The 144,179-nt window shown below is 40.3% G+C and overlaps 1 pseudogene; it reads right to left on the reverse strand.

The window, feature by feature from the left end:
* Window positions 1–27,219: 27,219 nt before the first annotated feature.
* On the reverse strand, window positions 27,220–102,301 carry LOC143639944 (CD44 antigen-like; annotated as a pseudogene).
* Window positions 102,302–144,179: the final 41,878 nt, after the last annotated feature.

A 144,179-nucleotide genomic window follows, 5' to 3' on the forward strand; every position in this document is an offset into this window, starting at 1 on the left:
AGGCCTCAGTGAAGCCCTGATGTACTCTGACTCAGAGGACATTCGAGTGTGGAAGACTGGGAACATGTGGGATGATCTGCAGACTGCCTGGGCCTGAGAACATCTAGGTTGGGTGTTTAATGTTAAGAGTGGTCTTATTATTAGTGTAACCATTCTTTGTTTGGTGCAATGTTTGCTGGGTTCTCTTGTCACGTATGTGGAGATGCATTATTCAATTACTTTTTCAGCAGCTAGTGCTGGTAAAAATAAGATCTATTAAGTTCATGTTCTCATATGTGAAATAACTCACAAACAGCTGTTCTTCGAGGATTTTCAGTGCCACAGCTGTCAAAGAAAATAGCAACTGGGGGCTCCTCCATGACACTAGAGTTTGAGTTTTGTTCCCCTTGGCTACTGATGTGGTGTGTCTATTTCTGAAGAGAAGCAGCAGGAGGTGAGGTATGTCCTATTAAATGGTGTAAGAAGAGGAAGTGCTAAGGTTTGAGCCCCCTTCCCCCAATTTTATGTGTTGGAAACTTAACCCCCACATGCACAGTCAGGTGGCAGTGGGACTTTGGAAGGTGATTGGCTCTGCCCTCATAAATGTATTGATCTATTTATGGATTAATAGATTGATGGGTTATGGAGAGAGCAGCTTTGTTTTAAAGGTGAGTTCTCTTTGGCACTCTTATTCTGTCCTGCCTCGTGATGCCCTCCACCACGTCATGCAGCAAGAAGGCCCAGATACTGAGCAGATGCCAAAATCTTGCTCTTGAACTTCCCAGCCTCTAGAACCAGGAGCTCAATAAGTATCCATTCTTTATAAATTACCTGGTCTCAGGTATTTTGTTATAGCAACAGTAAACAGACTAAGATAGGATGGATTAAAGAAAAGAAATTAGAACCCCAAAGAACAAATGGGAAGAACCCAGAATTTCACCATAGAAACACAAACAGCCTATCTAAAAATTCTCTGGATGTGTGGGCCACTGAGGACACATTATTGCTCATCCCATTTTTTTTTTAGCCATCTGCATCTTAGCCAAAGATGTGATTTAAAAGAAAAAAAAATCTGATGAGAATAATGGTCTCTCCTGAAAATAATGCCTGACAAATAGGAGTCTTTCTTCCAAAGACCTTTATGGTTATTGTCATCTTCAAATGCAGCAGCAGCAATTATCTCATCACTGTGTCTCCTTCCTCTTGAGGCTTTGGGGAAATACCGCATCAAGGTGTCTTGTCTATGGTTCTCTGGAAGCATCAGAGAGGGACGAATTCCAATGTGGGTCCAGAGTAGAGCCTAGAAGGTCAGAGTACCTTTCAAGCTGCCAAGAAGGCAGCAAGTTATTAAGTGGGAAGGGAGAACCAATGCAAAGCCCAGCTTCCCAGGGCCTGGAGGGCGGCTGGCTTAAGCTGCAGGACAGGACTGTGCTCCTCAAAGGAGGATGCTTGGTCAGAAGGCAGAGACTTAGGCTCCAGCTGCAGGGATTCTAAGGGAATAGGCTCATTAACAAGCATCTTAGGTGGTTTCCATGCAGATGGTGATCTAGAGGAGAACATGGGCTTCTGATGCACACAGTGTCAGCTCTACCCCTTACTGCGCAAATCGATCAAGATACTTGACCTTTCTGTGCCTCAGTTTCTTCAACTACAGAATGCACATTCCTAATGGCATTGTGAATTAAAACGACACCACCACCACCACCACCACCACCACCACCACGTTGGAACGTATGGGAAACACTTGGCTGGGTGCCAGCTCAGAGCAAGCTCCCAGGGTATTTATGGATGTTAGTTGCCAATTAGAATTACCAATGATATCCCTGAGAACAAGGCCAGGATGATGGTTAATGCTCTGATTGTGGAAACAGATGGCCTCAATTTGAATCCTGTCTCTACACTTTACTACCTGTGCAGTCTTGGGCATATTTCTTACCTCTCTGTACCTCAGTTTCCTCATCTATAAAATAGAGGCAGGTATTGTCCCTATACTATCGGATTATTGTAAGCTCTTGGGTTCCATGGAGAAGTGCAACTCTAGAGGAGTACCATCAGTGCCCACATTTCCCAGAGGAGGAAACCGAGACAAAGAAATTCAGTGGCTCATCCAAAGTCACATGGTCACTGCTGGAGCCAGGGTTCAAATTCAGGGAATCTGATGCTCAAATATTTTTATTTCATGGGTGCCACTTTCTTCTTACAAGTTGGAAGTGTGAACTCTGGTACATGATACAAGTTCCCTTCCTTGCATTGGTAAGAACAAGGCTTTTGCCCCAGTAAGAGCTGGGTTCTGATCTTTCTTCTTTTACCTGAAAGCTGTGTGACCTGGATTTATTTGTTTTACTCTGTTTCCTCATTAATTAAATGAAGAAAATAATAACCCACTTCCAACTGGTTGTGAGGATCCAATGAGCTGGACACCAATACGGTTAGGACTCAGAGACGACCCTTGGAGACGGAGGTGGGATCAGGGAGCAGAGGCGCGTGACGCAGAGTCACCCCACGCAGTGTGCTTGGTAAAGGAGGAAGGAGAACGGAAGTCACAAATCTATTTCTGTTCCCCTCGCCATTCTCTTTGTACAGGATGTTTAACACCAGATATTTAAGGAATCCAATGACAGTCCTGGTGTCTAAAGTGGGGTGACAAGGTCTTTGCTTTCTAGTTGTCATTATTTTGCTAAAATAATAATTGGCAAGACTGAGATCACCCAGGGGTGAGAACCAGCCAGGCTGGGGCTGAGGGTCTCTTGGTGACAGGATGGCTCTCAAAGTCTCAGTGGGGAGGATGGAGGATGGGCCCCCAGTAAGCATGCCATCACCTCTGACTCAAGTCTTTTTGAGTGTGTCCTGGGCTTTGTGTTCATCAGTCCTTCGAGCTGGTGGTGAGACCCTCCAGCAGTGAGGACCGCTGTGTGCTGTTGGACATCAATACAGTGAGTTCAGACGGCTCAGGAGGAGGGGTGGGGGGAGCAGGGATGAGTGAGGAGCTCCAGCTGCCTAATTATATATCCCTCTGATTCTTGCCTCTTTTTTCCTCTCCCTCTGGTCTCAGAAGACTTATAAAATGCAAGATAGTTTAAAAAAGAAAAAAATCCCTCAGTAGAAATTCTAATTAAATGAGGTTAAGTGGGAGGGCTGTGGGATTTTGGGTGGATTCAAAAGCAGAGTCTAACATCAAGGAAGAGGATCTGGTACATGATACAAGTGCCCTTCTTTGCCACCCTCAGGGGTGGTCTTGACTTGGGCCTTTGCTCTGGCAAGGGATGTTCCAATCATGTATGGAAGAGGCTGCCCCTTGTTCTCATAGAGAATCCCGAGTCTTCCAGCTGGACATTACTGGCCATTGTGGCAGTATATTTCTTAATATATAATATTGAAGATCTTGGGCTTGGAGACCATGCTAAGGGGCACAGAGGCACCTCCTGCCCCTGCCTCGGTGAGCCCCCTGTTGGAGGCACTGTCCCTGCATCCTCTGAACAGTTGAAACAGACCAGGGCCAGAGAGCCTTGAAATGAACTGCCTGCATGTCCCCCGGGCAGTTCAACTGTGTGCAAAATAATGACAGTGACAGCAAAGTACATTCATCAAGTACATGAAACCCGTGCCCATTCGTTGGCATGTCTCCTTGACATGTCTCCTTGACTTGGTATTCTCATTGATAAGACTGGGCTAAGAGGTTAAGTGATTTACATTTTTTTCAAAGTGAATTCTGGAAGAACCAGGACTGGACTGATGTAACTAGATTCCCCATTCTGGATAGAGAGATATCAGGATGGCTGCTCCTGAGCATGGAAGTCAGGGCTTCGGTGAAGAAGCTTATGGTGCCCCAAATGCTCTCGATTATTTGCTTACCCTGATTTTAAAAAAAAGTGGGAGAGGGGAGTTTAGGGAAGCCCTCACATGTACAGGGTAATTATGTAGCAATTTAGAATGACTGACTTTTGCCGGCACAATAGTGCACACCTGAAATCCCAGTGGCTCAGGAGGCTGAGACAGGAGGATCAGAAGTTCAAAGCCAGCCTCAGTAAAAGTGAGGTGCTAAGCAACTCTGTGAGACCCTGTTTCTAAATAAAATACAAAATAGGGCTGGGGATGTGGCTCAGTGGCTGAGTGCCCCTGAGTTCAATCCCTGGTACCCACCCCTCTCTGCAAAAAAAAAAAAAAAAAAGACTTTTGAAAACCTTTCCAATTCAAGAGAAAATAACCTATGATGAAAGTGAAGGGGAAAGAAAAGCACAATTTCTAAAACAAAACATGTTACCAATTTTGAGAGGCTGGGAGACTCTGGGTTGACACATCCATTGATACTCACAGATAAATATTATGTCCACTGGAAACAGAAGACTTGAGGTTAGATGCCAAAATGCTATTTTTGTGAATACTTTTTATTTCTTTATTTATGCTTTTTTTCCATTTTCCAAAGCTTTCACAAAAAACTCTTTTTTTATTCTTTCTTCACCTTCTCCTCCTCCTCCTCCTCAAAAGTGCATTGCTTTGGTTGGGTAAGAGGCACAGGCAGAACACAGAGGATTTCTAAGGCAGTGAATGTATTCTGTGTGATACTGTAACGGTGGACACATGCCACATACTGGTGTCCAATCCCACAGAATGTGCACCTCTGGGGTTGAAGCCTAATATCTGTGACCTTGGGGTGAAAACCCTGTGTGGCTCCAGGTTCATCAATGGTAACAACCACAGCACTGTGAAGGGGGCTGTTGGTAACAGAGGAGGTTGCCCATGGATGGGGACAGAGCGTATATTGGAAGTCTCTCTGCCTTCCACTTAATTTTGTTACAAACCTAAAATGGCTCTGCGAGTGAGGTCTTAGAGTGTTTGATAAAGAAGAAATACATATTTTATCCAATGGAGAGGTTGGCAAGGAGTCGACCGTGCGGCACCCAGCACTCCCTCCATAAGCTTGATTTTGCTACATGATCACAGCATGTGCTCCATGGCCCAGTGCCTCAGTTTATCCCAGGGTGAGGTTCATGGGCTTTTGTGTTTCATTTATGCTCGTATTACTGGAAGCCCTGACAGTAGAAGGCTCACCAGCAGATTTTGTGAGGCTGTTTTATTTTTAATTTTTAATTGATTTTATTTTTTAAATACATGACAGCAGAATGCATTACAATTCTTGTTGCACATATACAGCACAATTTTTCATATCTGCTTGTATATAGAGTATGTTCACACCAATTCATGTCTTCATACATGTCCTTTGGATAATGATGTCCATCACATTCCACCATCATTTCACCCCATACCCCTTCTTTTCCTCTCCCACCCCTCTGCCCTATCTAGAGTTTGTCTATTTCTCCCATGCTCCCCGTCCCTACCCCACTATGAATCAGCCTCCTTATATCAGAGAGAACATTCAGCAGTTGTTTTTTTTTGTGATTGGCTAACTTCACTTAGCATTATCTTCTCCAACTCCATCCATTTACCTGAAAATGCCATGATATTATTCTCTTTTATGGCTGAGTAATATTCCATTGTGTATATATGCCACATTTTCTTTATCTATTACTCGACTGAAGGGCATCTAGGTTGGTCCCACAGTTTAACTATTGTGAATAGTGCTGCTATAAGCATTGATGTGGCTGTGTCCCTGTAGTATGCTGTTTTTTAGTCTGTAAGGCTGTTTATAAATGTGGAAAGCAAGGCAAGTTTGCTCGGCTCCTGTGGCTGGCAGAACTGCAGGCTGGTCTAGCCTCTTCCCTGCTAGGAGCAAGCTTGTTCACCTCCCCATATCCCTGGTAATTCTGGGGACCACTTTTTTTCCCCCTTTTAATTAATTCCCTCAAAAAGATTGGCATTTCTCTTTGCCTCCATTAAAAAAAAAAAGTCCAGCTCTTTTCTACTTAGCTCTTTTCTTCACTGGTAAAGTGAAGGGGTCAGAGTGAATGCTTTTAATGGGGAAGAAAATGTATTACCAACCTCATTGGATCATTTTGAAGATGAAATTGCACAAAGAATACAAAGTGCTTTCTGTACTGAAACATTAAAGTGCTTTAGCATACATTTCAGAAAACATTCCATAACTTTTACAGCTGTTGTTGTTTCTCTTCGTCTTAGTTTCTGGAACTAGCCCTTAGCACCATATTGAAATTCCCTGAAATTTGTACAGCTGAAGCCAAATGGCCAACGTGCCCTTTCCACAAATGTACTTCTAATAAATGGAACACAGAAAATGATGGTCTGTTATGATAAGGCGACAAGACAGTGAATAGGATGTTATAACAGAGACCATGGGTCGGGGGTGTGTGGTGTGCATTCAGAAGAGAAGGCCAGGGAGGCTCTCTCTGAACAGGTATCATTTATGCTGAGGGCCCAACAGCTGGGACAGAGGCTGTGGCTAAGCAAATGATTTTGCCTCGGGCAGGCAAAAGCTTGGTGGGTTGAGAAGCTGATAGAAAGTGGGAAACAGTGGCCAAGAGAAGGATGGAGCAGAGGGGAGGGAGCCGGCTCTCCAAACACACACACACACACACACACACACAGTGCCACCTTATCCATTTTAAGTGTGTAATTCAGTAGCATTAATTATATTCACTCTGTTGTACAAACATCACACCTATTTTCAAAATGTTTCCATCACCCCAAATAGAAACTCTTTATTAAGCAATAATTCTCCCCTTCCTTCTAGCCCCCCAATCTAATACCCCTCTAATATATTTTGTCTCTTTGAATTTGCTTATTATAAATATTTCATATAAATAGAATCGGACAATATTTGGACTTTTGTGTGTGGCTTCTTTCACTTGGCTGAATGGTTTCAAGGTTCCTACATAGCATGGTCTAATTTGATAGTTTAAGTTTTTTTTTTCTCCCTGAGTCCTCTGTCATGGTTAGAATTACTGAGATGGCTTTTAGGTCCCTGACCCAAATTGCAAAGAGATTACAAGTAGTTGGTGGCAGACAGGCTCAAGTCCTTTATTGACTGGGTCATAGTGGAGTGTTCAGATGCTGAAGAGAAAGGCATTTTAGAAATACATTCTTAGGAGTGGGGGACAGCTAGGTCACTACATATATCAGAGACTCAATGCGATCTGTCTTCTGATCAGCTCCCAGGAGCCAAGGGGTCAGGGCAAAAGACAGTCAGTCACAAGGGCTTGGGTTTCAGTTTGACTCAGAGAGCGAGTGAAACAGAAAACTGCTGATAGAAAAGACCCTGGTGGAAGAGACCCCTGAATTTATTATTTGGAGCAAAAGAAAACAAAATATAACAGTTTCTTTCTCCCTTTTTCCTTGGGGAATGAAGTTGAGGTCAGCTGGGGGAAGAGCCCATTGAGTGGGCTTATTTCGGGGGTGAGTAGAGAACAAGGGACTTCAGTTCTAGAGGGGTTTCCATATTGTATGTCTCAGGCTGCACTGCGATTTCATTTCTCATTTTAGAAATATAGAAATTGGTCTCCTTAGGTAAAACAGATATTAGTAGAGCTATAAGAAAGCCATTTCATGTTTACCAAGACAGTCTCTTATGAGCAATCGAAAGCTTAATTATCAAGAAATAATATCTAAATCCAAATGAAACTTGCAAAGTGTAAACACCAGGTTATTAAAAACCAAAACACATGTCTGCACATTAATATCAATGGTTGCTTCTTTTCCTCTTTTATGCAACACAACTAGATGTCTTCCTTTTGGCTTTAGCTTTGAGAGATGTGTAAGACAAGGAGAAGTCCTCTAGAGATGACACTTTGGCTGCAAAAATAAGCAACATTTAACATCTAAGTGTGAGATTTCTGGGTCAGTATGCCATAAATCCTACAGTTCCAGAATTGCAAATCTCTTTCACAGTCTGAAGCTCAACACAGGTTGATTTCAATGAAAATTCCCTTCTGACATTTCCCTCATGGCTGTACCCATACAATGCCCACATGTCTGTTTTCCTCCTTTTACAGGAAAACTAAATTGTTCTCCATATCAAATTTTCTTCCCCAATGGACTGGCTTGCCTCTCAGAATGAACCAAATCTCCTCTTTATTTCAGTAACCTGCTATAATTATTTTAATATAATAAAGCACTAATAATTTAAAATCCACTAGCAATTGTAGACATCATTCTCAAGGTAAAATTTTAGTTTTGTTTTCATTTTAAGAACATGTCCTCACAGTCTGGAAAAATAATTAACAAAAGCCAGACATCATCTTCCTTGAAATTTTTGCTTTCATGCCCTTAACAGCTTGTTGGGGGAAGACAGGATGCTTCATAGAAAGCTTTTTAGAATCCAGATTATGGCAAATCTCTTTATTTACCAGGATTGTAAGCTTGCTCTCCCCTCCCTCTGTCCTCCACTCACCCTGCAATACTCCAAACGCCAAGTCCTTGGCATGAATTAATTAATTTAAAAATATTAATTAATTCTAATTTAAAAATATCTCATTGCTCCATCTCCATGTGCCCCATCATTGATTGGAGGCAGATGGCTGCATATTCACTAGTAGAATAGAAAAGAACTGGCATTGCATTATAAACCTGTCTGTTTGACTTTAAATAATGGCAGAAAAGACAATGGATCAACAGTATTAATGGAGAAGGAAGGGTAGACATTTAGTCTTTTAAAGAGAAGAACTCGTTTTCTTAATGCTCTGTGTGTGTGGGGGGGTGCATTTTTAAGGTGTTTTTCAACAATGTTGATATTTACTCATTTTTTCTTTCATTTATTTATTTAATGTCTCACTTAGATGGGCAGCTGTGACTGGTGCCTGCTGATCCACTGTCTGGTGTCTCAGTAACCTTGCCAGCTGCTGTGGATTATAGACTTGTTGAGCAAGAACTGTCCTTCGAAAATGGAAAGAAGGAAATGAATGCCATTTTGGCAGATAGACTTGATCTGTGTCAATATGGTTCCTGTCTAGGATGGATGATGGCAAATGTTAAAGACCTTGAATGAAGTCCATGGGGACAGAGATGGAGACATTGTCCCCATACTCCACTGTATATTACGGACTTCATTTAAATTGCGGAGAGTGCTCTCTTCTGTTACATTTGGCCAGGAGGGCCATCTGTCACTGGCTGTTTGCAATTTGGCATTCCCATCAGGTTCTACTGCTACTCCTAATTCTCAGTCACTGTGCTCTTGGGATCCCATTGCTGGAGACAGAGTTGGAAGCCAGGGGGGGGCGGGCACAGAAACATTCTTTTTTAAACATTTTAATTAATTAATTTATTTTTTTTGGCTTTCAGAGGATTTTGCAATGTTCAGATTTTTTACTAACTTAAAAATATTTCACCTAAAAAGAAATTCTGATTCTGAATTTTCTTAAAAATTGGGACAATTGATGACCAAGAACCTGCCTTTTTGTCTTAGTACCATTTATTGAGTAATTACACAGCCCAGGATCTTTAAAAGTACACTGCATGCATTAATTTATTTAGTCCCAGAAACAGTGTGAAACAGTAAGTGCTATTATTAGTCCCATTTACAGGAATAGAAACCAAGGCACAGACTGATTAAGTAGCTTACCCAAGATTTCACAGCCAGTGAGTGGCAAAGTCTGGCCTTTAATTCTGGATGCTGACTGTTGGGGTTATGCTTCTAACCACTGGCTGTGCCTTTTAGTTCCATGGGGCAGCCTGTAGCTGAGGCTAAGGAATGGCTGTGTCTGGGGGCAGGGCACATACTTTTCAGGTTGGGCACTGTCATTGGGACCATTCCAGTTGTGTTATTTATTTAACCCACTATTTCTCCAAGGCAGATGTTCTGAGAGCTTGGATTCCATGCTTAGGGTATGCCACTGCCTGGTGGTTTTAGATTGAAGACTTATTCAAAACCCCATTTCTATGTAATGAAAGGTAATTCATTGCAACTGTTTCTTTGTATCCTTGTAACCACTTCTTGTTGTTTCCTTTATCTTTGCTGTGGGTTGTTCTTAATAGAGAGTTCTTTCATAATTATTGATTGTCAGGAAGCTAATAGCATTGTCTCATCTTGATGTAGTGTTTTTAAACAGGCCAGGGCCTGACCACATGGGCCAGTCTTTGGAATATTGACTTGTGGGTATGTGTTCTTGGTGGCATATGTGGCTGGTAATACAGCCGCCCCTGGAACTTATGCTTTTGCAGTCTTCAAGTGCAGTTTTTAGGGTTGTGATTTAACTTACCCATCCTTCTGAAACAGCTACTGACCCTGTCCTTCTGGGAGTTGGGCTGATATTTTTTGTTTTGTAACAGATGCAAACAGTGATGACCTAAGGATACCTTTTGAATGGAGGAAGAAATCTTTCAGAGGCCATATTTGTCTATTGAAGAGTAGCACAGTTTGCTGACCACCAAACAGGGGGCAGTAAAGGTGGGCACTGGTGGTCTGACATTTTTAGGGAATCCCAGGTTCCACAGCATTTTTTTTTAATAATTTTTTTTGTTTTTTCACCAAATATGTAATTTGGAAATAGTAAGATAATTGCAGTACATCAACAGTGTTCATTAATATCACCATGCACAGATATAAATAGGACCATTTATTTGAACTTATGCCAAGGATATGTGACAATACATATGTGACATCACTCAATTCTTGGAAAACTCCTAGGGGATATTATGCTCATTTTATAGATGGAGAGACTGAAACTTAGAGTCTATGTTTGATTTTGTGCCATCATTGGGTTCTTTACTTTTTCTGTGCCATCTAATCCTGTGGTCCTTCATTTATATTGTGTAAGTTTTGCAATTTATCCTCATTTCCTGAAACTCTCACAGACCTTTCTTTTATTTTTGTTGTCTTTGCACCAGTGAGTGGCTCCAATCATTTTGATCAGAGAAGGCAAGGTAGCCTGTCCTTGGTGAGAAAAGGGTATGAGGAATTGAAGAGGTGACATATAAGATGGAAAGCAATGGCTACAGAAGGAAGTTAATCTTTGAATAGAGATGGGCCATTGAAAAGAAAATACCACCAAAAAAAAAAAAAGAAAAGAAAAAAAGGTGGAGTAAATTTAGGCAGCTGAGAGGGATTGTCATCGCTCAGTTTGTTGACTTCAAATCAGAGAACTTCAGATGGAAGGGTCAGCTGTGCATGAAGGAGAACAAGGAAAAAGAGGACAGATAAAACAAGAGATGCATTCTTCTCTATTAGTGTCAGGGAAAACCCACTGTTACAGACCAACCTGGTTTTTTGTTTTCACCTTGGTCTTGACTTAAAAGGACAGTTGGAATCTGATGGCCAGCTTCATTGAGAGAGTAGATGGAACTTAACATGAACTTGCACAGCTGGATATACCTGTGAAATGGATGGGCATTGACTGACAGCACTCACCTTCACACCCCAAAGGGACTGATGGTCCCCAGGGGATTGGTTTAGCTGTTATTTTTTTATACTTATATGCAACCCATATGGCCTAGAAAAAGTGTCAAAAATAAATATTGGTCTAATTTCTAAGAATGGATTAGAGAGTAATGCAATCATAGATGGAATCTATTTCCCCAGTGTCTTTCTGGAAATCAGAGTCATCAATCAGCACAGATTTGTAAAATCATTATGGAATTATAGCACTGAAAGAATCATTGAGTTTTAGATCATAATTAATTGCTAACATTTCAAATGAAGAGCTAATCGTTTGTAGGAGTTTATTCATCTGAGAACACTCAGATTTGGATCCTTTTTTGTAGACATTAATACATTGGGCTTGGGGCATTATGGCTGGTTGGTCCCAAGAAACTTGATTCTGAAATGGAGACTTGTGTGTATGAAGTATCTTGACAGTTTATGCACTCGGCATAAAGTGCTGCGAAGGAGGGAAGGAAGCAGTGGTGGACAGTCGCAGCAAAGGTCACAATCCACCCACAGTAGGACCTGGAGCAAGGATGGTTCTTCAGATGGTGCCTGGTAGAGGAAAAGTGTGGGGCCTTTCTACCCTTGTGTTTACCAGCCATTGGATGCAGCTCTGCTCAGTCAGGGACCATGGCCCAAGTGAGTATAAGGCAAGGATTTGGAGAGAGTGTTCTTAAGAGCTGTCACTTACTAACACTTCCAGCCATGAAGCCAGTGATTCTTTCTGTCGTAAGTGTGGAGGTTTGGGGTTCTAGGCAGCCTACCACACCATCCACAGACTCCAAATTCAATGTTTGCAAGACAACAAAATAAGGAATACAGTTGCCTTCCATCTGAATAGGAGGCCGCTACAAAGTTACCATCTGTAACAAGTACTATACCTTATGATTTAGAGGATACAAAATTTCAGTTAGATGGCCTATTGTACAACCAGGGATTATAGTTAATAATAACATGTTATATATTTGAACATGCTAGAGAGTACATTTTAAGTGTTGTTTACACACACACACACAGTATTCAAGGTAATAGATATATTAATTATCTTGATTTGGCTATTTCACTGTATACATATATTGAAACATTGCGTTGTATATCAAAAATACATAGTTCTATACATTAATAATAAATAAGGCTATACCTTAAAATAATGGTGTTGTATGAAAAAAATAAAAAGGGAAGTAAGAGTCTTGTAGGCAAGAGGGGAAGAATTAGGGATTCCCATCTTCCTCCAGTTTAGTTGTGACTCACAGAGCAAATAAGGACAGGTGACAGAAGCCCTTCTTTCTGCTTCAGTCCTTCTGAGGATGCCTGGTCTAAAAGAGAAGATGGTTTTAACCATAGTGAGTAAAGTCAACTCTTGATTTCTGTCTAGTGTGGTGAAATTAATGGGAGGGGTCAGAAAGTCCAGGAGATAAATACGAGGGAATCAGACCATAGCTATTATTGATATTTCTGGTGTCCAAAGCACCTGTTTTTGTATTCCAGCTGTATTTATATTCCAGTATTATTTTCCGTGGAGACCTTACCTGGGAGGAAAGTGGGCAATGACTGGATGGCCCTTTCTGGAATATCCATTGTATTGTTCTGTGATTCGAGAAGTCAGGCATTCTGTCAGCCTCTGGCCAACGGCGCTCTTGCATGTTGACATTTTTCTGCTCTATTTCATTGGTAAATATTAAGGTATGTTCAGAGATGAAAGAACACTTTTGTACCTAATCCAAGGCCTTGTAGATTATACTTCTATATGTTCTTTCACCTCATTTTCTCTTGTCACTTTAGTCTGCTTTCTGAGACCAGGTCACTAGTTACCGTTGTTTGTGTTTTTATTAGCACAATATAATTCAAGAGGCTCAGGTAGAGAAATAGAAGATAAAGCAAGCCAACCAAAGTTTCATTAAAATCTCTTTTCTTTCCTTTCTTTACCAGTTTTTAATAATTGAAATCTGTTATTGTTTTGGCAGATGAATATTGTGCTTATTTCCAGTATTTGTATAATGATATTACTGATTATTTTCAATTGTATTTAGAAAATACATTTTGCACATAGAATATAACTGTCAGCCAACTAAAAAACTATAAAGGATTTGTTATTCACTGGAAAAAAATTGTTAACAAAAGTTTTAACCTTATGTCTTTTAGACCAGTGACTCTTCCCATAACACAAAACATGGCATTTTTAAAAATAAAAATATAAACCTATTACATTATGGAATGGCAGAAAGAAGTAAAAGACTGTCTCCTGCCATACGTAGTAGTGCACACTTGTAATTCCAGTGACTGTGGAAGTGGAGGTGGGAGGATTGCCAGCTCAAGGTCAACTGTGGCAACTAAGCAAGACCCTGTCTCAAAATAAAAAATAAAAACATAGGCTGGAAGTGTAAATCAGTGGTAGAATGTGCCTGAGTTCCATCCCCAGTACCACAGGTACCATGCACACACACAGTCTCGTACCAGATCCTCTTCTGAAATCCTGTTCTTGTTTTGTCTGAACTGTGAAACATTTTTCTATGCACATGTAAACATTGTAATCTCAATATGCAAATTGCATCTTCCAATAGACTACCCTAACAATTTGCGTTTCACTTAATGCTTTTATGTATATAAGCATGTGGCATAAATATGTGCATAAATATTTAAACATATATATTTTATATGTAGAACTTGTAACACCTAAAACATATATGTATGGGTATATTATAATTGATTCAAAGAGTTTGTGATTGACTTAATTAGTCCTTGATTTAAGTTATCACCGAGTCTTCATTATTATAATGATGTTGGGTAGAATATGGATGGAGAGGGGGTGGGGTGCATATGTTCCAAAGATAGCAGCAATAATTTAACTGCAAGTTAGTGGTATGAACTAGAGACAGTGACCAACATGCATTACCAGATATCAGGGGTATTAGAAGGACTCAGGGCCCAAGAGCATGTGGGGTGAGCAAGAGGGAGGGAGTAGCACCATCTCACAGGTTGCTGGCTCAAGTAAATAGGGGGTGAGGTGAGTGCAGAAAACTAATTCAGGAGCAAAATGGCACCTTTGAAGAAGAAAGAGATAATGGATTTGGTGCAGTAGGCTGGATTGGGATTTTTGTGTATTGCCGCAGTCTCTGGCTGGGCACAAATCACAAGTCTCCACACAGCTTGTAGATTCAAACAGCAATTCTTTATTCCCGAAACTCACACCGGCCGTCTACAAACACTTTCTGGGGGAATCCACGTTCTCTTTCCAAATCCACACTCTGCCCTAATCCACTCTCTCCCAAATCCACTCCGCATGGGCTTCTGTCTCCCAAAATATACTGTCTGACCCTAAGCACTCAAGAGGAACTCAGCAGCAGGATACGCCCTATTCCAAAAGAGGAACACCCTAATCTCCTATTATACTAAACCGCCCTATTCTAAAGGGGAAACACCCTACTCTCCTATTATGCTAAACTGCCCTATTCTGTTGGCCCCCAAATTTGGCCTTGGTGCCAGTGGGGGAGTGAGGTTAATGTGGCTTAAGGACCGCGCCTGGTAGGTTGTCCAATTCAACATATGGTTCTTACCCGTCATCGGAAAACTGACCTTTAGGTAACTGACCTTTAGGCGTCAGCCTCCTGTCTTAGGTTGATACCACTGCAATTGGATCATACCCGTCACTGACTACCGGTCCAGCATATAGCCATTGGCCCCCAAATTTAGACCATCACTAGCAGAAGGGAGGAGGATACAGAAATGCCACGACACCAAGCCAATTGACAGTTCCTTTGGAAAAATTGCATCATTGGTGATACCATCAGCAAATATATGCCAGCATTACCACAATTTGCTGCACTAAACATAGTTACATAGTCTAGGCAAGTTCTGTAAGCAGTTCAAAGTGGAGGAATCTATCAATCTGTCCGTCTCCTCCCAAAGTCCGTTGCCTCCCAAAGTAAGTTGACTCCTTGATTGAGCATACTTGTTGAGTTATATTCATTGGGATGAAGATAGGAATTCTGGCAATGATGCTAAGAAGACATTATCCTGAAAAGAATTATTAAATATAATGAAAAGGAAAGGTGAAAGTAAACAAACAGATCTGTTAACCTACTTAAAAAACAATCCTTAACAGCTGTTTACCTGATTTAAATTAGTAAACAAGCAGATCTGTTAACCACCTTTAAAAAGAATCCTTAACAGCTGTTTACTTAATTTAAATTAAGCCATTTAAATCACGTGAATAAAAAATAAATAATTCGGATCCATTTTCTCATGAGCGCTCCTCATATATGAAATATGGACATACGCACACACAGACATATAACACAAAACACAAATGTGCAAACAAACGTACAACACATAAGATAATAATAAAGGCCTTGTAGCTTTACCTAGGTGAAATCTCCATTGCAATGTTTAAAAACTCTATAGTCAAAAAAATAAAACTGATCAGAAAAACATTAACCTAGGTTTGTATGAGCTCAAAAAATAAAAATAGAGCCTTATGATGTGGAAAAATGCAATAATATAGATATTGAAAAAAGCATCCTGGTTAATCACAGTCGCAGATGTAAGAATGGCCAAACTGGAGTTCTGGATATCAGCTGTTATGGATTTGAGTCAAATCATCTTCTTTTTGATCTGTAGAAATCGTTTTAGTTAGTCTTTCTGGAATCTAAATCGGTTGCTGTTCTCCTGTGGAAAAACAAACAGAACCCCGACTCCAGAAAATCACTGGGTCAGGATCTTTTCATTGTCCTGTTAGAATATCTTTCCAAAGTACTTTAGGCTTATGAACATTTTTTGGATACATATGTCTTTCCGTAGCACTAAATCCTGATGAATCCAAATTTAAAAAGTTTAGAGTAAAAAGGGTTATTTTAAGTTTATCTTTGGGGGATATATACCCCTTTCCAATTTCTAAGATTAACTAAGCTTTGAATGATGCAATCTTTCTTTCATCATGAAGGCATCTTAACCACCTTCAATTTAACCTTTTAAAGTCTTACAATTATCATCTATACTGTACTTTTAAATGTACTTTTTCACCACTTACAGCTTCACTCTTTTAAACGAGGCTTAGATTCTGTTTAAATCGCTTTCATATTAGTTTACATGGCTGCCCTTCAACCAAAGGCCTTTTTTACTCCATTAAGAAGCTTTGTCTCAATCTGCCATGTACAAATACCTTTTTTTTTCCTTTCTCAAGCTTTTAAAGTAAGTCTAGTTTCCTCAAAATCTTTTTAAATGGCATTTTACAACTTTTTACTTTACCACACAGAGATTATCTCATCTAGAAACATTTCTTTTTTTTAACCTTTATATTAAAATATATTTTCACATCTTGAATCTTTTTATATCTCTTTTTTAACCGTTAACCCTTTTTATAAATTCACATTCTGAAATAACCCTTATAAAATTTCTGATTTAGACAAATTACTCCACTTTAATAGATGAAATACTTTCATGTTTTGTTTTTATGGTACTATAATTCTATAATTAAAACCCAACTGAAACTTCTTATACTCTTTGTATATAAATTACACCTGATAGAATCTTAACACTTAGTAACCTTGTTTTAGCAAAGACACAAACCAAAGCAATATTAAACTTTTTTCCATTCACCAATTTATGAAAACACACATAATGTTTAAATATATTACCTTATGGAACTTAATAAGTAAAGAGCACTTGATTTTATATTTAGTGGTTAACACTTTAGCTTTGTAAATTAATCAGATGTCTGTAAAAACCAAGATCTTAGACAAATGTAGTAAACAGAATTAGCCATCTCTTTCTTGTTGAAGAAAAATCTTTCTACAGGATACCATGATGGTCCCATTGATATGTTTAACAACTTCTCATTAAAAAGCCATGGGCTGCATTTTTGTATTGTATCAACATATGCCCTAGCTGTTCTTGGTCTTATTGGGGTGCCTTTTTTCTCTAACAATTTCTCTTCCTTGGAGACGAACAACTTCAAACCTTGAGTCAACCATTTTCCCCAGTTTGCCTGAGAAAGTTCTAGGAACAGGCAACTTGAAATAAAAACAAAATAAATTAGAACAAGAACATATTGTTTTTTGAAATGCTCACCCATTCTTTTGCTGTCCTTCAGGGGCGAGTAATTTCACTTACCCCCAAGCTTCAGGCGTTCCGCGTACGAGCCACCAGATGCCGCAGTCTCTGGCTGGGCACAAATCACAAGTCTCCACACAGCTTGTAGATTCAAACAGCAATTCTTTATTCCCAAAACTCACACCGGCCGTCTACAAACACGTTCTGGGGGAATCCAGGTTCTCTGCCCAAATCCACCACTCCACTGGGCTTCTGTCTCCCAAAATATACTGTCTGACCCTAAGCACTCAAGAGGAACTCAGCAGCAGGATATGCCCTATTCCAAAAGAGGAACACCCTAATCTCCTATTATACTAAACCGCCATATTCTAAAGGGGAAACACCCTACTCTCCTATTATGCTAAACTGCCCTATTCTAAAGGGGGAACACCCTAAACACGGATCCTGCCCTGGTCCTTGAGCAAGGTCACCTTTCAGAAGTCCTTCCACTAGACAGCATGGGAGTAAGCTGGCAAGGAATTTGTCATACCTACTTGGCTGATGGCTCCCAGCATCGATGGCTCCCAGCAGTGTATGTGGGATAGGAGGTGGAGATGTTCATGTGAGAGGCTGGAATGTTGGTAGAATGGCAGTTATAATTGTAGAAGTAAATGAGCTCACTCAGACAAATCATGAAGGCTGGAAGAAAGAACTGGGCTGAGGAAAGGCTCCAGGGGAGCTCTGTGGCCATGAAGATGAGCAGAGGGATGTGAGTCAGGATGTGTAGCATGCGGAGACATAAGGAGGAGAGTCAGAACAGAGCAGGTGTCCTGGAGTGGCTGCCAGTACCACATGATATAGAGAGAGTAAAAAATGTCCCTGTTGCAAAATGATCATTGGATTCATCAATTTTAAGGCCATTATTGGCCTTTCTCAGAGCAGGGTCAGCAAAACCAATGGCTTCTGTCACCATGTTGGTATAGATTCAGAAGTGGGTGGAGAGAAAATAAAAATAATTTTTTAAAAAAAATTAATTTTATTGGTGCATTATAATTGTACATAAAAGTGGGATGCATTATGTCATATTTGTACATGTGCATGTAACCTACAGTTCAACTGCCCTCCCCCCAAATCTGAGCCTTAGTGACGGATCCTTGTCTCTTCTGACTGAGCAAGGGATACCCACCCTCTACTCCAGGGAAGCTCCTTGGTCATGATGAAGTTGTGTTATTGAATGCCTTCTCTTGCTCTGATGCTTGGCCACACGAAGCCCAGAATTCCTTCATGGAGAAGTCAGTCTCAGCCTGGCCAAAGTGCCCTCTCACTGAGACGGGAGCTTGAGCTGGCTCTACCAACAGGAAACAGGACATTCAGAAATGAAGCAAGTCTTTTCCTCACTGGAAAAGTCCCTTGGGGAGTCCTTAGTTCCCAGAGTTGCATGTACTCATAGAGACCAATGTCATGAGAAAGGCCATTTCTGTGGAATGTGCCCAACCTAGCAGAACCATCCAGAACTCCCTTGGCCGAGTCTATTCCCAGCAGCTGCCTTACCCATCATAATGTGTGTCAGCCACACATTATGTTTGCTTTCTCCCCAATAGTTCCAGGCAGAGATTGAGAGGAAACTTTTGAGACCTTTTTGATTGGGGGAGTTCATCCACAGCTATGCCAGGATCTTCTCAAAATGACGGCCCTCAATGGTTTTTAGCAACTTCATGTCGCCCTCACAGTCTTAAGGGTCTGCTACTTTTTATTAATATTAAAGTATCAATTGATCACCATATTAATAATAATAACATAGTTATTAATTGTCTTAAGTTGGGATTCCTAGAAGCATAGTCTGAGGCAGGATTCCAGTTCAAATAATTTTTTTGCGAGTATATTTTTTAGGAAGACTTGTGAAGGTATGGGGAATCCGTGCATGGAATGAAGAACATTGAGCAAGCAATCAGCTTTAGAAGAAGTCTGTGCATTTCTTCTCTCAAGGAAACAAAGCTTTTCTCTGGGCACCATTATCAGTCAGACATGGGCTACGAATGGGAGGGAACAGCTGTTAGTGATTAACTGTCAACACAGCAGTTAAGGGAGGAGCGCTCCAGCCTGGAAAGGGGACCCAGGCGGAGCACCAATGGCATCTCCTGATGCTTCATCCCCTACGTGCCTTCCACGTGGCAGGCTCACTCTCATGTACCTCAGTCATTTGGTTATGACCGCAACTCTGTAAGGTAGATGCTATCACTTTCCCTATTTTATTCATAAGGAAATTGAGACTCAAAGGGGGAAATGTGCACACCTAGAAAGAAGCTGGCTCAGAAGTCTTTCTAGATTCAATGCTTCCCGGGATTTGTTCTGTTTCCCCAAACAACTTGGTGAGTATAGTGCCGATGCTACCCATTCCTTATAGTGTATGGACCTCTGTGCCGAGTGCAACCCACTTTGGTGTCTAATTTGAAGTCCAGTTACACATGACTTCAGGACACTCAAGGAGGACTGGTCTTGCTGGTCATGTCATAGGGTCATATATCACCTATACAATTGCCTTCCGGAATCATGAAACCCAGGGTTGGTAAAGACGTTGTCTCAAAGGAACCTGGAGTCTCTCGGTGCACCTGTAACAGTTGCCTCCACTAATTCAAGCAAATAGTTCTCTTCCCTAAACCTCTGAAAGTCAATGGGCCAAAGAGTGTCAATCTTGAATGTCAATTCTCATCTACTGAGAGTGAGGAGGATTCTCAGTCACTCTCCAGGATGTCCAGGAAAGAATCAAAATTGATTATCATTGACTGCAAAGGAAGAAGGAAAGAGGAATGATTGACATTTGTCTTACATCTGCCATCTTTCATGGTATCAGGATCGGCTGAGTCGTGCTGTTGGTGAATGATACAGAAATCTCAGTGACGGCGACAAGATAAGTTTATTATCGGCTCACACCATGGTTCCACTGAAGGTCTGTAGATGGTTCCACTCACTGTCGTTGTTCAGAGACGTTATGTGACAAACTAGCCACTCTCTTTTCTTTTAATGCCTCTTATTTTTTTATTAGTATTTATTTTTTATAAGCAAAGAAAAATAATTTGAACTTGCTTATTTAGCCATTTGCATTTTGTGTTTTGTTCTTCCATGTTTTGATTGGTGCATAATAATTGTATATAATGGTGGGATTTGTTGTTAACTATTCATAGAACATATAACATAATTTGTCTAATATCATTCCCCAGTATTTCCCTTTTCCCTCTTCTCCTCCCTCCCTCCGTCCCTTGACTCTATTGTTCTCCCTTCAAATTTCATGAGATATCCCCCTCACTTTTCTTTTCCTTTTTCCTGTCTACCTTCCACATTTGAGAGAAAACATATGACCCTTGACCTCAGAGGAGTTTGGCTTATTTTGCTTAACCTGATGTTCTTGAGTTTCATCCATTTTTCTCCAAATGATATATCATTTTTCTTTATGATTGAATAAAACTCCACTGTGCATATATACCATATTTTCTTTATCCATTCACTCATTGATGGGCACCTGGACTTGTTCCGTAGTTTGTCTATTGTGAACCATGCTACTATAAACATGGGTATGCATGTACCACTATAGTAGAATGAGTTTCATTCTTTAGGATAAATCCTGAGGAGTGGTATGGCTGGATCATATAGTGGTTCCATGACCCATCTTTTGAGGAACCTCCATACTGATTTCCATAGAGGTTGTACTAATTTACAATCCCATCAAGAGTGGAGAAGTGTTCGTTTTTCTCCACATCCTCTCTAGCATTTATTTGTTTGTATTCCTGATGGCTGCCATTGTGATGGGTGTGACATGAAATCTCAGGGTAGTTTTGATTTGCATTTCCCTAATTGCTAATGATGGTGAACATTTTTTCATATATTTGTTGACTATTTGTATTTCTTCTTTTGAAAAGTATCTGTTTATTTCAGTTGCCACCTATTAATTGGGTTAAAGTTTTTTTAGTTTTTATATATTCTAGATATTAATCCTCTGTCAGAAGAGTAGTTAGCAAAGATTTTTTTTCCCATTCTGGAGATTCTCTCTTCACATTCTTAATTGTTTCCTTTGCTGTGCAGAAGCTTTTATATTTTATGCCATTCCATTTATTAACTCTTGACATAATTTCCTAAGCTTTGGGGATCCTATTGAGAGAGTTGTTTCCGGTGCCTGTGTGTTGGAGTATTGACCCTATGTTTTCTTCTAGGAGTTACATAATTTCTTATCTAATTCCTAGGTCTTTGATTTGTTTTGAGTTGATTTTCATGCAGGGTGAGAAATAAGGGTCTAGTCTCATTGTCTACACACAGATAAACAGTTTTTCCAGCTCCATTTGTTAAAAAGGACACTTTCTCCAATGTATGTTTTTGACCCCTTTGTCGAGGACCAGGTGACTATCTCTGTGTGTTTGTCTCTGTGTCTTCTACTCTGTATCATTAGTTTATGTGTCTGTTTTTAGGCCAGCACCATGCAGTTTTTGTTACTATAGCTCTGTAGTATAATTTGAAGTCAGGTAATGTCTCTAGGGTTGCTTTTTTGACCAGTCACTATCTTAAGCAGGCTTTTGTTGCCACACCAGTAGGGAAAGAGCTCTAGGGAGATCCTCACATGGAGGTTAAATGTCACCCCATCTCATAACCTATTGGCCCAAACTAGCCACTTATTCCCATCTGGCTCCAAGAGAGAATGAAATGTCATACCACCATATTTTCAGAACAGGAAGGGGAGGGGAGATCCAGAAACATTTGGTAAACAGCATAAATACATAACCCTGTTCCACTTCTCTGGTCACCTCATATTTGATACACTCTGTTCCCCACATACAAAATGCACTCAGCTCTTTCTGAAGGGAGATACACAAAAGTCTCATCCAGTCATGGCATCAGGTTCAGAATCCAGGATCTCAGTGTGCTGTGCGGAAGTTCCTAGGTATTGTCCAGATATAGATCCCAATGACAGTGGAATCATACAGATGTTCTGCAGGTCTTCCCGTCTGCTCCATCCTAAGCCCACACACTGCCATTTGGAACAGAGATAGCTCAGGCCCTGCAGACACTCCCATCTGGAAATGGACCACTGGAAGACTCACAAGTCACCGTGTTCTTTTCTTTTCAGATGCGGGGAGTTCTCTTTACCCAGTTTGGACTTAAACTCCTGGGCTGAGCCATCCCTTTTCAGAAATCCTGATGGGCAGACATTAGAGGTCCCCTGCACTATAGATAAGGACATTTTCTTGATTAGATCCTGATCTGGCTCCTTGAGAGGGCTTCTCCAGTCCGTTCCCCACCACCCACCCCAGAGCCCTTCATTCTACTTTCTAGAAAGTCATTTTCCACCGTACCAACTTGCTATTGCTCCTTTAGCAACACCCTCTATTTTCTGCTCACCAAAAGTTAGAGTTTAGGGTTTCTTTTAAGTCTTGAACAGGACCGAGGGTATAGCTCTGTGATCGAATTCTTGCCTAATATACTCAAGGTCCTGGGTTTGATCCCTGGAATTGGGTTCGGGGGTGGAAATCTGAACAGTTAAGAATTTCATAAGTAAAGTCTGTGGTTTCCTTGATATTACATCTCTTAAAAATCTCTGCTAGTGATAGTCTAATGCCAGCAGCCTCATATTCCAACAGCCATCGCCTCAGCACTTCAGAAGCAAGCCCCTGTCTCATTACTGTGGGAACTTTGAGCCCAGGCTTATGGCAGAGAACCACATCCTTGCATTTGTTTTTCCTAAGCTATTTTTTAAATGAAAGAATAAACTGGATGCCACATGAATCCATGCAGGGGATTCAGCAATAGAGAGGATGATCAGGCCCTGGAATTGCTTTTGCCCATGAAGCTAAAGTGGTTTTATTGCAAGAAGCATCTATCTTATCTCGGGCTGTTTGAGATTGAGAAGCAGTAGCATCTTCCAGTTCTGTGTTTTTGCACTTGTAGAATCTCCTTTTCCCTCTAGAAGGTAATAGAAACATTGGAGATGAAAACTGTGCCATTAGTCAGTGTCTCTGAGCAACTAAGAAGACAGAGCCGGCCTGGGACCTGTGATGAGCATTCAGCACCAATGAGCAATAAACCTTATCTTCCAGGCCACCGGGAGGCTGCAGTTGTGTGAAGTGCAAACAATTGCCTGGCAAATTTATCTTCTGTGGGGACTTTTCAGCTTAGATGTTTCCTCCCTGGTGCAGCCTCATTTGAAAACAAAATAAAATGCTTCTTTTGTGCCAGTAGCAAATGATGCCTATGAAAATGATATGTGTTTAACTGTCCCTACTGCAAATTGGTGCAACCACTATGGAAAGCAGTATGGAGATTCCTCAGAAAACATGGAATGGAACTACTGTTTGACCCAGCTATCCCACTCCTCGGTTTTTTCCCAAAGGACTTAAAATCAGCATACTACAGTGACGCAGCCACACCAAAGTTTATAGAGCTCAACTCAAAATAGCTAAACTATGGGACCAACCTAAGTGCCCTTTAACAGACGAGTAGATAAAATATATACACAATGGAATATCACTCGGCCTTAAATAAGAATGAAATTATGGCATTTGAAGGTAAATGGATGGAGCTGGAGAATATCATGCTAAGTGAAATAAGCCAATCCTCAAAAACCAAAGGCTGAATATTTTTCTCTGATCTAGTTTCAAATTTTTGTTGCTATCATCTCTTCTTCCTTCCAATCTCTGATTTGTTTTATCCTTTAGTCAGTATCTCTTCATTGTCTTTATTTAGAGGCCTGCTTAAGGGCATGGAGGTGAAAGCAATAGTCAATGGCACAGAGGATATGTTCACCTTCCTCTCTTCAGTGTGGAGTCCAAGAATAGCTATTTTCCTTTAAAAAATGAATACATCACAGAATCTCACTTAGTTTGAAAAATGTAGGCTAAACACCTCCTATGAAAAAAATCAAACTTTCTTCAATAAAAGACTCTTGAGTGTTGGAAACCATGTAGTTTTTCCTTTTAGAAAAAAACACAAGATGAGTGTGAGGCTTCAACCACCTCAGAAACCTTTGACTTTGTGCTTCCATTTTACCCAGAGAGACAACCACAGCTCATCCCTCCCAGCCTCCCATTTCCCTTGAATTAGAGACTTCTGAGTCCATTTCCTTTTGCCTTTTAATGTTAGCCTTTTAATATTTTCCAATAAGTGCTTTCAACCAGGAAGAATACATGTCATGCTTTCCTCATTATTATTGGTCCATCAATAAATATACAAAAACCAGAGGAAGGGTATGCTCTGAAAAATCCAAGTAGCAACAGCAATGATCATTGTACAAACATGAACAATGGGCCAGTCTTTGCTAAATCCACACCGAGGACTTACAACAAAACACACCTAGGACAAAAGCAAATGAACCTGTTATTCTTGTTCTTAAGGATATTTCATTCTTCCAGAGAAGTTGGATATTTCCTCTCTTCTACTGCTCTGCTGTGACATCATTGAGTGAATGTCAACACAAAACTGATTCTTGATGTTATGGGTTTCAATGCAAAACCTTTTGAGAGGTTCTGCTGGAAGAATACAAGTTGACAGGCTAGAACCTGCAAAATGTGGACTTGGAGGTGTCTTTTGCCTCATTTGATTTTTCACCCAGAGCTAATTTAAGGAAAGCCCTTAGGAGACATAAAAGATTGACAATTGCAGGGAAAATTATGCCTTAAGTTCTCGGGTTGCTTTGTGATATAGTTAAATGGTAGCCCCTTACTTTTGTAACAAGGGCCCAGTTTAATGACTTAGTCCAGGCCACCTGGCATGTCATTGGTAAGAATGACATGTGGTCAAATTATGCTTTCAGAGTCATGGCCATTATGTCAAATCATTTCCTACCCCACCTATTTGTTGGAAAATGTCTAGAATGGGCAGGAAATCATCTGTAGCTGTGAGACTTGACTCTCCAATGTGCCCCCAAAAGAATCTGGGGGACAGGTGGAGCCTGGCAGGGCCCTCTTAAAGCTGATCCCAGAGTGGCTTGTTAAAGAGCCTGAGGGAGCCTGTCTGGGTGTGTGGCAGAGCCAAGAAATCCCTTAGAAAAAAGGGGAATTTTTAATACTAGTGGAAATAACAACCCAGAGAAAACTTATGTCCATTTTCTTTCAACTTGAAAAGGAAAATAAAAAAAGAAAACCAGGCATCTGAACATGCAAGTAGCCAAAAACATTCACAGAAGGAGAGAAAGGAGTTTTCATTTTTAAGATTGTAGCCAGAGCGGAGGGAGAAGGTCAGAGCGGGTAGGAAGAGCAACGGTCGGGAAGGAGTGGAAAGTTTGCATCTCTCCTTTAAATACATCCTTCCTGTCAACTCTTTGTACAAACCAGTCCTCATTTTTACGTAGGGAATTTTTTTCCCTCTTCTTCTCCTATTTTTGACTTGAAAAACATTGCCTGTGAAGCACAGCAGTTCAGGCAATGAGCGACTTTTCTGAAAGCTTAAAAAAGGAGAACCCTTACTTGAGAGCATCAACCTTATCGGTTATGAGTAGCCCTTGGAAGTTCCAGGACCAATGGCACATACTGAATGATGAAGAAGTGCCCCAAAGGACTTGCCAAGTTGGAAAAACACAGGACAGAGGATAAAGCCATTATTCTCTTGTTTAGCCATAAACCTGCTTTTCTGGTGACAAGATTCCAGTCGTGGGAAACCCTATAACCTTTTGAGGGATTCCCCAGGAACTTAACTCATCGTAGTCAGAAAATGCATGGAGGGGCAGACAAACAAATATGCCATAAAATAGTGGAATAAGATCTATACCACATATCCCCCCTCACCAACCTATGCCAATCAGTTGGCCACTGACCATACTTTTTCGTTTATAATCATGAGAGGTCAAAAGGGATTATGATATGTTTTTTTGGAAATCACCACTATGAAATGGGACCCCACAAATGGCAGATGATAAAATGGAATATGATTTCTTAAAGCCCTTCAAGGGTACAGAAAAGTGGCCATTAAAACCCAAAAGCGGCTGAAGCTCTTCTGCTCACAATTCTGACTCCAGAATCCAAGACAAAGCTTCTAAACAGCCCCAGAAATCAAACAGTGCTGCCTTCCTTGATCTGTGAGGTTTGGCTGAGGGATCCTGAGTGGGAGTCCAGGGACTCTGTGATGAGTTTAAGGAGGACCATTCTCAGACTATCCCAATGAGCTCTAGAGACCCAGGTGTTGCTGGTTTTAGAGACAGAAAGATCACAGCACAAAGGGTTAAAATGGAAGAAGTACAGATATTTATTATGTATCAGCTGAAACCCTTTTATGCCTCTGACAAAGTAACCTAAAAAAAAAATCATACTGATCAAAGGACCGCCAGGGTTTAATATTTCAAAAACACAGATAAATAGCTTACTACAGATAAATAGCTTCACCCTTTGGGTGTCTCCCAGAAGCATCTGAAAAATTTCCAGGGGGGTCTGTTTGTTAAAAGGGATGTATAACCAGTATACCCCAAACCCCTAACCTCACTTGAGAACAATGCCCAGGGACGGGCTGCCGGAGGGACAATATGGGCCCATTCAGATTTTCTCCCAGGGACCAATCCCTCTTAACCCCTGGGAATGTCCTTAGCTGGTGACTCTTAGCTGGGAGATAGGGTATGGAGAAGGTTGGGAATCAGACACATGTATTTGTGGTCTTTGTTAGAAGCCATCTTTAGCACACCCCTGCAGGGTTGAAGGCCTCTAGCGGGGAACTGGAACTGTCAGATTCTTGTGGATTATTAACTGAGTCCTAATGTCAGAAAGCAATGCTGTTTTTATAAATTTTGGACCTGACTTTTAAAAACAAAACAAAACAAAAAAAAACACAAAAAAAACGCAAAAAAGTAGAAAATTTTATGCTTAAAAAAAAGTCCCCAATAAAACAATCAGTAGCACATTGCATCTGTGAAGTGTCCCAGCTCCCTGTAATGATTATATTTCAAACTGTTTTTTCTTTTCAAGTTAATGGTGTAGATGTTACACCCCGATCTTCATGTCCACATTCTGCAGGTTCTGTGTCTCATCGGCTGTCATAAATTGGTCTGGGGTCTCCGATGACTCCTTGTTCACCAAATGCACCATTTTCTGAGACTTGCTGGCTTCCCCGTTGAGTCCACTTGGCTTTCTGTCATCCATGGTCCCATTGCCATTGTTGATCACCAGCTTTTTCTTCTGCCCACACCTAATCATTTGTAAAACATCGAGAGAAAGGGTAAAATGAGCATGGGTTCCTGGCCTTTTGACTAAGATAAAGTGGAGACAGGGTCAAATGACTCAATCACCATCTTCATGACCATCATCACTGTTCAGTCATGACCATGACCATCATCACAGTTTATAATGACCTAAAAGCACTGAGCTTGATACCTTCTCTACTTTATCTTATCAATTCTTAACAACCAGCATTTCTCAAAGTGAGGTCCCTGGACCAACAGCAAAAGCATCATTTTGGAACTTGTTAGAAATGGAAATTCTCAGTGAATCAGAAAACTCTAGGATTGGGGCCCAGGACCTGAGGTATAACAGTCTGTGGGGGCTTCTGATGCACGGACGAGTTGGAGAATCCGTGATCACCACTCTGGGAACCCAGTGATATTATTATCGTCCTGTCACAGAAAGAATTGGAGATCTGAATATTTAGTATTTTTCCCAAAATATTCAACAAGCGGTAAAAGAGTCAGGATTCAAACCCTGGTCGGTCTGACTCCCAAGCTCTAATTCTTCTCCCACCACACCATGCAATGGAAATGTTGCCTTTTGTGAACACTGCAGCAGTTCCTGAAGACTCAGGTGAACCGTCAACATGATGATTGTAAATCACTCTGATTTGTGTATTCAAGAAAGTCGCACCACTTCCTCTCCCCATCAACATTTCGTTGGCTTTGTCAGTGTTATTACTGCTTGCACAGAGAAGAATAAAACAACATTGTTCTAGAAATAGAGGCCATATTTTTGATTTTCCCTAACATTGGTTCACTCACGTATAATCCTGAGTAGAAGATAAATTATTTGCTGTTACTTTAAGGTTTCTTCATAACCTTACTTAAGACTCAAATGCAGAAGAAGGTTTTCTACAAATGAGCATGAGACTGTCCTGCTATTGTCATAGCGTTGCCTCACCCTCCCGGCTTGGTGCAGGGCTTCCTCTTTCCTGTAACATGATCACAGCTACAGACAGAGCAGTTAGAAAATGGTGCTTAATGGAAGCAAAGTTGCACAGTTTCACAACTACCAGGAGGGCGGGGAAGAGGAGAGAAGGATTAGCATTCGTTAAATACTTTCTGAACTCCAGACTCTTCGCAAATAATTATCCATGATCCTTATAATAGTCCCACAAAGCAGCAATCGTCCCCATTACACAGCAGTGGAAACTGGGGCCCAGAGAAGTTTAATAACTTTCTTGAGGTCACCTAAGGGATAAGACTGACAATGTCAATATTCAGATCTAGACTTTTATGACCAAAAGCCCAGCCCTGCTTGGCTCTTATCAGTGCTGCCAACCATCTGGATATCTGGAAACAGTATGAAGTCAGAATTGTTCACTTTGCCGCTGGATATTTGAGTTATAGAGACAAAGCCTCTATTATTCATGATCACAGGCCATTCCCTGTAGGACTGCCAAGGCTATAAACTTTAATCTCTTGTTTGGGGAAATAGAAATTATAACCCCTCCACAGGAGGTGGATCTTATATCCTCTGGCATGAGGTTTGGTGAAGGGTGGAGGGAAAGATGCTTTAACTACGGAGCACATTTACGAGGACAGGGAATGTGGATAAAGCCCACAGAGTAGGGTGCATGGTCAAGAGCAGGGTTTGGGAGGCTGGGCTGTGAAAGCTTGCACCTGTGTGACCTGGGGCTATTCAACCTCTCTGACCTTCAGTTTTGGGTACTTGTGAAATGAGGCAATTGAGAGTTATCAGCCTCACATGAGAATGGAGAGACCTTGACATAGATCCTGGTACTCAATAAAAGAGTCTATTATGGATATTATTTATTGCTTTTATGAACAATGTGGGTTGAGGACATTAAGCACTTAGACGGGTATCCGGAATACAGGAAGCGATCAAGAAGTGGCTGGCTGTAATTGCTGGCATAATGAGAGCCATGTGAAATGGACTAGACTGATTTCCTCTGGCTGCCTCATCCTACCATGTTTTGTGTACTATTAAAAGGGTTTAAAGGGCTACAACTTGACTGCCACTTGCATGATTCTAAATTCTCAGGTGTTCTTTGGAGGAAAGTTGCCTAATTAAAGTAATTTCTATTTGCCTGCCGGTGTATGGGTGAGCAGGGGAATGAAGTGGCATAGTGCTTTGTAAGCATAAAAACCAAAAATCTGTCTCTGCATGCAGGGGAGGGGACGAACGTTATTAATCTAAATGAAGCTGATATTGGAAGTAAATAGCACTTGACCTTAGAACACAGGAATACTACACTTGACCTCTGGCTGGCTCCTCTCCTCTTTGGATTTATATAACTCCATTATCTGTCTGAGCTCTTGGAGGAGGGTAAGATGATTCTTGTTAATAACTCAGTCCAATATTGAGTGATCTAGGTGCTTAATAAATAGTTTCAAAAGATAAGGGCTAAATTTTCCATTTTCCTTGGTTATAGGAATGAAGGAAGAACAGCAGCTGAAGAGACCTTAGGGATCATCCAGCTCAACTCCTTTTTATGTAAACTGGACACTAAGTCTAGAGGTCACGGGTATTGTCTAGAGTCACATTGCCAGAGTCACAGCTTAGACCTTATGACTCCCAAGGCTGGGGATCCTTGCTGACTTGTGTTTTGCCTTTGTCTTCTCTCATGGAAATGTCCCGCTGTGACCGAGCACAGTGACCACCAGATGAAGGGCTCACCAGGAGGGGGCAGGGCAGGCTGAATGGGCTTTAAAATACAGGTAACAAACTTTTAGGACATGGTGGAATTTATCTCAAAAGAGTTCTTCGGCAACTAACTTAACTGATTCACGTCTCTTCTACCTGAAAATCTTTAAAAGATATTTAGGAATTTATTTCACGTTGTTTAAGAACTGTACTATCTAACACAGTAGCCACCAGTCACAGGTGGCTATGTAAGTGTCAACTGAATTTAAATGAAAATGAGTAAAGTTTAAAATTATTATTTTATTTTTGGGAGGTACTGAGGATTGAACTCAGGGGCACTCGACAGGGTCTCACTGAGTTGCTTAGCACCTGGCTTTTGCTGAGGCTGGCTTTGAACTCACGATCCTCCTGCCTCAGTCGCCTGAGCCACTGGGATTAAAATTCACTACTTTGGTGGAACTAGCCATGTTTTAAGTGCTCATGAGCCACAGGTGGCTAGTGGCTATGGACAAACAGTACAGATGCAGCACGTGTCCATCACTCAGAAAGAGTTATTGAACAGCACTGTTGTAGACAGCAGGATCCCAGCAAGCTAGACAGTGGAAACAGACCAGGAAGACATTTCTAAATCACGGAGATTTATGGAGGGGACCTACCAAGAAGAGGGTGGGTAACTGCCTTCTGGGTTCACAGAAAACATGATTATTCCCATAAGAGCAGAGACCTGCGGAGGTCTTTTCTGCACAATCAGCCTAGAAATGTCCTTAAATCCCTCCTGTCTTGGAAAATCTTCTCTGACAATGTCCTCGGTCTTTTTCCCCTCTTCAGACACATTGGAAAAATTCTTTAAGGGAAAGATGCCTGCAGGCTGCTTCTCTTGGACTTCATCCAATATCTCCCACCCCAATTGACTCCTGAAATGGTGTGCTCTTAGTGGGGGTGAATCAAGTCCATTTCCCCTTGGGGAGCTGTCATTCATCGAGGCTGGTCTCCTAAAGAACATCAATGAAAGCAATTTTGGAAGATGGCGGGGGGTGGGGAAAATTGAAGAAGTCATGGAACATCCTACATCAGTGTCTCACAGAGTACTTTGTCATGGTCAATCCTGCACGTCAACATCAGCCACTAGCATCTTTCCTCTTTCAACCATAATCCCTATACAATGGCTGGCACTGATGGTGTTCTCCACAAATAAGAAGTGACTCAAATCTGACAGGCTTATACAGCCACTAAAACTCAAGATTCTTCTATGGAAGGAACAGCACTCTTCATTTTTTCTCTTCCTTCTCACCAGTGCTGATGGTCACGGGAGCCACCCAAAAGATATTTGCTGAGCTGGTCATGGTGGCACACACCTGTAATCTCAGCAGCTCAGGAGGCTGAGGCAGGAGGATCGAGAGTTCAAAGCCAGCCTCAGCAACTTAGCAAGGCCCTAAGCAACTCAGCGAAACTTTGTCTCTAAATCAAATATAAAAAAGGGCTGGGGATGTGTAGCTCAGTGATAAAGTGCCCCTGGGTTCAATGCCCGGTACCAAAATAAAATTAAAAAAGATGTTTGCTGAATGAATAAGTCTGCTTTGAGGTCCTATTTTCAACCAAACGTTCTTTGATGAAAATAGCATTCTGCATCACTCTTCAGTGTTAACACCCAAAGCAGAAAGGCCTCAGCCTTCTAACAGGATTCGAAATGGGCTGTTGGCTTTAGGAATGCAGTAAACATTCGGGGCCTGTGCAGCCGTTAACCATCCTTTAGCTGAGTGGCAAATCTGTTTTCAATTATCAAATCGGGACACAGTAATTTATGGCATCCACGCAGCTACTTTCCCAGTGAGATACTTGCTCTGCTGGGTTCTGTGTGTCCCTGTTTGCCTGTTGCTATGGTGACTGCTGGTCTTGGGGGGAGGGGACCCAGGACCATGAGGCCCTGTCCTCTCTGTTGCTGCTGACAAGACAGGGAGCTAACCCTCCAAGATGTACAGACCCCAGCTGCTCTTGGGGAGAGCTGAGCTGCTTCTCGGAGGGCTCCCCACGTCGACAGCATGCAGGCCAAGGTCTCCTTGGTGACATGTGCAAAACTTATGGACTGTACATGTGAGCATTAGGGGTACATTCTAGGGCCTGGGACAAAAGGACTAATTTCAAACAATGGGAAATTCATATTTAATTGAGCAAAAGTAATCCAAGGGAAGACAAGGAAGCTGGGGGGGAAGTATAAAGATTTTTTTTAATGGTTTCCCCAAGTCACATTATTTAGATTCATCTTTTTAAAAAATCCCTTTTTATTAATAGGAGCACATAGGTTTTTTAGACCCCTGGTTCTTGTTCTTTGTGTGATTTTTTTTTTTTTATGCTCTCAAAGGTATAGCGAGCAACACAGCTATTGACTTTAATATAGTACTTTTTTTTTTCTTTTTGGTGCTATGGATTGAACCCAGGGGCACCAAAATATACTACTTTTATTAACTTGTACCAGCATAAATTTGGTACTATTGATTTCTTCAGATAATTGGAGACTACAAAGGTTATGCACAATATGATATTAGTTGTTTATTGTTTTCTAAAAGTGAACAACCAAGAGTCTATAATTCCTCTCTAGGGCTTCTCCCAAACTAAGGGGCATTTTCTGGCCTGTGAGATGATTCAGAGGCACAATACAGGCAGCCCTACATGAAAATAAGATTCTCTTACTTTAGAAGCAATCCCGGGGGACATCTACGAACGGTTTAATGTAAAAAAGGTTTCATAATGAGTCTTTAAAGAGTCTTGGGCAGAAAATTTCCACTTATATAAAAGTACACCTTTATTTTAAAGTCTGTCTGGTTAATGCTCATTTCCTCTGTTGCGAGAATTATTACTGTCCTTCTGTTCACCCTGGGTAGTGTTGTTTCTGGTCCAGCTTGTGGCTTAACTATGTGTATGTGCCATGCAAATAATCTTCAAACTGCTAAGCCCCGGTTGAGGTAGGAAGACAGGGGGGCCTCTAAGGACAGGCAAAGAGAACACTTGTCCATTCTCTCTAGGTCTTCTCTATCTTTATCCACTGGAGTGCTCTGTCTTTACCCACTCTCCTAAGGAAAGTTCTTTATTGTTCCATAGATCTCAATGTTAGCAAGTTTTCCTAGGCTATAACCTGAATTCTTGTAACTGCAGCTTCCAGAAAATAGAAAACATTATTACAAAAAAAAAACACAAGACACAAAAAACCCTTCAGGCAAGGGTTCTGGAAGGTTCCATGGGCCTCAGGCTAAAGATCCCTAAATCTTTCCATATTTTATGGATCCTCAAAGCACTTAATAAATGTTTATTTAACAAATCAATGAGTGAATCTATACTTCGTTGTTCATTCCCTATGAGCTATTTCATAACTTTTATGAGAGAGAGTCTTCATTGGATTTAACTCTGCAAAAATTAAGAACCATGAGATTCAACCACCATTTAAAAGTGGGGGTCCAACTAATCACAAATGCCTCCTTTCTCTAAAGAATGGGACAGAAGGGTTTCTTAAACTGTGCCATGCCCACCAAGCCCTGGGATCTTGTTAAAGCCCAAACTGTAAAACAGGTGGAACTGAGATTCTGCATTTCTAACAAGCTCCCAGGAAGCCAAGGCTGCTGCTCACAGGAACTACACTCCGAGCAGCAAGGACATAAAGCCTCAGTTTAAATGATGCCTCCCCCAAGTCGCAGGCCCCAAGGGGCAGCCTCTTACCTTTTCCGACTGTTGACAGCAATGCAGACTGCAAGAATCAAAGCCAGGGCCAAGAGGGAGGCAAAGATGATGAGCCACTCTGGTGTGAAGGAACCAAAGGACACGTGTGAGCTTTGGAAATGTACTTTGTAAAACCAAAAATGCAGTTTAAAAATCAACCTGTTTCAAGTAAGAACCACAGTCAGCACCGAGAGCCCTCCAACCAAAAGGTCCAGCCACCAGGCAGGTCATTGTAAAATAAGAATTTTTCTGTACTGCTGTCCAACAGGCCTCCTGAATGAATCTTTTATCATCAGTCAGCATTTTCAAGTCCTACCATGAGAAATCTCTTTCCAAAAACACCTAGGGTGACTTGTTGAGACTTGTAGATGTCTTTGGTGCAGTATTATTAAATAGGTTAAAGGAAATTTATGCTTCTTTTGAAAGAAACATTCTAAACAAAATGAAGATCACATTCTAGTGAGTGTGGCAAAGGACCCTGCTCAGGAGGTAGAAAGTGGGTGAATCTGTGTACACGTAATGAAGGTCATTTGTCTCCATTTGCAAGAGTTTTCAAAATATTCATGCTTTCAATCCCATAGTTATACTTCCTGGAACTTATAGAATCTCAAAATTAGCTGTAAAGATGCACTTTACTGTGCTGTTTCTAATATTAAAAGTTGGGAACAACCCAATATCCAATGGTAGGGGATTGGTTAAATAAATTAGGATATATCCATTGTATATATCCAAAAAGAAAATAGTAAACTATGTGAAAAAGCTGTGGTCAACCACCAGGAATGGTTGACCAGACTGCACATACCATACAGTTCTATTTTTGTACATAAATTACATTGAAAGACAACAGGAAGAATACAGATGAAAATAGTAACCATGGAGCTTCTGAATGGTGAGATATTTTCATCCATTTGTTTAGTTATATTTTTGAAAACCTCTTTGATACTATGTATGACTGTGCCCTATTGAAATACTATACACTTGTTTTAAGATCAGGCTTTGATAGGATTAAGATAGGACTTGGAAAGTGGAAGTTTTATATGTTTGCAATGAACCAGGGTTTGAGAAAGAAGAAAGATGTAAAGTCATTCATTGTCCACTTTCTTGAGAAGTCTTGGTTTCCTCCTATTTCCTGCTGGGTACCACCTTTGGCTCATCTTAAGTAGTGAGGAGGCTGACGGGAGTGTACTATTTCTCCAGCCTACCCTGCACCTTGGCCCTGGTCTCCAGTCCTGAGATGTTCCATATTCACTCTCACTTGAGTTGGGAAGATGCCTACTGCCAATCACAGTTCCTGCATTTCCCTTTTCCTTCCCTTTCCTCCCTTGCAGCCCATCCCCTCTCTCCAGAGGCTCTGCCTTCAAGTGTGCTCAGACAAGCTGAGGCAGAGGAGCCAGGCATACACCACATTCTTCTCTTTCCCCATTGGTGGCTCAGTTTGGAGCCCTCCAAAGAGGGGAGAATTAAAAGGGTAATTTACAATGCTGGGAGAGCCCTTCCCTTCTGTAATCGCCCTTTACCAATGGTCAGTTCTGATCCTGAGCCAAATAAAGAACTGGCTTCAGATGTCTCAAATCTTGACATTCTTAAAAGTCAGTGTTCACCCCCCTCACTACTTGAACATGGAATATTTTCTGAAGTTTTTTTTTTTTTTTTTTTGACTGGATCAGTGGATTGACCCTCATGAAAAAAGTAATGAAGGAAAAAGATATTTTTTCTCCACCCAACACAGATGGTCCTTATGTCTCCTCCTTATTTGCAATGCAAAAAAAATCCAGCCCAAGAAATAAAGGGGACAGTGGGTGGTAACAGGAAGGTCCTAGGAGAGCTCGGGTAATCACTCATTTGTGAAGAAAACTTTAGTAAATAACATAGCACTTCTCTGAGACAGGCCAGGGGATCTGAATGTGAGCTCAGCCCACCTAGGTGACCCAGGGGACCAAGGAAACATGAGTGTTCCATCCTTTTCTTCCAAGAAGCATGGTACTCTCATTCATTCTTAAACATTCAAAGAGAAGCCATCAGGTTCAGGGGACCTTAATTTAGGAGAATGGGCATTTGATTGGTTTTCTTCTTCTTCCTGGAACATTCTGAGAAACTTTCTTTGAATTTTTTTTTTTTTTTTGCTTCAACTGTGAAACTCACCTGGAATGTGGGGTTTCCTTATAGGTCCAGAAGTCGTGGTTGCCCCACCTTCTTGATTCCCACTTAAATGTCCTAAGGGGAAAAGCAACAAGATCTCTTAGCTCAAGTTTGGAATGCGCAACTAGGAGTTCTTTCCAGAGCAACACGTGGGGCCAAGTTCCAAGGTCTGCATCACTAAGAAACTATTTATAGATTGAAGCCACAGACATTTATGGTGTTATATAAAAAACATTGCAAGAAAATCCACCCCCCTCAAGAGTTCCATGCAATTAAGGGGAAGGCTCAGAAACGTTATTTTGTGTCAAGGAACATGAAAATTCTTAGAAGCTGTGTGGTGCAGTGGTTAAGGCTTTGGGCTCTAGCTGGGCAGCCTTGGATTCCAGTCCTACATCTGCCTCTTGCTAACAATGTGGGCTGGGTCAAATTACCCTCCTTAAGTCTTGGTTTTCTCACTTATGAAATGGGGATGATAATAATAGAATCTACTTAATCATCATTTCACAGAGACTTAAAGAACTATGCAGTCATGGTGGTTGTGTGTAATTATTAATCTCTATGTTTAATTTAGGACCTTGCTCCTCCAAGTTTGGCCCCTAGGCTGGCAGCATAGCCATCACTTGGGAGCTCACCAGGAATGCAGAATGTCAGGCCTTCCTACAAACCTACCGAAGCAGAGTCTTCATTTTAACAAGATCTCTAGGGGATGCAATGGTCAATTCTGGTCCTGAGCCAAATAAAGAATTGGCTTCAGATGTCTCAAATCTTGACACTCTTAAAAGTCAGGTGTCCACCCCTCTCACTGCTTACACATGTAATATCCAAACTGAATCTAAAGATCACCTCTAATATCATCACAGAAGCCAAAACAAACACCAAATAATAAGGATTTGGGAGCAGTGACCTTTTCTGTCAATGAAAAATCACCCTAGTAGATTCCTTACCCATGTATTGGTGGAACATACCTTTGTTGGAAAAAATGAACATTTCCTACTACTAAATATAGTAATAATAAGAAAATGATCCCAAAGTCCCAAATGGGAGGGAAGCATTTGCAAGACATACAATCCACAAGTCAAAACAATAGGTGGTTTATCAAAATGAGAACGGTATCATATTAAAATTAAAACAACAACAACAACCAAACCACTGTAAGACACCTTGCTAAGAGACTTACCTAAATTAAAGCTTCATAAATTTTGTGTGTTTGTTTATGCCTTTTGATGCTTCCTATGCTACCTGAGAGCAAAACTTGAAATGTCCTACTACAAATGTCCTCTAGCAAATGGGAACCTGCCATAATCTACCGAAGGCCCCTGAGGAGAGAAAACTCAGATGTTTAGCCAGTCAGCAGATTTAGACAGCAGGGGACTGCTGTCTTAGCTTTTCTTAGAGAGTCAGACTTTGGAATATGCAGAACAGACCCTGAAATATTGATTACAATGATTATTTGGGGTAGGAAGATTCCTGTTTATATAATTCGAAGTTTTTGTTAAAACTCATAATAGAGCAAATTCTTACCAGATGTCTTACTGTTTCAACATACTCCAGCCCATTTTTGACAATGGCCTTTTACTCCACAAACCTCAAAAGTGTCCAAAGCACTTACCCTAAGTGCCTGCCAGGGTCCTTGGTCATTGGCAGGTCTTCACCTGCACAAGTCGTGGGATAGTGGCCATCTAAGTTGGAGATCTTTGGCCTTGGAAACCACCTAAGGTACAGTCACTCTCTCTGGTCATTTTTTTTTTCTGACTCACAGCAGCCTTTGATATTTGAAAGGGAGACCATTAATAGATGATAATCTCTTTATTTTGATTTTCCAAAAAGTGCTCCCAGCAAGGAAAGATCTGGGTGTGTACACAACAACATGAAACCTCCTGTTTGAACAATAGACACCTGCACAGGAGCCAAAAAAAAGACCAGCTCCCGCCCACCAGTTTCTCACTTTAGGCAAAAGCTGAAGAGGATCGACAAGAGACAGCAGGCTCTCCTGAGTTAGAGAGGTCCACAAATCCATCAAGGTTGGGACTGGCAGGGAGAGCAAGTTCTGCAAAGAGGGGCACCGGGCACCCTTGTTGGGAGGTGAGACCCAACCTGTGACATGGGCAGAGAGCCTTCATTTGGCTTCAGCTGTGAGAAAGGCAGTGGAGGATAGAGATTCTCAAACTTTGACTTCTACACAAACCACCTGGAGGGTGTTAAAATGCAAATGCTAATCCAATCTGTCTGCGTTGGCCAGAGATGCTGCATTTCTAGCCAGCTCTTCAGTGGTGTCTCTGCTGCGGGTCCAAGGACCACATTTCAGAGTAGCTGGAGTCTTTTGGTTTCAAAGAGCAGGACTTTTAATAATAACACCCTACTGTTTCCAAAATACTTGCACATTCCTGACACCTTGTGCTCCTCGTAAAAACTCTAGGGGGTAACCGAGGCTGGTTGGTCTGCTCTGCTCTTTACTAATAAGGATCTGAGGCTGGGAAAGGTCAAGGGCCCTACCCAAGGAATCTTCAACTTCTGTCTCGACTTCAGAAGTATTTCAAATGAGCCCTACATTCCCATGCTCTTCCATAAAGGGTTATTATCAAAGCCACCATGTAACTATCCATTTTCAGATTGGCTTTAAATCTGTAGGCAATCCTTGCCCCAACTTGGGCATGAAGGGGAGGATGATAATTTACATGGATTAACTGGTTTGTGTGAGGTCACCTGGATTTGCAGTGCTAACGGGGAACCACAGTAGGCAGCAATGGCAGAGCCTCTCACTAGCCCCAGCATGAGAGATCAGCTGCCCCATGTCAAACTTTTGCTGCCGGAAGTACTGTTTTCAGGGATGAGATCTGAGAGCAAACAGGAATCTATTTAATAATGTGTGTCTGGCAGTAACTATGGTCGTAATGGGTTGCTTTCTCTAGATTGTGCTTATGAGAGGCAGTGCATCTCTGGGTTTTACACCTGACTCTGTCACTCAATGGACATGCCAATTTGGCCAGGTTACTTACTTACCTTCGTTTCCTCATCTGGAACATGGGAATAAAAAATGGTCCTTATATACGACAGGATTTGCAGTCTAATTAAATGAATCAATATTAGATGAACTTTGAATTTGATAATTACTGATAATTATTGCCCTATAGAAATAGAAGAAATAGCAGTCGCATATGGTATAACCTCTGAAGTGTTTTGAACAACGCTGCTAACACTCAGTAAACTCTTAAATGCTAGCCATTGTATCATGTGACTTTAAATCAATGCCCTGTGACAAATTATCGAAAATTTATTAGTTAGGAAACTGAATCTCCAACCCTTTGTGTATCTTTCTTGGTTAATGTGTAGAGGAACTGGGATCAGGATATTCCTCTTTCAGACTCACACTCTTAGTCATTCTGGCAGATGGCAAATGTTAACAAGCAGCCCTGCTTGAATTCTTGCTGATCCTTTCAGATGGAAGACTTGCCTCTAGAGCAGTAGTTCTCAAAGTGTGGTCCCTGTCCCAGAAGCATCAGCATTACCAGGGAATTTATTAGAAGTACAAATACTTGGGCTGCACCCCAGACCTACTGAATCAGAAACTTTCAGGGTGGGGCCCGAGCAATGTGACTTCACTCACCCTCCCCGCGATTGTAATGCCTGCTAAAAATGTGTGAACAACTTCTCTGGAGACACTGACTCACACTTCATTGGTAATCTTCAGGTTCAACGATTATAACAGTAAACGACTACAGCAGTTTCAAACTCACCAGCCGATCCAGATCCATGTGTGGTATGGGACCTCCCACCTGCGTCTTGGTCTCCTGTCATGGGCAATGATGGAAGGTCAGTATGGAGTACTTGCATTTTCACACAACCCGTCACTTTTTGGCTTTAAATCTGTAGGCGATCCTTTCCCCAACATTGCAAATCCCAGAATTAAGGGAGCTGATGTAGCATAGGTCCTCATGGATGACCCTAGGAGATGTGCTTTTGGTAGAAATCCAAGAATGGTGGCAAAGAACTCTCCCATAAAAATACTATGCCCTCACAGGTCTGAGGTTGGAACTGGACATTGTGTATTTTAAATAAAGACAGTAAAATTTGGATTATGAGACTTCTGATCACTGTGTACTCTGGCTCAGGGCATGGAACACTTAAAGAGATTTCTTGAAGGCAGGAAATGAGTTAAAATTAAAAAATCTTGTGATGGAAAGATTTAAAGATTCAAAAAGAAAAGCCATCCACCTATTTAGGGGAAAGGGAATAAAAAAAGTGAAAAAAGAAATTGTGAGATGATAACATGTGAACAATGTGTATCCAGGTATTAGAATTATTTCTTAATGATTTTCCAAAAATCAAGACTATATTTTCAATACCAATAGTTGATATAATCCCATCTTCTCAAACATCCATTACTATGAAGCTTAATCTTAGACCAACTCAAGAATTGCTAAAATCTGAATCTACAGGTCAAATCCCGGATTTAGCCTATGGGAATTCACTGTCTTCTTCACCCCACAACAACACCACATTTCAAAAAAAAAAAATACTAATCATACTAGAATCTTGTTTTTGAAAAAATCACAAAATGGTTTCATAAAGTGGATGTAGTCATCCATTGAGAAGGTACCTGGAAAGAAAACAGTAACCTGATCATCTTCATTTCCCTGATGAGGAAAGGTGATCACCCTCATAATTATATTTGAGAGATTGCTTTGCTCCTTGGTTGATGGTTAGAATAACAGATGGCAGCACTTGCTGAAATGCCCCATTGTAATCCCCGATACCAAAAGCACCACCACTATCACCAAAACCATCACCAGCACTGCCACCATGGTTCTGAATGTGTTAGTTCCTAGCCATAAACATAGAGACTGAGAAAAATGTATGGGCAGAAATACACTTGGATGAGTGTTTGAATGAAAACCAAGGATGGAAATCAGACTATTCACTAATCATTTACTCCACGGGGAACCATGAAAAGTCTGTCATATGGTTACATTTGTACACTCCACAGAAGGGATTAGTACCTGGGAATACAGATTGTATAGAAGGCCTTTTATCTCCATGGTTTTGTAAACCTTATAGGATACTGTAACTATTAAAATTGCTGTTTAAAATTTAAATCCATTAGGTTGCACAACAGGCCTTATTTTGCCAAGAGAAACTAAGCAATACTCTTTTTTTTTGTACTAGGGATTATACTCAGGGGCATTCAACGACTGAGCCACATCCCCAGCCCTATTTTGTATTTTATTTAGAGACAGGGTCTCACTGAGTTGCTTAGCGCCTCGCTTTTGCCAAGGCTGACTTTGAATTCATGATCCTCCTGTCTTGGCCTCCAGAGCTGCTGAGATTACAGGGGTACTCCCAGCTGGCAGTACTCATAACATTCACATCTCTAACAATGGTTCTTGGAGTTTTTAGCAAGGAAGAATAGAACCGTGCTAAATGGAAAAACAAACAAACAAACAAAAAAAAAAAAAAAACAAGAAATGTGAGGGGGCTCTGTCCTGCCAGTATTGCTGAGGTCAGTATTTTTTAAACTATTTTCTTTGAAATCCTGGCGTGGGCAGCCCAAAAGACAGGCCAAACAAGTGACCTTCTAGAATTTCTTTTCCTACATCAGGCATAGCATCACACAGCCACCTGTTTTATGTATTAGGTTTCATATTTTTTTTCTTCTTTTGGGAGGAAGGGTTGTGGAGGGAGGGTCTCTGTTATTAAAAAAAAACATATATTTAAATTCACTAATTTTTAATATGTTAATGAGCCATAAGAAGTACTCAAATGGCTGATACTAGGAAGAGGGAATTTGTTTTTAGTTTCCTAGCTAGAGTGAATGTTTTCTAGTTCCCCCCTTTTTACTGTGAATTTCTTAATGCACAGTGAGAAACAAACAAAAGAATAATTAGAGAACTGCTTATTTGAGAAGAAGAGTCTCATTCCAAGTGCATATCAGACTTAATTGAATAAGTCATTTCTATGCCATTACAATAAAAGAAGTAGTTTCTATTCATTAATAGTAGATTGGATCATGAAGCTTTTAGTGCATCATAACTAGAAGAGATTAGCCACCAGCCCATCACCAAAGGTAAAATTGATCAATCCATCACCAATAAAAGATAATAAAGGAAATTACTCACACATTTGGGTAAACTATAGTAAATAGGCAGCATATATTAGTTGAATCAAATGAAATTGCCAATATTCAATTATTTCCACAAAACCATTAATTTCATATGGTTCAACTTGATAGATCACCAGATGAAGAAGAAGACAAAGAAAGAAATCTCACCATAACAACCAAGTCACACACACACACACACACACAAAATGGAAAGTGCACTGGCAAATGGAAGCATTATTTTTATCCTAAATAAACCTGAGTTTACTGATGGTAGAGTTGATGTCCAGGATGAAAGTTACAAAGTTGCCTAATCACAGCCTACACAGAAAATAGCCCTTTAATAGGAAAAAAGTGCATGTGATTTCTCTCTGTAAAGAAAGCAAACCAGATAACAAGTGGCCAAATTACCTGGTAAAGAGCCATCAACATTAGAGGTGAAATCTCCAACAGGAACTTCAGTAACTCCAAAGACCCCAGGCTGAGCAGGGGTCACTGGGATGCGGGTCCTGTTTTCCCTTGTGTGTGGGTAGTGGGAGGTTTTACCTTCCAATTAGGTAGTTGAGTCTTCAGGAGGATGTCCACCTCTTCTTCCACCTCTGCCATCATTCCTATCTGTGTGGAGGTGGAATCAATGAAAACCCCACATGGGTAAGATCACCACCCTCCACGTGCTTTTTTTCATAGCATGCGATTGCTACAAAAGCCTTCCTCTTGTTATCCAAGAACAAAAGCAAAAGACAGGGAAGTTGGTCACACTCTTGAACAAAACTGATATTTCTCAATAGATGCCACCTGGACGGCACTCAACAGAAGTGATTCTACTACCCAGAAGAAGCATTTGTTGAAACATCTGCCTGAGCTGTTAAGGTAAGGCTTAGGCCAAGACAGCTGTGGCCTTGAAGTCAGCTCAGGTACTAGACAATTTTGCACTCTTTCTCAGTGGAATCCACCTTCAAAGATATAGAAGGAACACCGCATTGAAAAGCAAAGTGTGAAAGATAAAATTATGCTGCCTGCAAGTGAAATAGAAAACGCAAGGTTTCAAAGACCTAAGGCTGCTAACTTAACTCTTCCTTCCCTTTCCAGGAGGCCACAGCTTCATGGTCACCAGCACCACAGAGTTGCGTTCCAGAGGTCAAATGGCAAAATAATGTTGTTAATGTAAAGAACGTAAAGTGATAGAATTAGACTTTTACAGCAATTGCAAATAGTAAGGAAGCAATACATTGTTTTTAAACCAAGTCACCAACTCTAGAGCTTCAGAAGTATGGCCTTAGAGATTAAGCAACACAGTTTACATTTAATGTACAATGGCTTCTAAGAGGTCTACAGAGCAGAAAATGCATAGACCACCATCAGATGCACCTTTTGATCAAAAGAAGCAGTGTAGCAACAGCCAGCTGAGGTCCCTCCACCAAAGACATTGAAAAAAGCACATTTAAAATAGTGATTTTTATCAATAGCTGAAGCCAGCTGAGCTTTATAATCCTTACTGCTAGATGTGATAGTAGAAACAGTTGTTTCCTCTATATCTTCTTCCAGTTCTCCATGTGACGTAGAGAAGCTCTGGGAATGACTGTGCTCTGTTTCAATGAGGGATGAAGCCAGTGTTATTTTGAACCGTAATACAAGCACTCTGAGATCTGCTAACAGGAAGGGTCTATGCACAGGTGCATGAGGAGGACGAGATATGCCACACCGCATGGAGAAATATGCAGAAGAATTCCATTTTGTCTCTACTTTCTTCCCCTTTGTCTCTGGGTACAGCCCATCAAGGTCAAGTGCCAAGGTGAAGCCTGAACCAGAACTCCCCACCCACCATGCATCAGCCCAGTTCCCACTACAGCATGGCACCCAGACCCTCAAGAAAACCAGAGAACACGGAGACATGGAAAAGAAATATTTAAATTTTAGTGTTCCTATCAGTAGTCAAAAGCATCTAATTGAGGGTCAACAAACATGACTGTAGGAAAAAAATAACACTGTGTAGGATACCTGTAACCACAGAAGAGAAAAGATACCATTTAGGATGACCTGCTTGAGTAACTCAAATCAAATTTATACAAGGAAAACATAACTCCCTTCTAAAAACCATTAAGTGAAAGATACCATTTCATTCTATTATTGGTTTTTTGATCTTGTCTGTGGACAGGGATTCTCATCACTGCACCAAGGAAATGGTTCCCTGGGCAAACACAGGACCCTCAGTGTTCTGAGGTTGAACCATTGCCCATAACTGAAATCACTTTGAGTGTTTTGAATTCATTTCATTTGCATTCTTCTAGGAAAGGTACTGACCTTTGAGTTGAAGGTGCAAGCACTCCATAAAACACACCCATCAGTCGTGACCACCACCAAATAAACATTACCAAGAGACAGACATCCACCAAATCCCAAACCCAACATCAGGACAAAAGCCAGAAGAAACATAAAATGGAAATACAAGCTCTTCATTGGCAGAAGCCAGTTCATAGGCTTATTTACCAGCTCCTTTGATGCTTCACACTGTGCTATTTATATGGCCAACAATCAAACACATGCTTGCTGATCTTTTGCTGGGCCTCAAGGGCTCATATAAAAGACTCTCCCCATTATGAGTAGCAAGCAGTAAAATGAGACCCTCTCAATTCTGAATTTCCTTCATATTCTGCCAAGGAATTATGAATGACTTCAGCCTGATCTCTAAGATTTGCCTGTACATATGGTGAAAAATAAGGCTACTTGAAGTTTAATGCTGCTTCCTACCAAATGCTTAGTGATAAAAAAAGGGGGGCATTGGCAAATGTTCCTTTCTTTTGTCCAGGTCCTCGGGGGACCCTGCCACCTTTGTCAATTGTCCACAATGTGCCTTGCCCTCCTCTGTGGATTAAAGTGATTTCCCACCTCTCTCTGACGATCTGGCTCCCCAAAATGTCTTTTCACAACCATGAAAGCAATCTGTCTGCCTCTACTGAAGCAAGGCTGAGAGTTCAAGGAGGTGGTCAGTTAAAACAAAGAGAAACCTCTGTCCTCTCTGAGGTCTTGGGTGTCCCTAATATGAGTACTTAGAATGCATTTGGTAATCCATTTTTATCTTCTTCCTTCCTTTCTGATCTTTCCTTTCTCTTTTGTTCTTTCTTCCTCCCTTTCTCTCCTTCCTTTTTATTTTCCCTCTTTCTTCCTCTTTTCCTTCCTTCCTTTATTTCCCCCCCCCCTTCAGAAAGTCATTGAATCTGGAAGGCACCAAGAATGAAGGTAACGCCAGGTTTCAACAACCCACAAGAAATATAGACAATGAAGATAGCATAACACCCTGGGGTGAGCAGAGCCACGTAGCAAAAACAAAAAAAAACAAAAAATGCACAATTCCACCACCAAACACTGCATCTTGACCAACATGGGAAAGAGCCGAAGCAGGAAGAGAGGTCAACAAACAAGGCTGAGTGTCATCATCCTTACGAGTTGTCACTGAAATAGGTCCTGTCCCGTTGATGTCTTCCACCAAATCTGTGTTTGGATCGGCAGGAGGCTGAAGCATTGTACTATGACTGGAGTCCACATCTGAAGGAATTAAATCAGTGTTATTGCTTTATTTCCTAAACCACCGCTTAAGGGTCATTTATGTTCTGTAGCCAAGTTCGTTTTATATTTGAAACCGGTCGGAGGAAAGAAAGCACATAACTGATTTCAGAGCTCCAGAGTGGAGACAATTGTTTCTCAGAATGTCACAAGAAGTAACCAGCTTTCACTGGAGGGTGGAGTGGTCTCAAAATCGTGATTTTGATTTGTTTTTGCTGAGTCTAGAAAGATGCTACATGAGCACAGGATGGGACTCCCGAGCCTTGCAGAGGCAGAAACATAACCCATATTAGTCCCATTCCGTGCCCATGGCCTTTCTTAGACATGCAGAATCACCTCCCACCTAGTAGGCAAAATGACTTTTTAACACCCTTCTTCCCTCATTGAGTCCTTTTTTGTTTCACATAGTGAACATGTAAATAAAACTGAAAAAAACAAAACAAAACAAAACAATCATTATATAATACTACCTAGGCAGAGGCCACAGGAAGTAGCAGGGACAAGAAACAAGAAGCAGTGTATGTCACTGAGTCCCTCCCCAAGAAGCATAAATACGAGGTATCTTTGAAGTTTACTCTCTATAGTGATGAGTGGTGCAGAGACTTAGCACTAAAGTGTTTGAGATCCTATTTTTAATAGTTATCACAGGTCTATTCTGCTGAAAAAACAAATCCTGAGTGAAACAGAGGCCAAAGGTTGAGTCAATCCACCCACACTATTGCCTCTGGGGAAATGTAATCTGTTCCAAATAGCTCCAGAGGAGAGTGCTGAAATACTGGGCTCCCACATCTGCGGGGAAGTCTTCACAATCTAAAAGAAAAGATCATCAAGATCTTTGCAGGATAGAAATGTATGGCAGACTCTACTCTCTCAGATTTCAAAGAAGAGGAAAGGCCAACTAACTCAAATTAAAATTCCTAGTAGATATTCTGCCATAAAAAAGCCACTCTTGTTCATTTTCATTTTATTCATAGACTCCTTCAAGAGGTAGTATGCTACTCCTCCGTTGAAGCCAGCTGTATTGTCCTTACCTGCTCACCATGTAATGGGATCCCTTTCTCTGCCTCAGTTTGAAGACCCTTTAGTTTGATTCTGAGGATCTCTTACTTCCTTTGTTTTCTATTGAATGTCATCAGAGCCCCCAGGAGCCATGTTGCACTAAAATGTGTGCAGAGGCTGCATGAGGCACTACAGGAATTCAACGCAATGGCCCCAACCTAGCCATTCAACTCTTCTTCCCTATGACAAGGGATCCACCAATCTGACATAGTTATTTCTTGGTTTTTCTTCCTTTGTGGTCTTCCTTATGTGAATCTCCTTTTGTTAAAAGAAAATATTTTACTTCCTTTCTCTAACTACCCAAGTTTTTTTTTCCCATTTCCCCCAAAACAGATCCTATCCATCTTCCTCTAATGCTCTCTGGAGGGTGTGGGATGCTCTGAATTTATTGAGCAATTACTGTTGGCAATAGTGATTTCACATCTCTTTCTGCTTCACATTGTTAGGTCTATTTTGATGCTAAATGCTTTCTTTTGCCAGCTAATTTTGTTTCTTAAAGAGCATGGGCTATGGATTATTCAACTTATTTACTATTGATAAAAGAGGAGCACTACATACTATCAATTCTTGAAGTTTCTCCCAAGCAAACTGTCACCTGTTATAATGAAGAGAAATTCCTTTATACAAGTTGATAGGATCAATTCACAATATTCTAATCTTGCAGAACGGTAACTACTGTCTTTTTCTCTCTCTTTTTGAATTGCTCATAGGTAAATAAGAAAGAAGGGTATCTAAGAAGTCAGGAATTCCATCTCATTTAAAAGTTGTTCACCCATTAAATTCATGAACTTTCACCAAAAGCCAAGAAGAGTCTAAATTTCAAATCACAAAATACCATATTGTCTCTAAATGTGACAAGAATAATCAAGTTTTCTGAGCCTTTTAGTTACATTTTTGGTATAACTACTCATCAACTCTTTAACCTCTCTGATTTTTCTGCCAAAGACAAGTTATTTCTTAGACTGCAATGGAAATAGTCACTGACTCCATAACCTTGTTCTTTTGAAAACCTTGGGTTACAAGTAAATAGAAGAGGGCTGGGATTGTGGCTCAGCGGTAGAGCGCTCGCCTAACCCGTGCGGGGCCCTGGGTTCGATCCTCAGCACCACTATTTTAAATAAATAAATAAAAGTATTGTATCCAACTACAACTAAAACTTAAAAAAAAAGTAAATGGAAGAGCAATCTTGGGACTAACCCCTCCACTTGGGAAAAGACTTCCATTTTCACAATATATAAGTAATAATCCTTTAATGCTCTTGCAAAATTATTTATTCTAATATCAGGACTTCATATTCAGATGAATGTGTCTATTTCTCCTACCAAGAAAACTGAGTTCTGAAGAAATTTCAAGTTCCCAGGAAAAGTAGATTGGCCTAAAACCCAGGACACATTGCTAAGAGAAATAACTGCATGATTTTAAAAACATAATATATTCATTAATGATGGTGGAATGTGACGATCATTATTATCCAAAGTACAGGTTTGAAGACATGAATTGGTGTGAATATACTATGTATACAACCAGTGATATGAAAAATTGTGCTCTATTTGTGTAACAAGAATTGTAATGCACTCTGCTGTTATATATATATATATATATATATATATATATATATATATATATATATATATATATATATATATATAAATTTCAAATGTTCAGAGACTATTACCCATGGTTCTTTCTGTCTGATGACCTCGTCCCATTGGATGTGAGATTGGGTCAAAGTAATCAGTCCAGAAATCGTCCTCTTGACGCTGTGTTGTCATTCTTTGATCTGGATGGCCATTGTGGGCTGAAGCTTCTATGACCATGCAGTTAAAGCAATTGTCAAAGTGTTAATTGACATTTTTCCAAGGACACACTGATATTTTTCAAAAGATTCTCTAGACCAAACATTACAACTCTCTTTCTAGTACACAGGGCAAAGAGATTTCATATACAGAATGTTTTAGCAGGTTTGGGTTAATTCATGCTCATTTTCTTGGCAACTGGCATGTGAACTAGAGGACATAAAGTATTAACAATTTCTGCAGTGGAAGTGGATACAGAATGAGTTATAGGCATCAAGGGAAGATGAAGAAACAGCTCTTGATCTGTGCTGTGTCAATCCCCTTAAGGGGAGAGTACAAGCACCCAAGTGCATGATGTCATGCAGAGAAAACCACATTCCAGTGAAATACACAAAAGATTGTTAGTGATATAGAGAAGGAATCAGATAGATAACAGATTGCCACGGGCTAAGCATGAAAGTCAATACCATTCATCACCAAAGCATGAATGGAATCTATTAAAAACAACCTTTTAATAATGGGACTCATGGCACAAATGCCATATAAAAAATGTGCCGTATGCCTCTGCCTCATTCTTCACCTATGGAGAAGGACAGATTTTAAAAAAGCTCACAACAGTATCTCCCCAGCAACAACCTAACCACATAGCCAGTCACTGAATCCCTTGCTCTACTAGGAATTCATTTAAAAGTTGCCATGCACTGGAAAGATATTTTGCATTATATTCTATATTGCAAATGGAAACATGGGACTATTTCTCACTGGTAGCAAGTAAGAATGTGAAATTCACATTCTTTACAAAGCAGGGTGTATTTCAATACTTCAGTCACACAGACCAAAGAGTCATGCACAAGAGCTTGCAGAACTAAGTGATTTGGCATCACTTCGAGAGAATGATATGACTTGAGTCCAATTTATTCAGTCCCACGATTCAAGAATTAGAGGAGGTGACTTGGTTATAAATATGAGGAAAGCAATTGTACACTCAAGGAGAAATCACCAAACAGATATGCACAAAAGCCCAGATGATGTCAGCTAGGTGTCATTTTTCTCATAATATCGGGTTCTGCTTCTTTCTACTCTAGAGTTCTAACAACATTCTTTCTCAGAAGCCTAGTATTTCGCACGGCCATATTATAAAGATGGGCCCACATTAGAGAGTAGATTTTTTTACAAAAGGAAGCATTTTATAAGCTTAGTGTCTCTCTTATAATCTCACTAGGGGATGCCCAAAGCTAGATCTGAAAGTGACATTCTCGAGGAAATATTCCCTGTGTTTCCTTTGTGTAGCTATTCCTGTTCAGGTGATTTTTAGGAGCCTTTAGGGTTTGCCTCTGTGTTCACGACAACATGACTTTTTCAGAAACCTAACAGGATCTTTTCTTCATTATTCTTTTGTCCCATGTCCTCAGTGCTCAGTATTTAATTCAAAAGGAAGTTCCCACTCAAGGTTGCTTATTAAACCATCCATTACCAGTTGTCCCTGCTGTTGAATGAGATTCTTCTCTTGATGTTTGGTGATATCCCCCATGCCATCCATTCCCAAACCACTGTTCTCTCTGGGTGGCTGTTTCTTCTGTTGTACTACTAGAAGTTTCCCAGGCTGTGAGAAGAATGTCAATTGTGAGCCGTTGTGGTCCCATTTCCTCATCAATAGCTCTTATACTTTAAGGGCACAGACTCATGAGGAGAGACAGTAGAAAAGGAAGACAACGAGGAGATACACCACTAATATTCAGAAAGGAATATTAGAAATGAAATGGCCCCATCCTTTAATTCTTCAGCTGAAAAAACTAGGAACCAAAGAAATTTTAATTGGTTCAAAATCATGTGGCTGGATTGGTGCAAAGTTAAGACCAGGCCATAGCCTGTGAATTTCCAGTACAATTCTTATCTTACTGTGGTGAGTGGCCTCACATATCCTGCCTAAGAGAACTGTTCAAAGAATAAACTCTTTGCTGACTTTGGAGGAAGAGTATAACAACTTGTGACATAAGTATAGTCGGACAAATCACATGGGTCATGTTCCCTATAGCACACTCAACAAAAATGTACCAGCAATGGCTTTACCCATTGTGAAAGCTGTTACAATGTCTAGGGTGTTACAACACTGACCTATAACATGGTTACAACCCTATGGCAATGACCCCAAACCACTACCTTCTGACATTAGGCTCATTAATTCCAGGTCACTTAGGATGTGCTCTGCTTCAGTACAAAATGTTTAGAATAATTTCTAAGATACACTATTAGAGCCCAAAGGGGACTATAGACTTCCACTCTCTTCCTTTTCCTATTAGAACACTTCTTTGTTAACCCAGCTCACAATCATTATGTTTATATCAAATATATTAGGCTAAGAAATCACATGTGGGCCTGCCTGTTGGACATATTCAGTACAATGTGCAGGACTTATTGAACAGTGTCCTAAATTTTTCTTTGGTTGTCTGGGATCCCTCAGATGAGTGATTCCCAAAAGCTCCTTTAGCTTCTAAGTCACTGTTTAGTACCTGTCCCCTACAGGGGTATTCAAGGTTGTGAGAGTGATAGTTGAACCACAGTTTCAAAAATGCTACAAACTGTTATCTAAAAAAAAAAAAAAGCTTACTTTATTCCAAATAAGGTAGGCATCTCTCAGAGCTACAAATCTGAAAGAAGAGAACATACTTTTTTACTTTTTCTCTTTTTGTTTTCATCCTATTTTGATAGTCAAGCGGTGAGCCTGGAGATTATTTTAGAAAACCTGAGGTGTTTGTGCATAAGGAGAATGACAGTGAGAGTATCAAAGCATCCCTCAAGTTCCCCTGGGTTTGGAAACAGAAAAAGAGCAGTTGTAGAATTCAAATGCAGACCATGTATATTATTGACTTTTCTCCAAGAGTTCAAGGGATGCCATTTTATAACAGAGAAAGAGAACATGAAACAGAAAGTGGGTTTATCATACATCCTCACAGAAAGAATAATTCCAAAGATCCTTCTGTTTGTCAAACTTTCCTTCCAGATCCTCCACTAAGCACTCAAAGAACGCACTCTTCACCATACATTTCCATAAACCCACACAAATCACCCATATGGGACCTCTGGGAATCTTTAACACAGAATTCTATCTCAGATATAGAATTTATCTCAGATAAATGTTTTGGCCTTTCGTGCAACCTGACAAGTTAGCATTTTTCTTCCAGTTTCTAAAAATTGTGTGCAGATTTGGCCCCTTTTCAGCCTCTGCAGAGATTAGGACTGTTCGGAGACACAGAGTGTGGCCAGTGTCTAAAAATTGTCTTCCCTAGCCCCCGGAATGTCTTTACTCACTCCCGTAACCAAGAGCTGCCAACCGCCATCCTTACTTGTGCTTGTTGAATGTGGGGCCTCCTCTTCATCCTGATGTTCATGGTGAATGAGAGGAGGCTGTGGTTCCTGGGTCCAGTTTTCTCCATGAACACTGGGGCCATTTCTGTCTACATCTGTTATGGTGAGGTTATACATGCTGTGATTTTTTTTTTTTATCAATCAACTTTTATTGGTTTTCTTCTTCCATTTATGTACATGCTATCTAAAAGTGTTATGTCTGAACACTACTTCGGAGCAACCACTCTCAAAAATTTGAATGATTTCACTAATATGTCCCAAGAAAAAAATGAATGGGAATGAAATTTCTTCATGATTACTTGATATTCCACTATAAACCATTCAAATGTATTCATTTTATAATAAGCCCCCCCCCAAATACTTTGTGCCCAGATGATATGACTGATATCTGACTCCTAAATGGAATTGAGCATTCTTATGAAAGTTCACTGAGAATTTATGATGCAACATTAACTAAATTTTCCACTGTGTCCTAAGGGTTGACAATTGCAGCATCATAGACTTTGAAGGAAAAATATCTTTCGTTAATTACATATAACCCATTACCAGTTATTCTTGTGGTTGTCTCAAGTGGTGCTTCTGGGTTTTAATGGCTTGGCCTCCATTGGTTCCAGTCCTGGTTCTGTTCTGTGTGGTCAGAAACCCGTGGAGTGGTTGAAACTGTGATAATGATGATTGAAGCAATTAGGAAAATGTTATTTCTTGAGCCTTCACAAATTGTACTGCACATTTATTCCTTCTGTAGTCTATACAATGAGGCATCTATACCAGGTTGTATAGATGGTTGCATGGAAACAGAGAGAAAGTGAAGAGAGCCTTCAGCTTGATCCACCATATTGTGAAGCATCTCAATGTCCTTTGCATTCTGTCATAGAATTCGTTGGGGTTCAGAACATGAGATTTTCTTGGAGAAAGCAGCCAAAGAAACTGTGGTAGCATGAAGAACAGCTTGGAATACATCAGCCCTCCACCGAGGATCACCAGAGATGACAGAGCTTTGCCCATCCATGCAGATTTGTAGGTGGCCCTCTGCACTTGAAAGGCCAAAGAATTGGTATCGCTGGCATGTTTGCTACCTCAGACGGAAGAGGCAGGTGTCTGAAAATTATACCACAATGATCATTATTTTGTTAGTTAATTTTCCTGGAGAAAAAAATACCCTGAGCATCCAGAACTTTCCTGTAGATGGTTCTGAGAAAGAACATCTACCTAGAATAGCAATATGGTTTAGCCACATAACTCTGAATGTTTCTCAGACACGCATGGTAATTCTCATCAAATACAAATATCATGAGCAAGCCATTCACAGCCAATGAAAGAAAAACAAGATGCATTACAGTCAATAGAAAAAGTCCAGAAGTAACCCATCACCATCAGAAAAGTGCGTTGAAAAAAAAAAAAGAGGTATATATCCATATAACAGTTCCCTGATATTGTCATACAAAAATATTTGGGTTAGAATAGCATAAACATCCAACAGAAGGATCATGACAAAATTAGAATGTCTTTTATGAAAAGGATATTTGCAAATCCATCTTCTTTCAAAGCTTATTTTTGATACCCAAATAACCCAAAACTATTTCACAAGTTAAGAGAATAATGTCTAGAATCATGAAACACATTCTCAATAGGCATGAAAAATGGTAGCTATCCTTCCCCTCCAAAAGGAAAACGGTATCCTGTTGAATCACAGGCATAGACACTCAACAAAAAAGTGAATGGAAATTGAAAAATATGCTCTAGAGATGAAGAAATAGTGAAGGAAGTTTTCCCCTGGAGCCTGATCATAGAGTTTATTTGCAGGTTGATCTTTTGGGGTCACCATCCAAGGGATTTGGGTTTCTCAAGTATCAAAACCATATTTTTTACAGATGGACCTACCCAAGACTGGGCCACATCCTGAACCCAGGAGACAGTGTACTCATAAAGCTCCAGTGATTTTGGTTACTTGGTTTTCTTTCTGAAGGTATTAAAAAGAGCATAGAGGGGCTGGGGTTGTAGCTCAGTGGTAGAGCGCTTGCTTAGCATGTGTGAGGCCCTGGGTTCGATCCTCAGCACCACATAAAGATAAATAAATTATATAAAGGTATTGTATCCATCTACAACTACAAAAACAGTTTTAAAAAATTAAAAAAGAAAGAGTATAGACTAAGCTCTGCAGAGATGTCCAGGCTAAAAAATATATATTTTAAAGCTGTAAAATAAAGAATGGAGTTCATTTTGAGTATTTGTTGTATGGCTGCCATATGCTCAGGTGCTTTCAAAATCTGGGCTATTCTTTTAGATCCCCTCCTCCCTGGGTGCTATTCATTTGGGGATGAAACTCTCAAGTTTCAACAGGACAGACAGAAATTCAGTGACCTGGGAGAGCTCATGTAACACCCCAAGAGCCTTATCTCTAAGGAAAAGCAAAGCTGTTATGGAGTTAATTTCAAGATTCTCATTCTGTCCAGCAAAACCATAGGTCATTACAGGTTCGTGTGAGAAACTCAGTCATCTGGCAGAATATTTGACCAAACTTGGTATATTTTAATTTTAAAAGAATATTTTTTTTTCAACTCAATTGAAAAAAATATTTCATGTCTTAGTTCTCAAAAAGTTTTATAATGGTCACAAATTTGTATACTATTAAGCAGTTTCACTATTTGCTTTTAATAACTAGCACTGCCTTTTTTAAGTGAGCTAATATTTACCCTTCTTTTCAACGTCTTTTACTTACATGTTTGTTAAAATTCTGGGTTTGTTCCTTTGACTTCAACCAGATTTTGATTAAGACAACTCTTGAGTTCTCACTCCCCTGTTTTAAGCCTTTCTAGGCCCTTCTAAAAGCCTTCAATTCAGGGTCATTGGCAATTTTGAATTAATACTCTCTTAATCACTTTTCAAATGCAAGGGCTTTTTTCATCCGTGTGCTCCCAGCACCCAGCAGAGCAGGTACACAATGAGCATTTGTTGTGTTGTTTTCACATGTCATTCTCTGACAAACCTTGATAACTCAAAGAGAATCTATAGTAGTCAATCTCACCGATAAACAAAATAGGAAGAACCTAAGGCATTTGGTTCACTTCTCCAAATATGTTTAGGTTGTCATTAAAAAAAAAAGAAAAAAAAAGAAATCGCATCTTATTTCCTCCTCCACAATTATATGGGGATATAACTAAGGGATCATCATAAGTCCACCCATTTTTCACATTGACTGTTTTCCAAGAGAAATACTATCAGGTGTCACTTAGGTTAATTAGTAAAAGTTGCAAAAGTGGTTCTACTGGAATTGATCATTCTTACTGGTGCTGGAGACAAAGTCTTCATCATCATCAATGCCTGATCCAGAAAAACTGACGTGTTTGTCTCTTTCATCTTCATTCTCTTCATTTGGCTTCCAGCCTGTTGAGATGGTATTTGAATCCATACCTGTTATGGTGACTTGCGTTAGTGGTGGAGCTGGATGCCAAGTAACCCATTCCACAGAGGAAGAAAGTCAGGCACAGCAGGTGGAATGGATTTCCCAAGATTTCAAGAGGAACGGGAGAGGGTTCTTGCAGACTTGCATCTGGATCTAATCTATAGATCTCAAAGCAATTGCTATGATCCTTACATCAGAACCTTCACTTTAAGGAAGAATAAATATGGGCACCGCTCCACTAAAGAAGTAAAAACAGAACACAGCAAACTAAAAACATCAAAAAGATAGTCAAAACTCCCCTGTGCTTTCAGATGCAGTTCTTAATAACTCATTATTCACATTCTTTAAAAGTTTGAGTTCCAAGAAAAGAGTGGAAAGGTTTCATATATGCCTATTTGCTTTATCAAGACACCTTCAAGAAAACTTTGAAATCATGTCAATCATTTCTAAAATGGTAGAGTGGCATTCATAATTTTCTAATTTATTTTTTTTTAAATCTTTAGCATCAGATTATGGTATCTCTCTAAATGCAAATGGAAGTAATGCTGTAATTCCCAACAGTACTTTGGCAGACAGAGAGGGAAAAAAAAAAGTCAATTAACAGAGAAATAATGTCTGGCATTTTATTAGTCAACCAGAAGAGACGATGAAAGTGGATTCCAGTCTAAATTCTTAGAACTTTTCCTTCTTTTCTTTTGGAATTAATCATAGAAAAGGAGATGGAAACTTTCAGCTTCTCAGTGGTTACTGCAGAAGACCTCTTTTTTTATTAAAAAGAGGTTTTCTGCATTCTGAATGAGGCTCAGGCTGTCTTATGAAATGACCATTTGCTTTGCATACCATTAGTGTCCACCCCAATAACGCAATTGATGGAGGTTTTCTATATTTTTCTATCTCAGCTAGGTTATTTCATTTTCTCATAAAAAAAAGTTACAAGCTTTTTATGACTTCAATAATTTTGGAGTAGGCATAAGCATTCTTTCAAAGTTATAATTTTGTTCTATCCTCAAGACAAACCTGTCCCTGTTCATAGCTCCTCTACTATCCTCCTCTGAGGAGTTAGAAATCCCACATAGTAGAAAAAAAGAAAACTGCATATTAGTTCCATGTAATCAAAGATACTGATCTAAGAACTCATAGTCCTTCCAAAATCAAATATTTGTGTGACCAGAATGGACTTTAGACTTGAACATTATCCCATATGGCAATGAAAATCATTAAAGATGGTCAAGAAAATGCATAAGATAACCATAACTCATTACCAGACATTGTTGTCGTAAGAAGATGATTCCTGGACTCTGATGGTTGAAACAACCATGAAAGCCAGTCCTGGGCCTCTTGCTTCTTGCTTGCTGTTTCAGGAGCCATAGCACTAGTGCTCATCAAAACTGTGGTAACCATGACTGAACAGATTGTTGAAAAGTGAATTGTGAGTTCCAAAGAAATAGCATTGTGTATGCTTTCACTAATTTTTTTCCCCTAGTCAAGAGAATCATCTATACTCAATAGATGGAAAGGTGGAAAGAAAGGGGGAAAAGGCCAAGAAATTCCATTTCTTTCAGAGGCCCAGACTAGAATTCATAGAATGTCAGAAATGGAAGGACCTTGAATATAATCTGGCTCAAGCTCTTCATCTTAAAGATGAAAAAATAAAAGTGCTGGAAAAATTTGCCGACTTGTGTGAAGTCAGAAAGCTAATTAGCAACAGAGACATCTCAGAGCATGAGAGCTCTGAATTCTAAAAGTTTACAATGTGAAATGGGAAGGGAAATTTTGTCTCCTCCGCCATGATGCCAAACTAGGACCAGTGGTAAGAATTTCAGGGAGATGGGTATTCTTCCAACACCCATGCTACAGCTTCCTTTAGATTTAATGGAATAATCTGAACTATCCAACATTGAACTGCTTCAAGGAGAGCTTTGTTTCCCATGATAAGGAAGATCACTTGGCAGGAAAGTTGTGTAAGTAATTAAATGATTAGAAATGCTGATTGAACCAGACTATTTAAGATCCTCTCCAAATCTGAGCGTTTATGATTCTACACCCCAGGTCTTTAGAGTCCTAGCCCCTTAATCTTCCATACACTCTATCTTGGCTAACCAATATCATTCTCCAAGAATTTAGGGTATGATATTTCTGCCAGATATAATCCCAGGAATCCAAAACACAGGAAAAGAGAACATGTAAAGTAGGAGACTAAAGAAGATGTCTTTCCACTTTCTCCATGGAGACTCCAAATCCCCTGGGAACCTTGCCCAGAGTCATTTATTTTATATCAACACTATTATTTTACAAAGCAGAACAGTCCATTTTTAATCCCGTTTGAGTTGAAAATAGTATAGCAACACAGGAAAAGAGACAAAGTGACCCACTGATAAAACCAGAAGCAATAATCTTGACTTGAAAATTTCCAAAGACTGACATTTCTGCCACCATGACGTGCAACGGAAGAATATCAGATAAGAGGTGACAAAAAATTGAGAACAAGTTCAAGCAGAGAGGCTGAAACCATCATTAAAATCCCAATTACAAAAGACAAGTGAGATTTCTTTTTTCAGATTTCAAGAAAGCCCAGAAATGATCCCAAAAGAAACACAGCCAAAGAAGACCTTTTCCTTCACACTATTTTTTTTTCTGCAATGGTCAACACTGTAAACATTTTAAAATGGCCTTTCAGTGTGCTGCCATCTCTCTCCCACCTGACCCCAAAATATCCTAATCAGTGCGACATAGAACCATAACATAACATAGCACTGTTGTCATATGTGATTATTTATAGAAGTAAAGAATATAGTTTATTCTGTCTTAAAAGCAAATGTGAAGTATCATCTTTCTATTTTTATTTCTTCCCTTTTGCAGAAAGGATGCCTGCTTATTTTGAAATATGATCATATTCTCCATCAGCAAAAGCTAATAAATGGAGATATGCTTCTAAACCCCCGCCGTTGTTATAGACAAAACCTTTCTCCCTGAAGCTCCCACTTTAAAATACTTTGCAGGAATTTAGAAATCATAGACAAACCTCCAGGAACCTGTAGGCGACCTAGACTCTGATGTAGAACCACATCATTTTCTACCTTACAGTAAAGGTTTGAAGTATCCAAACAAGTGTCCAGGGCCTGCCCTTTCCAGGTGTAAATCATGGTTCCCTCTTTTACTACTAACTGTGATAACTGGGTCAGCAGGAAATAAAGGTGTGCATCTTCCAATAGACTTTTTTCCTAGAAGATATTTTTCTCAATGAATCGCATAATCAAAGCATCTGAAGGAAAAATAATTTTGATTCTGCATACCTGTTGCCATAAAAAGAACAAATTAGGTATTTAGGGGATCTTGTCATATCCCCAGAGCTATTGGCTTCTGTGACAAGGGAAACAGCAGCAGATCCTGCTCTCACTAGCGATGCTGAGGGACCCTCAGTGGGACACTTGGGCGTGATAATGGATATTCTTTTTCTTATCATTAAAAGACCTGGCATTCAAGACTATCGATGAGCAAAAGACATAGCAATTTACCTGTGGCTGCTATTGTTGTGAGATCCTGAGTCTTAGGCTGTGAATTACCAAACCAGGACCATATCCAATTACTTCTCTTCTGAGCTGATGCACGGCTGTTTGAGTGCACAGTGGAGGTAACTGGATCGATTATGAAAACATTGTTGAGTGAGATTCTCTCTGTCAGAGTTTACTCTCCATTCTATGTCAAACATTTGTATCTCTTATAGAATGAAGATTAAAGAAGAGATATTGAGGTGTGTTTTTTTTATTTTTATTTTTAATATTTCCGGCCTTCTTTCTAACATCTCCCAACATCTTAGAACAACATCAGAAATGCAAATTTGTATGGGTATAAATCCAGTGCTTCTCAATCTCCCAATTGAACCTCCTAAAATAATGATTAGAGCAAGAATTAAGCCACAGCTTAATACTGCAATGGACGGAGATTTGTTTTTTTCTTGACTGGGTGACTGGACCATGCAATATGCAGCATGACATAAAGTTGCTTTCATTCATTCACCTTTGGAGTATCTTTGGAGATGCTTGCATATATCATTTGGATCTATCTAGCAACACACCCAGCTTGTAATAACAACTGGGACTTCAAAGCTCTACCCATACACATCAAACTCAGACCACACTTTATACCTGAGCAAGAATTTCATGAAGGGTGTGTGTTCTAAGTATTGAAATCAAATTAAACTTTCTCAAGTTCCACTCGTCACTTTGGATTCAATTCAGTCCGTGTTTCCAGACAAGAAGCAAAAATGTCAAAGTTAAAGATTTTGAACTCTACTCAAATTAGAAAGAGGACAACAGTAGCATTTTGTAATTTAAAAATCTCTCACTTGACTCTCAACTTGGACTTGAGTCCAAAATGTTTCTCAATAAAAACAGAAAGGTAAAAATCATCAGGACAAATACATAAACCAGCTGAGATTATGAAGACATAATTCAAATCATACATTCCTGTGAAAATGTGATACAACTTATGGACTCTTCCTGCATTATTTTGAGTGGTTCCTGAATACCTTCTCATTTAAAACTTTGGCATTGTACATGCCAAATTCCTATAACAGGCACCACATGGTCCATGCTATAAAGGACATAATAGTTCAGAACAAAAAGCAGAGAGATAGGAGCCAATTTCCCTTATTATGTCCCCAGTAAACCTGAGCATCCCTTAGAAAGCCCAGAGACACCCTGTTCTCACCTCAGTAACTTTATGAAAATAGCTTAGTTCCTGCACTTTCACCCCTACAGTACACCAGGAAAAAAATAGCAACAAAGGAGATGAATGTACAAGAGCAAGATAGAAATAGGCATTTATTTTCATCTTCCTGAAAGGAGTCGTATGAGAGGGAAAGATGAAAACAGCTACAGCCTCGCCAGCACTTTCCAATTTGCCCCACCCAAGTAGGCCATGCCAAACCAAAGAAAAAAAAATTACTTGTTTGACACCCAGAAGACAAGGAAATTGAGACTTCCAAAGCAGGAGTTGGCTTCCTGAATTAGTTTTGGTTTCTTGATTCCAGAGAGTTCCAATCACCAATAGGAAGGCACCAATTGACACACCTCCAGGAGGGCTCTTCCAAAAATAACAATTATGATAAACAGCCCGGGGGAAGTCCAGAGCCATGTAAATGGTTGGTCTTTTTTTTTTTTTAAATTGATGGTTGGTCTTGTTAGCTTTCCCTTTGCCACCCACTAAGGACCCTTAAGAAGGAATGAAGCAGTCAAGCCAAAGACAGGCAGCTTCCATGTCCCCAGCCAGCCCTCCTCTTGACCTCTGCCTCCCTGCATGCATTAGGGAGGATCTGCAGACACAGCCTCTGGCAGTTGCCCAGCTCAGTCCAACCATGATAAGGCCAGGGAATCTCCTTCCTGGACTCAGAAAATCTGATTCTACTTAGGACCTCAGCATTGCTAACTCTTCCCAGTATGCCACAGGCTGCATTTAAGTTTCCACCCGGCTTTTGTTTGTTCTGTTTTCTTGTCTTTGTTTTGATATCCTTCTTTGCATGGATTAATCTCTTGGAGCTGCCGTTGGCCTTAGTGAATCTTAGAACACTTCAATAATTCTCCACTTAGCTCTGGACTCACCCACATGGACAAATTAGTTTTTCTCTTCTGTCCTTAACTATTAAAAGAAACAGCTAAGTGCTTTTTAAGGAGGAAAACATAGTTATTCTCTTAAGTATGTTTTTCTTTTGCTTAATATCTGAACTAGCATGTTGCATCCATCAAGGAAGGACTAACATTGAGCCCCAGTAACCAAAGCAGTGTCTGGCGCAGACACCAAATCTTGGTTGAATAAATGAAAATCTCACTCAAACTTATTCTTTTCAATATTACTTTCTAGGGTTTTTACCTTTGGATCCCAAGCATTAGAATAGACACTGCACATAGTAGGTCCTCAAAACACATTTGCTGACTGACTAACTTAGAAAAGATGCTAATAAAAATGTGATAATTGCCTTTTCTAAAGCTCAAGGGGGTGGGGGCTCATCTCATCCCCACAAGATGTATTTTGTCAGGATTTTCTTCTTTGGTGGGAAATAGGACTTTAGAACTGTTCTACTTCCTGCTGACACCCCTAATTATTGTATTTGCCAGTGTCTAACAGAACTGTGCACCTTAACAACAAAGTGATGTTTAAAAGGCCAGCAACCAGCCTGGTGCCGGGCAAGTGCCTGTGATCCCAGCTACTCCAGAAGCTGGAGCAGGAGGATCACAAGTTCAAGGCCAGCCTCAGCAACTTAACAAGATCCTGTCTCAAAAAAAAAAAATTAAAAGAGGTGGGGGTGTAGCTTGGTTGGTGTAGTGTCCGTGGGTTCAATCTCCAGTGCTAAAAAAATATTAAAATAAAGGCAAGGCACCCAGGAAGCAGCAGGCAGCCCATGGCACTATGGTTTCCAGATGTCTGTCCTGAGAAGTATTGCCCATGGAACCACAAACAAAACGGGGGTGCCATCTTTAGAGAGCCCAGGCCCAGGAACGCATGGGCAGTTTGAATAGATGCACTTTTTGAGATGCTTCAAAGAATCTGCCGGGAATTACCAGAACCCCAAACCTACTTGCATCACTCTCTCAGCAAGTTTCTAACATAAATTTAAAATGCCATTGAGCAAATAACCTTAAATTAAACCAGAGCCATGTGGAAACTTCCCTGGCCTCGGGGTGATAAGGGATAGAAAGGACCTCATCTCGAGTATTGACCAACAAGTATATTTCTGCCACACTGTCTGGAGGCTGGAGTGTCACCCCTCAAGAGCTGAAGCCAGGAAAAGAGAAATCAGCACCATATTAAGAAATCAACCCAGGACCCAGGTGCACTACTTCAATATGAATAATCCCCACAGGAGCAGAGCCCATCTGGAAACCTGTTGAAAACAAACCACAGGGGGACAGAGGAAGATGACAAAGGAGAGGGAGGACATGCAATAGAACTGCAGCCAGTGGCATGAGACCAGAGCCACCAAATGCAGCATTTGCATCTGTCCTCTCTTACAGTCTTAAGTAATGAACAAACCACACACCAGCTAAGCATTAAGGACCTTCCCCGCAGGCTGGCATCTAAACTCTGAAGCTGATATAATTTGATCATAAAACTCTTCCTTAGACCCAAAGGAAAAGAATTGTTTAGTAAATCACAATTGATGATTATGAATTAATGAATGACTGTAAATCCAATTACAATATATAAAAATATACATTTAGGTAGAAAAAGGAGCCTATGGAATGGTATTCGTATTCTGCACTCCCACCTTTATGGAAACAATTGTATCTACAGTGAGTAAGAAGAATAAAGAAGCAAAATCAAAAATTGTTTCTGTATCAGGTTTGAACCCTAACTATATCCCCAGGGATCAGAGCATCAGGATGGGTGGTGGGGGGGTGTCTTCTAAAACACTTCCTGGGGCACTTCTTACTCCAAGGTAAGAAACACATAGTTGTAGACAGACAGACAATTGCAGGCTGTGGTGGTCAAGGCATATAGAGCACGGATCAGCACGGCCACCCACCGCCCCAATGACGTCACCACTGCTTCCATGCCAGAGACAAAAGAAAATCAAAACTCAAGGGAATGTGGCTCAGGAGATCCCAGGCATGTGGCCAACGAATTGCTACTGGGAAGCAGAAGAGCTCCTTCTCCTTACTGGTGGTAGGGTTGTTCTCGGAGACCCCAGCATCCTCTTGATCTGTGGATGGCTGTGAAGTGGGCAGGTGGGTGTGGAAGATGGTGTAACCCCCTGAAGTGCTCCTTTTGCTGGAGGAGCCGCTGCTCATGTCCTTGTCCATAGGTTGGCTCAGGTTGATGTCTTCCTCGTGCGTCCTGTATTCGCCTTTCTTGCTGTAGCAGGTCCCATCGCGGTTGACAATGGCTTGGGAGAGAGAAGGGCACTTTGAGAACTTCACAGCTGATATTTTTGAGTCTTGAAGAAAGACTGAATTGTCATATAGCACAGTGGCTTTGAAACTCTTCTTTAGTAGGAAGTATACCTTTCTATCTAGTGAGGAGACATGGGGGGTGGCACCCAGAAAGTACATTCTTCTCTGCTCTCCCTGCACCCCATCCCACACAGCCTGGAAATGTGCAGGAGAAAGAAGAGGTTCTTGGGAACCCTCATATTTGAATCCCAGCTTCATGTAGGTCTGGATGAGGCACAATTGTGAGCTTAAGTCCTCATTTCGAAAGCAAGCGCCATGTCACCTTCTGGATAGAATTATCACGAGCCTTATGACATTGTGAGTAAAGCATTCAGCACAGTATTCAAAATAAATGAATGCTCTATAAATGATAATTCCCTACCTGGTTCCTGACTCTGCCTTCTGAAGGATGTGTAAAGTGTGTTGTTATTAACTCCATCCATTTCCAGAAAAGATTTGAAATAGCAGACCTCCACAAAGAAGGCATGGTTGCAAACCCATGAAGGAACAGATTTTCTTTCTAAAGGGCAAATTTTGTCAGTTGAAGCAAACCTCCACTCTAAGCTAGGAAATCAGTGTGTCTAAATATTGACAGAGGCTCTGCCATCCTCTGTGAAATTTGACCTTGATGTTAACAAACACGGATGTACATAAAGATCTAAATCTAAACAAGTAAATGGCTAGAATGGACTAGAGGGGGGAAAAGTACAGATGAATTTATTCATTGTTCTTGCTTAAAATATTTGCTGCCTTCAAGTCTGGGCCACTCAATACACGCATGTGCATTTAGCAGAAATTATTTTCTGCTGAATTGCATCAGTGCGACTGAAGTTTCCTTTTGTCCACTATCTAGATTGCTCAAGTGGAACTATGAAAAAAAAAAAACACAAACAAACAAAAAAAATTCCCAAATCTCAGTCTCCTTGATAATCTCTGTAGATGATCTGAGGAAATATGGAGACCATCTAAGGCCATTTTTTGTTACTGTAACAAGATACTTCAGAACAGGTAATTTGTAAAGAATAGAAGATTATTTCGCTCACAGTTCCAGAGGCTAGGAAGTCCATGTTCATGAATATGAACATGGGTCACAGTATCTTGTGAGGGGCTTCTTCTTGTATCCTAATATGGCAGAGAGTATTACCCAGTAATGATTCAGAGCAAGTGTGCTAGCTTAGGTCTCTCTTCCTGTTCTTATAAAACTATTGAGGCCTCACCTTCATGGGGGCCTCCTTCTCTTGACCCCCTCCATCTAATCCTAATTATTTCTCAAAGACCCTATCTCCAAAAACCATTAACATACAAATTCGGGGGTTGTTTCCCCCATGTGAACTTTTGAGGGGACATATTCAAATATACCACTTATCAAACGTGTACAAATCTGGGCTTTGAAAGGGATCTGTAGGAATCAAGGCATATATTGAGCATTTACCATGGACCAGGCACACAATAAATGTATTTCTTAAGTTTTATGATAATTCTTACATGTCATTTGATTATACATAAGAGAAAATTGAGGCTCAGAAAAAGTAAGGCATTCCTCTACTGTCAGCCAGGTGGTTAAGGAAGTAAGATGTCAAACTGGCCCAACTGATCTAATACATCTCACATTGTACTATTGCTGTGTGAGGTCACCCTTCCTGCAGCAAGGCACAGGCCAAGGACAAATTCTTTACATAACAGGGGAGACTGAATTTGTATGGTCCAGGAAGATGCCCATCACCCACCACTACTACCACCAAGCCCAAGCACTGTGGCTCTGAGCAAGCAGAAAGCAGATTTCCTCAACACTGTGCTACTTACCAAAGAAAAGAATACCAGGTACAGTATGATCAGGGTTAATAGGCTGAGATATTAAAAAGTTCTGGTTAAGATTTTTTTTGCTTTTAAAAGTCCCATATACATACTTCTGCAGATAATCAAGATGATTGGGAGTGGGCATGGTATAAATAATGCCATAACACATATCAGGAAGTTTTAACCCTTTATACTTATCTTTCAAAACTTAAGCGATAGCAAACATAAAATTTCCATTTGAAGACCGAATGCTCCTGTCCCTGACACTTCTTAATCCTTCTTTATAAGAGAAGGATTCGGGTGTCAGCAGCAGGAACTTTAAAATATTATTTAATGTTACTTATGTTTAAATTTATTTTTAAGGTTATCTTCTATTTATGACAAGAGGTGTGGGTTTTCCATTTGCTATCTAGCTTTTATTCTTTTTCAATAAGTAAATTTATTTTTAAATAAATAAATACAAATATATTTTAAGTAGAAGAGAATAGGTGAAATAAATAAAAAAAAATATACCAGATAAAGTGAGAGTGCTGTGTAGTATTTAGAGATATGCATCCAGAATGTGAAAGTGGTTTCCAAATGACTGAAGATTGAGGAACACTGCTTCAGGATAAACCAAAAGGGGAAGGAACCCTGAATCAGAGCCAACCTTCCCCAGCCCTAGGGAAATGACTAATATTCTATTCAAATATAAACCATAGAGAACACACCGGATGCCCTTCTCAAGAAAGAGAAAACTCAAGATGAGAAGAGAGAGACTTACTTATGGTAACTATGCCATCAAAGGAATTGGGCAGGTCTGTGACTGATGTACAATCTTCTTAGTCGATTGGAGCTGGGAGGTGGGGGGAAAAAAGCATGAAAATTCTAAAAAGTCACTAGCAAAATTGACTCCATTTCTATAAGTTAGTAAGGATGGGATTTTTATTAAATTTATCCCAAGTGATTTTCTTTTCATGAAACTTGGTATTTTGCTAGAAAGTTCTCTGCCCTTTGTGGTGCACTTTCCATTTTTGTTTAATTTCATAAGGTCCTGGATACTTATTACCTCTCTCCAACAATTTTATTTATTAAAAAATCTGTGTTTTCTGTATCAGCCACTATGGAAGGCTGAGGGTTTAATTGTGAACAAGATAGATATGGGTCCTTCTCTAGTGATATATACACTAAAGAAGATTTTTAATTTTTTTTACTGTAAAAGTAATGTAGGATCCTGTAAAAAGAAATTAAAAAACAAAGAAACATATAAAGTATCATGAGAAAATTATTTGTAATCCCAGGCACCAATAAAAATGATGGAAAAACATGGCAGACACACGGTTAGCATGAACACCACGTTGATCTGCAGATTAAAATAGTCAATAAGAAAAATGCCTGATCAAAATATCTTAAAACCAATTAATTTATAGTCTTGGTATTCATTGTTATTAATATACTAATTACTTTATTAATTAAGTACTTTATTACTTCATTAATTTAACTGGTCTTCCTAAGTACCTAATCGGTATAGACTGTGTCTCAGCTGAGGTCGGCCATCTTGGACATAGGCACCCAGAACAACTCTTACGAATATTGTCTTGGCATATCTCATCATGGGCAACCCTGGATTCTTTTTTCTTTTGTTCTCCATTTATCTTCTCCTTTCCCAACCCTTCTTCAAGATTTCTGGGCTGTCTGATCATCCACAGATGTTGCTGGGAAACCCCCTGAACAGCACTGTCTGAAACCTTTGGAAAACAGGCATTGAAGTTCTGCCTGCATGCCTTCCCTGGAGTCCTATAAGCAGGCTGCAGAGAGCCTAACCCACCATCCCACTCAGGCATGCCATACCTTGTATTGGGCCCTAAAAATTCAGAGAGCTTTGAACTGGTTTTGCTGTTAAGGAAGCTTGGATTTACTTGTGCATTACAGTTTTCGTAATGTGTGTGTGTGTGTGTGTGTGTGTGTGTGTGTGTGTGTGTGTGTGTGTGTTTGAGCATACATGCATTTGCTTAAATGTAATATGGCAGTATATCTGTATGGTTGGTTTCTTCCGGAGTTGCTTCTTGACAAACAAGAAGTAAAAGGGAGAGAGGGAGGGATGCATGCATGCATGCATGCATTTGTGCATGGAGGAATGGAGGTAGACAGACTGCTGTCACAAGGAGAGCTGCTATCACAAGCATTGTAAGTATCTTGCCATAAGTTGTTGGATACTCAGCATTAGACAAAACAAGAGTTGGACTATACAGGAGTTGGTTGCTTCCCAGTACCTCCCACATCTTTTTCCCACAAGAAAAGGGAATATCTTTTACCTGACCATATCTTTGGTCTCATCGTGAAAATAACTAGCAAATTCTTCAAAGGTAAAGGTCACCTCCTTGGTAGGGTCATTCCTTACCAACTAATCTAAACCAGCCTTTTGTCACTTCCACACACCCCAATGTGTATCATCTTGCTTTAATTTATTCTTCTTATTCACCATTGTCTAAAATTATCTCTCTCATTTTACCTGATGGCAGTCCATGGTAGATCTTACCATGACCCCTATCTCCTGCTACCACTGCCCATTGGAATTTATAAGCTCCAAAAGATGACTAGTAAGTGTGGGGCTGGGGGGAGCGTCACTGCAGATGGAACCCAGGGTCTCGTATATGTTAGGTAAGTACTTTACCACTGAGCCACACTCCCATCCTGAGGAGTGTCTTGGCCAAAATAGTTATGTGTGATGGGAACAGAAAAGCACTTAATAAATTTTTGATCAATTAATAAAAAAGGCAAAAAACACCAATATAATTTCTCAAAGGTCCATTCTCCCAGGAAGCATACCAAAGATTGTAACTCCCCCAAATGGTTTGCAAATATGAGCAGGTCAAGAAGCATGTAGATATACTCTGAATGGCATGCCATAAGAAATGTTAAAGGAAATTACAGGTACAGGTGTTCAATAATTATTTGTCAGTATTTGCTTGACACTTCTATGCCAAGTCATTTAAAAAAATATGGAGATAAAAGAACAAACACATTTCTGTCCCTTTTCCTGATCAATTCACAAGGTTATAGAAGATAGTACTATTTCTTTAGCTCTTTACAATATTAAAAAAAAATTTTTCTTATTTGAAAATACAATCATGTAGCCAACTTGGGTGATTTGTGGGGCTTCCATCCTGTTTATCTTGGAGATGCTGCTAGAGAATGGTCCCATCTTTGGGATGATTTTGGTATTTGTATGCTGCAGGTGCCCAGAAATGGGTTTTGGATTATGGATGTTTTATGCCAGGGATGCAGCATCCTCCCCTCAATTCAGACACAATGGCAGATGAGAAGAGCACACTGAGAATCTCCAAGAGATACATTGAAATGGGATGGGGCATGTCAAGAACACTAACCATTCTGTGAATGGTGACAGCGTGTGCTCACATAGACCCCCTTCATGCTCCATTTCACTTAAACTTTGATAAAGAACATCAACTCTAGCAAGTATACTGCGATGGATGGTGACCCAAATGTCCAATTAATATATTCATGCTCCCACGTCAGATCATGGGACCTCATTAGATAGCTTTTCATTCTGGTTAATGAGCTCTTCTCAGCTGGGAGAGTTAGCCGCTGAGGTGTCCCTGAACCCAGGGATTTGTTAGACACTAAGGTGGGCTTCCTGGTGGGCTGTGTTTTCAGAAACTCGAGCTCCACTGCATAAAAAGGGCCAAGAGAAACATGACAGAAATACAGCCTCTGGTTCTTCCTATCCCCACTCTCTCAAGCAGTACTGAGTACAGACAGCTGATCAATAAATATTCTCTTAAAAATTAGAAGCCTATCAACACTGAGTCAGTTGGGCTGTGGATGTAGCTCAGTGGTTGAGTGTTTCCTTGGCATGAGCCAAGCCCTGGGTTCAATCCCCAATACTGCAAAAAGCAAAACCACATTGAGTTAATTAGGAAAATAGAGAAAAAGAAAACCATTACTTCTAATTTTGCTCCTTTAATAGAGCCATTTGGGTATGAAATACATCTCTAGTATAAAGTTTTTCAAGTGAATTTACATCCCCCTCTCTAAGGAGAGAAAAGTTAATCAATGATATTGACCCTGGCTTTGGGAATGAACCCAACATCATGGGCAAAATTAAAGGCAAGGAGAAAAGCCTCATCCATCTCTGCCTACAGGGCTTTGATTGCAGACCCAGAAAACAGCATGAGCTTTTGCCTTTTTGAATGAAGAGTCTCAATACCTTAACCAAGGCGACACGGACTTGTGAAAGAGGCAAGAGAAAATGAGAACACAACTACATACTTCACTAAATATATTTCCTGGTCACAGCAAGGAGAAGCAGCAAGCAGTGCCCAGAGGCTTGGAGTCTGCAGGCCCATGCCAGCCCTTGCACCTGACCAGTCCCTTTATCTTACTTCTCATGCCAAGATGGATCAAGCAGTCCCCACGTTGGCTGGGCATGGAGCTCCTGTTTATCCCCATGTGTTTGCATTCATTAGGATAGCCTTAAACATTCCAGGCATGGGCCACATACTGTCTAGCCTCCATTGGACTTTCCCCCTTTTGATCAAATTCTTTTTGGGTCCCCTATCCATGCAACAGAGTGGAGTAAATGTTCTACAGCTTTCTTCTCATTGTTTTGAGTGTCTCCCCATAGTTGTAGTAACCTATATTGTAGTTGTAATAACCTATATTGGCAGAATTCACCAACTTCACATACTCTGTTTTTACTACCAACTCTGTATTTTTTCCTTTCCCCTAAATTCTAGATTTCCTCTCTGAATTCTCATGCAGATCCTTCAAGGTCCTGCAATAATGGGTGGGTGGCACAGCCTGATTCCAGCCCCTGATGCAACTCCACAATGACTGCAATGTCCCTTAAAATTTCATGCAGATTTTATATTCTACTACCATAGATGATATCACTTTAGAGCTAATTTATCATCCCCTTCTCACCTTTAAGGAAAACTGACACTTCATGAAGATGTGTCATGTTTACCTCGAAGCTTCACCTTTTACTTTAATGCAGCTTCAAACTTTCAGGTGGAACAGAAGGCTCAGTTTGAGAAGTCAGACTTCTGATTGTTGGCATTGAAATATTTGACATTTATGGAAATGATCCTTCTCAAAAGAACCTGAAGACTCATTGTACATAGAATTGTTTGATTTTTCTGGGGCTTGAATTAGATGTGTGAGCACGAATTTCTGGGCTAGGGGTTGGAAGAGTTGCATAGGTGGGGAGCCATCCAGCATCTACACCTTCATTTAACTTTCTTATTCTCTAGTTGTGTAGTTGTGTCAACTGTTGGTAAGTGACATTCAAGAAGGTGGATGGTCAATCATGCACTCTCTTAGCTTCCTCTCAATCCCATATATAATAAATATTCTCAGCAAAACCATTTGGCTTCTACCCCACTATTAGATCAATGACTTTCCCTTTACACTGAATGAATCACCCTTCGTGAGCTGGCCCCTGCCGACCCCTCTGACTGTATTCCCTGGCATTCACCCTTCCGATCACTGGACTTTAGCCACCTTGGCCTCCTCAATGTCCTTGGAACAGGACAGGATGCTCCTGCATTCCTGGTTTTGCACTGGCTGCCCCTTCTGCTAATGGCTTCATGCATCACTTTGATCAGGGCTCCTAAATGCACCTACTCAGTTTAAAAAAAAATTCCTATCACTTTTTAACCTTTTCTTTTACTTTGCTTTCTTTTTGAGCACTTACAGCATTCTGCGTTCATAGTAAGTATTTAATATTTATGAGTTAACACCTTCTCTCTGCTGTAGAGATACCTTCTCTCTGCTGTAGAGACACTCAGTGAGCGCCTGCTATATGATAGAGGTTTCAACAACTGAGTTATGTGAAATCCCATAATAACATCACAGGAGTGTAAAAGAGATCAACCAGAATAACAAAAACAAAGTTATCTTATTTACAGATCCATGAACAGCCTTTACTTTTTCTTTTTCTGTTTTCTTTCTTTCTTTTTTTTTTTGGTACCAGGGATTGAACCCAGGGATGCTTTACCACTGAGCCACATCCCCAGCCCTTCTATAAATTTTATTTAAAGACAGGGTCTCACTGAGTTGCTAAGGGCCTTGCTAAGTTGCTGACACTGGCTTTGAACTCACAATCCTTCTGCCTCAGCCTCCTGAGCCTCTGAGATTACAGGCATGTGTGCCATCCCCAGCTATTTTTTCTTTCCAAATAAATAAAATTCATGAAAGAAAAAAAAAACAGTAGTTCCAAACAAAACTTGTAGTCAACCATGTCAAGTTGGTTGGAACAAGCAGAAGGAAACTGAGTCAGAGAAAAGTGATGAGAGATTCACTCTGGCACTCGATAACCATTATATTTTCCAGAAAAGACCTAAAAAGACTACTCCTATGATACAGGAAGGGTTGGCTCTTCATTTCAGGTCACAGATTTCATATCTGCCTTATTTCCTCTCCACCACTCTTCTTTCCCAGCTTGACCTTATCCTGAGAGTCCCTCACTTCACACTCCATTATTCTGAACATAAACCCTTGTTCATATGCCAGTTGCATAGCATGTTTGGTCTCCTGAGGATCCTGTGCACAATTCCATTGCCAGTGGAAATAAATTGACAATCATTAAAATGAGAGAAAGAGCAATTAAGGAAGTAGGTAGCAATGGCTCATTTAGTTAGAGAACATTTCAGACATAGCAAAGGGGTGGTGGTGGGAGGGGATGTTTAACCCTTCTCCCTCTTCCAAGGTGTCTCTGGAAGCATGTTATATGTCACTGGAGGCCCTTTCATTACAGCGTGCAGTGCCCAGCCTCTTCTAGCAACTTGCTAGTGGCTACATACTCATGACAGAAGTTTTTTTTTTTTTCCCAAATAGAAAATGACTCAAAAAATGAGAACATGCCATTTTCAAGGGAGGGGATGATGGCAGCGGGAGGGCAGAGAGGGAGAAGCTAAATCCAGCAGGTTTCTGAAAATGCAGCGCTGACTAAAAAAGGCTCTGTGCAGAGCCTTTAATCTTTCCTGCCAGGGGCAACAGCACAGAGTGCATGGCCCTGCAAGATCCATGGAAATGTGTGTGAGTTGGAAGTTTCTAAGCACACAGAGCTCATTACGTCTATGTTGCAACGATAGCTCGCAAGACTAATTCCTCCTCTGAACCAAGAGACTGATTTCCCAAAGTTTTCTTAGCTGGCAAGGGGGAGTGTCACAATTAAATGTTAATAGGTTTTCATGTATCTGAGTGTTGCTACTGATCAGGGCGGGGCAAGTGAAAGAAGAGTAGCTGCTGAGGTTTTATTCTCACCCGTGAGACTCTGCTATCTATCCTGTGGCAGGTGTCTGATTCAGAGCTATCTGAGTGAAATTATGGAAAGGAGTTTTGCAACACTTAATACCAGAGATGGGTGAAATTATCTATTTCTTTGGCTTGTTTTTACTTTTTTCTTTTTGCTAAATAATACTCCTTGGTGAACCTACCTCCCCACCTTACATTACCACATCATGTCACATTGACAAGGAAGTACAACGCTAATGTTCTAGAACACACACACACACACTTGCTTTGTAAATTATTACTGATATTATCTCATATCATGTTGTCTGTGATTTTTTTTTGGTACTGGGGATTGAACTCAGTGGTGCTTAACCACTGAGTCACATCCCCAGCCCCTTTTGTATTTTATTTAGAGACAGGGTCTCACTAAATTGATTAAGTTGCTGATGCTGACTTTGAACTTGCAATTCTCCTTCTTCAGCCTCCTGAGCTGCTGGGATTACAGGCATGTACCACCATGCCTGGCTATCTGTGATTTTTATGTGGTGCACTACATACAAGCTGAGGATATTAAAATTGATGTGTGTGTGTGTGTGTGTGTATGAGAGAGAGAGAGAGAGAGAGAGAGAGAGAGAGAGAGAGAGAGAGAGAGAGAGAGATGCACAAGGAGGAAAGAAATATTCAGCAAATCAGTACAGCATGCTTAACTTAACTTCCCTCTTCCCCTCAGGAAAGCTTGATCACTAAAATCTTGTCCTGGGCTCAGACTAAGCAGACCAAATCCTGACTCCTGTGCAAGCTGTGTGATTCAGGAAAAGCTGAGGAATTTACCTAAGCCTCAGTTCTTTATTCATAAAGCAGGGTAGTAAAATCAATCCACAGCATGGTTTAAAGACTAAGTGGAAGATGCAGCTAAGGGGCCAGAAGGGATCTCAGCACCTCAGCACTCCCTGATGGCCCTGACAACAAGATCTCCTCTTGGTTTCAGCATATGAGACCACCTCTCCGTCTCTCAAAAGACTTGTCTGTATTTCACAGTCAAAGTGCAACTTACTAAATCCACTTTCTTAGCCTAGTGGCCTAGTCAAGGCCAAATTTAAACAATTAACCTTGGGTATCCAATAAATTGATTTGCTAATGGGTCTTCTTTCATCTCAGTTTCTGTAGGTACAGGAGAAATCTTCCTCCCTCTGCTCCTTTTACATTCTCCAGACTTAGCTCTATATAGACACAGAGATGTCAAATACATCTGCTCTTTGTTTCAGAGTGTATGATGCAAATGTTCTGCATATAAATTTGTGTCATTTAATACAACAACCACTTGCCGTTTGTGGCTAGTTGAGCGTTTGAAATGTAGCCAGAGTCACTCAAGTTTTCATTATTTTTAATTTTAATTAAATATAAGTAGAAATCAGCACATGTGGTTAATGGCTACCATATGAGAACCATCATAGACTAAAGATTTTCCCCTTCCATTTTAGGAAAAGAATCTCAGCTACCTCTCATGAGGTGAATGCATGACTGTACCCAAGGACAGGGGACAGCAGCATTTAACTTACACTTAGTAGTTTTCATAAAAAGTCCTGCAGCTTGACTTTGCAAAAGCAGCCTGTGTGTGTGTGTGTGTGTGTGTGTGTGTGTGTGTGTGCATTGAAGAGAAAGGAGACCCACTTTTCTGGAACCACAAGCTAGAGTGGAAACTTCAGAGGGTTTACTAACACTACTCTGACCTCTTGTAGTGAAATTAAACCAAAACCAGGCACTCTGCTGTGGTTGTCACCATGGCTTGCTCTTTGTGTGCAACCTTGCCATTAATAATTTTAAAAATAAGGCCCCTGGCCATTGTGATTACCTTAGAACAAACGAACAAACTGATTTGAGGAAAGCTCTACCGAGCACTGGGGTCCCTGAGGCATATAATGATGTATCTTAATGGAACACATGCTAAACTATTTCATGGCTATTTATTGACTTTTTCAAACCAAAGCAACATAAACACACACACACACACACACACACACACACACACACACGTTTGCAAAACATGCTTTGAGCCAAGTCTGCAGGGCCAAGACTCAACCAGGCACATATTTATTTTAAACACTGTTATTTGGTTTACGTTTTCTTGTGGTTCTGACAATGATATTGCACACTTCTTCAAAGCCAGGAGAGCGCTATGGAAGCACATTACCCAAGAGGATTCCAACCAATATGACCCTTCACGTCTTCCTCAGGCCTCCCTCTCTATGACTCACAAAAGTGTCTTTAGCTGACTTGAAATTCCAGTTATCAGGCTGGTTTCACATGGACTTGGCCAAATTAATAGGGGCTGACTGGTTAGGTAATAATCCATTCAGCTGCCAGGGAGGAGCCTTCAGTTCTAAGTCCGGTCCCCTGGTCCCAGACCACTGGCTTTCCCAGTGGTGGGTGCTGGTCCCTTACCTGCAGGTCTCAAATCCCTTGGTTAGAGCCTGTTGCATCTGGGCAATGGTGGACAGGGTACTGTTGAAAGCCTTGCAGAGGTCAGGCGCCTCCGTCCGAGAGATGCTGTAGCGACCGTTTTTCTCCACATGGAATACACCTGCGTAGCAGCAGGTTATATTCAGATCTGTAGGATGAAACAGAAATGTCAGCTCTTTTGCAGACAGACTTTGCATCATTTTAGGGAAGACTCAGGAAATATTCAAATAAACAACTCTACTGATCAGAGCCTTCAAGATTCACTCAGGCACATCAAAGGAACTTTCCATAAGCTCAAATTTGAGATGAGACATGGTAAATAAAGCACATCATGCTTACGGTCCCCATGGGTTACTACACAAAAGAATTGGGGTTTTTTTTGTTTGTTTGTTTTGTTTTTTTAAGCATCTGATTTAAAGTAACACAAACTCATGGAAACCTTACAAAATTGAGGAAAATAATGAAGAAAAACAAGAGTACCACTGAGAAAGCCAGAGTCTTTTGCTGAATGTTCCTCCAGTTTGTTTACTGAATACACACCCCACATGGAACACCTATGCATATGTACATGTACACACATAGGGCTGCATAGTGGAAATAGTACTAGATACACAGTCCTATATTTGGGAATCTTGCTTCACCTTAACCTTCACAGCATTATTCCACACTCGAGTGTGATTGCCTCCTCACCCATAACCTCCAATACCTTCTGGCTGTACCCAGAACAAATGTCCTCATCATGGCAAGACCAAAGCCCTCTGGCTCCTGTCTCCTTCTCCAGCCTCAACATGGTTTGCTCTGCTCTAAGCAAAAACCTTTCCATCAATTCCCTCAGGTACTTTGGCTCCTTAGAACACACACCTGCTTTCCATCTGCCCGGAATGTTCCATCCTCAGTGATTCACATGGGTGGCTCATGTTCATCATTCAGAATTTCAACTTTATGACCCCTTCCTTTGGAGTCCTTCCCTGATCACTCTTACCAGCCCCCAGCTTCTTCCTCTACTTCTGCCAGCTTTTGGGGTCTGCGTAAGAACATGATCATCCATTTGGATATTTGGCTCTTTGTCTGCCTGAAGTGACAGTCTAAAAAGCAAAGGCCTTTCACTTGTTTTCACTCTAGCATCTATAACAGTGCCCAACAGAGAGCAGATGCTCCTCAGCTATCTGTCAAATGAATGAACGACTCCTTGAAATTTCCTCAAAAACACATTTTTAATATAGCGACAGATCCATGTCCTGCTATTTGTTCCCAAGAATTAATGGCATTGAAAACGAAGCTAGGTAAATGACAATTTAACACGAAGAATTCTGTGAGTTTTTGTAGACATTACTCTGAAATCTCAGGAGCTGGAAATCATCCTGGTTCTGCATGATTCTTTGTGTAACAATCTCAAAAGACTTCAAAGGCCTTAATTGAAAACTCATTACTCTTTTGGAAGTCTATTATCCCCAGTCTGCATGTGAGTAAACTCCGCCCAGATAAATGAAGTCATTGGAATTGGCCTGGTGAGGTTTCATTCCTTCTGAGTGCTTCCTTGAGACTCAGGGCCTGTGGTTCTCTAGGAGACAATGGACAAACGCCCAGGTGCCACATGGGGCAGCATTCTGTTAGTTAAGACACAGAATGACAAGGTTGGCTTCAAGCCAGACTCCAGGCTTTTCCCTTGGGCAAGTCCAAAGAAAGTTGGGAAAATTCTACTTATTTATCAATAAGAAAATTGAGGTTCAGAGAAATGAGTTGCCTAACAAAATGAATATTTCCATCTAGAATCATAGGCTTTTCCTGAATCCCAGTTGCTTTATCCTGCCTTTCTGAGCTGACAGCTGTGGGAGAGATCTTTCACAGCAGTGTCCCTAGGTACCCAGTCCCTTTGGGGCTGTGTTGCCTCAACTTCAGCAGAACTCCAAGAGGTGAGTTTTATGTATTATTTACAGGTGAAGAAACCAAAGCTCAGAAAAATTGAACAGCTTCCCCAAAATCACCCAGCTACTAAATGTTAGAGTTAGAAAACAATCCCAGGTGTGTTTAGCACCAAAGGCATGCTTTGAACTGCTTTGTGGGGGTCCTTTTATGTCACTAAACCAGCTATAGGAAAGGGAGAGGCACATGTGAATGGTTGCTTCATGATGAGAAGGATAGGGTCATTCTTATGGAGTGCACAGGTGACAACCAACAGCTCTCCCCTGCTAGAGCCTAAAGGAGGTTCCAAACTCTAGAAATCAGGGTTCAGCAAACAAAAAACGGGAGAACTATTAAAATTCTACATTATCTTCCCTTATTCTGAAAATAGTAAAAGAAATAAGAAGTGGCACTTGAAAATACATAAGCCAACGTCAACTGTGTTTTCTTTTGTTTGTGTCATTAGGAAGTGGGTGCTTAAAGGAAAAAACATCAGGGCTGGGGTTGTGGCTCAGTGGTAGAGCGCTCACCTAGCAGGTACAAGACCCTGAGTTCGATCCTTAGCACCACATAAAAAAATAAATGAATAAATAAAATAAAGATATTGTGTCCAACTACAACTAAAAAATACTTAAAAAAAATCAGAATCCACGAAATACAAAATATGCTCTTGTGCAGAGTGTTCCTTATCAGGTCTGATGGGTCCTCCCAGACCACTCCTGCAACACTTGGCTCATGAGGCAATGAGAATGAGGAGGAAGGAAATGCACAGGCCCTTTTGAAATACTATTTGTTTTTACTGACATTTTCACCTTGAGTCTCAGTTGGCCAATCTCACAAAGGGAACCTGTCACTCTGTAACCTTTCCGGGGCCTTTCCTTGTCCAGCATGCAAAAGAAAAACAAAACATCCCAATCAGCTTTTGGAGGGGAGGCTGCCAGGGGAGGCCTCCCTCAGATGCCAGGAGAGACAAACTACCTGCTCCTGGCCCAGGTGGCTGCTGTCACTCCCAGGTTAAAAATAAAATCTGAGGCTAGACAGTGGTTTGGAGCCGAATGGCAATTTCTTGCTTATCAAAATCAATTCTAGCTTGACACCTGGCAGACAGAAGATGTGAATGTAAGAGAAATCAATGCAGGCTGAGATTTTTGAGTAAAATCCCTTGAGTTCCATGTGCAGCACCCAATGTAACTTTATAGACAGTACCGTCATGCATTGGGCGAGCATGCTGATATGCATGTGAGTATGTAGGCTTGTGGCCAGCCCAGACAGGATGAAACAGAGAACCTCAACCTTCAATTCTGCAAGACTATGAGGCTTAAACAGGGCCTGATACATTGTAGGTATCCATAGAGAGCTACTGAATGGAGGAAGAAATTCTTGGTAAAGTAAAAATCCCACAGCTTGCATTTATGTTAACTCACCAGAAGTTTCCACTCCTAACTCTGATGGCATTCAAACGTTTAGGAATTGTAAAAATGAAGTCAACTGTCATGAACATTCACAGTCCCTTTCCTGTAAGTCCCTCTTGCCTTAAAAAGGGCCCAAGCCTTTGGGGCTGTGTATCTCCCAAGCCCTGACAATTTATGAAGATGTTCCAACAGGCTTCTTTAACACTTATGAAAACCCAAATTATCACCCTAAAGGATGTTCACAATACCAAGAGCAATAATCATAGCTAATACTTATTATTCACTTATTACATACATACTAGGCACTTTTGTGAGCATTTTACAAGTACTAATTCATTTTATCCTTAAACAACCCTATGAGGTGGTCGATATTTTCATCATCACTTTTCAGATACAGAAACTAAGGCTCAGAGCAGGGAAGCTATTTTTAAAAAAAGAAAGAAAAAAACCCTTAAGTTCACAGAGGTAATAAGAGTGGAGCCAAGACCAAATCTAACCAGCCTGAGCTCCTGGTGCCCACAAACTTTGCCACTGCCCAGTCCTCTAACCTTGAGCTAGGCCATTTTTTTAACTTCTAACCTCATCAAGGCATAGCTGACAATAGTCCCAAGACTTAAGTAGCATTAAAGTAAGGGTAACATTTGAGCCTCATGGACCACAGAACATCTCTGCATAGGGTGGCAGTGTCCACGGCAATGGTGCTGGCCATGCTGCCAACACGGCAGGAAGGACTCCTGAGATATTTTCATGTGTCTTCTGGGAAACCAAGAGTGGATTCAGAATCCACTCTGACTCAAGAAGTGAATGTTAAGTGGCTGATTGCATCTCTCCAACAAGCCTCTGCAACTGGAAATAAAGTTAGGTTTTCCATTGAACCCTCGAGTCTCCAATAAATCTCTTGTATCATGTAAGGAATAAACTGTCCCAAGCCCCCCTTCCCCCACATACACTCTGAGAGATGGAATAGGCCCAGTGGAAAACATTGACTCTTTGAGGCCACTTTCAGATTCAGAGGGGAAGGCTCCCCAGGATGTCACCCAACCTGCAGAATGCTCATTACATGGAGTCTCATCAACCCAGGTGGGCTTGTGACCTGTCAGGAAGACCAAGGGAAGGAGCTCTTCCAGACTCCACAGCCTATAGTGCCCAATTCCAGCCCTGAACCCACTGAGGGTTCATAGTTCAGCTTACTTGGGGCCTGGCCAAAGCTGCTTTTGGCTCAGATCTTTCCTTCGCAGCTAGTTTATTACTTAACGCCTCAGATGCTCAGCCTCCTCTTTGATGGGATGACAATACCAGCCTCTCAGTGTTTGAGGGACTATTTTGTGACACATGTCAAACACTTGATATGGGGCTTGGCACTTAATAAACAGAGCCAATGTGTATTGCAACTTATTATCTGCCTTAAGTACTTTAGCTAATTCAAATATAAAAATTCTATGAGGTAGGCACTACTCTCAAATCCGTTTTTAGGAAAGGAGGAAATTGAGCCCCAAAGTGGTAAAGTAAATCGTCCAAAGTCATCCAAGTGGGAGAGCTGGATCTCTATCCTGGCTCCTGTTTAAATTTATCATCACTTGATAAGCCACAGAAGACCAGTAACACCACTAATCTTATCCATAGCTTCCCCTAAGCTTCAGAACAAGAAAAATAAATCTCACTAATAAAGTCACCCACACACATTTCAAAACTTTGCCTACATTGTGGAGCCTGTGAGAAATAGCTTCTTGGTCCCGTCCAGTCATTTCCCAAGTGGTAGAAAATCACAAGCAACATCTTTGAGGAGAAAATTACTGTGTAATTTTCACTCAGGTTGCTGTTATCTACATCTTTCCAAGCTTGCTTAAGAGGCAAGTGGAAGTATTCACACAGCTGGAGAGTGACAGAGCTGGGTGACAAGAGGTGTTCCACCTGGAATCCAGAGGCTGGTCTTCAAGGACTCTGTGAACCCGTGGGACTGTGCATAAGACTGGGTGTGTGTGAACTCATGGGCACAGGTGATTTGATGGCGTACTGACCCTCAGTCTCAGGAGTTTCTCAAAGAAGTCTGTGACAGAACCCAGTAAAGAGTATAACAAATTGTTATCTTTGGTCATCAGGAATTCAAGGATTCTGGAATTTTGCAAATCCCTGCGGGCTTCATGACAGCTAGGACTATCTCTCTCTTCCTACCGTTATCTACCCAGTACTCCATATAGCTGTCTAGGGCAAGTAAATGAGAACAAATGAATGAATAGATGAGTGAGTGAATGAATGAATAAGAATGAATGTCCCCCCCCCCCGCCACAAACACACAGGACAAGCAGACTCAGGAGGCACAAAAAGGATGTCTCTCTGATCCCTTTCCCACATATATCTAAACTCACTTGTGGGGCTTTGATAAGAATTGCCTACTGGGCCCTAAACATGTCTTTAGTCTGAAACATTTGCTCTGTTCCTTGAAAGCAAATGTTTCCAACACCCATTTTCAGTTCTGTAACTGGCTTTACCTGTCTGAACTTTCCAGCCATATTCTCCACAAAGGGTACAGCTCAAGTACCATTACAGGGCCGTTGCTGAGGCCAGACCTCCCAAAAAAGAGGATGTCAACAGTGCAGGCCCTATGAAGACCTCAGGAAGAAGACATGCCACCATACTGTGCCCAAAGAGAGAAGGTGACTTCTCCAAACCTCACTTCTCTTGGTAGCCCTAAATGAAGGATTTTTTTTTCTCTAAGGAGTCAACCAAATGGGCCTGGTCCCTGTCTATCATCTCCACAGGAGGGATGAGGTAGAATTAGGTATCTTCCTCCTAATTTGGTTGTGGAATCAGCTATGTGTGTGGAGATGAGGTGTTGCTTTATCTTGAAGGTGAGAGTCAGACCAGTTCTGGCGACTCAATGACTCGTCTAATTCCCACGCTCACTTATCACAGACCAGGAGTGATAACATCCGCAGGTGTAGACATTATCTATTCCGGTTTGAAAGTTTTCAACATTTTACACTAAATAACTCATTTTATTCCCGTGAAGATGCAACGGGCACTTTTATTATCTCCATTTTTCTTTTGAGTTAACCTATTCATGGAGAAGTCACAAGTTAGGTCCCTGCGAGTCAGGTTTCAGACCAGGCTGAACCCTTCACAGTGTTCAATGGCAGCTCATGCATGGGACAGATTCTAAAACTAGAAGATCCCCACCTATTCTCCACGTGGTTTTTAAAGTGTTGGGAGGTGATCATTAAAAGAGAGCTCAAGAGAGAACAACTTGAGCTTATTGAATATCATTTAGTGACAGACTTCCCTTGATTCTGGATCATAAGGCTTCAAGGGCAGGGCCCTCGCCCAAGGGCCTGGTGAGGCTTCAGTGGAAAACAACCTCACTAATGGAACATGTGCTCTCTCCCAGGGGGAGAAATTCTACAGTCCTAATGTTCACTGGCTTTCCGACAGTAAGTCAGCTACCTTGCTCTGTTCCTGCCCTTTGCCCTTCCCATGGTGTCTTTGGGAATTGAGAGTCCAATCCTAGCTACAGCCCTCAAGCCACTTGCCATTTACAGCCTAAGTGGGGAGAGGACCCTGGGATTCAGAGTGAGCCCAGGGCTGGGTTGCCACACCATGTTACCCTTGTGACACTTTGAGATGTCTACTGCCCAACCCAAAGGTCTAGACAGATCAAATTAGGCTCCAGGCTGATCGAGCTTGAACCTGGCACCCAACTTTAGGCTGACTGCATCCAACTTGATGGGACTCCTGGGAGTCAAGCCACACCAACCTCTTGGGCAGTGGCAGCCCAAGGCACTGGTGAGCTCACCACATTCTTCACTTTTATAGGAGTGATAATTAAAAAGCCAGGATTCTGTTTCTGTCTTCTGATTTGTTGAGCTTGTGTCCAAAATGGAAGATGATGCAACTCAGAAACCTAAGTGAGCTGATTCTGACTGGACGTGGGGAGGGAAAGGGCCAAATATATTTTAAAGCATTATTGCTATTTAGATCTTCCATGTTTAGAGCCAGGAAGAACAATAGAGAGACAAGAGAAAATTAAATCAAGAATGACTGAGCATGGTTTCCCACACAGTTGTGAGAAAAGCAGAACCTCAGGGGACCGTAACTGCAGATTCCTGACTCCTCGTCCAGGACTCTTGCCACCAAAATCTCTGTTATAAGAGGTTCGAGCAAGCTGATCCCAATAAAGTCACAGCCCTGCTGTCTTAACAGGACATGAAGAAGTCTTTCTGTTCTTCATCTGTTTGATGTCTTTAAAGTCCAGAAGTCTCCCTCTGAGAATCTTTTGACTCTTTCAAGCTATTACAGCCCCTGCTGCCACCCAGGCCTGCCAGTCCAGGAGGCTGACATCCTTTCTGCTGCCCCCATGTCACTTGCTCCCATCTCCTGACACCCATGTGATGGGCACTTAGTGAAAGGACATATTGTTCAGCATCTGTTTCCAAATGAGGCCAAAATCACACTTGGTGGCCGAGTCACCCTTGGCTGTCCAGACCATGAGTCTCGAGTGACTCAGTCTCTCCCGGAATTACCCTGGAGGTGGATGAGGGTTTAATGAGCAGAGAAAACAGTCATACACAATCATACCAGGGGAATTTCCTCCAGAATGTGTTCTGGGTTGCTTTCAACTGAACCATTCATCTCCTGGTACTTAGAGAAGAAAGTTGCTCCAACTTCTTGGCTAAAGCCCCAGGTCTCTTGGTCTCTTGTCTATGGAGCATGGAAACTGTCTTGGCAGCCAAATCTGAACCAGTAGAGCCCACCATATCTCCACTCTATCAATCAGAGAACTTTCCAAAGGGTTCTCTCAACTGTTTTCCTAGTGTTCCTCTAGCTCTTCAGCCAAGGCCTCCACATAACCAACCTAACACACAATCTAGAAAAATATCGGGTTGCTTTCCTCGTCTCAAGTGCAATTATGGGACTTGGATACTGAAAGCCTGCTGAGGCCCCCACTCCTGAGCCTGAGTCCACAGTCTGCCTGGCAAAGGATATTACATGCCCTGAATGGTTGCCTCCATGCACAAGAATTCTCTAAGGCTAAGTAGTCCATACAGAGCAAAGCTCCAGGAAGACAGATGATGGAAAGAAACCACAGTGTGTACCTTGTGTGTCACCATGGCAATCAGGAAATCCACTGTCGTCAAAACCTTTGTTTTCTTCTTTTTTGGATCTTATTGATTTAGCAAATTGACTAGCACAAACCCAGGATGTGGTCAATAATCTCAGAAGGCATCTCAGGGACCACATAGGGGTTTTCCTGTTCTACATAGAAAAAGGATCGTTCCCCTTTTTTTATAATTATATATTTTTTCCTGGGTAGTTACAGTGACTGCCACATCATCTAATTTGTACCCAGTTTTTTTCAGGTCTGCAGCCAGAACCTTGAAGAAATAGTTAGATGGAGAGAAGTACCTTGTGAGAGTCGAGAAAAAGGAGAAACTATTACTCACAGGTAATAACTGCATTTCAGGGGTGATTAATAGGTCACCAACGTGCTGATGAGCCAGGGGCTCTATCTGGGAGTAGGACGCACTGATTCTAGCCTAAATCCTGTTAATTATAAGCTACATGACCTCGAGTAACTCACAGTAGCTCCTCTGGGCACACCTAATCTTTCTGCCTCCCAGGATGAAATAAGAAGTTAGGAAATCCTTGGAGCTTGTAGGAAAAAATGGGGAGGGTAACTATGCATGCTTGGGACAGTATGAAAATCTCAGAAAGCCTCTCAAAAATCACATATGAATTGAGACCCATTAAAGTCTCACCCTCTGCTGAATGGAACGAATCAAAGTGTGGCAGATAGTCTTGCCATTTCGGAGTTTCCTTTGCCAATTATGAAGCACTTTCATACCCAAAAGAAGCCCTATAAAATCCAGAGAGTAGAAGCAATGGTCTCATTTTACAAATCAAGAAACAGGATTAGGAGACTTAATATCTCACAGAGTTTGAAGAACCCAGGTGTCAATGCAGATTCCCCAGGTCCCCTGGGTTTCCCCATTACCTCCTGGGGCTACTGCCCTTTTGCCTTGATTTCTCCACAGGCTAAAGGGAGCAGTAACTGCACTTAGAGAGGACAGTGACAGTTTTCAGACTTTCTTCCCCTCCCCACCATGATGTATCCGGCAGAACTACATGATGTATCAGGCTGATCCACCAGCTGCTCATTCTACCCCAGTGCCCACATTACCTACCGAGGTCTGGCTATTCCCTGGGATGCAACACAGACCAATCTAGAAATCAGTGCAGTAGGGACCAACCATAGCCATGATGATGATTATCAGGAAGTCCTGCAATGCACCAGGAGGGTCAGTCACCCATGTCATGGCTATGAAAGAGATGGTCAAGCAATTTGCATAGGGTTCTATGGTCAAAGGTAGCAGCTCACAGGAAATGCATTCTGCAAACATGCTGTGGGGGTGATGTAGGCTTAGCATTATTATTTTTATATTTTTCCTCACCATATCAGCATAAAAATACTTTGCAACTTACAATTATAAAGATAAAGATTATCCTTCCTTCACTGGGCAGAAAGGAGAGAGCCAAGTCTGAATTTCTAATCTACTCTATGGGGGCTGGACCTGGGTGAACAGTGGGCTTGACAAGATTTATAGAATCAGAAACTCAACTAAGCCATTTTGTCCTTTAAGACAGAGCCGTGCCAGTGGAGGGGAGAAAGGCCACCCCTAGTTCCCACGGGGCCTAGCTTTATCACACAGTCCACAGCATCTCCAATCTTGATTGTCTTTCCTTTTGCCTTTCTTTTAGTATCTTTTCCAGTGAGAAAGAGAGGATTCTGGAATGTATGGAGCTGCTCCTGTGTGGCAATGTGGTCCAGGTGGCTAACCAGATGTTATTCCACATAATTCTCAGAGCAGCCTTGAGAGGGCCAATTATCATTCCCACTTCACAGACTAACTTAGTGAGGTTCACAGCACAACAGGCCCAGGATCCCACTAGGAAAGTGGCCAAAGGCAGGAGTCAGACTCCAGAATGACACACGATCTCTGACAGGAGTCAGTAAAGAGTTGGTTTATCAAAGCCACAGCTGTCTGCTTGGCAGGCACAGAAGCTCACACTAGGGACTTGAAATCCAAGAGAACTACAGGGAAAAAGGTATGGTTGGGACACTGGGGTCCTGACAGCTCCTACAATGAGCCCCTGGCTGGCTTTCTCAGTCACGTTCATACTAACGGAGCATCAACTATACATCAGGCTCTCGGCAAGGGACACCTCATAATATCTAACTCAAATCCCATAATAGTGGCATGAGGTAAACACAATTCTGTCACTAAATCTTTTTACAGGTGACAAAACTGAGGCTGAAAGAAGCTGAGAAAATGTCCACAGTTGCACTGTAGGGGGTCAGGAGACTCCTTCCTTCCTTTTTAGCCACCACATGTCAACACCTCTATTAACTGCCTCTATTTGAACAGTGTTAATATTCCAATAATAGACAATACAACTGATTACTACCTTCTTCTTCCAGTGGATAGCTAAGGGACCAAAAGAGATAGGGAGACTTTCCTAGAAAATGTCAGCCCTGCATTGGGACTTGAGGCCTGTGCCCAAATAGGGTTGACTCTCTAGGGACCTAGATAAGAGCTTGATGAATGGATTGGATTTCTGTCTGGCTGGGGTAGTGGACCAGTCAACGGCTCTGCTCTTCTCATGATAGATGGGATCTAGTTCAGATATTCCTCAGACTGATGCTTTTTAAGCCTCTACCCCCCACTTCCATCACTTCAACTCATAGGTAGGACAATGTCAGTCATTCTCCATTGGGTACTAGACGCCTATCATCCAAGTGGCCTCTTTGCCTGTCACTCAAAAAGGCTCATCCTAACACAAGTGAGTTGATACACTTTTATAGAAATAACCATGATTTCATTTCAGGTAATAAGAAAACTAAGTCATTCATAAACCTTAACACTGGGTTGCCAATAGGACTTTATCTATAGTTTACTGATAACCAATTCTGACCTACAGATGGGTTAAAAAAGAACAAAATTCATGTTTTTGAGTTTTCCCTTTTCCTCTTCAATTATGTCAATGGGGAAGTGATGTGTCTACAAAACTATTTTCTTGACTTGCAACAACGGAGCATTTCAAGTGGCTAAGTAGAGTTCTAGATTTTCATTGATTCTGAACTTGGAAGTTCAGAAAGTGCCAGGTGATATTTTAATAACCCAATCTCTCTCTTCTCATTTTCTGTCAAGTGCTTCAGTGAACAGGGATGTGTGTGTGTTTGTGTGTGTGTGTGTGTGTGTGTGTGTGTGTGCAGCACGTGTGTACATGTGTGCACACACATGAGAAGCAAGAGCTCTATTCCCAGTGCAATGACTCTGCTGTTGCTCATTGCTCAGATGCTTTTGAGAGATACACAAACATTTCAAAGCAGGAGAGCCTGTATTATGGGAATAGTTCAAAAATCTGGGCCAAAAGATTTCCAGGATTAGTACAGTTCCAATTGCCCTGTGCACGAAGAGCATGTAATCCATACCTCTTCCTGAGCTTTCAATCTGGGACATCCTATCTGTAACAGCAGATGCCAGTCTCAAATGCCAAGCTTCATAGAACTTGTTGCTGACAAGCTTTTAAATACAGCTCTAGCTGTGGGGTTTGGACCAAAGTCTTTACCGTTTATTGCATGCTCAGCTGGAGTAGGCCAAACATAACTTCCTGATTTTAAGGAATATGACTTCAAATGATACTTCTGTGAAGCTGTTGAAGAAAATAAGGTGTTGATTTGACTTTAAATAAATGGCCATGAACATGACAAGGGACCACACCCAGTAATGGCTCATTCTTTCACCACACTGGAACTGAGTTCTAGAAATCTCTGGGTGAGAACAAATGGGCTTCTTCCTGTGAAATCTGTGCCTCCAGAAGCATCAGGAGCCCACTAGGCGTGACATAAGGTGTCAAGTCACACCATCTTCCATATGTGTGCTATGAGCCAGCTATGACCCTAGATGCTGGGGACACAGATACCATCCCTGCCCTCAAAGAGTGACGACATAGACGGTAAACAAACAAGTGGCCAATCTGTGAATGAGGTCATTTCTGGTACTGATGTAACAGAGAATGACAGGGACTGCATGGACAGGTGGTCAGTGTGGTCTGATGCTCACTCTTCTGGGAAATTGTGGGCATATTTTAATTTATTTATTATGGGGTTTGGGGTGGATCAGATATCTGGTAAAAGGAGCCCTGCCCCCATACACAGATTAAATGAGATTTGGAAGTCACCTTTACCTTGCACATAAAAAGATGTCCTTGGAGTTTGAACTCGGTAGGATACACAAGCAAGAATTGGAAGGAAAAGGCTATGACAATTAAATGGACTGACCTTGGGGACAAGAGTTTTATTTGAATCACATGCTGTGTACAGTGAGTGAAAGGAGGGCTGTGTCTGCCCCTTCTGGTCTTAGCCTGAAAGTCAAGGCTATTCCATTCAGGCACCGAGTTCCCAAAGAGCCCAACAGGGTGAACCTGTGATGTGTCACTCCCAAGCCCTCTAATGCCTTCCAAGGACCTCCTGGGCCCTAGGCATCTGTGCCATTCATTATTTCACAGTAACTGGTGACTGCAGTGTTATCCGCATGGTATTTATTGTAAGATCATAACAGCTGAGGTCGTCTTTGGAAAGATGGGTCCTAGACTCAGCTCTGGGATGTTAAGCATGCCGTGATTTCTTAGTCTTTAAGTTTCTTCATCAGGAAAGGGAAAGTAATGCTTTTCTCGTGGGTTGCTTTTAAGGATTACATGAAGAAATGCATCTAAAGCCCTTGGCAAAGTATCTGAATCTTAGAAAAGCACTTGGTACTTGATAGCTATTAGTCAACCATCTCAAAGATTAAAGGGTTCTCAAGGCAGCCTGGATGGGGAGTGCCTCTCAGGCTAACTTAATTCTTGATTAACTGGTCAGTTGCTTACTATATCCTTGGTCACAGCCCTTGGAGACGTCCAGCACTCCAGCTAATTAGGATTCAGGAGCCTAATTTTCCAGATGCAGTCTATATAGTATGTGAAAGAGACAGATTGATAGAGACAATACGACAATTTAGAGGGAGATGCATAAATAGTCTACCTATAAAACTCAAGGAAAGACCTGCCACAAGTGGTATTAACCCATGGAACTAAAGCAGGTCCCCTTGAGACAAAGGCTTATTCACCTTCACATCCCAGAGTCCCACACACAGTATAATACCCAATAAATGTCTTTTTTTTAAGTGGGAAAAATATTAATTTGAAATTTCAGTGACATGGGGTTTGGTGTCAAGCCGCTTACTGAGAAGCTTCAAGCACTTGGAGAAGTCACTTCGCCTGCCTGGGAATCAGTTTCTTCATCAGACAAGCAAGTGGTTGGATTTGATGGCCTCTAGGTCTCAAACTACCTCCCTGCCTCTGAGAGAAGCCTGTGTTTCCTCCTAACTTACCCTCCAAATACTACAGCAACCCAAATGGTTCCCTCTTACCCGTGGGACAAAGGCATTTCACTGTATCAAGGTGGCTATGGTGCAGAGGATAGCCAGGCTGGGTATTCTGGCCAGTAAAAAGAAAGAATAGACGAAACTAGAGAGAGAGAGAGAGAGAGACAGCACCCTGCTCTCAGATGACACCAAACAAAGCCTCTGAGCACAGAGGCCTACTGCTGGCCTCCTGGATGCTGGAGGGAATGAGTGGTTTCTATTAAGAGGCGGGCACACAGTGACTGATCTCCTTAGAGAGGCTCTTTCTCAATTACTGCAAACATCACCAGTGCTCCTTGTGGTGGATTTCAGCATTTTGGGCCAATTCAAAGCATTCTTCCTTCCTGAGACAGTCCTCTGGCGCTGCTGAGCAGACAGCCCCTCCAATGACTCCCTGATCTTTGGTGGTCTTGGAGGCCCCACAGCCCTGGGAAGAGTCTGGAGAGGGAAGTTCCCATCACCTCCTATCCCAAAGATGCAGGCCAGTTTACATTAAGTCAAGTCTCTTAATACTCTAGGAGCCAAGAAAAAAAAAGAAATCAAAATTCTTAGAAAAAGAGATCCTTGAATTTTCAAGGCCTCCAAGTTCTGGGATTGAAAAATGAGTTTTAACCCCATAAAGCTGAGTAGGAACTTGTAGTGTAATGTTAACAAGGAGAAGGTCACTCCGAATTCAATTCCAGGCCTGTACACAAGAGCTGAGCCATCTGAGGCAAGCACTTCCCCTCTATGAGCCTAAGTTGCTCAGCCTGTAAACGTGGTTTGTATGAAATTCAGTCACTCATTCATTCCAGATATATTTGCTCAAAAAACAAGTGAAAGGGAGTTAGATAATATATGTTAAGAATCAGTATGCAGTAGGTATCCTAACAGGTACTCCATAGATATCAATCTTTTCCTTCTTCCCCCAGAAGATAAAACTTTGAGCAACCAGCCTTAGCTCTCCCAAATACTGAGAGGACCCATGGGTTCTAAATTTATAATATATTTATGCCATCAAAAAATCACTTACACTTTGATTATCTGCTGTTTCGTGCCAAGCAACAGCCTAAAGCCACACTCATGAAATTAAAAGCAAGATGAGAACCTGCCTTAGATGCAAACACTCCCATGAAAAAGTGCAAAAGTATTACTCACTTCTGAGGTGTGGCCTAGACTGGTCGGACCCTCCTTCCTCTGGAGGGGAGCAGAACTAAGCAGTTAAAGAAAAATGAAGTGTTTTTGGAGATAAGAGAACCAAACAACCTAATGATTGACAGGACTTTTAGGTACTCAGAAGTTGCCCCCTCCCCGTGGGCAACCCACAGATTCCAAGCTGGGCTCTAGGGGAGGAAGTAGGTTCTGGAAAAGTCCAGAATTCCCCATATGAGAAGGAAGCTACCAAGTTAAAGCACCTCTGAGGGCTCTTCTGTTGTCTGAGACCAGGGAGAGGACTGTCAAGAAACACCTCCTCCCAAGAGGGAGGAAACTGCTATCTCCTCCTTCAGCCCCACCACCAACTGCCAAGACAGAAGGCAGGAAAGGCTTGATCCTGCTGAGACAAGCAGCCTGGGAGGTTGACTGTAATTGTGCAAGTAAAGACAGGACCTGGAGTGTGCGCCTTCATCTGCCTTCACCAGCTCCAGCAAAGCTTCCTGGAACATCCCGGCCTACCTTATCTGCTCTGCTGCAGCGGTTGCAGTAAGCACATGTGTGTGTCATCACGCTGGTGTGCCTGCCCCACCAAATTAAAGGAGATTTTATTAGCAAACGTTATGCCCAGAAATGGAACGGAAATCTGTCAAAGGCAGCTGGAAGCCTTCTCGAGTGTGGCGGGAGCACAGTCAGGGGTGAATGGTGAAGGGAGAGGCCTATGATTGTTATGATCATAACAACCATCATAATTATTACTGTTGAGTGCTTACTCCATGCCAGAAATTCTATCAAGGGCTTCATGGACCCCCTCACATCAGTCCTAATACGATCCTAAGCTATAGGTACTATAATTCTGTTTTAAAGATGAGAAAATCAGGGCACAGAGCAGGTAAATTAATTGCTTCAAGAGAAGTAATTGTTGAGTGACAGCACTCGAATGTGGCTGTCACTACAGGGTCCACAGTGCTTTCTGAGTGCCCAGGACATCAGAGGATTCCCAATAGCCCAGAGACTCAACTATGTAGGCTGGAGTAATTGTGCTCAGTCTAGCCTTTAGAAGAAGATAGACACCTGGTTTTGAAACACTGTTTCCTGTGCCTGTTTAAAGAGGGGCCTGTTTCTGACCATATCCCAGGAGGTCTGGGAAGCTCTTTTGGAGAAGAAACCAGAAGGGTTTTTCAAAGTTTTTAACAATGCAGAACACAAAAGTGGCTGTTGACTTTAACCATCCAAACAATATAAAAACAGAAAGCTCCAATAGGCTTCAAAAGGATGGAGGAGCCTGTGAGCTACCTGATGGTGCTTGTTGGAAGGGAGAAGGAGCTGCCACATGTCCCAGGAGGGACCTGCAGGGAGATCCTCTCTCGGCCCCCAGTAAAGAAGGAGCCTGGTTTGCGTCCCCGAACCTTGTCCCAACTTTCTCCTTTTGGAAGAGAGTTTCTTCCCCCTTGTCCTTTACATTCATCCTACGTGATGAGATGTTGCATTTATTTGGCTTCCCATGCTACTCTTAGTCAGTGCCACTTAACAAAGCTGGCGAGAGAAGTGGGGAGGCACACAGCCCGGAGGAAGAAGGAGGCGAGAGAGGTGGCCTGCTGGCTGTCCTTCCCTCGCTCTTTACACACTTGTCTCTTATTGAAATAGGAATAAATAGAAGATAGATGATGGAGAAATGGGTAATAGAGATGATAGACAGAGATAGATAATAGATGATAGAAATTAATAGATATAAAGTTATTTATGGGGGGGGTACCAGGGACTGAACTCAGGGCACTCAATCACTGAGCCACATCCCCAGCCCTACTTTGTATTATTTAGAGACAGGGTCTCACTGAGTAGTTTAGTGCCTTGTTGTTGCTGAGGCTGGCTTTGAACTCGTGATCCTCCTGCCTCAGCCTCCCCAGCTGCTGGGATTACAGGTGAGTGCCACTGCACCTAGCCGATAAAGTTATTATTAAAAGTTGAATTTGGAAATCCTAACCTGAATCCATCATGGTAAAACACAATCTCATCCAAACCTCCCCAACACTAAAGTGGATACAGGCCTACCAAAAGAGAACCCCAATTCCAACCAAGCAAGCAAGATTCTGTCCAGTGCCTTCATGTACTAGACATGTGCTAGTAGGACCAGGGCTTCAGATAAGGCAGACAAGGTCACGGTAACATAAAGTTACAGTTCAGTGGGGAAGACAGATGTTAAACAAGTCAACCCCACAGCACGACAAGTATTCTAGCAGAAATGCCTGCTGCAGTAGAAAGCTTCTTATAATTGGAAGCCTTTCCTCTCCAGGGCCCTTGCTGTCCCCATGGGAAGCCTCTCTTAGGAAATGCACTACAGCTTAGGACTGAGGGGTGGATTTAGAACTAGCTGGCCAGGCTAATGCTCAACAAGGCTCCCAGTCTGGAAATTCAGCCTCAAAATAAAGCATAAGTCATTTTGGCTTAATAGAATCCATTTCTTCTAGCTCTTCATGGTTAGATACTAAGAAGAACTGGCTTCCTTCCTGTGGAAGAAACAACCACATCTGTGAGAACCATCTATAAACACATGTGAATAGAGTCATCATAGATCCTTTAACTTTGTTTAAGTGTTAAAAAAAAGTGAAAATCACACAAAAAATTCCTGAAGGCCTCCCCCAGGATGTTACATTCATGTGCTAAATGTATAGAGGCAGGGAACTGGCCCAGAAAACCCTCCTGTTCATTTTTGGGTGTGTTAAAAGGCCAAGATGTTGGGCCCTTGAGTTTTGAACTCAAAGAAACTATTAAGAAGGATTCTGCCTTTGAAAGACCAATTAATCCAAAATTCAATAGCCAATCCCAGACTCCTAAAAACCAGGTAAGATCCATGGGGAGCCAGTGTTGTGTGGTGACATGAACATCAGCTCTGGGGTTCAGATCTCCATCCTGTCCTAATTAGCTATGACCTTGACTTGTAATGACCTTGGGAAAGTCATTAAGTTTCCCTCCCATACAAAAGGATGATAATGCCAACCACAAAATTAATGTAAAGACCAGATTAGATAATGGAGACGAAAACACTTCACACCCATTAAAACACTCCACTAGAAAAGTGTAATAGAAAAAAGAAGCCAGCCATATCTCTTGGGGGTCGTCATTTCATAATTTACAGGATGAGATGCTCATCCAAGGCCATGGTGATTGGTTGATAATGGATCATGATAGCAGTCCTGGGGTGTGGTGTTATTCCAACAGTGCTGAAATGGCCTATTAAATACTGAGTTTCTAATAATAAAGTGCTCAAGTATGCAAAAGATAGACTATTTTTTGGAATTATAACAAACTTAAGGTTATTCCCTGAAGTTATTTCCTTTTATGGGAGAAAAGAAAGGATAAAGTTGTGACTACTATGACTGAGAATAAGCCAAAGACCATGTAAGCCTCAAATTATATTGTGTCTCCATGTGGATTCTATCCATTAAGTGAGTCTTCTCAGAAAAAAAAAAGTGGAGGATGTGGCTCAGGAAAGCAAGAACTTAGTTGTACCTTTTTTCTTTGGCCCAGATAGAGTTTCAAACCACAACTCCACCAAGTGGCTCTTACTGACTCTAATGCACATTGTTATCACTGCAACATGGTTTTCTTCTGACTAACTCAACTTTTGTCTGGAAACCCTCAACTTGTGCTTTGGGGCGGAGGCAGAAGCCCAGACTCCTAGCTCCAGTGGACAGGTTATGATTGACCTTGATGAAGCATTAAGGTCCAGTTTCTCCTCATCAAGGACTGGTTAGGGATGTGATCCCACTTGTCTAATGAGAAGTAAATAGAAGTCAATCAAGCACTTCTGGAAAAACCATTTCTCCAATATCAATATCAATATCACTGAACTCCTGGAATGGTCTCATCCCAGACTTCTTGTTGTGGAAGATAATACTTTAGGAGAGTTGATTGCTCTGTTACTTACACTGCACTGATAGCTACAAACCAAGACCCAAATGGATAACAATCTCATAGTTTGATGCATAGATGGATTGCAGCTTCTCTTTAGTCATGGGAGTTATAACCCTCACTCTCCTATCCAAGAAAGTACATCTGACTCAATGTGGTGAGACAGATATTTGTGCCGTTAGTGGCGGATAACCTTGAATCTGTTCTCATTTACCAGACACAGCTGTTGACCACTGATCATTTGGATTAGTTGTTGCCTACACTCCACCAATTGTTACATATCTTTATCATTGACTGTGCATACATTTGACAGGATCTTAAATAATGCCACATCCGTATCACTGTTTTGAAAGAATCTGCTCTTGTCATCTCCCAAGAAGTCACCAGAAGCAAAGGAGATAAAACATGGAGGCCCTTTTAGCCAGATGCTGGACATCCATATCCCAGAGTTCCTGCCTTTCCTCCTGCCTGGACACACAACATGCACGGGCGTAATCACCAGAAGTCATTCTGCAACACCCTCCGCCTGCACACATATGCTAAGTAAACCTTGGTTCCAAGCTTCAGCTATAAGACCAAGAAAGGGTCAAGCAAATGGATGATGTTTAACCCTAAACCAAAATTTAACACTCAAGATCCTAAGTCAGTTATAACACCCTCCCCTTTCCCTGCCTAAAATGACCTCCAAGCCACATGGCACCCCCCTTTTTTTTTCTCTTTCTCTAGAATTTGGGTTCCTATGCTCTTCCACCATCTGCTTCTAAAATCTGGAGTCAGCTTGGAGGGTCCTATGATTCTCAACCCATCTCTGCTTCTAAAATCCAGAGTCGGCTTGGAGGGTCCCATGGTTCTCAACCCATCGTTGTCTGTGGCAGAGCAGGTAGGGCAAACCAGTAGCTCTCAGAATTTTTGAGGAGTGAAACTATGTTTTTCTTGCTTTCTTACTCAGAGGACCCAATTGTGAGGAAGTCAGGAGAGGGGACAGTCTAGTTAGAGCTGCCGTGTGAAGCTTTGATCCCATCCTCAAACTGAGAGTAGGAAGGGTTCTGAGAAATCCAACAAGCGGGGTCCTCCAGGAACTGTGGGGACCCGGCAACCTGGAGGTTCTAAGAGGCCTAGATCGGATGGGAGCTCCCTGTTACACGCTTTCACAAGACCTTGGCCTTCTCCTTCATAACACTCACATGGTATAATTAAATAGGGGCTTATTAGCTGTTTACCATCTGTCTCTCCGATGGACTGTAAGCTTATCACGGAAGCGGCCGTGCCTCTCTGGTTTCAAGTTGTACCCCAATGCCTAGCACAGCAGAACACACACTGGTGTTCCATGCACACATGCTGAGTGAAAAACAGAATCATTTGAAAACCCCTGGTTGTTGATCCAACTCATAGAACTGCTCAGAGAGGCTGAGCTGAACCCAGGCCAGGTTGCTCTTGGGCCCTTTGGATCCAAAGGTTCATTAAGGCAAAAAAGGATCAAAACAGATACCAAATAAGGACATGCAAGATAGTCACAGGAAACCAGGTCCAGCGCTGCGAGGGCTCCAGCGGAGGGGAATCACCTCACCGTTTCCCATTGTGTCACCAAAACACCGTTTATTTAGTCTTCCTCTGTTTTTGAACTTCAGGTCTCCTTGGGGAAATTTCAGCCCATTGTCCTCTTGCTCAATGCCTTCTCCTCTATCATTTCAGAGGACAAAATGGAAAGGTCCGGGAGTCAGATTGTTTTGCTACTAAATAGTTGTATGACCTCAAGCCAGTCCCTTGAAGTCCTCGAGGCTCTGTTTCCTTGTCTAGTCCAATAAAACTATTTCTACCACCCTTTCCACTCTGACATGCCATCATCTTTGACTTTTGGTCACCAGGCCAGGCTAACTTTGCACAGAGGGCCCTTCCTCTCTTTCTCTACTTCTGAGTGCTACTGTGTAGGCTCCATTCAACCTGAGCCTCCCAGCTGACCCATCAACCCTAGCAAAGCATCTGAGAAGCATCCCACCTTGTGCTTCTATGGATTTACCACCGCAAATGCATTGAGACCCATCTTGGCAGAGTGCCTGGTCCCCTGCCAGCCTGAATGAATTTTCATGCCTCAGGAAATGGCCACAACCAAGATGTCTGAGCCAGGACTGGGCCCTCCTAGATAAGCAGGGGATGGCAGGCAGCTCCCAGAAGGTTGGTGAGCATTCCAAAGAATACAGTTTCAATGATTGGGGTCATCCAGCAACAGGAGCCATAGATAAAGGCAAAATTCACCTCAGGTAATAATAGCACCTTGTAGTTTTACATCACGTGCTCCTGCCTACCAGCACAAAACACTTTCACACCAGGAGGCCAAGGTGGAGAGGTCTGGGGGAGGCAGAGGGATTATTATCCCCTGGTGGTTCACACAGTGTATTGAAGCATTAGACTGGAGCCAATAGCCCAAGGTCACACAATTAGGCTTTCACAGGATGGGAACTAGAGCAGAGTGTCCTAATCTTACCCAGGGGCTATTTCTAGTAGACTCTTGATGGAGCCTTTTGTTTATACCTTGGTTCTATCTTATCTTACCTGTCCAGGTAGGGAGACTATTTTTTTTCCCCTTGGGGATGAGTAGTAGGAAACTTGAGTGGCCCAAAGCTGGCTGGCCAGCCTAAGTTCAGAATCCAGATTTCTTGACTTTGGATGCTACAAGTAGGACCCAGTGGGGCCCGTCCATGGGAAGCTGCTATTTTTTTGCATTTGGGAGGCACAGCAGAGCTCCCGTGGCAGCTGAGAATGCAGAAGCTCCAGGGCTGATAAAAGTTGTAATTAACATGCAACGTACAACCCTTTCATCTTCAATGGCTTTTTCCCCATTAGCTTGTTATTCCTCCTATCACCCCCATGGGTGAGGCATCATTTTGTATTCTCGGTTTGCAGATGGAGAAGGCGATGCAGAGATGGCACCCTTTGCCAGGAAGCCTGGCCCTTGTTCAGAGGAGATTCCTGACTCCCAGCAACTAACTGCACTTGGGGTGATGGGAAAACAGAATGGGGGTGAATCATAAGAGAAGGCCCAAGCAACTCTCAGTAAGACTGTTTTTAGACTACTCTGAAAGGAGGTGGAGCTGACAGTGTGGCTAGTTGGCTACCTTCAGGAATGACTGAACTCCCAGAACATTCTATACTAACGATCAGAAGCATAAGCTGGAGAAAGCTGTTGCTCTACTATGGTGATAGCCCAGTGATATCACCTGGGGGTCAAATCTTCCATTTTTTTTTTTGTCCATGGCAGATATCACTAATGGATCACAGCACTCTCTGTAGCTGAGTCAAGGTTTGACTTCTTAGTACAGCACTTCAGAAAGCTCTGGGAGTCAGTAGGAAATGTCACAAGAGCTGACTTCTACTTGCTATGGCTGCTGAGGACTGTTTGGGATTCACTTAAACTGCCACTTTCTAACCCAGGTCAAGTTGTCAGGGTTCTCTCTCGACCGATACTGAAGCTGTCTTGCTTTGAAACTCTGTTAGCACTGACAGATGAGTCATCAGACTTCTGCACTAGGGAAGTTAGTAATGCAGTGCCACTATTAACCAATTACCTAGAATCAGTCCAACGCTATCCCTCATTGTTCTTCAATGTGGACTTTATTTATTTGTTTTTTAATATTTTTAGTTGTGGATGGACACAATACCTTTATTGTATTTATCTTTATGCAGTGGTGAGGATCGAACCCAATGCCTCACACATGCTAAGTGAGTGCTCTACCACTCAGCCCCAGCCCCAGCCCCAGCCCCAGCCCCAACATGGACTTTCTTATCCAGGCAGGCTGACCCCTCTTCTGTCCCTGATTCAGTCATATTAATTTCTCCTGCTTTAAACTTTTGGTCCATGCTCTATCCTGTCCTGGGGTTTCTCTCCTCTTCTGTATCCATCTTCTTTCCACATTCAAGTCATCCTCAAATTCTTGAAGCCTTCCCATATAGTCCCAGCTCAGGAAGATGTCTGGTTTTTTTGTTTGTTTGTTTGTTTGTTTTCTGATCTACCAACACTTGGTTATTTGCTCTTAGGTACAACTCTTTCACCTACTAAACTTCTCTTCTACTAAGCTGTAAAATTCTGAGGAAACTAGCTCTTCTACCTCCCCCACTTCTTTCCACAGTACCAATCACACCATACACTCTAATAAGCTAAAGGGGTCTGTTTGTCACCATTTTACAACTGGGGAAAGAGAAACAACCAATAAGGGAAGGACCTTGCCCTTGTCATCCTGTGTCTAAGGGAGAAATGCTAGACCTTGGCTGGGTATGTGTGGGTTCTCAATTCTCCTAAAATAATACTTGTGTCTGAATGATGAGCTGGAGATCCAGATGGCTGAACCACATTCAACCCTAATTGAGGGCATTGTATGTGACATGAGACCTGAACCCATCTGGAATTTAATTTCAACCCAAACCCATGGTCAAAGGATTCGTGATGGGTGTAAATTGGAAACAATCAGAATAGGCTGTAATCTGACCAGGATTTTCAGTGACTGATAGAAGACTGGAACCAGACAGAGGATTTAGCCTCTGACCCATTTAGACAAACTCCTCAGTAATAAAGTCTTTAGGCTCCTTTTTTTCCTCTGCCCACTTAGAGCAAGAGTTTCTCTGGCTTCCTGGGAAAACAAACAAACTTAGAGGGAGTCTGGGAGACTCTCCGTAGAAGCAGCAGCTCACCAACACACAGACCTGTCTAACTCAGAGCCTTGACTAAATTTCATATGTAGGTAGTATATATGTACATATATGGGTTTGTACTTTTGTTTTTCTTTTCTGTTTTTTCTTTAAGATTCTCATATTGTTTTTCCATAAGATACTAAAGCTCATCCTCTAAGTTGAGCTTTGGCTGAGTGTTGTGGTTCATGTTGCAAGGTTCCTTTAGGGAAGCTGAGAATTCAAAGGTGTTCCTGGAGCTTTAAGAGTGAAGACACCATCTTTTCTTTCCTTTATGAGCTGGCTGTTCTGACTTGGAGCAATGTTTTGCAAGGACAGTTTAAAGGACCTTGCATTTAGAACCTACAGGTAACTCTAGGCCTGGATTCCTGGAGTGTCAGCTGTGTGGGTGGGACATGTCAACTTTGCTGACCTGAGCTTCTTCAGCTGTCCACTCCCCAGGCGATGAGAGTGGAGGACTCTGGGCAACGTGCCTTCTCCCTCGGAGTCATTCTGGCTTATTGGCATTTATAGGGTAACTGGGTCCATATGCTTGTTTCTGGCATGGACCAATAATTCACTTCTGACACTTAATATAAACCAGACATCACATTTTTTTGGTACTGCATTATAATAGTGTTATTCTTTCCATTAAGTTTTATGAAACTGAGGTATTAGTGGGCCCACAGAATGGTGAATTTATAGAACAAAAGGCCTGGAAAGAACTTGAGAGATCCATTAGAATCCAGCCCTCTCATTTTAAACATGGAAAAATGGTGGTAAAGTTGGGTAAAAAAAGATTTTCTGAACATCACATAATGAATCAGTACTCAGAACTAAAATAGCACAATCATTTCTATTCTTTGGGTAATTTCTTTTATTTTTAGTTGTAAATGAACACAATACCTTTATTTTTTTTATGTGGTGCTGAGGATCAAACCCAGGGCCTCACATGTGCAAGGCAAGCACTCTACCGCTGAGCCCAAACCACAGCCCCTTGGGGTACTTTCTATGTACTAGACACATAGCTTTAGAAATGATGAACAAAATATCTTTCTTGAAGCTTAACAGTGCGACTGCCTGAGCTCATACTGCTTCCACGTAGGAGAGAGAGGAATAAACTGAAGTCTGTCTTGTTTTATAACCCTAACACCTCCATGCACCCTCCCACAAGGCCCAGCCTCCTCCTCTGGGCTATGTGGTTATATGGAGGTGATCCTTGGTTTGGAAGATTTTTAAATCATGGATTGAAAGAACCAACACTTTTTATATTTTCCTTTTAATGTAGTGACCAAAAAGCCAACATACTCTCTCTGAGCATATTGAAAATATGATTATGAGAGTCAGAGTTCATAATACATGAAACCAGGTTAAAAAATAAAAACTGAGGCAAAGAAGGAGCCAGAATTAAAGGAAAAGAATGAGCTCTAAACTTCCCCTATATTGCCTGATATGTCAAACCTCAAGAAGGATCCACTAAAACCTGAGACAGTGCTGAGAAAAGATATTTCAAGGTTCAAGAGTCATTACAAGAGGCATTAGAAAAAATACTTTTCCCCTGTAGAACATGAAAAAGAATTAGACCAAACCTCTAAAAATCACAAATGGTAAATGATGGGGATTGCTTTCCTAGTCAAATCTAGAAATGTTATTCATTCAACCATCTAAGTATTTATTTAGCACTTACTATAACTGGGGGGATATGCCAACAGCTGGGAGCTCTAGTTGTACAAAAATGTACCCGAGGCATGGGCTTTCCCCTAAGGGACTTTAGAGTCATTACAAGGCTAAGAGACATCCTTAGAACCTCTTTTTAACTGAAGGCATACCACAGAATCTTTATAAATTATCAGGGGGAACAACTGGAAGATCATAAAGGAAAGTGAAAGTTACTTAAGTTGCCTAAAGGTATGAACCTGACATATGAAAACAGCTAGTACCAGCACAGAGGATCCAGTGCAAAGGCAGTCTCCTGGGCAAGAGATTTCTTCTTCAAACTCTTGTCTGCATCTGTATGTTCGGGGCTCCTGTCCTCCCTCCAAGGTGTGGAGCCTGCAGCTCCCTAGTGGCTACAGGGCTGGTCATCTGAAGGCTGCCAGATGGGTGCTCAGGCCTTCTGGACTCTGGGTTTTGAACTGGGAACGTTCAGCATTGGCAACATTTGTGGCTGACATATAGGAGACACTCATTTAATGCTTTCATAGTTTACAAAGTGTGGGGCGAGAGGTATGGGTGAAAAAAACACTCTAGGTCAGAGGCTGCATGGAACTGTTCATTAGTCCCTGGCACCTTAATTTGCATAGTGTGAACACCTGTGAAGAGGCATTACGGTCATCACCCATGTCTTCAAGGAGATGAAGTACAACAAGGTGCTGCTTAACTCTCTGACTGGTGCATGGGTCCTCCCAGAAGGCACAAAGACCCGCTTGAGTGCACCCAAACCAAAACCCATGGGGAACCTTGGACACTTCCCTGTTCCCAGGTTAACTGCCTGGACTCTGTCTTGCAAACTAAATCAGATGTCCCCAAGGGGCTTTGCCTCCTGCCTTCCTGGGTGGCTTGTTTTTCATCCAGGGGTATGCGGAGAAAATTCACTTGCTCCATGATGTGACTGATGTTCACCTACTGGGCCAAACTTGGCTTGGGCTGAGTTCTTTATGCCCTGGAGGCGGGAAGCCTGACTCCTGACAGCCCCCTCCCTACAGTTGTAAGTGATAGAAAGAAGACCTTCGAACCTGGGGCTTTTAAACAGGCCAACATTTTGCTGCTATTCAGTTGGTTCATTTCCATTTTGCCCAATCTTGAGTCATGGTCCTAGCTGATGAAGAAATACCAATCAAGAGCCTTCACTTTTCATCCTGGTGAGAAATACTGATGTAACAGTGAACTCAATTCACCATCTTCTCCAGTCCTACACCCTCCCCAACATCCCATCAGTAAAGGAGTGTAGAACTTCCATGCAGGGATTGGAATGAATGAGCCACTCATCGTATGAATGGGAAGAGTTTTAATGATGACTTCTCCCCCCTTCATTTTTGCAATTCCAATTCTCTCCTCTGACATTGTGTTTGAAAAGGAAAAGCAAAACCAGCTCTGTGGGCATTATGATCCCACACACAACCAGATTCCCAAACAGTTTTTGAAAACAACCAGAATACTCCCAGGTAAAATCATCTAGGTTTGGGGGATGCCCTGAAATCTTAATATACCAGGAAAATCACCATCATTTTGACCGAGAGCATGAACTCTGTAGCCAGACCTGCTGGGTCTGAATCCCAGCTCCATCAAATCCCAATTGTGTGACCTTGGCCCAGTTACTTAAATTCCCCGTGCTCTGTTTCCTCATATGTATAAGAAATATAACAACAGCATCACCTTCATGAGGCTGGTGTGTGGTGAGTTAGCATACAGGAAGCAACTGGTATGTGCTAGCACATCGTCAGCACCCCGTGTTTGCTATTATTACCAACGGTGATGATGGTATCTCAGAAACATAGAACAAGCCACAAAAAAAGCAATTGCAGAAGATACAAGAACTCTAAAACAACAACATGAATTTTCAGCCACCACCAGACAAGACTTGCTGTGACACCATAGTAAATGCTCAAAATGACTGGTGATGAGCACACCCACACACACATACCAAAGTCTTGCAATTAACTTTTACTGTCAAAAGGTCGAGACCCTACTGAGGTCTGAATTAGAACAACATATATTCCATGTTTGTGTATTATGTCAAAATGGACTCTACTGCCATGCAGAACTAAAAAGAACCAATAGAAAATATTTTTAGTTAAAAAAAAGAAAGAAAGAAAAATTTTAAAAAGGTGAAGACCCAAGGCAGGTTTTAGGGATCTGAGTTTTGCAAAGCTGACTCAGTCCCTCCACACCCACCTGAGACCCATCTGCCCACACTTGCCCTTATGAAGGACACTTGCTTCAGGAGGACACACCCAGGCTCCCAGTGCACCCCAAACTCGGGGAGATCTGGTTCCATGAGTTTCTGTCCCCTGTAATACCCATGCACTCATTTTGTGCCCGAATTCCCGTCTGAGTCTCATGGGGCAGGGGACCCATGGGAAGGCAGGACTTGGCCCAGTTGTGGACAACTTCCCACTTGGCAAACTGGGAAGAGGAGGTCAGTGTGGCTCTCTGCCAGAGGTCAGGCTTCCCTGCACATGGGCATCTTTCCTGCAGCACCATCATGTTGGAAGGCAGCTTGATAATTCTCTCTCTCCCAGAGAGCCCCACAGGAGACAGCCAGAAGCTTCTGTGAAGCCCTCCAGCTTCTCTCTCAGCCACCACCACCTTTCAGAAGCAGGCATGGGGGTTAGGTTGGCCTCTCACCTGTGGATTCCACCCTCAACATGGAGGCTCCCAAATGGCCAGACCTCCACACTGGGCACTGCTGGGGAGTGTTATATTTTGAGGCTTCAGTTTGGGATTGGTGTCATCCTCTCCCTTTCCCTTCTTGGCCTAACCATCTATACAACCCTGCCCTCCCCGGCCACAGCAAGCAGCCACTAAAGCCACAAGCAGATGAGTGAGCTCTCTGCTCGGGCTGACCAAACATGAGCCCTGTGGCAGGCAGTTGCCCCTCAGCCCTGCCCAGAGCCAAGCCAGCCAGCGCCCCCGATGGCACATACATTCAGCACATGAATGCACTGGCGTCTTAAGCAGACCAGCCAGCCAGCTAGCATTCCTATGGAGAAGTAGGTCTATATTCTAGAACTTCAACTCAGTTCAACAAATAGTTTCTGGTCACAAAGGGGTACCAGCTCTAGGGTCTGGAACTCCAAAAAAATGAAGGAGATATGATCCCTGATATCAGGGGGCTCCACAGAGCTGTAGAAGACAGATAAGAGAAATACCCCTTCTATTCCTCTTGGCAGATGGGGCTGGCTTCTCAGACCCAGTTTGGGGGAGTGTTTTAAGAAAAAATTTCATCTGCTCCATGAGTGGAGAGTAGGGTTTAAATTTCAAATGAAAGGAACCAGTTCTCCCTAAAGAACACCCGTGTCCTCTTTCAAGCGGAGACACAACGGAAATTGAGTCATTGGCATCTCACTTTGCAAACCCCCAGAATTTCTCTCTGGGGTCCAAAAGATCCCCTTTGAAAACGACACTGTGGGACGCAGCCTCCGCCACCTGCTTCAGCTCCTTCTTTCACAAGAATCACTTCCCTTTCAGGGTCTGGGTGGAATTGACTAAAACAGAGGTGTTGGGGAAACAACCACAGCTAATCTCTCCCTCAGCCCCTGGCTGGGCTGCTGGGGAGGCCTCGCTCGCCTCCTGCAACCTCCTGACCATCAGCAGACTCCAGGCTGATTCACCATCTCTTGGGTGGCCCCATGTCACCTGGCATTCCACACTAGTTTTGGCTCAAAATCCTTGACTTTTGCAGAGAACCATGTCAGCGCAAGGGGGAACCAAGACTTCCCCTTACCAGGGGCAGGTATAACCTGCTAATGAGCCTGTGACCAAGGGCCCCTGCAGGTTGCTGCATAAGAAGCGCCAGCAAGGTCAGTGTGAGAGCATCTTCAGGGTCTCTTTCTCAATTTCAGGAGAGGCCTTTGCCCTGACTTTTCTCTTAGGGAGCAACCTCTCCATTTTTTCCAAGTTTGCAAATGAGAGCATGTCTAGAAGGGCAGCTGGACTCTGATAAGGGAATCGACTGACTTATTTTAGCAACAACTAAGAAGGCTGACATCTCTGACAGCTGCGGCCAGGCCTGCAGAATGATGAGTCAGGACAGGGCAGGGCAGGGCAGGGTATTCAAGAATCCACAACCAGCCCGAGGGTGGAGGGCAAAGCCATTCATGCCAGGCTGTGCTGGCCTCGGAAGACAGGAGGATGGGAGGATCACACACAGTTCCCAAAGTTCTCCAAAGGCAAGTAATGAATGGACGGAGCAGAGGCCCTGAGGTTCAACCTGGGGGGATTTGAGACTACGGGGAAAACATAACTCTACCACTGTATCCTTGGGCAAGTCAAATTAGGATATGTTAGAATGTACTCCAGGATGGGTGAAGTTGGAGCCTCAAATTCTTTATCAAGAAAATGGAATGAAGAACACACTCAAGCATAGGGCTGCTGTGAGGCTTATGTAAGGACTCATGGCAACCCCCAGCTCAATGTTTAGCATAGAATTGGTGCTTAGTGAGTGCTATTTTCCTAGAAACTTAGGACCCTGCTTTGCATAGAACCATCTGGTACAATAGCAAAGTGCCAGATTTTAAAACCGGCATCCACAGATGTCCCAGGAGGCAACAGAAGCCCCAGGACAAGGTGGAATTGTTCTTGAGCATGAACTTGCTTTACCATAATGTATGTGTGTGTGTGTGTGTGTGTGTGTGTGTGTATCATGGACTATATTATATACATATATTATGGAATAGGAACATATATATTCATTCCTATTTTATTGGTGCATTATGATCATACATAATAATGGATTCAATTCTTTGTTACATATTTGTACATGTACATGTTGTGGCCATAAAATTTGGTCACTATTCTCCCTTAGTGTTTCCCTCCTCCTCCACCAGCTTCCCTTCATATTATCATTCTTTATGAAGCTCAAACAGAACTACTGTGGGGGCAAACTACAGACTTGGGATGAGTGGTAAGACAGTATTTAAAGTGTTAAACAAGCATTCGGCAGGGTTGGGGCAGCCTCCTACAGACCTCCAAGATAGAGGTATTTTAGAGACCAAATGTATGAAAGGTATCCTGCCCTAATCAGTCTCAGAGGGCAAGTGACTAGTCCCTCTCTTTCATGGTCTACTTCCTCCTTGGGAAAAAGAAGGGATTTTTTTATGTGAGTGTGTGTGTGTGTGTGTGTGTGTGTGTGTGTGTGTGTGTGTTATGTATGTGTTTCCCTAAATGATGCTTAGAGTCCCCCGCTCTGAGTTTATGACAATGAATCAGGGAATATTTCTTGAATGAATGGAAGGGGATGTGTCATAAACTAGGAATTTCATGTAGTGCAGCATCCCCTCCCACATGGGAAAATTTGGAAAAAAATAGACCCTTCTCCTGCGGCTGCAGCCTCCAACACACGTACTCACACCAAGCGTGTTCAGGATGCCCCGTGTGTGCCAGGGGAATCACTGAATTAATCAGTGCTAACCCCCGAGGGGATGCAGCTCTGCTTCCTGGTTTCCTTTCATGGGAACACAGCCAAAGCCCTGGCTCCCAGAGATGGAGGCATCTCTAAGCCCCAGTGGGAGCAGAAAGGTACCGGCCATCCCCAGGCAGAAGGGTTCTCAGAGGCGCCCCTCTTTCTCAAAACCAGGGGTACAGTTCCCTAGCACTGACCTTTCACCACAGAGGAAGGCGATGGGTGTACAGAGGACTCCTCCGCCTCTAAGGCCACATTCTTCTCCCCACACCTCATTCAAGGTACCTGTTCTCCAACTCTGAGTTTCTAGGTTCAAAGGTGCTTAAAGGAGCTTTGACTATTGCTATGCTTTCTGATTTCTGATACAGAGTTTGGACCTTTCTTTCCTCTGCTCAAAGCCTTGCCCCTTTCCATTTTCATGGTCTTCCAGAGTCTTCCACACCCAAGAATGGGCCATGGAGGTGCCTTTCCATTCCTCTCCCTTCCTTCTTCTTCCACCTCTGCCTACCCAGCCCTGGGTCTGCCGTTAAGTCCTGTCTCCTTTTCAAGTCTCAGTTCCTTTTAAACAACTTCACAAGCACACGGAAGTCAGGACCCAGGTGCTCACTGCAGCTGGCACTTCTCGTGCCTTCTGTGAATGATGCACCCAAAGAGAACAGGAAACCCGAGGCAGGAGTGAGCCTGCTGGTCTCAGGGAGAACCCCAAGGGTCAAGAGTATTTGAGGATGGGGGCCCTTTAGAAGGAGACAGGCTAAGAAGAATCAAGATACTCAGAGACAAAGCAGAAGACACCACCGGTGGGTAACATGCCAGCAACCTTCCCTGGAAGCCTCAGGGAAGCTCCCCGGCCTCTGTTCTCTAAGGCTGGGCCCAGGGCTCCTGCCAGTTCCCCTCCAATAAGAGCATTTCTGCCTTTCAAAGGCCCCTTGGAGCTCCAGTTCCCTGTGGCCTCTGGTCTAGTCCTGCCCCAAATCCTATCCAACTTCACCCATCCTGGAGTACATTCTAACATATTCTAAGCCTAGGCTTCAGAACTCAATGAACCTGAGTTCATATTCAGTACCACCTGTGGCTGTGTAACCTCAGCAAGTCATCTAACCTCTCTGAGCCTCTGTTTTCCTCCTATTGCAAGGGTAAAATGAGATAACATATGTAAAGGATTTAACACAGTGAAAGTATACAACAGTGACTAGTGCTATCACAGCGCTATTATTGTTGTTATTGTTGTTATCATTATTTGCATTGCTTCTGTTCCAGGAATCAAAATTCTAGTTCCCACAGGTTGGGTTGTCTTTTGCTTTCCAGGCATTCCTAAGAACTGGGTTTAATAAGTATTTGCTGAGTAGAATTAACTGTAGGCTGAGCTGTCTCTGTGACCCAGCTGGCACTACTTGAAAGAAAAATTAATTTTGCTAGTGATAAGCAAATCCGTCATGTAAAAATTATCTGTTCATATATAGACAAAGAGAGGGAACACTTGGAGTTGAGCCATGCTGGAATACCTCACAGCCCCTCCCCTGTACAGTCACCCAAAGCCCCCAACCTCCTCTGGATGGGACACTGGAACCTTAGCTTCTGGGTCCCTGATGTTACCCTGATATCCAAGCTCCCTCCAGCTCCAAGGCTACCAGGCAGCCCTATCAGTGTTTGGATTTTCCCTGACTGATTGGCAGAACCAGGAGGTCGCAGCTGGTCCAGTCATTGCCTCTCCTATACAGTCTCCCTGCTGCTGCCCAGCTGCCGGGGCTGGTCCCTCATAGACATCCAGACCTGGCCTCAGAGCTGGTTCAAGTTTCCACAAGAGTTATGGTGGTCAGTGACTGGAGGGGCAATAAGGGCTTGGGAAACCAGATTCAGTGGGGGAGCCACCCTTACTTTCTCAGTTGTCTTTCTGGAAAGCTCATTGCCAAGGGCTCTCAGGCTTCTAAGTGCGTGGCCACCTTACCCAGGCACCTACCCCTCCTGTCCCAGTGCCAGTACCTGCCTCAGCTCCTCTTGCCCGTGCCCTGCCTAGCTCTGCCCTGTCAACCACAGACTGCGGGGCTCAGAGAGCCCTTGGGCGCAGGAGCCTGCTAGTCCAGACACCAGCAAAGCATCCAGGAGTACAGTTAACTTGCGGCCATGTGCTCCAGCCCTAAGGACCTCACCCAAAACTGCGCGCGGGCAGCCTGCCCAGCGAAGCCTCCTCTCTCTTTCCCGGTTCTTCTCAACACAAGGATGCTTCCCACCAGCAGAGTCTACCGGCATTTCAGCGCCAATCCCAGCCCTGCTTTCCAGAATCCAACCCAAGTCGCTCACCTTCCGCTGGACTACAGTCCCCCAGGGCCACTCTGCCCACGGAGCTCCCGTGGCGCCGTCCTGGGTTCCCACTCTGCTGGCCCCGATGGCCGCGGTCACTCACCGATCTGCAACTGCGCCAGGCTCAGCTGCACGAGGCAGAGTCCCCAGGCTGCGCGCCACCAGAGCTTGACCATGGTGTGTGTGCGCGAACCGCGAGAGCAAGCAAGTGGAGCTGGGGGGTCCCGGGGCGCGGGGTGGGGTGTGGGTCGAGGACACAGCGACAAGGGCGGACCGAACCTGTCAGAGGCTGGGGGCCGCTGGGCAATGAGGCCGCCTCGGAAGTTGGCTGCAGTTTTTATTCCAGGGTTGAGAGAGTGACCTAAGAGGGAGGGAGCGAGTGAAGGACACACCCAAGCGAGGTGCTGTGACTAAGCAGCCAGCAGCGGTTTAAAGACATACCAGCCCTCCTCAGCCCTGGCCCTCCGCCCCCGCCAGGTTCTTAATGGAAGTTGTAAATACGAGCTGCCGGGAAGGGACCATGGCAGCGCCTGGAGGCGCCCACCCGCCGGACGCACCGCCGGGTTCTCCCGCCAGTTCGCCCCCCGCAGGAGGATGACTGAGTCCTAAAACCTCTCCGCTGAGTTCTGCCTCTGGCCTCTCCTTTCCCGCTAAATTTCTCTGAGTCAGGCTGGGAAGGATTCTCTGGTTTTCCCCGGCGAACGGCTGGAGATCCTGGGAGAGAAGCTGGGGCAATGGCGAAATCCTGCCCAGATGGCGCTTCCAGGGCCATAGTGGAGAGTGAGGGGTGGAGAGCTTGTGGGAGCGCTCGTCCTTCTTTACCTAAGAGAGTAGTGAAGTCCGTGGTGCACAGCTGGGTCAGGGGCAGCTACTGATGGCCAGCCACAGGGCTGGAATTTGCCTCCCCAAATCCATGTGTTGTTCATCCTCAGGTCCCAGGATGATACCTCAGTCCTTCCACTCACTTACACACTCATTCATCCTCCCAAGTAGTTTTTCATCCACCCATCCACCAATCTACCATCTTTCTTTACATCCTCCCATCCATCCTTCTGCCCATCCAGTATCCACCCATGTTCATCCGTCTTCCCAACATCCACTAGATCAACCACACATCCAACCATCCATCCAACCACTAGTTCTCCCACTCATCCACCATACAACTTATCCATCATTCCATACATCTTTTTCCACATTTCTTCATGAAATTGCATCCCTCCACCATCCTCTTCTCCATCATCCACCCATGTATGAATTCCTCCATTCATCTGCCATCCATCAACATAACCACCCATCATTTTTTCCATCCTCTCATTCATCCACCCATTCACCCATTCTTTCTTGCTTCTACATATCCTGATTCTGCAAATCTTAATCCACTTTCCCCCCTTATCCTGGCCAATAAATCTCAAAGAGGGACAGAGATTATCATATTCTTCCCGGGAGGCATTTCAAGTTGGAAAACATGAAAAATCATATTTTTAATTCATACCTACGCATTATATACTATGAATTAATATTGGGAAAGCAAAAGCAGGAATTTTTGCCTGATGAGATACACAGAAAAATGCAAGTGATTATCAGTGGCTGTGTAAGACCCTGAAGGAACTTCTGAGGGAAGGTAAGATTTTGTAATTTATTAAAGGAAAATGAAAAATGGAGAGAAATGCACCTAATTATCCACCTGTCCACTCATTCATCATACATGCAGTGAGCACCCAAGAACTTCAAGATAAATAAGACCTGGCCTTGTGTTCAGAGGCCTCACACTCTAGTAGGGAGCTAGACTCAGCAGCCTGCCACCCACAATATGAAGTATCCTGCCAAATACAGTGATTATCTGTATCTGTGGATTGAAGATATTCTCATTGTTCCTTAAACAATACATCCAGTACCATTTGCATAGCATTTACATTGTGTTAGCTTTTGTAAGTATCTAGAGATGATTTACAGCATATGGGAAGATAGTAGGATATATGCAGACATGACACCATTCTATATGAGGGACTTCAGCATCTAAGGAGTTTGCTATCCATGCGAGGGGAGTGTCATAAAAATAATCCCCTATGAATACCAAGGGATGACTGTATATATGTTCAGAGTGCCATCAGTCCTAGAGAAAGAAGTCACCCACTTTCCTAACTTCCCAGGGGAGGTGATATTTGAGCCAGGTCTAGAAGGAGGAAGAGAAATTCTTCTGATAAAATTGTAGGGACAGGTCATCCACAGGCAGTAGTCTTGTAGTGAGGAATACTACGGGTTCAGGAACAGAACGTCCAGGTTCAAATCCCATCTGGGCTGCTTGACCTTGAATAAGGCAATGAGCCTGTATGTAGCTCAGTTTCCTTAAGTATAAAGTGAGCTTCATAATAGTATCTACTTCATAGAATTGATGAGGATTAAATGACTCAAAATTCCTGCATCTATTAAGTACTAGATAAATGAATGTGTATATATAATAAGCACCATGTACGTGGAATAACTTGAATATTAGATCAAATGAAGAGATGGGATGGGGGAACAGCAAGACCTGAAGCTAGATAGATAGACAGGGTCCAGATTTTAAATTAGGTCAGTGAGTTTGAACTTGATCCTGTAGAAACTAAAGAGCAGTATATGTTGTAGGTGTTGTGTTTGCTTTGAACTGCTGGCACCCACTAAAACATGTGAGATCTTTTCTGGTAAGAAGTGGGAGGGTCTGTATTTTCAGAGCATTCGTTTCTAATTTAGGAACAGAGTGTTTCCTAGAGCATGTCAATAAGTTTGGCTTGTGCTTTGCGAGGAAAATGGTGGTGGTTGTGCTCGACTCCAGTCTGGTATTTTAAGGGACCGTGGATGGCCTTGATCATATGGTTGCTGCCTACATGTGACAAGACTAGTAGGAGAAAGAAAGACACAAGTGGCACTGCTTGCAAATGTCAGTGTAGTCTGAGAAGGCATCTACCAAAGACAGCCCTAGAAAAGAATACTCGGAGCCAGCTGTCTGTGCTCTGTCTCCAAAGCAGTGTGGAAAACAGGAGCAGCAGGGAGGGTCTTCTCCCTTTTTGAATTTAAGTTTGTATGTGCTAAAGAATGAGTCCCCAGGACTCTTGGGTAACAGGATGATTGTCAAAAATCCTGATGTTTTGTCTTTCAAAAATCCCTCTCCACCACCCGTCGCTATTCCTCAGCTTGTTGCACTGTGAGCCAATTAGTTTAATCATAAGAAACAGAAAAACAGAAATGACTGAAAATTAAAAATCTGGATGAGCACCTCTAGAGGACCGAGTTTCCTGGCTTTTCAGTGAATGTAGTCATCAGAAGACTGCGCCTTGGTGGGACTGGCGCTTGCTCCCTCCCCTATGTTGACAGGTAGTCAGGTAAGGCAGTCCTCTCTCCCTGGAACCTGTCAGCAGGAGACTTGGCACAGTGGAGTCAACAATGAGCTGCTGCCTGCCTTCCACAGAGATCAGAGGAAGAGCAGCTGCCAGCAGCTGAGCCGTGTGCAGGCCATGCCATGTCAACTGTCTAGATCCTAACTTGGGGGGGAAACTTTATCCTTTGCTGAAAATAATAAACCATCCTGGTAATGTTTTGTGGAGTGTTGATAATCCAGAGTGAAAACAAACAACTTTTGCAAAAATAACCAGACAGGATGGACCTATACAAGTATGATAGAAGTACTGCTCTTGATTTATCTGAGACTCTTTGATCTGCATTTCATCCTTCATATGAGGGTGAAATTCTATCAAAAGTCAATATATGTGTTCAAATTACTTTTATGGTCTAATCTAATGGGAATATACAAGTATTCATACCATCTCTTCTCCCTTTCCCCACCCCTAGTCACCACCAGCTATGTGACTTATTCTGTCTCAGACATCATTTGTATATCTACATGTAAATCAGGGTTAGTGTTTATTGTTTCATAGTGTATATGATGAAGCCCCCTCCCCATCCAAACAATCACCATGAAGGATAACATAAAGCTGTGTGTGTTTGTCACCTGAAACTGCTCCAGGACAGGGTCCCCCTTTCATTTCCTTGGTACACTTAGATATGCAAAAGATCTATTGGTCTACCTGCCCCTGCTCTCTCATTGAATTGTGTGGATTATGGTATCAGTGCTTAAAAAAGTTGATCAAGAATTAAGGAAGAATTAGATTTGTGTTTGCTTTAACATAGTCTCTTTACTGATTCTACTTTAATCCACAATGCAGAACTGTTCTAATTTCTAGTCATTGTAAGACAATTGGCCAAACATGTTATTGATGCAGAAATACATTAAAATATAATTTGAAGTTAATCAGATAACTCACAACAATTGAGACTGGTGCTGAGGATGCAAAATAATTTATAATTTTAAACTAAGTATAACAGCGCTGAAGGTCACAACAAATTCACTGTGACACTAAAGATGAACCTACACCTCAGTGATGCCCAGAGAACTATGGAAATCCAGCTCTTTCTATATGGTTGTATGGAGCATTCAAAAGTTGCCAGGCACACAGCCTTGCTTCTTGGTAAAATGCTTTATTTTCAATTCTGAGTTTACTAATTTTAGGTTACAAACCCCTATTTTTGGTGTTGGGATTCTGAATAACAATCCCTGACCACTCAGGCTGTTAGAAATAAGGTATCCCCCTTGTAGGGCTGCAGGACAGCAAGTCAGTTGCAAAGAGAGCATGTGTTGGGGGTGGGAGTCAGTTCTTGTCCATGAGTCAGCTTATGGGTGGTGTAGTCTATGAAGGACATCATCCTTTGTCATGAATTCTTATTTTCCATAATTGAATCCTAGCTTTTAGCACAATCTTGGGAAAAATAGGCTCTTGATAACTTTTTATGAATAAATATGTAACCATAGCTACATATATTAAAATTGTATATATCTAAATGACATATATACAGTTGCAAAAGCTATGACAAAATGTTGCAATGCAGTCCATGTTTGTAAAACTATTTTGACCTAAATTCCTAACAGATTTTCTGCCAGTATACTTATCAGAGGTTTGGTTGTAAATCACATTCCTGCATATCCCATTCAAAGCTCAAAAAATAACCCAATCTTTTTTAGAACAGATAAAGGTATAGATTTTCTTTCCTTGGGCATGCCTTGACCTACATAGTCCCACTGTATACTTATTCCTGCATAGTACTGGGGGCTCTGTTCGGTTATCCTTCCTCCCCTCTCCTGCTGATATAACAGCACAGGGGAGGAACACCCTCTTGCCATACTTTCCACCTCTACAAAGAGCACCATATTCTGCCTTTCAAATGCCCCAACCCATGTGCAATAGATGCCTCCATAAAAGAAGGAGTAAAGAATGATGAACAAGAAAAGGAAAACCCAAGCCTTTCACCTGTCGGCAGCTTTCTGGTCCCACCTTGCTGTTGCTCCCCAGTGAACCAGTGCTAAAAATGCAGAAAAACTATTCACTTTTGACCACCCTTTACCCTTCCACTATAGTTCTTGCTCCTTCTCCCAAGTCTCAGTTCCCATTTTGGTCTTGGTCTTAAAGTCTCCATCCTAGCATTTACAACCTGGAAGCCTCAGGCCAGCCTGTTTTTCCTTCTTTGGCTGGAGTTGCTCCCCCAGGCCACAACATGGGGAAGAGAGACCAGGAGCCCTGTTCTGCTCCCTGGGCTGCCTCCATCTGGGGACTGTTGTAATTTCCAAGGTCAGTGCATTTTATCACAAATGCCAGGGTGGTTTGTCTCTGTTGTTCTTTTCAATTTACTATGAATTAATTGGTCTCTTGTGCATCAACCAGGAGACTCACTACTTGGTAGAGAAGTAGAAAATTATATTGTTTTTGTTTCTTTGAAATATATTGTGAGTCTTACACAACTCTCAAACTGTTGGAACACAACTCCATTTTCAGCACCAGTAAGTTATATTTACACTGTGGAATTGTATCATGGTAATAGGTTAATAAAAACACTGATGAGCTTTCAAATTGCCATTTTTTCCCCTTCCTGTAACATGGGCATAAAACTATAAATACAAATGCCCATTATTAGGAAAGCAGATGAAATTTTCTATTCACATAATAGTTGCACAGGAATTTGGATGAATCTTAGCAGTATAATGTTAAATTTTTAAAAACCTTAAAAGATTAATGACATCATTATATCCAATACATAAAATTTAAAATAATTTTTTATCCTGTACACAAACATCAAAGTGATATATTTTATAGAATAATCAAGTTGTAAATGAAACATATAATTAACATAAAATTTTTTATAATTAATATAAAATATTAGATGATCTTCATTATGACAAATAAAGTTAAATAAAAAAGAAGATGCCAAAAATAATAAAAGTAAATCAAGATGGGACTTACTTCAAATTAGGGAGGGTAAGATTGGATGTAAGTCCTCAGATGACCTAGCCCTTGTCTGGGATGGTGAACTCGTGAGTGATAATTGAAATAGAATCCTGTGCACCAGGTCTGAAGAAGGAAAAGAATACGAAATGCATTCTTTTTTCTTTGGTTTAAGAGTCTCTTAACTTTTCCAGGGTCAAATAGTAATGAATTAGCCTGGTTTTCATAGGAGATAGCCATATGGCAGTGTCACTCCTTGACTTTGAAACCAAACAAGGGATGTCCAGGAGGTCAGCAGAAACACAGCAGCACCTGCTGGGAGAAAGAGAGTCACTTAGCTAGTGAGGTCACCTGGCTGACCAATGAGCTTCATCTGAGTGCTGGTCTTGCATACATAAGCTGTTGTACAAGTCTACTGAGATGAATTACAGTCCTATTAATAATGTCTCACAGATCTGTCTGTGTGCTGAGGTGGGAAGGGCACAAGATGAGGGATTATAAATCCCAATGTTCTGGTTCTGTTCGTCTCTTCTATGGGACTTAAGCAGGGTCCCCTCTTTGCACTCACCATCATTGTCCTATTTCTTTGGGATGATGCACAACTCACGATATAGTAAGAATAAAATTGCAAACAGTAAAGTAGCTTATGTGAAGTTATCACTGCAAGGAGACATGCTTCCATAGCCTTTTCTGTTTGCTTCATATGTTTTAGATGTATAAATTACCCATTTTGAGTATCATTTCTACATAACATCTTATAAATGTTTATTTACTTCATAGACTAAATGTTGGCTTGTGAACGTCTAGTGCGTTCGGGTCCCTGGGTAAGGGTCACGAAATAACCGGGACACAGGGGATGCAGAGCAAAGGCAGCAATTGCAACTGCATGCTGAGGTTTATTTGCAAGTTCCTTTTATATTCTTCTTCTAACAAAGCAAGCAATTCTTCAATAACACTTTGGCCACATTGCCCAGATAACATGCTTCAGCGGATACACAGAGCTAACTTCAGATCGTTCCTGCTTATTTGATAAGTACCCTCCTAAAGTTCTTTGTAGACATTATCTACTCCCCTGAGGATGCATTTGTTTCTTTAGAATGTACTGTTCCTAGGACAAGTATGCAGGAAGCTTCTTCCTCTTGGCCAAACCATGCAGAACTTGTGACTTGCGATAAGGGGAAGAGAACGTTTCCTCCTCCTAACTGAGGTTTGCCTCAGCTGACCTAAATCACAGCCACAGCTCTTGCAAAGTGTCAGGCCTGAGGGAGCTAAACTCTGCACGCTCGAACCCCAACATTGGCTCCCCAGAGAAATTTTGTTCTCATACTCAGAACCTTATTTTACCTTATTTGGAAAATGGGTGTTGCAAATGACATTAAGGATCTTGAGATGGGGAGATTATCTTTGAGTGTCCAGGAAGGCCATAAATTCAGTTATCAGTGTCCTCGGAAGATGGACGGATGGAGATTTAACACAAAAGAGAAGGTATTGTGAAAATGGAGACGGAGATTGGAGTGCTGCGGAATTCCCACACCAAGGAATCCAGGAATCACTACAGAGCCTCAGAGGGAGCAAGGCCCTGCTGACATCTTGGATTCAGCACATTGAAAACAATATTGGACTTTTGACACCAGAACTGTAGTAGAATGCATTTCTCTTGTTTTAAGCTAACAAGTTTGTGTTGTTACAGCAGTCACAGGAAGCTAATACATTCACAAAATGTGTTTTTGAATATAATTTTAAAAATCAGACTTGAGGAGATCAAGGTTTCATAGTTTGATCAAAAGTTTGATGGCTTTGTCATACTTTATTTTAAGTATGACATTTTTATATCTTTATTTTATTTATTTTTTTTGTATGATGTTGAGGATCGAACCCAGCACCTCATACATGCTAGGCCAGCGTTCTAGTGCTGAGCCACAACCCCAGCCCCTTAAGTGTGACATTTTTGAGTGAAAAAATATAACACTTTTGTGTCTCCTGATATTCGGTACACAGATATTACTAAGGACAACTATGTTCATTAAAACAATAAGATGATAACCAATTTGGAATGTTTACATGTTATACATGATACATATGTTGTATCAAAATTTCAGTTGGCTTCCACTTGCAGCTGAAGAAAGGAGCATCAGAGGATGATGCTCTTTTATTATTATTTGTTTGCTACCATTTCCAGAAATAATTTGCCATAAAAGACACACAGGCTACAAGACAGTCCAAGTAAGTGGAGGGGAACAGGCATGTTGAGCTCTGATCTACAGAGCACAGAGCGTCTCTCTGCATCTGACATGTGAGGCAGCTCCTGATCTGAGGTGCCACACCACTGGACTGAGCTGACCCCCAGGCCCTCCTTCCAGATGCTGTTTTAACAAGTCATTTTACATAAGTCCTCAAATGAAGGTGGACCTCATGACTTCCTCTCCACCACTTGTGCTTTGAGGTTGTAAAGTCCAGTTAGACAGAATGTTGCAAAGCCATGCTTCAGTGGGCTCTGAATCACCTGAGGCTCTTGCTGCACTGTAGCTTCAGATCCAGAAGCTTGGCAGCTTCACTGCTGGTGCTGATGCTTCTAGTCGAGGGACCACACTTTGGGTAACAGGGCTCTGGCTCCTGCCTCAGGTCCCTCTCCCTGATCCTATTTTTCTGTTGGGAGGTGCTGCTCAGGCAGCTGGTCTGGTTCTTCTGCCCTTGCTTGGCAGCATCGCCCCCTCCAGCCTCTGTGTCTCCACCCTCAGGCTGCTGAGTGTTTGTACATTACAAGGCTGCAGCTCCTACAGCGCACAGCTGGAGACCGACAGTCTGAGACCCTGTCACAATAACTTCACTCAGTCTGAAAAGAACAGTCATTAAGATGCGAGTGAAATTGATGAGGGAATCAGAGTTTAGGGAGAAAGGGGATAGAGACAATAAGAGAAAAAGAGAGAGCAAAAAGAAAGAAAATGTAGTCAGGGTAAAACATTTGAAATGAGTTGCTTTTACTGTGCTTTTAAGAACATTTTCTGCACCTTTTTTGTTTTGTGTTTTTTGTTTTTGGTTTTTTTTTGGTACCAGGGATTGAACCAAGGGTGCTTTGCCACTGAGCTATATTCCCAGCCCTTTATATATATATATTTTTTAATTTTATTTTGAGACAGGGTCTCCTTAAATTGCTGTGGCTGGCTTTGAACTTGCAATCCTGCCTAATCCTCCTGAGCTGCTAGGATTGCAGGTGTGCATCACCATGCCCCACTGGATTATTTTAAATTTACTTTTTCTAATTTTTCTAACAATCACCTGCTTCTTTTGTTTATTCATCACCTATGAATCTTTTGTTGCTCTCTGGATCCAGGCCAGAAACTGGAATGAATGAATGAATGAATGAATGAATAAACAAACAAACTAATTAATATTAATAATAATAATAATGATAAATCCCAAAGCCACTTAAACAACAGCCTCTGATAGATCACCACTGAGCCAGCCAGTGGTCTAACCCAGAGTGATATTAGAATCATTGGGGTGGCTTAGAAAATTCCACATATTTAGGCTGCTTCTTAGGCTAGTTAGAGCAGAATCTTTGGGGTGGGTCTCTTTTTTCCTTTTTCTTTTTAATGAGTACTTTTTGATGATCCCTAGATAGTTCCCATATCTGGCCAACACCACTAAGTCAGACCTTTGCTGTCTGGCTGGTAAATTGAACTTACATTCAACAAGATAATAAAATCTGTCCTTTACTTATTTTGTTTTCGTCCTCTAAACCTTGACTGTGTTAAAAACACTGCATAATATTTTGGAAACAGCATTTCCTTCCATCCAGTACCTTCAGCTGAGGAGCCAATATTTAAGCCCCTTTCTGAAGCCCCAATCACTTTCACTTTCTCAGTCCAGGCGCTCCCTCTGCTGGCCGTTCTCAGGTAGTGCTCGCTGCTGTATCATGTCTCTGTTGGTTCCGGGGCTCTCTGCAAAGCAACCCAGAATCCCCGGAATTGTAGCATTTTAAAGCAGTTTTTCTAAGTCTACATAAAACTTTCAAGCCATTGTCAAAAAAATTAGTGTCATAAAACTCCAATTCTTTCCTTTAGTACCTGCAAAAATATTGCCCCTGGATAGAAAATGGGAAAGGAAAGTTTTCATGTGTACTTTCTCTACCTTCCCTCATCTAATTCATCTAATTTCCTAATCAAATCACTTCTCCATGCCTGTGCTGTTAGTTGTAATTGAAATCAAATAAAAACAAAAGTAAACCTATATACATGACCTCATCATATCATTCAAATTATATATTGTAGAATTACATCAGAATTATAATCAGAATTATTGTATCAGTGCATGTAATCATTGTGTTTCTGGAGGTAGAATTTCATCCTCATCACAATGCAAACTGTGGTGCAGCCCAACCCGTGACTTTGCTTAAGCAGAGTCTCATAAGCACATTCATTCCATTTCAAACAGCCATTGCCATTATAACGCCTTTCTTTCTTGTATACTAGTATCTTACCCCATGGGTCCTTGTTTTCCTGTCACTCCGCACAGCATTAAGTCAGTCTCCAGCTGACAGTGCAGTAATTCATCTATTTGAAGTGTTGTTCTAAAACATTTCTTTCTCAACAAGAATGAACATTACTGGTCAGCTTCATGGCCCAGAACCCTCTGGTCTTTCTGGGTATCTTCCATAGAGCACTGACTTATTAACTAGACTCTTTTCATGTACAGCACCTGGTACTGGCACAAGAATCCACCTGTGCTCTGACTAGTAAATAGTAGGACCTAATGATTAAATCTGTATTTTGTTTATTGCTTTGTAACAATATTACCAGAAATTGAGCAAGCTCATGCACATTTATCATCTTGCAATTTCTGTGGATCAGGACTCTGGGCATGGTCTTACTAGTTTCTCTGCTTTGTGCATTACTGAGAAACATTTTACATAAGCACAAAATCAAAATGTTTTGCCAATAGTGATGGTATTAAGTAATTATTCATAGCAATAAATAGTTTAATTACTTATTAAAACACTAATTTTACAGTTTTTTAAGCAGTGAAAAAGAGTAATGTCAATTTTCTCCATGATGGAATCTTACAGAGTGGATTTACCATGCCAGAAATTCCTGTTCTTCACCACTTTAACATCTTCTTCTCCCCCTGATTTTTTGACAAGAAGAAGGGGCCATGGAGCTAAAAGTCCACTTTTAATAGGAAAGGGAAGTCACTAAAAATTATTTTGAGTGCTCGTGTGGAGGGTGATGGTGAATTAAGTAAGCTCCATGAGGGAGAGGAGGGATCAGGAGGGGATTTTAATGAGCAGCAAGTTGGAGGTGGGTTTTAAAGGAACAGGAATGATCTTCTCCTGTGAGTATGGCTCACAGGCAGTCCTGAGAGCAGGGGTTCTTCCCTGAAGGAGAAGGTTGAATGGTCTGGCACAGAGCAATGAGGAGGACATTGGGCAGGGAGAAGGATGCAGTTTGTGTAGTCTAGGAAGAAACAGTAGCCTTCACTTTTGGGGTAAAGAAGGGCTGAGTTCTCAAAGGAGAGGCATGTAGGTCTGAATCTTGGAGAAAGAAGCTCATGAGCTTTGATGAAAACAGTGTAGGAGCAGCAGGGTTAGGCTGTGATGGAGACAGGGCCAAAGAAGAGGATGTGTGGAGACTTGTGGGCTGATAATCTAAGAAAGAAGGAATGAATTGGAACTCTAGGGCTTCTTAAAGATGGTGAGTAAGCTTAGTGTCAAAAATTTCTAGGCAGAGAGTGGTGGTAAAGCTGGGTGTCCTGAGGGCAGAAGAGGGTGGGAGTTTTTTCAAGAGCATAGAGATTTCCAGATTTTCCTTCCTGCATATGATGGTGTCTCTTTCTCCAGGAATTCCAAGGTATCTGCAAGACTCTTCTGACTCCTGTAATGTGAGTAATGTCACTTCTTAAATTATACAAGATATTTTTACCTGGAAACTCATCTCTTTTCTTCATGAGAATGCTCAGCTATGGAACTGGGGATTTCCCCTCTTACCAGTGTGTTATTGCTGCACCTTTATGTATCACACTGTGCAGACCATCTGAGAATCAATAATGTATCAGGCAGCACACTGGTGCTTTAAATGAGGGAGTAGAAGGGAGTGCATAAATGGATAGAGTCCTTGTTTAAAGGATTTTATTGCCTAGAGGGGTAGGGAAACATACCAACAAATACCTATAAGGAAAATAGAAGCCTGTGATTGGTACTATGATTGCAATAAATGGCAGGTCAGTGATGGGTTTTAAGGCAGTAAGAATGGTCTATTCACAGAGAGTACTGAGGACCTGGGGGTTTGGGGGATGGGGGTAAGGGAGAAGAATAGAGGAGCTGGGGTTAGTTTTCTTCCAACATGGTAGATAGAATATTCTATCAAGGGGACAATTTTGCAGATTTTAGCCAAAAAATTAACAGAATTTTACAGTCAGCTGTGAAGAATTGGATTTCTGGGAAGTTATATGCCACTTAGCACACTGTTTATACATAATGTATCCTAAAAAAATTATTAATAAATAGATGGATGAACAAATAATAAATTCATCTATAAAATACTTATATCTTCAAGATTATTAACTGGATTGATTATGTTGCAGACATTTTTATTCATGTTAAAATTTAAGTACAAAAAAGAATAATTGAACTTCACTACTTTTGATTCCAGAAGGAAGAACAGAGGAGAGGAGAACACTTTTTCTCCTATTAAACATATTAATGTAGAGACTCAAAAAATTTAGTTCTCTTTCTTCATTTTTTTCACAGTAGTGAAGAGGAGCTCCCCTTGGTCTACAGAGTGTCAGATCACATTCAAGTATTTGTTCTATGTAATTTGGTTTATCTTTTCAATTCCCTTTATGCTACCTGTTGTTTTTAAAGTATGTGTGTGTGTGTGTGTGTGTGTGTGTGTGTGAGAGAGAGAGAGAGAGAGAGAGAGAGAGAGAGAGAGAGAGAGAGCAATGAGTCTATTCTTGATCTCTCAGGTTACATCAATGAATAGATTAATAATACCAAAACAATCTACACCTTCATTGAGTTAGTATTCAATCTGGGTAGACAAGGGGAAACAGACAAAACTAAAATACAGGAGTGTATTAGAGAAGAATATATATAGGTACCTCCAGAGTTGGTTATAATCAGTATAATATTTTTAATTTTTCCTTGGGGTCCTTTTTTGCTTGCTCCTGTGCAGTGATTGGTAGCTGTTTGTGGAGGTCTGACCCTATTTTTTACTTTCAAATTTCTTCCATTTCCTTTGAGCATTTTCTCCTTGATATACTAAGAAGTTTCAAGAATGTTTTCCTTTTATAACTTTTTAGTCTTATGACTGTGCTATTCTGTGTTTCTGTGTTTACTATACTAGATTGAGAATCACAGTAAAGTTTCAAAAAAAATTCATCTTTAACATTTCTGTAGCAACCAACAGAAGTGAAAAATATCAGTTAGTGGTTAGGCAAGTGGTATGATAAAATGAAAAGAGGACGAGTTTTAATGAGTTATTATTTTAATGTGTTGATGTTTGTCCAGTGCTTAGAACACATAGTTCTTTATATTAAAATGCAATATGTGTCTTTAATAGATAATGAGTGGGCGAGATGCTTATACCAGGTTAGCCTCAGCTTTCTCACTGGTAACACAGGGTGGAGAGCTAGTGTATGCAGTTGTCCAGAGGATTGGAGGTCCTGTGAATATTCATTCTTCATGGTGCCAGATCCAGAAATAGCAATGGTCTGACATTGCTTGAGGGCTGGTTCTGTCCCAGCCTCTGTGCCAGAGGCATAAACCCAGCGTCATCTGATCTGATCCTCAAAATGACCACTTGCTTGAACACCTACAGGAAAATGAATCTCAGTTTGGTTTACAGTCATAAGCTAGCATGGAGTGTAGTGCTGAGAATGTGTTAGGTACTGAGTGCACATTTGTTTAATGAGTGGATTTAAATGCCCATTTTTCAGATGAAGAAATGCAGGCTTGGTGAGATATATAAATGACCCAAGGGGATGTGTCCAATAAATGGTGGAGTAGAATTGTCTTCTGTTGTTAAAAGATTTTTTAGTTCATCACATATTATGGATATTAATCCCCTCTCAGATGAGTAGTTGGTAAAGATTTTCTCCCATTCTATCGGTTATCTTTTCATTTTGTTGATTGTTGTTTTCTTTGCTTTGCAGAAATTTCTTAATTTGATCTCACTCCATTTTACAATTCTTGCTTTTGTTTCCTAGATATCAGAGTTCCAGTCATGAAGTTATTGTCTGAGGAAATATCGTGCAGTATTTCCCCTGTATTCTTATTGAATATTTAAAGTTTCAGGTCATTGTTCTATTTTGAGCTGATTCTTTTTTCCCATGGCAAGAAAGCGGCATCTAGCTTAAATCTTCTTCATGTGGATATCCAGTTTTGCCACCATTGTTTGCTGAAGAAGCTTTCTGCATATGGTGTGATTCTACACTTAAAATACCATAAGGACATCATCAAAAGACTCTCAGAACTGTTACACAAATTCAGTGAGGTGACAGAATACAATATCCACATACAAAACCAGTAGATTTTCTATGCACTAATAATAATTTACTGAGAAAGAAATCCTATTAACAATAGCCTCAAAAATACATCATATTAAACTTAGTTATGAAAATTTTAAAACCCTACCAAAAGAAATTGAAGAAAACACTCAAGGATGGAGCTTCATCCCATGATCATATATTGGGAGAATTAATATTCTTAAAATTACCAAACTACCTAAAGCAATCTGCAGATTCATAAATAGTCAAAGCAATATGAAGCCAAAAGGATAATGCAAAAAGATCATAATGCCTGATTTCAAAATGTATTACAAAATATAGTAAAAAAAAACAACTATGGTATTGACATAAAAACAGGTATGTTGAATGGTGGAATAGAATAGAGAGCCCAGAAATAATCCCAAATATCTCAAGTCAATTGGATCTCAACAATGCTGCTAAAACATACAGTGGAGAAAAGGCAGTCTCTTACATTTGACTTCTGATTCTTCATCTGCTACTCTGAACTAATCCCTACTCTTTCATTTCTCTGTATTTCTTTATTTCTTTACTTGTTTACTGGTAAACTGAATACACTCCAGGAACATTGACCCCCTGTTCTTTTATTGGCTTAGCCTTTCTTTTCTGGTTTCAGAACCTATGTACTTTCTGCACTAGCCTGGCATGTTCTTCCCTAGATACCTGCATGGTAACTGACCACTGCCCCTCCAAGGGACGAATTGTGATGCAAGACTGTACGTGTCTATTTGAAGGGGATCAAAAAATGGCCTACAAATAAATTGGTGCAGTAATTTTCCTTCTTTGCAGAGTTAGTGAGATCTTATAGGAGTGGAGGCCCTGTGGGGGGGCGGGGGGCAGTGAGGGGGGACCAAAGAATTCATCTTGTGGATTTTCTCATTTCCTCTTTTTAGAATCCAGGTCACTCCATAGGTGTGGGGCCATTGAGAAAATCAATTACATAACAAAGGTATCAGAGGAAAGATTGGAAACATTTGGATTTTATGAAAACGTAGATATAAGCTTATAAGTTTCATTCCTCAAGAATTGTCTTAAAGAATGTCTTGGGAAATAAAATCCACGATAAGATTAGATTCCAAAGAGACTAAGTAAGATTGCAGAGGAGGCAGAAGTGTGGTGAGCTTAATATCTTGTGTCTCAATTAGCAGCCAACTGCAGGCTTTCCAACAGATTCTAAAAGTCATCTTGGTATCACTTGTTCTATGATTGTCACTGGAGTATGTAATTTGAAAAATAATATTCTTCCTTCTCTGCACAACAGTCATCCTAAGAGGGATGAGAGATTATTTGATTGTATGGGAGGCCTTCGTCTTTAGAGTGTGGTTCTTAGTAAAAATCACCTGCGGAACTGCTAAAATATATCCACAGATAGAACTCTGAATCAGAATCCTTTTTGTTTTAGTAACTAGTATCATCTTTGTTTGGTCATGTAGATCTAGTTTTTGGAACTGTTAAAATTTTAACTATATGTTAGTGAACAAATTTATTTCCAGTTTCAAATTTACCTGTATATTTACTAAAAACAACAATAAAAAAATCTTAAAATATACAAAAATTGAAAGTCTTACTTAAATATGTATTTAAAGTAACTTGGAATTTATAAATTATCTCCTTATATTATTATTTATCTTTGAAACTTTATTTTATAAGCTAGTAGCCACACTTGATCAGGTAACTTCCTGGGTATGTTATATTTATAATACTTTGAAATTCTTTTATAGAACTTTACTTTCTTTTTTTTCTCTTTTAAATGGGCTCCTTTAATAAATAATTTTGATTGACCTCAATTTCCTCATCTGTAAAAATTCAAGCACTTAAAAATACATTTTTTTTTCAGTTTTCTAAGGATATTATTTCATATCTATCTTGAGATCACAACAAATGTGATAAAATAACTTGACATTCCATGAAAATATTCTCTTAGATTATGTTGATAGATATCCTGACATCTAGATGTTATTGCAAACAAAATTAAACTAAGCTCTTTAAATTTCTTTCAAAATAATACTCATTATAATTTCCTTCTTTCTTTCAAAGACCTTTTCTTTCAATCATTTTTATTCTAAATTTTGGAATCAACCCTGACTTCAAATTTCATCAATTTCCATATTCAGTTGACTAGTTCTTTTAATTCACACCAGTATTTCTCAACTAGTTCTAGGCCTTTTATTTTCTTTACCCTGACTGATATAATCTTTAATTGATGCATAGGCCATCAATTAAACTTTCTGTTTATATAAAATAAACTTCACTTTCTAGTAAACAACTTTTCCAAGATATTCCATATAACAGTTACAATAATTCACAGAAATTATCTATGCACTGGGCACTATTCTAATCACTTTAATTTAATTGACTTTAATTTAATTTGTCTTTCATTAGTAATTTCACAAGATAAGCACCATTATTATCACCACTGTGCAGATAAGAAAACTGAGGTAAAACTTTGCTCATGATATGCTATTACCATCATAATGAAGATTCTAATCAGAACAAATTAATCCAGACTATAAGAATAACTGTAATAGGATGTGACTCTAACATTTTCTGTTTCTGATTTTCTTCTTTTGAATATTTTTATTACTGTATTATAGTTATACTTAATATTTGGGTTCAATTTGACATAATCATACACACATGGAATATAATTTGGTCAACTCAGTTCCCAGCATTTCCCCTTTCCCTTCCTGGTTCCCTCCCCCGTTCCACTTCTTCTGCTGGTATTTTTTCTATTTATTATAGTTGTTATTTTAAATTGGGCCTTTATGTACATACATAAAAATTAAATTCAGTGCAGTATATTCTTATATGTAGATGTCATAATTTAGTCCATTTCATTTGTTGATACATAGATGGAATTGAATATTTATTCTTACTAGTATGTTTGTCTTAGTCCCTTCAGGCTGGTACAAAAAAAAATAAACTATGTGGCTTTTAGTAAACAGAATTTATTTCTCACAGATATGAAGACCTAGAAGACTAACATCAGGAATCCGGCAGATGCAGTGTTTGGGAGAACTGCCTTTGGCTCATAGATGGCAAATTCTCCAGCGCCCTCCAATAGCACAAAGTGGGAGAGAGCTTCCTGGAGCCCCTTCTTTAAAGGGGCTAATTCCCATTCATAAGGGTCCATCATCATGACATAATCATTTACCAAAGCCCACCCCACTAAACACCTTTCATCAAGGATTACTTTTCGATATATAAATTTGTGGAGAAGGTGACAGGTGTTCAGCCTGAAACATTTGATGCATTTACCATACTCTCCCATTAGCACTTTCTATTTAGGCATATTTATCCCTACAGCCCAAGTTGTGGAATATTCCTATATTTGTTATCATCACATTTACCACAGTGTTGTCTCTCCTATATTTTTTATCATCTACTGTCTATTGGAGTTACTTGTTATTCATTATAATGTTACTTTTTATTGAAATGCAATAATATTTTTGTATATCTTAGTATTATGTAAGGATGAAATGTTTTTCTTATCACAAAAGTATCATGTAAAAAAGCTTTAAACATAAATGTTATAGAATAGAAATTATTATAAATACATAAATTAACATGTTGCAAGAAGTTATAAAATCTATATAGTATGTGCTTTGCCACCATATTCCATTTCTTGTGAATACAAAACGAATAACTAGATATAGTAAGGAAAAGCTTTAATATGCATTTGAGAATTCTGCACTATTCTATACCAGAGTTTTCAAAGAGCATTCTTTGTAACAGTGGAATAATTTAGGATTCATAAGTTTCATCTCATTATTTTGTGGAGAATAATCACACACCTACAAACAGTTATTTTCTAGACAATTTTACACTGATGATTACTTCCCTTATACTTCTAAGCAATTCAACCTGTTTGTTTTTTAAGAATGGCCAATGGAAAATCATTTATGAAATAAATTTTGTACAAATTATATTCAAAATTTCCTCACAAATTTTTACAAAAAATTGAAAGTTTGTACTTGTTCAAAAGAACAACAGTGTTAGTTCAAAATAATCATAAAACTTAAAATAATTGTCTGAATATATAAACTGGAAAGAAGTATTGATTGTTTTTATGTGCTCACTTAAAATATGAAGAAATCAACAACTGAGTGGTCAATTTCTATTCTTAAATTTGTCTACATAAACTAGAAAGAACTCTAAGCTGGGTGCAGTGGCACAAGCCTGTAATTCCAGCCCACTAATCCATTCGACTTTTAGGATATCAAAAAATAATATTTTATATACTTTGATATTCTGCATTTTATGGTTTTACTTTTTATTAAGAATATATTGAAAACAAAAATTTTATTACAGTGGACTTATTTAGAAATCTGACTCCTGCCAGGCATGGTGGCACACAACTATAGTCCCAGCAACTCAGGAGACTAAGGAAGGAGGTTCAGGATTTCAAAGCCAACCTCGACAGATTAGTGAGGCACTTGGAAACTCAGTGAGACCCTATGTCTAAACAAAATATAAAAAAAGGGCTGGGTACATGCCTAGTGGTTAAGTGCCCCTGGGTTCAATCTCTTGCATCAAAGAAATAAAAAAAGAAATCTGACTCCTTTCTTATTCCAGTGGTGATCTTGACATTTGTATTCATACTCTTCTTATGAAATGGCAATGGGATTTAATTGCCTAATCACTTCTTTCATATAAATTCTCAAAGGGGCTGTAAAATGAGGCATGCATTAGGTTATGTTTCTGAAATTATGTTACTACTTTCAAAGTTTACATTTTAAAGAAAATACGGTGTGCTTGAGGATATTTATTTTTATTGAGTTTTTGTTTTAAAAATAGAGTTCTTGAAACATGAGTTGCCTGGAATACGTGAAACATTGGAGTTAAAGAATGCATATGTGAAATTTCACAGAAGAATTACAAGAAGATGTGCCTGTGCTTGAAGACAAATAGATCATGGGGCCAAGCTCCTGGAAGGGTTGTGAATGACCTAGAGTGATCATTCATAGCAACGAAAAGAAGAGGACAATTACTATGTCATGATTCAAAGCAGGAAAAAAGTAATGGGAATTTGATAATTAGTCAACAATTTTAACATAAAAAGTAATTTTATGTAGATGAACTTGCAGTAATGAACCAATTCACATTTTCACATACATTACATAAAAAATATTCACTCTGTTCAGTTCCTTATTCCCCCAGGAACAGATCATGTTCTTATAGGAAACAGAAGGAAGATCAATCTGAAGATATTTCATCTGAAAAGTAATAATTAATATTGAGTTGAAACGTAGAATGTGATTCTGTTAACATACTTTAGTAATAAACAAACAAAAACTCAATTTAGAACAAGTTTTTTTTGCTATAATTGAAATTAACTAAGATTCTCAAAATGCTTGTTTAAATATTCTGTGAATATGTGTGCATTTTATAGCACATCAGAAATGCCCATCATGATGTTTTGCAATCTCTGTATAAAATTCACATTAAATTGCTTTCAGTTATCATTTTTCATTTTATGTTCTATTTCTAGTTTATTGTTTTCTTAAGTTCATTTTGAAAGTTGCCTTTCCCTTTCCTTTTAAACAATTTTGAGCCCTTTCATTTTTCTTTCCCTTTGTTCCTAGTGGAATTTCTCTCATCAAAAGCATTAGATTGACATGGTAGTGAGTTATACTTCTAAATTTTTTTCTCTATGCCCAACAATCCAAGAGTATTCAATTGTGATAACAACATTTGCATCAAAAGATATATACTGGGGTCTAATTTAACTTCTGCTCATTAAAAATGACCTTCTTGCACTGAGGCAGGCAATACCACAATTTCAGTCTTCACAGAGAAACATTTGGAAACAGTGAAGAAGGATGGGATCTTTCTGACACTTCTGAACTTCTCTGACACATGAATCAGAAAATATTAAATTTTAATGGTCTTATTAGCATAATCATCTTTAATAAGTTGATCTATTTGTTCAAAGATGTGAAGATCTGCTTTTTTGCCCACTGAGTACTTTAATATTGGTAGAGATCTCCATTAGCCTATAATATCAATGTCCATACTTTTTCTTTTGATAACTATATGTGTTAATAGAAATCCCCAAAGTCACTTTTTTTTTGTAATGAGATGTACTATAATAAGATGCACTGTAATAACTCACAGTGTATTTTCCTTTTGAAAGAAAAAGAGAAATTTTGAAAATACAAGTTAATTGCAGATGTTAATATTTAATGTTTTTTTGTTACTTTTTTCTTCTATAGATCAAGTACCTGAGTTATTTTAAGATATGTGCTTTACTAGCAGTATAATTTTATCAAGAGAAATATGAGTTATAGTAGTAATTGGTAAATGTATTAAATTATATAACCCATTAACAATTATAGCTCTATTTTTCTAGAAAAAGTAAATTTATAAAAAATACTGTACTAATGCAAATTTCCTTTCATTATTTACTTAGGTTCATATGCCCCATACAATTCTATATATTCATTCCATTTGAAATAAATTCAAACTGTTACTTCATATTTTAAACAACTCTACCATCTCCATAATTTTCTTCACTCCTCTATTTTTATTTGTTCTATCTCTTCATCATATACAAAATAAATATAACAGGTATGCTTAGGAATGTTCAGTTATTCTGTGGAAACATGTCCCTAAATACATGAATCAAATTCTAGTCTCTATCCAGTGGAAAAAGGGAGTGCAAGTTACATTGTTAGAGGGTCTCACATCATATTTAGATGTCAAATTCTTAATTTTGAAATCTATATTTAAAAATATAGAGATAACTTTTATGTGTTTAAATTAAAGGAACTTATGTAAAACACGAAAAATGAAAGGGTATGTTTAGGAGTAATATGAATTTGAACTTAAACTTTAAGCTGTTACTTGCTAATATAGATGAATGATATCATATATCAAAATGATGTAGATTAAGATAAGGTTTATCCCACTATTTTAGAAGAATTGCTGTGCTGTGGAACTGGGTCTCACTATAATAGTAAATCTGACTTCTTTATCACCTTGTGTATATTATTTTACTTTTCTCTGCTTCAGTTTACCATTCCCATAAATTAAATGAATTAGACTAGTGTAAAAATTCTCAAAACTGCATGTATCATGAAATTAACCAAGAAGCTTTTGAAAAGATATTTCTACCCAAGTCCAATGATCAGATTTTGAGGTGGTTCTAAACATCAATGTAATTTAAAACTTACCAGTTTGATTTTATGGTTACATTTGTCATAATTAATTTGATAGTCACTAATGTTTCTTGCAAAAGCATCTGAATAGAGACCAATAAAGTAATAAACTAAATGTTGGATGTTGAAAACACTTAGCATCTAAAATTCAGAAAACCTAAAATATACCCTCCTTGAGATGTATATACTATTTTAAAAAAAGGTAATTCTTATAATTCCTGTTCATTTCTTACTCTTATGTACTGCCGCCTGTGAGCATCAGCATGCATTTCTAGGAATAGATTTTGCCAGGAGTTTTTAATGACTGAAGCAGCGCACACTTGCCACTCAACAGAGACACAAGCCCTGCAGGGAACCACTGTAAGGCCTTCTCATGAAAGCCACAGCAATTCACTAAAGTATTACAGTGAGTGCAGCAGAACATAAGCTTATTACCCCACTGACTCTTCAGTGCTTGGGAGAAAACAAGGGAAAATAAATCTATCCCTAGCTGAAGTTCCAGAGACGCTTCTTTATCCAGCTCAAGAATGTGATTTAGAAGAAACCAAGAATTTCAAGGAATTTACAACACTCAGCTTTTTCCAGCACAAATATAGATACAAAGAATAAAGCATACTAAGATTAATAAGGTTATTGCTTGTAGAAAGCTTGAAATTCACATAAAAATCATTTTCTTAATTATTATAAAACAATTCAACTAATTTTAATATAAGCTATAATTATTTTCAATGAGTACTGGAGTACTTTTGTTATTTTGATAAAAACAAGAAACTTTACATATATATAGCATGATATATATATATATATATATATATATATATATATATATATATAGTATATATTAAATAGATAATACATTTAAATATACTTGTATACACAGTACATCAAATCTATAATTATACTTTACAAAAAATTCATTATGTAAAATATACAGTTATGTATAATTATATATAACTTAAATAATATAGATATTTAGAAAGTTTGGGTAAATTAGTGTAGTCTAATTTTAACAAATGGGCTTATCTCCTAGGAGGGGGGAATATATATATACTTTTATAATCTAATATAAATTTCAATTACAAATTTATCAGTTACTTGGTATTGCAAACAATATAAATACTGAGTAGATTTTAGAAAAATTTTTGTTTCCCACAGCTCATTTTGGGTTGAACTGTCAATTATCGAAGAAATTGCGCTTTCTTTCTGTTTACATGCCCTTAAAGGGTCTTGCCCTGGTTCTGTTTTCTCCATCTTTACAAGGCTGGAAACTTCAAAGTGGCTTAGAATCAGTGTAATTAAGAAAGAGACCAACTTAAACAACTGGTCAGCTTTAGAATTAAGGTCTCTGGTCTTAATTCTAGTCCCATTCTGTTTGACACTGGCAAATACTGTGGATAATTATTTTTAGTGATTATTTTTAGTAATTATTTTCTCAATAAGAAGGTAAGCCCCACTCTAGTCTCCTCAAATACTGAGGGATTCTACACTCCCAGAGAAGAAATTCTGTTCTGTGCTACACATTTAATGAAACAAGCATATACCTGGATATGTTATTAAATGATTACAACTGCAATGTAGAAATTGTTATTCATCTGTCAATTTTCAAAGGAAGGAGAGATGATAAAATCAATGCAGGGGAGTTCAATGCTCTTCCTGGGGATGAAAACTCATGGTGTAAGAATACATATCTGATTTCTGCCTAAATTGCAATAGATAACAGCTTTGTTCATTAATAGTTTTTAAAAAGTGATTCTACTGTAAAGTTATCTTGTCTGCATATCAAGAGCTGCAATGTTGGTTACAGATGAAACAACACATTTGTATCAAAACAACACATTAGGTATTTTAAATAATTTTAATAAATTTAATGTAAAAAAGTCTTTTCATAAATCCAAAATATTGTTAATACTGTTCAAATAATTACAAATTTGCTAAAGGATCACTACAAATGATATAAAATGTCATCCTGTATAGTCAGATTAGGACTACTTAAGAGGGAAAATAATAAATAAATAGTAGTTAGTTTTCAATTTCAGGTAAAAAAATATGTAAATTAGAAAGGAATAACACTATTGTCCATATCGCTTTTTGAGGAAACAATTACATGGATATTTTCACACATACATATCTATAATAATCTAACTACTGGTCATTGTCAACCTGATGATGTAGCTGTACACATTATACCACTAAAACTAATGGATTAACCAGAGGCTAAATTTACAAATTCTGAATATATGTCATGACTTGCATTGTCAGTGTGAAACATTAGTTCCTATTTTCAAAATTTTATAATCAGATATAAATTTTTATACACATAACATAATTGCTTGTTTTAAAATTAGAATATACTACTTTAAGATTAAGTCATTTTAAAAATAATTTATAACTCTAGAATTCTTGATAGAAACAGAAAATATTTGTTGTTTAACCTTTTAGATTAAAAGAGTGAAGGCTGTTTCTATCAAGATTTCTAGAGTTATAAATTATTTTTAAAATGATTTAATCTTAAAATAGTATATTCTAATTTTAAAATAAGCAATTATGTAAAGATTTTGAGAAATTTTCATAAAATAAAAACTTTGAAAATAAATAAAAAACCTAAAGGATGACATTAAAATTAAACCTGCTTATGATTCTAGTGTGGTTTTTCCATTTTCATTTTCATTTAAAAATAAAAATTGCACCAAAGCTAAAATAACCCAGTGCTTGAACTAAGGTCATTAAATAGATTTTCATCATCAAAAGACTCACCTCATTGCAAGCACTATTATCATCTGTCAGATTTTATAAAAGAACATATTTTCCCATGGTGTTTTAGTCAGTTTTTTTTCCTGTGTCTAAAAGACCCTACAGTTACTACCCAGTTGATCCTTATCACAGGATTTATGCAATGATTAGGTTAAGGATCTAATAACCCAATCATTTCACCTCTAAACCTTCTCACATTGTCTCACACGTGAGTTTTGGGGAACACCTAATCTAAAATATAACACATGGCTAGTGAGTTTTAAGTATTTTACTATTTTTTAAAAAATTTATTAGGGACTGGAGGTAGAAATTTACTATAAAATTTAACCCATGATCTAACACTATAAAAATATTAATCTCAGAAAATAATTCTTTCTGTGTTCCTAAAGATACTGAAAAAAAAGGTAGGTAAGTGTTGGTAACTGTTACCCTGAGACCCAGGGGGCAAATGCCTTTCCTCCTACTACAAAGATGAGGATATCACTAAGAGAAAAAAATAAATGACAGTAAGCATAATTGTTATCCAATTATACAACACCAACAAAAATTCTCAAGTTTTATTCCTGGACACAAATTCTGACAGAGAATAGCCATATGCATCTGCTACTCCAATCAGTCACAAGTATATAGAAGAGGTTATTAAATTAGTAAGGAGGAGTTTGTGTGCACACAGTTCTCAAACTAAGTGAATAAATAGAGCTGTTTTCCATTTACAGTAGATCCTTGTAATAAGAGTGTGTCAGGCTACATATGTGGAAATCAGACCACAACTGTGGAGGATGCTCTTGATGAACATAAGAGATGGGCCTCAACTTTCCATTCTTATGCTACTTTAATGTCTGGCACATCGCATGGCATGGCACAGACTAAATGGATTTATAGATGATTCTAATGACATCGTCATATTTATTCTTGAGCATCTTTCAAAAGTAATGAAAAACAATAATCTGACTTGAATATCTTTAAGAAAAAATATATCTTCTAGTGTAGTTTATAATGTATTTGTGAAACCTATACATGAAAGTTTGAACTTTAGAAAAAAGAAAAATTTCCAAGAAGGCTCCCAAAGGGCTATTAGGATCTAAATTAAAAATGAAGTCTTGATAGTCTTTGCTGACTGGGCTCCCATGCACACTTTGTGACCCTGGAAGAACCACAAGCTGTACTTTTTGACCTATGCTCAGAGAATATTTCTGTTTTTACTGCCAATATAAACAGCACCCAGAAAAATCTCATCTTGCTATTAGAGGTGACTGATGAACTCTACTTCAGTAGACTGTAACCATAAACCAATCAGGACCGAGCAGACCTGCATCCCTAATTTTCACAGTGGCCTATAGTGGGAATCTGGGCAGTGCCTTTGTTCGTATACATCATCACTTCTCCTTATGCTTTGAAGTACACTTCTGCTTTGTACTGCAAGCTATATATTTCTGTTCTGTAAACTACTTATTGAAATGAAGCCTGCTACTTACCTAAAATTCTTGCCATGTAAATTTTCATTAAGAAAGGGCACAGATCAATGCAAAATTCTATCTATATCTGTTTGCTTATGCACATGTAAAATAGGTCAGAATTACTATATGTTTTTGAATAATAGCTAAAAAACTAGATAGATTTTTGTCTATATATAAAAAACCATCATGCAAATTTGCTAGAGAATACTCTTATAAGGCACTAGTGGTCATTAGTGAATGAAAATTCAATGTTATTATCAAATTATTTCCAGAACATTTTGACAAAGGGACACAGGGAGAGGAAAATGCATAAGTCCTGGAAGCAATACGGAATCAGAGGTCAAATAAATCTCATTCAATTTTGCTTGAAAAAGTTTTTTCCACAAATATTTAGGTTTCAAATGCATTCATCTGCAACCAGGCTTCTAAATATAAATAATAGAAACATTGAAAGATGAAATTGCAAGGAAGTGAGTACCTAAGGAATAAATGAGAGAGAAATAGAGAGATGAAGGAAGGTTTGAAATATTTAAGTTTGTATATTCCCTCTAGCTTTGGGTATTTTTTAATGTTTCAAGAGAAGTTCTTATTTTCGCAGAGAGAACTACAAAGAAAAGTAGAAAAAAATGTGAGAAAAAAGGGAAGAATAGTCTTTATACTTTATACTTAAACTTTTTCACATATTCATATTTGCCTTATAAATCAGTCTTTAAAATAGCAAAAATCCGTGTAGAATTGGAAGAATTTTTTTTCCCAAAACTAAGAATTAAGTAATTTTGAGAAAAATAACTTTATTGTCAGTAGGGGGAAAAGCAAAATGACAATAAATGATTAGTTTCTAAATTTCATGATATAATATGTATGCTTTTTTTCCCCAGGCCCAGCCCCATAACTGTAGAAAACCCATCCTACTACAGCCCCTTTAGAAGCCAAAGACATTCTGTTCTTTGGCAATGCTTACTGATGTCCTTGATACAATCAAAGAGATTCATACACAGCAGTTTCAGAAAATTTCAGACCAAGGGATAGCAGCTTTCTGTTGAGAATCTCTGGAGATAAACAGGGAAGCATTCTGTGGGAAGCCTCAGTTCAGGTGAAGAACATTGCTCACCAGGGTGAGAAGCTCAAGTTTGCCCTCTTCCTTTGTCTTCCACTTGGTTGACTAAAAATGGTGATGCTGGGGTTTGATTACACCACCCAAATCTCCCAATTATATTCTTTTATCTTTCCCTTTGGATTCCTTCGGGGCCATAACTTCCTTCCCTCTCTACCCCATCCAATTCCATATGACTCTTCTTGATTCTTTTTTTTTGAAATATATAATTATTTATTTTTCTGTGGTGCTGACAATGGAACACAGTGCCTCACACATACTATGCAAGTGCTCCACCACTGAGCTTCAGCACCAGCCCTTCAATGTAATACTGATGCTTACATTGGCCTCTGATAGTTCTTTCTTTTCCTCAACATACCTGTCATAAAAGGTTACATGGATTAATTTTATGTTCACATCCCCTCAGTTCCTAATGTTCTGACTGCCAAAAGCCCAGTTAGAAAGTTTTCAAAAAATAGATGTTTTGTCTTTCTCTTTGCACATCTATTTTAACAACTCTAGACATTTTCAAAGTACATCAATTTATTCATCTGAAAACAGAAGGAGCAAGATGTATGTAGGAAGCACAATGAATAATATTTCATATTTTTTTGAATAATAGAATCTGCAAATATAAAATATTTAAAATATAAAATATAAATATTTTCCACACATTAATCTCACAATTCCAGTGGCTGCTGAACAGGTTTTAGTACCTGTTCTATATCATCTAAAGTAAAAGCTGTTCACCTTTGAACCAGGTGCTCTCCTGACTCCTGTTTCTTCTTCTATTTCTGTTTGCTCAGTCATTTTGGAAAACTGAGAGCCAAAATTTTCATTCCCCATTGTTGCAGTAATTCCTTGCCTGATCATTCAGTGGAATACTAAATCTTAATTCTGTCTGCACCTTTCCCGCCCTTATCTCTTCTGCTATTGTTTTACTACCCCATGAGTTCTAAGTATTGTCATAGGCATTTGGGCATCTTATAAAATAAATGGAATAGTTCTAAGGAGCTTATAATAAAGAGTATTAGCCACCACTCCACATATCATTTTCAGTTCTTTTTTTTTTCAAATTCAGTGGTGTTCATTTAGAAATAGAGCCATATTTAGAAATCACACTCAAACTTTTCTATAATAATCAATTTAAAATATAATTACTTGATTTTCCAGTAAACATAAATTTTTTTTAGCAAATATTGAAGCTTCTCTCTCCTCTTCTTTTGAATCAATGAAAGTTACTAATTATTTTATGTATTGCCTTTTTACCTTTAAAATGTACACTGAATTTGAGGAAGAATTTTATTTGTGCTTTCTGTTTAAACAGTTTCTTGCTTTCTCCGCCCGGCAAACCTCCATAGCCCATTGCTGTTTTATTTGGGGCTACTTCTTTTTATTGCTTTCTCTCAATCTAAAATTACAAATACTTAAAACTCATAGAGATAGGTCGTCCAAAACAAACCTTTTAATTGGGAATACCAAAAGAATTATAACTTGAGAACTTCATACTGTGAAAATCACAGATATATCCTAAAGAGTGGGATGATGAAAACTCTAAATGACAAAAAAAGGAATCCAGCTAAGCTGCCTTAAAATTTGTTGTTCACAGGAACTTATATTGGGAATTTGCCTTTGTTCATTGATACAGGCAGCCCTTGCTAGGCATCTGTCTTGGTACAGGTGACTTTTTGGATGTACTGCAGGCCCCAGGAACTGTCTATTATTATCTATGTAGTACCGTGAGTGGGACCGTTAGGAAGTATAGGAATTTCTTACAATAAGGTGTGTTACAGGAATGCTAAGTGAAAGCTTTTTTTTTTTTCTTTTTTTGTATGGTCTTCTGGTTCCACTTTGACAAAGTTTGACAATAATGACTCCATTTTGATACTGATAACATTTCTTTTACAGGAATACTGGCATACTGGCTCCCATATTTATCCCATTTTCAAGAAATTTGTGGAAATGTATTTTTCTCACTGAGGAAACCCTGTTGTTATTTTTGTGATTGTTGTTTATTTTTGCATTTGTAGGATCATTCCTTTGAAATCATTTTACTGATGCTTTGGAGAACTTGAATTAAATTGTCTTAAAATTAAAGCCCCAAACATTTCACTGTTCTGTCTTAATGCAACTTTTTACATATAATTCCCTAATTTGTCATAGACTGTAACTATTAAATGTCAGACTCCCAAGAAAGTAAACTCAGAGATGGGGATTTGCATGCATTAACTATAAAATAACAGGAAAATCACAATTAAAGCAGCACTGGTGGTGGGTGTTTAATGGAGTTGGAAAGCCACTATAGAAGCAGCACTGACACATATTTCAAGTTGTAGTTTGGAAACATGAAGTCTGGTCATCTCCACCCTTAGACTACAGGCACTTAGAACTACTAGAATGACCACGCAATTAAATTGAGTTCTGAGACTCAAAATTAATGTCAGGATGTTATCAGACTCTTTTCTTATGAATCTTCTAAGTACATGTGTTTTTTCTTAATCTTCTCTCAGTCTCACAGTTTCTATTCTTTCTCAACTTTCATTAGAAGTTTCCTACTAAAGAATATTTACGTCTTTGCCACATATCAGCACAGTTTGCCATATAAATGCTCAATTTCTGTAGTTTCTTCAGAACACTGATTCAGAGGATTTTGAAATTGCATCTCTTGAATTTATGTGAAAACTGCAAATACAGTTATTTTACTTTTACAGTTTCTGAGTTTTAATTGAGATCAATTTACAAAAGTATATATTTGATCTCTGTACCTTCCCAGCTAAGTAAATAGAGGGTTGAAAATTTTATTCCAAACGTCTGGGCTTCTGGAGAAGAAATAGGGTCTGGGAGTTAAATTAGTACTAATGGCTTATGATATCAGTAAAGTTCATAGATGGAGGCTCTATAAACTTGAAAGGATGAGGCTTACACTAGTCCCATCCTGATAAGCACAGTAAGATGCCTGATGGGTGGGACAAGTGGAGAGATCATGGAATCTCTGAGACCTAACCACATATTTGGCCCTAAGATTCTCTCTCTTATTCGTTTCTGAGTTTTAGACTTTAAAATAAATAGATAAAAATAAGTAAAGTTATTTTCTAAGTTCTGTGAGCCATTCTCACAAATTATGGATGCCAAGGGGGGGGAGAGGGTCATGAAACCTCTGATTTATAGCCAAGAGTTAGAAGCACAACTAATAAGCTAGACATGCAATTTGCTTCTGAAGTGGAGAGAGTAGATGGGATTTCATCCTTAAACCTGTGAGATCTGATGCTTTCTCCAGGTACATGGTGATATAATTTAGTGTCTGCAGAGAATTACAGAATTTTATGGTTTGGGAAACCCCCAAATAACTAACACTAGAAGTGAAGTGTTGAATAGTTGAGAGTATTGAGAAAATACAGTGTTTTTTGTCATTGCTGTTGTTTGCTTGTTTTGTTTTGGTAAAGCTAGTGAGCAAGACAGAGCACAGACAAAGTCAGTCTGAGTTGCATTCACAACAGCTAAAGTAACTTATCAGCATCCTGCCAATTGAGACAAGAAGACCAATCCCTCAAACCCAAATTGAGTGGACACTGGATAAGAGCTGCTTCTGAGAAAGATCTTGATAACTGAGTGCTCTCTGGGAGGAGTCATCCCAGCAAATGCACACTGAACATTCAGTCCTGAGGGTGTTTTCAACCTGCTCAGCATAATAAGTCACACAGAAACTACAAAGTATAGGCCTGGAGTTCATGGCTATACCCTATCTGTCGCCAATATGTTTATTCTTTTTCATTTCCCAAAAGTGCCCACTATAAATTCACGTATTCCAGTGAAACCAAATTCATTCAAGTATTTCATAATCCCTCTTTTATTTTTTTCTCTTCTCTGCTTTCTTAGCTCAGGTCTACTCTACCTATGAAGTTATTCCTTCCTTTAAAGTTTTTCTTGATACATTATACATATATACACATATTACAAACTCGTAACATTGTAGCATGTTCTTACTTGCACATAATATAATTTGACTATTTTCTTTCCCCAGTACCTCCACTGCAGTTCTCTCCTCTCTCCCATGATATCCTTCGTCTCCTCTATTAATCTCTCTTCTATTTTCATGAGTTCCTTTTTTGACTTATTTCACTCTAACTTCCAAGTGTGAGAGAGAACATACAGCCTTCAACTTTCTGAGTCTGGCTTATTTCACTTAACACAATGTCATCCAGTTCTATCCATTTTCCTGAAAATAACACAATTTTCTTCTTCTTTATGGCAAAGTAAAACCCATTTTGTATATATACCACTTTTTCTTTGTCTATTCTTCTGTTGATAAAAACCTAATCTGGCTCTATAACTTGACTATTGTGATTTATGCTTCCATTAACTTTAGTATATATGAATTGCTGTACATGGATTGCTATAGTATGTTGGATTTAGTCCTTTTGGATAAATGCTGAGGAATGGGATACCCAGGCATATTCTATATATATATATATATATATATATATATATATATATATATATATATATATCATAACCATATGTCTTTATGTCACTTTCCAACTTAGAATTATTATAGCATGGAACTTTTCTCATCATTTTTTACTATGTTAGTCAATCCATAATATTTATTTTAAAAAGTGTTCAATGATTATTTATATGAGGAAATTTTGAAAGAAGGATTCATATGTAGATAACATTATTGGAAAGGAGATTAAATTGGAGTTGTGTGATATTTGAGTGACTTCCTCTTCCCCTAGCTATCCTCAGGTTATAAGAATACTGACTGCTTTTGGCTTGAGATCTATGGGACTTATGTCTCTGATTTCAATATTTAATTTCTGCATGATATAAATATTTAAATATAATAAACAAATATTTGCCTTTTGCATATCAATTTCCTCATGTCACAATCATTGTTTTCTTTTTAGGTATGCAAGAGGATTAAATAAAATACTCTTTAAGTCTTTGATTTCTGACGTGGCTTCTAGACTCTGCTTCCAAAATGCATCTTCAGGGTTGGATTGTTGAAGAAATAATGAATGTAAAAATTGCATTTGAATCATTCATTATCTTCTTTGTATATGTTTAAAGAAGGCTATAAAAATAAACTTAAGCACAAAAGGCAGAAAATAACTTTTATTTCATTTATCATTCTAGTCACCAGTGACTGCCTGGTATAGAAAAAAGTTAAAGGTCATTGAGAATTAATAATATCTACCACTGTCACAGGATGTGGGCACAATGGCACATGTGCATGCTATTACTATTGCTCTGAAGAAATGTGCCTTCTAATCTGCCACACTGAACAGTAATAATGATAAAAACAGTAATATTATAATAGAAATATCTGGCTGATACAAGTTGCCCTCTGATGATAAGCACCATGATGAGGGTTGAATCAAGTACTTACATGTTCTGTCAACTATATTTCCTTACCACTCACAGTGAATTATGCTCATTTGCCTTTGAGACAGCTGAAGTTTAGGGAATTTAGGTGGTTATCAAAATCAATAAACTAGCAAGATTCAAGCCTAGGTGGATTTTTTAGCAGGAACAATAAGCCCTACCAGATAACAGCATACATGTAACTGAAACGTGTTTTGTGGTTTTAAAGGCACTTTCCTATACTTTACTACATTTATCATTTAAGGGTCCTGAAGCAGACTATAGTTGTAGGATGGATGATAGTGCTCATCCAACTTGTCGCAAGAAGAACAAAGGCTTTGCTTCAATTGATATCCTTATGTCTGAGCTGGAAGGAGAAACCTAGTTTAAAGGGAAGAGGCAGAAGTCAGACACTTTATTAACTTACTTGTTCATTCATCTTTCATGGAAATATGCATCTATGCATATGTGTCTTCTATGTCACAAGTGCTGAATTTAATGTTCCTATTGCCTCTTTCCACTGGCAGGACCCTGAATAAATTTCTGAATCATGGTTTTATAAAAGCAAAGAATAACTATTCAGACAGATCCAATTCTAATGCCAATTCATAATCACTCATCAGAAAAGCAACCTATTCACAGAGTTCTCCTACCCACCTAATTATTTTAAATTTATAGACTGAACACACTTCAGTGTTGTTATTTTTCAGTCATCTGAGTTTTAATAAATAAGAAGAGATTTAAATACCCAATAACTCTATATTGTAGATACCATTAATATCATCCACATGTTTTTTTTTCTTTTTTCCTCTTTTTTCAGGTTTAACAACTGAGGCACACAGGTTTAGTGACTTCCCTGAAATTACAGACCACAGAAGTGGCAGTCTGAATTCGAACCAAAAGGCTGTTTCCATAGCATGCTATTACAACAGCTTATGATGCATCTTATTGTTGCTCTTACGAGGGCCAAATTTAACTGGATAATAAATTCAAAGCACCTCACAAAGACTGAGGGACACAATAGATATTCAATAAATTCTCTTATCTCTCCCTTGTGAGTCCATTTTTTTTTACCTGCAAGCTGTGCTAGTTTTGCCATGCGATGCTACTGCATCTATCAATAGTTTCAGAAAGAAGAATGCTTTGTCAGAGGGATGCTAAACAAAGGATTATGTAATTTATGTCATAAAACATCAAGAATTCAGTTTCCTGTAATAAACAGTTATCCTGAAGCCTTTTTTTTCCCACTGTACATTTTTTATAATATCAGGTCACTAAGAATAATTAAGTGAGTTGTGTTCATATACAATTTCAAATCTAGGTAGTTAAGGACTAAATGAGTTGTTTTGCTAGAAAGAAAAAGCAATACCCATTCCAGTCCTATATTTAAGTGCTTGGAAATGGGGAAATGTCTATATAAGAATGTAAGTTCTTTTCTTCATGTTAATTGACCATTTATTCAGAATGTTTTAAAATTTATTATGCATGCACAAACATACATATGGATTGTCCTTCTTTAAAAGGCAGACTAATCACAACTACTTTATTAATTTATTTATTTTGGGAAATTATTTTTGATCATTGTGAGCATTCTTCACTACTATTTGCTAAAGTTGTGTTTCCTTTAGGACATGAGAAACTGACACTTGTGACATCATTTCAAGAGCTCTAGAATATTCTCAGACTATTTCAGTATATAAACCACATTCAGTAATCCTATAAAGAGACTGGAACACTTCAGTTAAAGTCAGCAAGAAGTGAAGTTTGTTTCTCTATTGTATTCTGTAAGTGTGTAACAAGATAGAAGATATCATGTTGTCCATGAAAATGGAATAGAGACTACCTAATTCCTCTGAAACATATTTTGAAAGAACCATAATGTTTGATTTCTACTATTTTCTCTACCAAAAAATAAATTCTGAATACCTTGAAGCTCCATACAGGCTAAAAGCTCCCCTTACTGTTGAAGTGCTACTAGGAAAAAAAATATTTCAATGTAACTTTCTTGATTAAATCAATTTAGCAAGATTTTTGTTTCCTTGGCAGGACTAAAACAGAAAGGAATATAGATTTAACCTGCCATACCACTCAAAGATCACATGGGTTGATAAGAGAAGGATCCTCTGCTAATTTGTTTCTTCAGTTGGCCTCATTTTGTTAATATTTAAAATAATGTGAACATTTTATTGTGCTACAAGGAGCTCAGGTTTTAAGGACTCTTTTTATATGCATATAATAATCTTTTCTATAAAAGTTAATTACTTCTTCTCATGATCAACAAAATAATTAAACGGTTTGTTCTAAATGCTGGAGGAAAAAGAAAATCACATTTTGGACTTAACGAACAAAGGAACATCTAAATACAGCACTTGATGTAGAACTTACAGGTCAGGTTTTGGGCAATTGGAGAACAAATAGCATTAGAGTAAAATGTTGGTGGAACAATTTAACAAAGATTCATGGTGCTGATAGGTAGGTTCCTCCAGAAATAGAAACTGAGACAATGATTGGATTTCAAGTAATTTATTTTGGAGGAATCCAGGAAGCTATAGCACAGAATGGAAACATGAATCAGGAAAGGAACAAAACCAATTAAAAATGCATTAGCAAATCAGATATTGTCATTGGTTTAGGGAGAAGTAGCCCATATCTCTGACTAAGTTGGGGGCAAAAAAAAAAAAAAAACTAACCCCCATCTGTCATTGGCTGATGACTTCTACAGGACTCAGGGACATTATTCTTATAGCTCATCTGGAGTTGGCAGTGCTCATGCTCAACAAGTGTAAATATTCTCAAAACAAGCCCTCAGAAAGATATAGGGGTTTTCAATAAGTGGCTCTGTGGCTTGTAGGCTTGAACTTGATATTTATGCATACTATGGTTTAGTGGTGATACAGCCTCAACAGAGCTGGTTACCACTGGTTAAAAGTACATCATACAGCCAGCCGAGGTGGTGCATTCCTGTACTCACAGTGGCTCTGGAGGCTGAGGCAGGAGGATCAGGAGTTCAAAGCCAGCCTCAGCAAAAGTCAGGTGCTAAGCAACTTAGTCAAACCATGCCTCTAAATAAACTGTAATATAGACTTGGTATGGCTCAATGGTCCAGTGTCCCTGAGTTCAATTCCCAGTACCATCCCATACCCCCCAAAAAAGTATATTTTACAAATTATCAAGATGCCCCGTATGCTCATTCTACCCAGAATCATACTTATGACAGAAACCTGAGATGTTAAACTTTTCAGTGTTCATACTCTGTCACCAGAATTTCAGGGTTCTCTGTTAATTCTCACATTGGCAGTGAGACTTTCACCAGGAGGCTTGGTGAACATGCAATTGGGAACAACAGGATTCAGTGAAGCAGAGACTTAGGAAGACTTTATAGATGACTCCAAAGGCTGCTTTGTTGTTCTTGTGCTGCTGTTGCCTTACTTTTTTCATGCAGGTGGCGGTTGCTTTTGTACTCCTGGCCATGACTGGACTAAGAAGATTTATCCAGTGGATACAGCTGCAAAAACAACAAAGGCAACTTTGTTGTTCTCACTTAAACTTATCTGTAGACTCTAATAATATTTCTATCTTAAATTTTAAAAAGAAGGAGAAAACCACAGAAGTAAAGCGGAACTACTCACTTCTGATGCTGAAAGTTCCAAATAAACTTTTCTTCCTTTCAGTTATTCCTAGTCATTTAAGTAACAGCAACACAAATGCTGACTAAAACAATGGATTATATAGTGTAAGTGTTTGGCATTTATGATATTAGCATGTTATAGCTATGTGGCCACTCATTTGTCACAATTTTGACTTGGAGTGTTTATTTTTGTTATCATACCTTGAAAAGGTAGCATTTTTACCAATGCATGCACTAGATAATCATAGTTCATAAAAATTAGGTTACTTAAGTTCCTTACTGAACTCACCTGTTTCACTCTGTCACCTGCATAATTATGAGATTTTTTTTTAAAAAGGAAAGAAAAGCATCAAATGAAGAGTGATAAATGTTGTAGAAT

This window comes from Callospermophilus lateralis, unplaced genomic scaffold, assembly GCF_048772815.1.
Source record: "Callospermophilus lateralis isolate mCalLat2 unplaced genomic scaffold, mCalLat2.hap1 Scaffold_101, whole genome shotgun sequence".
Lineage (NCBI taxonomy): Eukaryota > Metazoa > Chordata > Mammalia > Rodentia > Sciuridae > Callospermophilus > Callospermophilus lateralis.